At 38.7% G+C, this 144,179-nt stretch overlaps 8 protein-coding genes across 13 annotated transcripts; 5 read left to right on the top strand and 3 right to left on the bottom strand.

The window, feature by feature from the left end:
- Positions 1–4,353: 4,353 nt before the first annotated feature.
- Positions 4,354–12,717, bottom strand: LOC307128775 (inactive all-trans-retinol 13,14-reductase-like; the record flags this gene model as incomplete). Its single annotated transcript, XM_079820718.1, has 14 exons — positions 4,354–4,626; positions 5,374–5,530; positions 5,610–5,776; positions 5,863–5,972; positions 6,045–6,183; positions 6,289–6,408; positions 6,563–6,760; positions 6,841–7,036; positions 7,116–7,357; positions 7,447–7,629; positions 7,725–7,810; positions 11,269–11,364; positions 11,462–11,600; positions 12,453–12,717. 14 exons carry the CDS (start codon positions 12,715–12,717, stop codon positions 4,481–4,483), a joined length of 2,244 nt encoding a protein of 747 aa, XP_079676844.1. The 3' UTR covers positions 4,354–4,480.
- A 2,469-nt stretch (positions 12,718–15,186) lies between these two features.
- LOC307128774 (inactive all-trans-retinol 13,14-reductase-like) lies at positions 15,187–18,107 on the bottom strand (the record flags this gene model as incomplete). Its single annotated transcript, XM_079820717.1, has 11 exons — positions 15,187–15,332; positions 15,605–15,761; positions 15,845–16,011; positions 16,092–16,201; positions 16,283–16,421; positions 16,513–16,632; positions 16,788–16,985; positions 17,064–17,259; positions 17,339–17,580; positions 17,670–17,852; positions 17,948–18,107. The coding sequence occupies 11 exons, from the start codon at positions 18,105–18,107 to the stop codon at positions 15,187–15,189; spliced, it is 1,818 nt and encodes a 605-aa protein (XP_079676843.1).
- A 5,486-nt stretch (positions 18,108–23,593) lies between these two features.
- LOC307128812 (inactive all-trans-retinol 13,14-reductase-like) lies at positions 23,594–28,516 on the bottom strand. Its single transcript, XM_079820794.1, has 12 exons — positions 27,878–28,516; positions 27,457–27,757; positions 27,181–27,363; positions 26,841–27,082; positions 26,549–26,744; positions 26,261–26,458; positions 25,848–25,967; positions 25,142–25,280; positions 24,935–25,044; positions 24,663–24,829; positions 24,409–24,565; positions 23,594–24,166 (listed from the first exon to the last, which is right to left on the bottom strand). The coding sequence occupies exons 2-12, from the start codon at positions 27,614–27,616 to the stop codon at positions 24,021–24,023; spliced, it is 1,818 nt and encodes a 605-aa protein (XP_079676920.1). The 5' UTR covers positions 27,617–27,757; positions 27,878–28,516; the 3' UTR covers positions 23,594–24,020.
- A 14,916-nt stretch (positions 28,517–43,432) lies between these two features.
- Positions 43,433–61,712, top strand: itgb2 (integrin, beta 2). 5 transcript variants are annotated; one of them, XM_079821069.1, is made up of 17 exons: positions 43,433–43,554; positions 47,056–47,170; positions 48,340–48,397; positions 51,847–51,938; positions 52,388–52,580; positions 52,695–52,865; positions 52,950–53,191; positions 53,454–53,609; positions 54,828–54,923; positions 55,237–55,326; positions 55,453–55,587; positions 55,744–55,931; positions 58,680–58,912; positions 58,990–59,206; positions 59,473–59,678; positions 60,575–60,738; positions 60,864–61,712. In XM_079821069.1, exons 3-17 carry the CDS (start codon positions 48,343–48,345, stop codon positions 60,930–60,932), a joined length of 2,307 nt encoding a protein of 768 aa, XP_079677195.1. In that variant the 5' UTR covers positions 43,433–43,554; positions 47,056–47,170; positions 48,340–48,342; the 3' UTR covers positions 60,933–61,712. The 5 variants fall into 5 exon arrangements, with proteins under 5 accessions (XP_079677195.1, XP_079677199.1, XP_079677198.1 ...); XM_079821073.1 differs by having other exon boundaries at positions 43,460–43,554; positions 47,076–47,170; positions 48,282–48,397; XM_079821072.1 differs by having other exon boundaries at positions 43,460–43,554; positions 48,282–48,397.
- Positions 61,713–65,264: 3,552 nt separating this feature from the next.
- On the top strand, positions 65,265–98,432 carry vil1 (villin 1). Of its 2 annotated transcripts, none has more exons than XM_079821326.1 (20): positions 65,265–65,590; positions 74,020–74,130; positions 74,237–74,311; positions 74,457–74,653; positions 77,276–77,384; positions 79,261–79,371; positions 79,504–79,706; positions 79,800–79,878; positions 80,347–80,445; positions 81,664–81,817; positions 82,167–82,267; positions 82,347–82,484; positions 83,928–84,086; positions 84,651–84,830; positions 84,954–85,099; positions 94,710–94,854; positions 94,943–95,131; positions 95,227–95,295; positions 97,229–97,384; positions 97,701–98,432. In XM_079821326.1, the coding sequence occupies exons 2-20, from the start codon at positions 74,050–74,052 to the stop codon at positions 97,812–97,814; spliced, it is 2,505 nt and encodes an 834-aa protein (XP_079677452.1). In that variant the 5' UTR covers positions 65,265–65,590; positions 74,020–74,049; the 3' UTR covers positions 97,815–98,432. The 2 variants fall into 2 exon arrangements, with proteins under 2 accessions (XP_079677452.1, XP_079677453.1); XM_079821327.1 differs by lacking the exon at positions 65,265–65,590 and adding an exon at positions 68,962–69,141.
- Positions 98,433–103,525: 5,093 nt separating this feature from the next.
- LOC307128773 (spermine oxidase-like) lies at positions 103,526–105,624 on the top strand (the record flags this gene model as incomplete). Its single annotated transcript, XM_079820716.1, has 3 exons — positions 103,526–104,694; positions 104,798–104,981; positions 105,505–105,624. 3 exons carry the CDS (start codon positions 103,526–103,528, stop codon positions 105,622–105,624), a joined length of 1,473 nt encoding a protein of 490 aa, XP_079676842.1.
- Positions 105,625–112,294: 6,670 nt separating this feature from the next.
- LOC307128994 (spermine oxidase-like) lies at positions 112,295–119,800 on the top strand. Its single transcript, XM_079821102.1, has 4 exons — positions 112,295–112,378; positions 114,627–115,834; positions 115,938–116,121; positions 118,987–119,800. Exons 1-4 carry the CDS (start codon positions 112,373–112,375, stop codon positions 119,104–119,106), a joined length of 1,518 nt encoding a protein of 505 aa, XP_079677228.1. The 5' UTR covers positions 112,295–112,372; the 3' UTR covers positions 119,107–119,800.
- Positions 119,801–120,716: 916 nt separating this feature from the next.
- On the top strand, positions 120,717–143,465 carry dnajc10 (DnaJ (Hsp40) homolog, subfamily C, member 10). Its single transcript, XM_079822531.1, has 23 exons — positions 120,717–120,823; positions 121,462–121,753; positions 121,840–122,005; positions 122,145–122,195; positions 123,355–123,437; positions 123,548–123,679; positions 123,771–123,864; positions 128,780–128,857; positions 128,951–128,994; positions 129,113–129,244; positions 130,566–130,655; positions 130,888–130,998; positions 131,479–131,593; positions 136,017–136,144; positions 136,390–136,506; positions 137,123–137,224; positions 137,318–137,473; positions 138,122–138,255; positions 138,339–138,392; positions 138,749–138,896; positions 139,664–139,786; positions 139,887–139,994; positions 141,870–143,465. Exons 2-23 carry the CDS (start codon positions 121,556–121,558, stop codon positions 141,879–141,881), a joined length of 2,376 nt encoding a protein of 791 aa, XP_079678657.1. The 5' UTR covers positions 120,717–120,823; positions 121,462–121,555; the 3' UTR covers positions 141,882–143,465.
- Positions 143,466–144,179: the final 714 nt, after the last annotated feature.

The following is a 144,179-nucleotide window of genomic DNA, read 5'->3' as shown; positions in this document are numbered from 1 at the left end:
TCACTTTGAAATTACAAGCGCAAATTGTCCTATTTTACCGTTCTCTCTCACACACACACACACACACACACACACACACACACACATATATATATGTATATAAATCCTTGTATTATTTACCATGCTGTTAATTACCTATAAAGGTATTTGATTGGCTTAGAATTATAAACATTGTTCCACTCTTTCCAATTGCTGGCATGTCTATTTAATTGGTGGTTTGAAAGTTGGGTTTAATACAACAAACATGATCCCTGCACGATCTAATCTACAGCGTCTTAAGTCACTGTCATCCATTGTCTGCAACACATTTCTTCTCCCTCTTCGTCTTTCTGCCATTTTCTCCGCTGCTAAAGAAACTCTTAAGCCTCTTAAAAGTCCTCGTCCGTGCTCCTAACAGATTTGACCTTAAGACCTCTTTTAAGGGTTAAGATGCTTTCTGAATTACTTTTTTCTTTACTAGGATTTTTTTGTTAATTTTAAGAGTAAACGCCCACATTTCTAAGAATTTTCTTAGAATTTTGTCACTAGGAGCTACTCTTTGCATTAAGGGACCAGGATAACATTAATATAACTCTGATTGCGTTCATCAGAAAAAAGAAAGTCATTTACACCTTGACGGTGAGTAAATCATGGAGTATTTTCATTTAAAAGTGAACTAATCCTTTAAATGTCCGTGTTATAAAAGAGCACGTTCGGCCCTTTAGTGAAGCCGGATGCTGTATCTTAGCCTATAGGTGCGAGGTCTTCCTTCATTTTTAATTTGTAGCTGTTGTTCGAATGGTAGTTTGATGAAGTTGTTTGGGATAAAATATTCAATATCTCTACTCTCTATACGCAGTTACATCCGCGGTAGCAGTTCTAACTAATATCACGTCATTTACGTTGCTTCGATGATTGGTTGATATACCAAGAGAGGCTAGCCTCCTCTGCCATGTTACTTTTCTCAACAATCCTAATCGCTGAAAGTAAAATACTCAATTGTGATTAGCTTTCTTTTTTCTTTCTTTTACCAAGCGTTTGCCTTCCTTAACCCCATAGATTTTATTAACATTAAATCCTTCTCCAATTTTCACCTCAACATTTTGGATAGTCCCATTTAACATAAGGGAGTATTACTGATGTATCTTATGTAGAATAAAATAAATATCTTTACCACAGGTCTTATTTCAGGCATTTGACCAAAAAGCTCATTGACTTCGGGACAATGGAAACAGAAGTGCTAACTCGGTTCAGGGATTTTTTAATTACAAAAACACGTCACTCTTGCAGCACTCTACTGTATATTCAACAGTATTCAAATAGTAAGCTATGAAGTTTAATAGCGGAAAAATGTTGCAAGTGGCATTAAAGATTAAATTGGCTTTTGATTCAAGTAAAATTTCACCATGTTCTTTTAGATATGATCAAGGATGTTCCTTGAAATGCATTAACTGGATGAATTATAAACAAGGTTTGATACAACTAACTGGCAGCACATTTAAACTAACAAAAGGGATCAGAGACAGATTAAGTCTTGAAAACCTTGGACACTGCGTCAGAAACTCTACCAAGAATGTATTGTTTTATAAGTCATAACAGAAAAGGGAAAGGCCACACTACTCAAGCGCACTTACATCCATAAGCCCTTGAATATATCCCTTCTCTGTCTAGGCAGGTCAAAGAGGTGCAATTCCCTCTAGTTTGAGCAAGATGCTTAAGAAAAAAGGAACACTAGCAAACATCTGTGCAACACCGCAGTTCAGATCATATGGTTTAACAGCACATCTGAAACTAGCATCCAGCTCATCTTTTTAGGCAAACTATAAGGTCCACATAGAAGGCACTTTTCACAACACCTAATCAAAATGAAGGGATGCGCATCCCAAAACAGTGTAATCCATTTTCATTCAGCAGTGTAATAGGCTGCAGTCTATTTTGCATCTTGCTGATGTAATTAAGTACCCCTCCCATCCACAAATGAAATTCAGTAACAGTAGTGTCTGGTTGTTGGATAAATCACCTTACAATAAACTAAAGTTAAAAAAATGCTGCCATCTAGTGATAGACCATGAACAGTTACCAGCCAATAAATCAGTTAAGAACTTTAAGAGATCAGTATATAAGGCATAAAGTGACCAGCTATAAATTTTTCCAGGCTAGAACGAGCCTTACTAGCAAGTAAACAAGATCTCCACAGGCAAAACTAAAGCATACCGCCACAGAGTTATAAACTAAACCAGTATTGTGATGCAAATTCTACCATCAATACTGTATATTTCCAGGAACATATTGCGCAGTAGCCACAGCTTTATTCAGAGTTCCTGCAGAAAAGACAAATGCACATCAAGATACAGCAAGAGAACAGTATGAAAAGGATATTGCCATTAGACAACTTTTCCTGTATAGGTACAGGAAATACACCAATCAGGCCTAATATTGTGTTGGTCCCCCTTTTGCTGCCAAAACAGCCCTGACCCATCGTAGCATGAACTCCACTAGGTGGGGCCTCCATGGATCGGTCTTGTTTGTTCAGCACATCCCACAAATGCTCAATTGGATTGAGATCTGGGGAATTTGGAGGCCAAGTCAACACCAAGTAACATCCACATGGATGGCAGGAACCAAGGTTTCCCAGCAGAACATTGCCCAAGACTTGCCTTCTTCCATAGTGCATCCTGGTGCCATGTGTTCCCTAGGTAAGCGACGCACACACACCCAGCCAATTCACATGATGTAAAAGAAAACGTAGTTCAGACCAGGCCACCTTCTTCCATTGCTCTGTGGTCCAGTTCTGATGCTCACGTGCCCACTGTTGGTGCTCTTGGCGGTGGACAGGGGTCAGCATGGACACCCTGACTGGTCTGCAGCTATACAGCCCCATACACAACAAACTGCGATGCACTGTATTCTGACACCTTTCCATCAGAACCAGCATTAACTTGAGCAATGAGCTACAGAACCTCATCCATTTGATTGGACCACACGGGCCAGCCTACACTCCCCGTGCATCAAGGAGCCCAAAATGTTCACTTGCTGCCTAATACATCCCAGCCCCTAACAGGTGCTGTGATGAAGATAATGTTATTAACTTAACCTGTTATGTTAATGCCTGATCGGTGTATATACTGTAATTTGGTGGGTTAAAAAAAAAAAGAGCACTAGTTATCCAATCAGAGCTGGAGTTAAGTTTTATGGAGATGGTGAATCAACCCCATGAAAGAAAAAAAGAATAGAAAAGTGAATTTAAGGCCTCACCCAGAGCGATAGGATTGTTGACTTGATGTTTGAAATAAGGACTGAACTCGTTTCTCAACAAAATGGAAAGACTTTAACATCCCACACAACAGGACTGAAAAAAAAAAATGCATGTTGATTTTATCATTTTGGCAGTAAAGCTGGTTTAACCTCTTTAATCCCATTTTGGTGATTGACATGTAATTTCCTTAGCCGAAATGAACACTGGTCCAAATTTATATAGCAAGATACTTTAGTAACAATTGAAATGGGGGGGGGGGGGGGGATACATATGCATCAACAAATAGCAAACAAGTATTCAATCATGAACACAGCCACACTTGTGATGCAAGTCAAAGCACACTGTTCTCTTCGATATGGATCAAGGATGTGCCCTCAAATAAATAAGACTAGTTTTCACAATATGCCTAATCAAAATGAAGATCGAACATACCAAAATAGTATATCCATACTTATTCTGTAATATAATAGGCTGTAGTCCATTTTGTGTACACTATCTGTTGCTAATGCAAATACCCCTCCCAGCCACAAATGAAATTCACCACTGTTGCTAAAACTCCTCACAATAAACTAAAGTTAAATGCTGCCATCTAGTGACAAACCATGAACAGTTATCAACCATTTAGTCAGTAAATTAAAGGGTTAGGTCACCCCAAAATGAAAATTGTCATTACTCACCCTCATGTTGTTTGACACCTGTAAGACCTTGTGCACAAACTATTGTCACTTCGTAAAATTATTGTAGAGCCACTGTGGTGAGATGGACTTTGTAACGATGTTTTAAGTGCCTTTTATAGGTCTTGGGAGTGTCAATGTACTGAATGCCAATGGAGGCCTATCTGAAGCCTCTCAGCTTTCAACAAAAATATCTTCATTTGTGTTACGAAGATGAACGGAGGTCTTACGGGTGTCGAACAACATGAGGATGAGTAATTGACAGAATTTTCATTTTTGGGTGAACTAACCCTTTAAATGAACAAAGTAGCAGTATTTTGGGACAAATTGGTTCTGCGAAACCATTTGGGTTGTCAAGTCCATCTACACAAGACTCAGGATCTAGTTCTGGCAACATGTGCAATTAAACCATCAATACTGTATTCATTACCAGGAACACATTTGTACAGTAGTCAGCTTTATTCAGAGTCACAGCAGAAAATACATGCACAAGATACAGCAAGAGAACAAGTAGAGAATGAAGAGGATAGTCATTAGACTAATGTCCTGTATAGATACAGGAAATGTATTCTCACTCTAGCTTCTTGACCACCTTCCTCTTCTGTTTCTTTTGGAGGAGCAGAAGGTCAACATACAGACAGTGATCCACAACACTTGAAGCACAGAGAAGACCACCATGCAGAGCACCAGAATACCCAGCAGAGAATACATCTTGTCCTGAGAAAACATTGATACAGGACATTTTAAAAATCAAGACCAACACAAACTTCAAAAATGGTTCAGCAAACTTTTCACCACAGTTTATCTTAAATCCGACGACGCATATGGAGTGTGGGTTTGAAATAATGCAAAAGACAGGGGTTCAGCTAACATTTCTCAATGGATACGGTCTGGCTTCCCAACATGTCACTTTGTGAACGGTTCAATACGAAAGGCACACGCGCCAGAATGACCAGTCATTCAGTCATCAACGGGGTATTGATAGCGCATGCTCAGGTGAAACTTGAAAGGGACACCTTGTCATTTGTTTAAATTCAAGTCTTGCCAATTTAAACCGTCAAGCAAAAGACGAGGGAGCACTTGTGCTGTAAGAGGTGCACACATGGAAAGCAGAGTTTCAGACAGCGCACAGAGTTCCATTTCAAGTCTTGTGCTTGAACAGATAAATTAGGTAAATGTCCATCTTGGCGAGTATCCTAGCACTGGTTGTGTTCTTAAGTAAACAGAGTCAAGACAAAACACGTGCAGCTCTAACTTAGTTATATTAGATGCGATGACTTCCATTTGATTATTCAATTTATGTACCTGAAAGCTACTGTTAGATGCACAAACCTGAAAAGTTCCATTTAATTTATTTGCATCTTGGTTCTATTGTATTTGTGTTGTTGCTTGTGGTTTGATTATCACTTTCTTTATTTTATTTAACACTAGTCCCTACAACCTAAAAAAAAAAAAAAAAATTACCTGACAGGTAGAGGTTCTTGACGGGAGTGTTGCACCTGATCTTGGCAATGTTCAGAGGTTGGCATCTCTCCAGACTGTGTTCTGCAGACAGCATGGACCCATATGTGGCCCCCAGCCCATGCATGTTGATGGGACTGACTGCATGCAACATAACCAACTACGAAAGGCAGGAAACAAGATAAATCTGTCACCATTAGGTAAAATCAAGCAGCACTCATGATACAGGACATATTTACCTTCTCTTTCAGCTTGGGGAAGTGGACACAAGCCCAGTCAAAGAGATGATTTGCAAATCTCATCTTGTATCTTTCATATTCTTCACCTCGTTCAGTCTCATTGATGTTGTTCCACTGGCCAAACCACTTTGGAGTGACCATAGTATGGATCACCATACGGGACTGCCCTAAAAAACCCACAAAAATGACACTTTAGTTGGTCATTTACTAATTTGATGGTTCTGAGTGTACGAAATACAGAGAGGAAGTTAACCTGGGAAGCGAGTGCATGAGGTGGGATCCTTGGCAGAGGGGAAGGAAATGTACATCATGGGAATGCTGTCAGGAGCATCCTCTTTTTCTGAATTGAAGTACTCTTCCATGCTAAAGAGTCAATTGATGCTTTATGGACAGTATAAAAGATGTGCTTTTAACAGATTGAAATTGAACACCTACATATCATCCATATTGTTGCTCTTATAGAGTCGCATGTTGGTTGACGATATGCCCAGCTCTTCTTTAGTAGCATTGAAGCCTGCAAACACCTGGAAAAAGCCTTTGCCTGGCTTTAGAGTATGAATATAATCCTGGATCTCTGCGAGAACCAGAGAGCATTTTTTTTTTTAAATCTGGCTAGTAAAAAGAGAGCATTTCATGTGGGGAGTACATTAGACTGCTTGTATTGAAGACATTAAGTTACTTGGATTTGACTGGATCTCTGGAGTCAGAAGCTTCTTGAAGGTGGTGAACAGGCCAGCATTTGAAATGATCACAGGAGCCCGAATTTCAGCATCTGCACCTCCCGTTTTCACAGCCACTCCTAAGCAAAGAGATGGTTTCATTTGTTTCATGCACCTGAAAGTTACTGGAGCCAAATATGTAATGCCACCACATTTGTGAGGCCTGTTTCAGTATGAAACTTCATGCCAGAAGAGGAAGACAAGGCATTGTGACAGCCCTAGTTCAGAACTCACCATATGCATTTTGTTTTCCATCAACTAGAATGCTGGACACAGGAGCATTGACCAGGACTTTTCCTCCATGCTTCTCCAAAACCTGAATGATGTGGTATGGGATCTCACTAGCACCACCCTTAGGATAATACACACCACGCTTCGAGTGGTGCAGGAAAAGGGCATCAATCATACAGCTGGAGTTTTTGGGTGGGACACCTTAAAAAGGAATATATATACACATTTCAAACGCATTAAAAGGCTAAATAAGATGGAAACACTAGACACTTCTCCTTTACCATAAAATATTTGAGAAAACACAGTGAGGAGGTCACGGTTGCTGGTAAAAGACTTGACCATGTCTGTTGTACTGGTGCGTGAGTATCTGAAAACTGGGGAGATCAAGTCAGCGATTCCACTCCACAATATGAAGCGAGCAAACCAGAGTGGGACCATCTTCAGCATACAGAGCAGATGGATCTTCTTGGAACAGATCTAGAAGGCAATAACAATGCGTGACAAAACCATATTCTATAAGGCCTGAAAAATAAGTCCAGAGCCATCAACTAAATACCTTCATTATTTTGAAGAGCTCCTCTACAGCTTTAGTGTCATTGGGAAACTGCTTCTTAAGATGAGCTTCCATCTGCTTCTTGCCGCTGTAAATGGTGTATTCTTTGCATTCAGTTTCTTTACCAATAACAACTGTGTCCACATGCGAATCCTGCTCAGCAAAATGCACCTGGCCATCAGTGATCAGATCCAGTGCAATTTTCAGGAAGCCATTCTCATGAAGTTGTCCAACATAATGGAAACCTTTGACAAATGTACATTGTGTAAATGATAGAAGTCAAGATTCAACATTTGATCACTTGTAACTCCATGAACATCACGGAGGATCTTACCACAGTCAAACTCAAAGCCTTCCTCAGTGAAGGTCTTACACAGGCCTCCTGCCTGCTTGTCTTGCTCCAACACCAGGACTTTCTTTCCTAGTTTGGCTAAAGTTACTGCTGCAGTCAAACCACCAATACCGCTGCCAATAACAATGACATCCAAGTTTCTGGGCACTTCAAACTCATCAAATTCTGTAGGTCAAGCAATAACATTAGTTAAAAATGGACACGTGTCATTTGCAGTCAGCTTGTTTCATTAGCAATGAATAGCTCTCATGTTTATGTACCTTTGCGGAGCACTCTGTCCTTTTTCTTCTGATCTACAACTAGTGGACCAGGAGGACTGACAGTCCCCTTGCACAGTCCACTTCTCCTGCCAAACAGATACCAGTACGAGCCACGAGCCCAGTCCACAAGCCATTCCAAGAAAAGCAGAATCCACCACATCTTCAATTACTGGAAAAAGAGCAGCTGGTGTTTTCAGTTTCAGGAGAGCCTGCTGGAGAATTCACTATTGATAAGACGGTACACGCTCTCACAACAGCTCTTTCCAGAGACTGCAGACAGCAGCTTAGTACTGGTGATTGAGTTAAGGCCCTATTTATTAGTCTGAATTGTGGGTGGAGACACTTAATTCAGACTGATTGCTTTGCAATTGTTGCTTATAACGATTAACAGCTGTTTTGCATAAAGTGTGAACTGGTGTGGTAATACAAGTATTTGTTTTTTATAATCTGATTAAGGATATAAATCGGCTCTACTTTTTGTATTGATTTGGAGAAAGGTTTTCCTCCTTATCAGCTTACTCTAACGCAATCTCTTTATTACTTAATCTTTACTTGGATAATTTTTTGTAAATTGTATTAGTGATAATCAGATTATTCATTGATTTACTTTGAAAATATGCATGTGTAAGTACAGACATTAAAATTCACTGGTTGATCTCATGAACTGGACAACTACATACACTGGCATTTGAAAGCAATTTGTGTGTCCCTATTATGCTATTTTAAAGGCTCTTAATTTTGTTTTGGAGGTCTCCTACAACAGGTTTAAATGCATCAAAGGTCAAAAAAACATTTAATTTCCTCATAATCATCTGATCGTTTTTTGAAGGCAGCATCGATATATCCTTCGCTGCCTTTGATATCCCATAATGCTATGCATTCCATTCAAAAACAGTTGAGCTAGAAAAAAAAAGATGCCGTCTGAAATTTGCAGTTGCTGGTCAGTTTGTGTGTAAATGTGTGTTTTTGACCAACGTTTTCAATGTCATTTCTAGCAAGAAATGTCTACTGTAGTAATTAAATATTCGCTTAGTTCTCACCAAAGCTCTCTCTATTTTGCTGTAGATCATTAAACTGTTACACTTCCTCAGAAGTGTGTCCAAAATCAGTTTTGTGAGGTATCTTCATGTACAAATGCTGCCTTACAAGTCATTGCCTGATAAGGCAGCGAGGCAACAAGTCACTGCCTAGGTTTTCGGATGCAGTCACTGTACAGACAGTAACGATGACATCGATTTTACCATATCAATTCCGATGATGAAACATTGGTAGAACTAGTTATTCAACTCAAACCTCAATCACAAGGATGACATCAGCAGGACGTTTCTCAATGATAAGCTACTCAGTTTGAGGTACATTATAAGATGTTGCAACTGTAATTCCTGACCATAAGCATTAACGAGTGTACATCCATCTTCAAACCGATGTGTATGTTTCTTATTTATTGCGGTGGACATGTGGGAATTCTATCAATAATGGTGCATACATTGTATAAATGTTTGTAAAACAAATCTTGCTCCATCCTTCAGATTTGAGAAGCAGTCGTCAGTAAAAGGACATTTGAGGCCTGGTCAAGTTGTTTTGCGGCCGGACAATGTAGACGGGCATTATGCAAATGTTGTTTCTGTGACTTAGAACTGTCACTCAGTAAGATTCAAAACAAAAATGACTCGTAAAGGCGGTTCAGAGTCGATTCTTTCTTTTGGAAGACAACTTTATTTATTGTGCACTTTCAACTTTACAACTTTTCAGAAAGTTTACATTCACAAAAAACTATATTACACACTGTAATATTCGCCTTTTCACTGCACACGACAGACGACAGCCGTTGGACCAGAAGTCATTCATTTCCAATGGAGAGTAGTATTGGAGCTGCGTGGAGTTCCGATCACTTGCGTATGCGGAAATTTCGGATCCGATTTGAGCTTCGGATGCATGCGTTGAAATATTTTAACTTCTGTGGCAAGACCGTATGCAACCGGCCAACCGGATCCAATGTATTCTAATCAAAACTATGAGCGATATTTAAACACTTTAACGTTATTCTGTAAACACCATTTCTGTAAAATGTTGGTTAATAATAATTATGGCAGAAATCATTATTTTATAATTATTAAATCAATATTTATGTTGATTATCTCTATAACATCCACTATGTTTTTATTTTAGATGTATTGAGGGTCATTTGTTTTGTGTGGATGTGTTCATACATGCATTAAAATCATTAATTTTACTATGGTGAAAGCCGAGGGTAAAGGCTGCTTCACGACCAATTTCAAAGTTCTGTGCAAATGCCGCTACGAAGCGAAATGTGACAATCACATGCAAATGTTGTGTGCAGTGGAAAGGCGGCTTGAGGAGGAGGGGGCGGGGGGGAACACGATCTCCAATATTTTGAATTTGGACTGCAGTGCCTATTTCAACCACTAGCTTTAAATCCTACATACCACACCTTTAAGAGTAGTTCACAGAGTCAGTGATATCATAACACTTTATGATATTCTCAAAAATATCCTTCTCCCAACACAGAAGATTTTTACAGAATGCCTATGCATATAGACTAAAGACTGTGGAAATTGCTGTAATGAACAACGACAACTTCTCACGTTGAGCACACAAGTGTGTGTCGTTTATTTCCCCCCCAAAAAAAAAACTTTTAGGGGGTGTCAACCTACGTCAACCCGCATTAGAACATCTTAAAGGGACCGCGATCCCTGAACAGTTAAGCAGAATAAGGAGCTGCATTAATACTCAGCAGTGTACAGAACCATATTTAACAACAAAGGTGAATTATGTATGTCACAGTCACATTCACTACAAGACTTCCTTTTGTGTGCTGGGGTTATTGAATAGCAGGCAACTGAATATTATGTTTTCCTGGTAGGCTAAATAAATACATATCATTTAAATAAAATTGATGTATAATGTATTTGCAGCTGACAAAGTCAAATGTAGTAGTCTCAGTCTTAGATGGTAGGCCCAGAGTCCATTTATTTATTATATTGCACACAGAATGGCAAACACTGGCTGTCTGGTCTATTGTATATTTTTAAAAGGAGGAGGACCAAAATATTTAAATATTTCACAACACATTTTTAATGGCATCATTCACCGCTTTATTAAAATATTGCTATAGTAAAGATAACTGCAACAGAATGTGCAGCAAAACGGACAAATGTACATCAAAAGAAATGGTACTCATCTAGAACATTATGTGCATGGAGAACAGGTCAATACATTACAGCAAACATTCATTACATACAAATGTAAAACTGAGTTATTCAAAGTCAAGCTTTGTAGACTATTTAAGATTTACCTTGATATTATAGCATTTTGATCCTTAATTAGAGCAAGTATTTGGTGTCACTGAATATATGAGGTTTAGACAATGACACTGACCAAGTATCAGAGGGGAACCACTGTCACCATGTGCGACTGCCCTAAAAAGCAAATAGATATTGATTAAAAAAAAAATGTTTTTAATGGTTCTGATTGTAAAAAAATAAAATCTGAAGAGAGTATGTAGAAAAGACATATAGGAAACCTGGGAAACAGGTACGTGAGGTGGGATCCTTTGCAGAGGGGAAGGAGAGATACATCATGGGGATCCTCCTTGTCTGAATCAAAGTATTCTTCCATCCTAATCATGTACACATATTGTTATGGTTTATTCTCCTCACTGTAAACATAAGTACTTTAACAGCATTGAAGAGTGACAGATGGACTTATACACTTACATTTCATCCATGTTGTTGCACTTATAGAGTCGTATGTTGGTAGAGGAGATGCCCAGTTCTTCCTTAGGGGGATTAAAGCCTGCAAACACCTGGAAAAAGCCTTTGCCTGGTTTCAGTATATGAAGATAGTCCTGGATCCCTGAAAGGAGCAGGAGAGGCATGTGTTACCCAGACCATCGCATGACCATTTCATGTGCTGAATGGTTCATAACTCTATTCATAGTTGCAGATCTTTTACAGACAGGGCATATAAACATTTCTTCTGATTGTCTTGGGGGTGCCGGAACAAGCATGGCCTGCTTTCTCTGATGTCTTTTCAACAGGCAAAGTTCAGTTCTCCTGTCTTCATAGCTTTGTACTCCATTCTGACAGAGTTGCCACCAGAGTGTGCGGCTCATGGCACTACTTTCCAGGGATGTGGGGTTTATCCCACACTTCTTAAGAAGGGCTTTTAGTTGGTCTTTCAGTCTCTTTTTTTGACCTCCTGCAGAATGGCAGCCAAGATGTAATTGACAGTACAGTACCTTACGTGGAAAGCAACTTAATGGCATTCTCACAACATGACCAAGTAATCTAAATTGGTAGAGCATTAAGGTTGCTTCTATACTCCATGAACAAGAAGTTAAAAAGTTAGCTTTTTGCAGGATCTCAATATGTGGCACTCGATCTTGACATGTCACTTTGAGGCTGCGCTGCAGGCATCTAACATGGAAAGATTCCAACATTTTCAGGTGTCTATAGCATAGAGAGTCCATGTTTCAGAACCATACAGAAGGGTGGTGAGGCAGATTGCCCGATAAACAAAAAACTTAGTGTGTAGATTTAAATTGGTGTTGCTGGACAGTCTTCTCCTCAGCCTCCCAAATGAAGATGCAGCCTGCTTGATCCTGTATTGAATATCTTGATCCATGCTACAGTCACTAGATAAATAACTGCCAAGATATTTAAAGTGTGGCACTATGGTAAGTGGAGAATCATGAACAGTGAATACTGGTGGTTTTTGCGGAGGATCCGATGACCATTGACAAAGGACTTCTGGTTTCTTGATATTCACAGATCCTGCGGTATGCTCTAACAACAGCATTAAGAGTAGACTGCAAATCTTCTGGAGTATGTGATACTAGGGCACAATCATCCGCATACTGCAATTCCAGCACACGAGCAAACTGAAGCTTAGTGACTGCCTGAAACCTCCTGATGTTAAAGAGGTTACCATCCAGTCTATAAGCCACTGTAACCCCACTTTCTTCTTCCATTTCTTTATACAACAGCTTTGTTACACACAGTACCATGTTAAACAACACTGGTGCAGAACACATCCCTGCCTTACTCCGGTGCCTCCTACAAAGTGTGCAGATTCTAGTCCACCCAATGTCACTTTGGCAGGCATCCTATCATGGAACTGTCATAGCATTGTGATAAATTTTACAGAGCATCCAAAATGCAGAAGCACTTCCCATAAGAGGTCACGATGTACAGTATCGAAAGCCTTGGAAAGATCCACAAAAGCAATGAACAAGTTCTTATGTTGTTCGCAACATTTCTCCTGCAGCTGGCGTGAGGTAAATATCATGTCCACTGTACTTCGACCTGCTCTGAACCCACTTTGGGATTCTGGCAGGAGATTTTCAGAGATAGTATTGACAAGTCGATGGAGCATGACCTTTGCCAGAACTTTACCTGCAACTGAACGAAGAGAGATCCCCCTACTATTTTCACAGATGGACCTGTCACCCTTGTTTTTATATATTGTGAGAATATTTGCATCCTTCCATTGTTGGGGAATGTTTTCTTGCTGCCACACTAAGGTGATGAACTGATGGATTGCCCTTGTGCAGAGGTACTCTCCTTCCTTCAGGAGCTCAGCAGGCAAAGATCAGGCCCTGGGGACTTGCTGTTTTTCAATTTCTTGATTGCAGCATACACTTCAGAAAAAGAAGGTGGAACATCAAGACTCTGTATGCTTGGGAAAGTTGGTAGTTCCTCTAGCACTGTAAGATCAACTGATGCCTTTTGATTTAATAAGGCTTGAGAATGTTCCCCCCATCTTTGAACAATGCTTGTTTGGTCCTTAATGAGGGTCAGTTCATCAACTGATCTCAATGGGCAGAGAGAGTAAGATATTGGGCCGTAAATGGCCTTCACTGCATTGTAAAAATGATGCATATCATGCTTGTCTGCAAAAGATTGAATCTGCTGGGCCTAAGATATCCACCACTGATTCTGTAGTTGCTGCAAGGTGTTGCATTGCTTTTCTCTGTTTGTGCCAGACCTTCAAGAGATTCAGAAGATGGGTTAAGGTAGGCTTTATGGGCAGTATGAATTTTTTCAAGAAGGGAGGAAATAACCAGGGTACACGTTGCCTAAAACCACATTTGTGCAGCTATGAATATGTTAGATAAAAAAATTAAAATAGGTAGAGTTTTTTGCAGCCTAAAATACACATACAGAGATAACCGAAGTAGCCAGAGCGAGCTGAGTGACGCCAACGCTGCTGTTCCATTAGCAGAGTACCAGACTTGTCCTCCTGTCCTCAGGAGTTCATTCTCCTGAGTCGAACTTGGCAAGTCCAAACTACCAAGGACGCAAGTCAGAAGTTTGTGTACTTGGTATTGATAAATGGTCAATGACTTATGGTTTGGTCAGCCCAATTATTTTTAGGGGAGAATGCTGATCCTAGGAAAACTTAATTACATGTAGTACTCACATTTGTTTGGGTGCTCTCCCCTATTGTCTCAATCAATTGTCAAAATCAAGGGATTTTTTTTTGAAGATGGCGAATCAACCCCATGAAAGCATTTAAAGACAAGAATGGAAGTGTAATTCATTTTAGGCCTCAGCCAAAGCAGTAGCAGTATTGTTGACATAGGGACTGCTCTTTATTTCCTTAACAAAAGGGAAAAACAGAACTAAAAACGTGAGCATATAACCAACTTTAGTGGACATTTATTTTAAAGGAAGTGGTATACTCTTGACAATTGTATGTTGAGTGTATCATTTTGTCAGTAAAGCTGGCTTAACTGCTTTAATCTTCCCATTTCTGTGATTGACATACACTCCAGCTCCTTAGCCGAAACAAATACTGGTCCAAGTTTCTACATTGAGTCCCTTTAGTAACATTTGAAGTAGGTGTTACAGATGTTAATCACCAAATAGCAGCAAGTATTCCAATCATGAACAGCCATACATGTGATTCAAGTCAAACCTCACCGTTTCCTTTTAGATATGGATCAACCATATGCCATCAAATAAATACGACTAGTTTTCACAATATGCCAAATCAAAGGAAGATTAAACATACCAATAGTGTAATCCATAGTTTCTGCAGCGTAACAGGCTGCAGTCTATTTTGGTGTACACCATTTCTCTTGCTAATGCAAATACCCCTCCCAGCAACAAATTAAATTCAGCCAACAACCAGTTAGTCCGTCAATTAAGGACTTTGAGTGAACAAGGTAGCAGTATTTTGGGACACTAATTGGTTTTCTGCAAAACCATTTGGGTTGTCAACTCCAGCCACACAAGACTCAGGATCTAGTTCTGGCAGCATGTACAATTAAGCCATCAATACTGTATTCATTACCAGGAACACATTTGTACAGTAGTCAGCTTTATTCAGAGTCACAGCAGAAATGACAATGCACAAGATACAGCAAGAGAACAAGTAGAGAATGAAGAGGATAGTCATTAGACTAATGTCCTGTATGGATACAGGAAATATATTCTCACTCTAGCTTCTTCACCGCCTTCCTCTTCTGTTGCTTTTGTTGGAGTAGAAGGTCAACATACAGACAGTGATCCACAACACTTGAAGCACAGAGAAGACCACCATGCAGAGCACCAGAATAACCAGCAGAGAAGACATCTTGTCCTTAGAAAATATTGATACAGGACATTAAAATCTTTGCTCTTGGCTGAATAGCTTTTGTAATGTTAAAGTTATTAGTTATATGCAAATGTATTTCACATTTGATTATTCAATTTGAAAACTATTAGATGCCCACACCTGAACCTGTTTATTTATTTGCATCTTTGCTCCATTGCATTTGTGTTGCTGCTTGTGGTTTGATCATTTCTGATTTTATTTTTTATTTAACAGTAGCTGTTACACAAACCCCTAAAACAAGTTATATGGAATATTACCTGACAGGTAGAGGTTCTTGACGGGAGTGTTGCACCTGATCTTGGCAATGTTCAGAGGTTGGCATCTCTCCAGACTGTGTTCTGCAGACAGCATGGACCCATATATAGCCCCCAGCCCATGCATGTTGAGGGGACTGACTGCATGCAACATAATCAACTAGGCAGGAAACACAGGTTAAATATTTGTCACTTTAGTCAAATCATGAAGCACTCATGATACAGGACAAAAAAAACAATTACCTTCTCTTTCAGCTTAGGGAAGTGGACACAAGCCCAGTCAAAGAGATGATTTGCAAATCTCATCTTGTATCTTTCATATTCTTCACCTCTTTCAGTCTCATTGACATCAATCCACTGGCCAAACCACTTTGGATTGGCCATAGTATGGATCATCATACGGGACTGCCCTAAAACAAAGAAACAAATTTAGTTGGTCATTTACCAATTTGATGGTTCTGGGTGTACGAAATACAGAGAGGAAGTTAACCTGGGAAACGAGTGCATGAGGTGGGATCCTTAGCAGAGGGGAAGGAAATGTACATCATGGGAATGCTGTCAGGTGCGTCCTCTTTTTCTGAATTGAAGTAATCTTCCATGCTAAAGAGTCAATTGATTGGTTAAGGACAGTATAAAAGATGTGCTTTCAACAGATTGAAGTAAACGTAATTGAACACCTACACATCATCCATATTGTTGCTCTTATAGAGTCGCATGTTGGTTGAGGAGATGCCCAGCTCTTCTTTAGTAGCATTGAAGCCTGCAAACACCTGGAAAAAGCCTTTCCCTGGCTTTAGAGTATGAACATAATCCTGGATCCCTGCGAGAAGCACATACAATCTGGCTAGTAAAAATCAAGCATTTCATGTGGGGAGTACATTAGACTGCTTGTATTGAAGACATTCAGTTACTTGGATTTGCCTGGATCTCTGGAGTCAGAAGCTTCTTGAAGGTGGTGAACAGGCCAGCATTTGAAATGATCACAGGAGCCCGAATTTCAGCATCTGCACCTCCCGTTTTCACAGCCACTCCTAAGCAAAGAGATGGTTTCATTTGTTTCATGCACCTGAACATTACTGGAGCCAAATATGTAGATGCCCCCACATTTGTGAGGCCTTTTTCAGTATGAAACTTCATGCCGTAAGAGGAAGACAAGGCATTGTGACAGCCCTAGTTCAGAACTCACCATATGCTTTTTGTTTTCCATCAACTAGAATGCTGGACACAGGAGCATTGACCAGGACTTTTCCTCCATGCTTCTCCAAAACCTGAATGATGTGGTATGGGATCTCACTAGCACCACCCTTAGGATAATACACACCACGCTTGGAGTGGTGCAGGAAAAGGGCATCAATCATACAGCTGGAGTTTTTGGGTGGGACACCTTAAAAGGAAAAATATATATAAATTTCAAACGCATTAAAAAGGCCAAATAAGATGGAAACACTAGACACTTCTTTACCATAAAATATTTGAGAAAACACAGTGAGGAGGTCACGGTTGCTGGTAAAAGACTTGACCATGTCTGTTGTACTGGTGCGTGAGTATCTGAAAACTGGGGAGATCAAGTCAGCGATTCCACTCCACAATATGAAGCGAGCAAACCAGAGTGGGACCATCTTCAGCATACAGAGCAGATGGATCTTCTTGGAACAGATCTAGAAGGCAAAGACGATGCATGACAAAACCATATTCTATAAGGCCTGAAAAATAAGTCCAGAGCCATCAACTAAATACCTTCATTATTTTGAAGAGCTCCTCTACGGCTTTAGTGTCATTGGGAAACTGCTTCTTAAGATGAGCTTCCATCTGCTTCTTGCCGCTGTAAATGGTGTATTCTTTGCATTCAGTTCCTTTACCAATAACAACTGTGTCCACATGCGAATCCTGCTCAGCAAAATGCACCTGGCCATCAGTGATCAGATCCAGTGCAATTTTCAGGAAGCCATTCTCATGAAGTTGTCCAACATAATGGAAACCTTTGACAAATGTACATTGTGTAAATGATAGAAGTCAAGATTCAACATTTGATCACTTGTAACTCCATGAACGTCACGGAGGATCTTACCACAGTCAAACTCAAAGCCTTTCTCAGTGAAGGTCTTACACAGGCCTCCTGCCTGCTTGTCTTGCTCCAACACCAGGACTTTCTTTCCTAGTTTGGCTAAAGTTACTGCTGCAGTCAAACCACCAATACCGCTGCCAATCACGATGACGTCCAAGTTTCTGGGCACTTCAAACTCATCAAATTCTGTAGGTCAAGAAATAACATTAGTTAACAATGGACACGTGTCATTTGCAGTCAGCTTGTTTCATTAGCAAGCAATAGCTCTCATGTTTATGTACCTTTGCGGAGCACTCTGTCCTTTTTCTTCTGATCTACAACTAGTGGACCAGGAGGACTGACAGTCCCCTTGCACAGTCCACTTCTCCTGCCAAACAGATACCAGAACGAGCCACGAGCCCAGTCCACAAGCCATTCCAAGAAAAGCAGAATCCACCACATCTTCAATTACTGGAAAAAGAGCAGCTGGTGTTTTCAGTTTCAGGAGAGCCTGCTGGAGAATTCACTATTGATAAGACGGTAAACGCTCTCACAACAGCTCTTTCCAGAGACTGCAGACAGCAGCTTAGTACTGGTGATTGAGTTAAGGCCCTTTTTATTAGTCTGAATTGTGGGTGGAGACACTTAATTCAGACTGATTGCTTTGCAATAGTTGCTTATAACGATTAACAGCTGTTTTGCATTTGAGTGTGAACTAGCGTGGTAATACAAGTATTTGTTTTTTATTATCTGGTTAAGGATATAAATCGGCTCTACCTTTTGTATTGATTTGGAGAAATGTTTTCCTCCTTATCAGCTTACTCTAATGCAGTCTCTTTAATATTAGGCTACTTCATCTTTACTTGGATCATTTTATGTAAGTTGTATTAGTGATAATCAGATTATTCATTGATTTACTTTGAAAATATGCACGTGTAAATATAGACAATAGGTGTGTTCGACATCGGCTGCGGCTGGATGCAACTGATCAACGAGAGTAGCCGCGTGCAGGCGGGGAGGAGCTGCAAACGGAGACGTGAAGTCGGACACTTTCTGCTTCCCGCAGTGACGCTTGCACTGTGTTTGTATACTTTATCAGCTGAAGTGAAATAAATGCAATATTTGGCAATACACAGATGTTTCAGAGACATTATTGTCATGTAATACTTTATGTAGGCCTACTGCTTAATACAGCGTCTGTTTGTACAAGAATAAAGTTTCTACATATAAGCCTACACTATCAATGAAGTGGGGTCTACGTTTTTAATCAGTTTTATTTTGATAAACATAACAATATAACATCGCGACTACATGAAAGGAGGTTTTATTGTTATAAAAAACAGATTTGTGCGCATTAGTGGAGCTGAAGGTTTTAGAATAAACAAGAAACACACGTGATCGCTGTCGTGCGGTGAATCTGGCCAATTGTGAAACAGCTGTGTCGTCATCAGTCCGTTTAGCCTCGAGCAGCCGCTCTAGAGAAACTGCACCTCCTGGTCTTGGATCTGGGGCCTCATTTATAAAACTTTGCGTAGGATTTGCGTCAGAAGTGGCGTACGGATGAAACATAGGACGTGCGTACGCACAGAAATATTTGGATTTATAAAACCGTGCGCACGCACATCCTACGCAGTTTTCCCTTAATAAATCACAATCAATTCTAAATGTAGCGCAGCTTTTGCGGCTTCATGTCACGCCCATAGTTGCCCATAAATAGTCCGTGAAACGCCCACAAGTTAATATTCATCGATTGCGAAATCATGGCAAATACAGAGAGGAAATCAAAAAAACGTAACTTCACTCAATGTGAAGTAGAAATTATCGTTGGCGAGGTGGAAAAGAGGAGAAAAATATTTTTTGGAGGGCACAGTGTGGGCATTACTAATGCCAAAAAGGCACTTGAGTGGCAAAAGGTTGCAGACGCCGTAAATGCTGTAGCCTCACAACCTAGGACCGTGGCCGAAAAAAAAAAGAAATGGTCGGACATCAAAGTCGAGGCAAAAAAAGCGTCTAGCGCTCCATCGCCAGAGTGCCACGGGTGGGGGAGAGGGGACACCGGAGCTGACCCCTCTTGATGAGAGACTGGCGGCAATTATTGGGGAATCCCTATTAATCCCTATCCCTATTATCTACGTGGAAATGGGAAATAGTTCAGTGCAAATGTAATTTCTTGCAGCTTTCTGAATGGTTGAGACATACGTCATATGTTATTTTATCGAAAATAAAACAAACTAAAGGCATTTGCATGAATACCATGATTCCGTAGCTGATGAAGAAATTTTTACTATGAAAACAACTTTCCCCAGTGGACAATTAATGCATCTATTTATCTATAGGCCTATCTATTTATCTATATATCTCCCTAATTATCTATCTATCTGTCTATCTAATTGCATCTATATCTGCTCCGCCAGACGGACACATTGACGAGAATATCAGTTTTATACATTATTTCGTTCTGTTTACCATATTATTTATGAGGATGAATTGCATAACATGCCAATATTGTTGCAGAACATATTTCACTTTTTTTTTTTTTGCATTTCTGTAGTAATTTTCGTTTGATTTTGTTTGTTTTACACTGCAGATCGATCAAACGGGTGTTCGTGTAGGCTGTCAATTGTAAGACTTGCTTTGTGAAGTCTTCATGTTATTTATGAGAGGCATAGCCATTTCTTTTACACAACGGTCTACAGTTTCACACACTTTCACGCGTTTCTTCCATCTGCCGACGGTGTCGCCATTTCTCATTTCACCCGTTTTTGTGCGTACGCTTGGGTCAGAGCTTGCGTGAAGGACCGCACATTTTCCCGTCAAGTTTGCTTTTTATAAATACCAATTATTGCGTAGAGAGTGGCGTACGCCTTCTTTTGTGCGTACGCAACGTTTATAAATGAGGCCCCTGATCTTTGGTTCAATAAACCTTGTTGAAATGCATTGCATTATCTATTGCAATGAATTCAGAACCTTGATTTTCTCCAGTTGTATTGAGAAACTTAGAAAGAGGTTCTTCATGAAAAGCAGTCTCTCTCTGATGTCTGAACTAGGGCCGCCACATTAACTCATCAAACAGGCCAAGGAATAAACGTTGGCCTTTTGAATCAGATTGTCGATCGCAAGATGAGTCAATCCTGAGATGCACATCCTGAATGTGCAATGATCTGTGTTTAACGGTATATACGTTGGTGAATAGGTATGAGCAGTTTTTTCTTTATGGCATTAAAACTGCTGGTGTAGCACTGTCTGTCAAGACCATGCTAGAGAGAGGAAATGTATCATGACCTTTGGTTTTACAGTACAAAATCAATAGCGCAACTAGCAATATTGTGGAAGGACATGCAGAACCGTGGCCAGGAATACAAGATGGCAGGAAATGTAGCGATATTTGAAGTCAGTGGCATACTGACGAGGAGGGGGGGGGGGGGGGGTTAAAGAAGAGGGAAGCTGAAAGGATGTATACTTTGATAAAGCACTGATTCTCTTCTTAACCTTAAAGAAGACCTATTTTTTTCAGGGTAAATTGTCATTTAGTGAATAACTTTGGACTTTGGTTACACAGAAGAAAATGTTATTGCTCTGAGGAGCAAGTCATAGCCAGCAGCTATCACCTTGTAGCCCAAGACTGGTTGCCCACCAGCTCTCGAATTGCTCTCGCGGCACTTTGTTGACATACGTCACTGTCACGTGGCGTCGACGCTGCCTCAAGTCGGACAAAATTTCTAACCGGCATGCACTGCTTCAAGTCAGCCGCCGATCAGTCTGCGCATCGCTGGGTGAAGTCGAACAAGCCTATTAAAATTCACTGGTTGATCACATGACAGCTGGACAACTACATAGGCCTACACTGGCTACATCTGAAAGCATTTTAATTTGTATGTGTGTGTGTGTGTGTGTGTGTGTGTGTGTGTGTGTTTTATAGGCAATTCAGGCATCCAAAGCACCATAACATGGGCAATGATCTACAAATCAAGTGAGCTTTAGAGATCACAAAGCAATTTTTTAGTGATTACAGATGTCATACATTAAAGTGCCCCTAATGCTATTTTAAAGGCTCTTTTGTTTTGGAGGTCTCCTTCAACAGGTTTAAATGCATCAAAGGTCAAAAAACAGTTTCATTTTCTCCTAATATACATTTCACATCACAACAGTGGCTGTATCCGAAAACCTAGGCAGCTGACTTGTTGCCTCACTGCCTTATCAGGCAATGACTTATAAAGCAGTGTTTGTGCTTGAAGGCACCTCACGAAACTGATTTCGGACAAACTTCTAAGGCAGTAACAGTTTAATGCTCTACAGCAAAATAGACAGAGCTTTGGTGAGAACTAAACAAATATTGAATTACTATATTAGTAATTTCTCGGTATAAATTACATCAGAAGTGGAAAATGTTGGTAAAAAAAACATACATTTACAGACAAACTGACCAGCAAATGCAACTTTCGGACGCCATCTTTTTTCCAGCTCAACTGTCACAGAATGGAAGACAGGATTGTGGAATATCACAGGCAGCGAAGGATAAATGGTAAATGGACTGCATTTATATAGCGCTTTTAACAGACCTACGGCCATCCAAAGTGCTTTACATTTTTGCCTCACATTCACCCATTCACACACCGATGGTGGTGTCAGCCATGCAAGGCGCCATCCAGCTTGTCGGGACCAGCTGGGGTTTGGTGTCTTGCTCATGGACACCTCTGCACTTGGTCAGGTGGAACCGGGGATCGAACCACCAACCTTCCAGTTTGTAGACAACCTACATGAACCACTGAGCCACTGCCGCCCCATATGCCGGATACATATATGCTGCCTTCAAATATCGATCAGATGAAGGTATCTCAGCAGGAGACAAAAAGTGAAGCTGACATTAGATTCGGATGTGCCTTTGATGCCTTCCTACCTTGAAATGTGTCCTCCAAAGGCAGCATTTTCCAGGTTTCAGACGCAGCCATGGTTCAATAATTCATCCAAAGACTCAATGGATGAATCAGTCTCTCTAAATCCCTCCTTTCAGCGGGCCTACTCTGCTCTGATTGGCCAGATGGCTCAGTCTATTATGATTGGTCTACTGCGTACAGTGTGTGTTTTGGAAGCTAAGCTGAACTTCAGCTCCGGAAAGATTATACACACTGGCTGCGTACGAAAAACTGGAAAATGCTGCCTTCGGAGGACACATTTCAAGGTATAAGGCTTCACTTCCTGTCTCCTGAGAGACCTTCATCTGATCGATTTTTGAAGGCAGCATAGATGTATCCTTTGCTGCCTTTGATATCCCATAATCCTATGTGTTCCATTCGGTGACAGTTGAGTTAGAAAAAGAAAGATGGCGTCTGAAAGTTGCGGTTGTTGGTTAGTTTGTGTGTAAATGTGCTTTTTTGACCAACGTTTTCCACTTCTGGTGTCATTTCTAGCGAGAAATGTCTACTGTAGTAATTAAATTTTCGCTTAGTTCTCACCAAAGCTCTCTCTATTTTGCTGTAGATCATTAAACTGTTACACTGCCTCAGAAGTGTGTCCAAAATCAGTTTCGTGAGGTGCCTTCATGCACAAATGCTGCTCATTGCCTGATAAGGCAGCGAGGCAACAAGTCACTGCCTTGGTTTTCGGATGCAGTCACTGTACAGACAGTAACAATGACATTGATTTTACCATATCAATTTCGATGAAGAAACATTGGAAGAACTAGTTATTCAACCCAAACCTCAATCACAAGGACAACTTGAGCAGGACGTTTCTCAGTGATACGCTACTCAGTTTGAGGTACATTATAAGATGCAACTGTAATTCTTGACCATAAGCATTAACAAATGTACGTCCATCATCAAACCAATGTGTATGTTTCTAAATTCTGTGTATATTGCACACAGAATGGCAAACACTGGCTGTCTGGTCATTTGTTTATTTTTAAAAGGAGGAGGACCAAAATAGTAAATTATTTCACAACACATTTTAAATGGCATCATTATCAGGTTTATTACAATGTTGCTATAGTAAAGAAAACTACAACAGAATGTGCAGCACAATGGACAAATGTACATCAAAAGAAATGGTACTAATCTAGAACATTATATGCATGGAGAACAGGTCAATACATTACAGCAAACATTCATTACATACAAATGTAAAACTGAGTTATTCAAAGTCAAGCTTTGTAGACTATTTAAGATTTACCTTGATTTTATAGCATTTTGATCCCTAATTAGAGCAAGCATTTGGTGTCACTGAATATATGAGGTTTAGACAATGACACTGACAAGCCCTCAGTGTTTGATCTTCTGCTTTAACATATTAAAAACATACTAAAATGGGAATTAAATAGATTAACAATTGATACATTCATCTGAGTAGCTACTCACTGTCACTTATTCTACAGTTTTCTCACTCTAGTTTCTTGGCTGCCTTCCTCTTCAGTTTCTTTTGGAGGAGCAGAAGGTCAACATACAGACAGTGATCCACAACACTTGAAGCACAGAGAAGACCACCATGCAGAGCACCAGAATACCCAGCAGAGAAAACATCTTGCCCTGAGATGAAACACAAGAAAAGACATGTATAAGTACATTACACAAAATATGGCACTGTCTAAATCCTTTGATGCACAATTAAATATGCAATGTTATTGTAAGGCTCTCTGAATAATTCTGACTGCTCAATCATGGCATTAAGTAGTCCAATATTTTTGGAATAATGACAGCTGATCCAAGAAAACTGATTTCATAGCTGTGCTCATATTCTAATGCCTTAACACTCAAACTTGGAATATTACCTGACAGGTAGAGGTTCTTGACGGGAGTGTTGCACCTGATCTTGGCAATGTTCAGAGGTTGGCATCTCTCCAGACTGTGTTCTGCAGACAGCATGGACCCATATGTGGCCCCCAGCCCATGCATGTTGAGGGGACTGACTGCATGCAACATCGCCAACTACAAATGGAAAATAAACACAGATCACTTACAGTTTTCAGCTTTAGTACAGTTTGGTTATTAAGCAGCACTCAAATATGACACAAGACAAATTCACCTTCTCTTTCAGCTTGGGGAAGTGGACACAAGCCCAGTCAAAGAGATGATTAGCAAATCTCATCTTGTATTTTTCATATTCTTGTCCTCTTTCAGTCTCATTGATGTTGTTCCACTGGCCAAACCACTTTGGATTGACCATAGTATGGATCACCATGCGCGACTGCCCTAAAAAGCAAATATAGATATTGACAAAAAAACTTTTTTTAATGGTTCTGATTGTAAAAAAAAAAAAAAAAATCTTAAGAGATATAGAAAGGACATATGGGAAACCTGGGAAGCGGGTACGTGAGGTGGGATCCTTTGCAGAGGGGAAGGAGAGATACATCATGGGGATGTTATCAGGAGCATCCTCCTTGTCTGAATCAAAGTATTCTTCCATCCTAATCATGAACACATATTGTTATGGTTTATTCTCCTCACTGTAAACATAAGTACTTTGACAGCATTGAAGAGTGACAGATGGACTTATACACTTACATTTCATCCATGTTGTTGCACTTATAGAGTCGCATGTTGGTAGAGGAGATGCCCAGTTCTTCCTTAGTGGCATTAAAGCCTGCAAACACCTGGAAAAAGCCTTTGCCTGGTTTCATTATATGAAGATAGTCTTGGATCCCTGAAAGGAGCAGGAGATGCATGTGTTACGCAGACCATCGCATGACCATTTAATGTGCTGAATGGTTCATAACTCTATTTCTGTCAGGATCACTATCGTCAAAGTGATAGACAATTAGCATATAGTTTTGGCAGTATGGTTCTGTTCTGGGCAAGAACTCCCTGCCCATCCATGCAGCCTAGCATTGATAAAAGCAGGGAGAGCAGTGATAAACCCCCCTAGGGTAAACAGAACAGAAGCAACGATGTATTGCAGATAGCATTAATATCAATATTAAAATGTACAACCTAATTCGGGAATTTAGTCTGATTCAGGGGGAATCAGAATGGCAAATTCTGACTGACGAAAGGAGGAGCTGGGGACGGAGGCGGGTAATTAGCTCCAGAGAAACGCGATAGCAGCTGATAATACTGAAGGAGCTTATATATATGCATGCTGTGATCTGCATCGTATTCCTATAAGTAGACTTGATCAGCTGACATTCAGCTGATGCGAGCTTGACTAACGTGACCTGCCAGAACTAACGCTATACGCTGGATTTGAAGTTGCAGATGTTAACTCACTTACCTGGATTTGCCTGGATCTTTGGAGGCAGAAGCTTCTTGAAGGTGGTGAACATGCCAACATTTGAAATTATCACAGGAGCCCGAACTTCAACAGCTTCACCCGCTGTCTCCACAGCCACTCCTGGTCAGACAAAAAAAAGAAAAAAAAAGAAAGAAAAAAAGGAATTTTGAGAATGCAAAATAAGAAACAGAACTAGGTTTATTTAAAATGTACTGAAATGTTAATTCACACCCACAGGCCTCAAGCAGTAAAGTAATAAGTTAAATCCACTAGTACCAATCACCCAAACACATGGGTAATTGTTTCATCTATCTGCTATTACTGAAGCCAAATCTGTATTGGAGAACCCATATTGAATTCCAATGTGGCTTTTGAATGCCCATTGTTGTTTAACAATCAGACCACAAACTTACCATATGCATTTTGTTTTCCATCAACTAGAATGCTGGACACAGGAGCGTTGACCAGGACTTTTCCTCCATGCTTCTCCAAAACCTGGATGATGTGGTATGGGATCTCACTAGCACCACCCTTAGGATAATACACACCGCGCTTGGAGTGGTGCAGGACGAGGGCATCAATCATGCAACTGGCATTTTTTGGTGGGACACCTTCAGGAGAAAAACAGTGATTCTAGTTAAAACTTCTCAAAGAATGCAGGATAAGTTTAAAATAACAAAATGGACATTCTACTCGCTTACCATAAAATATTTGAGAAAACACAGTGAGGAGGTCGCGGTTGCTGGTAAAAGACTTGACCATGTCTGTTGTACTGGTACGCGAGTATCTGAAAATTGGGGAGATCAAGTCAGCGATTCCACTCCACAATATGAAGCGAGCAAACCAGAGTGGGACCATCTTCAGCATACAGAGCAGATGGATCTTCTTGGAACAGATCTATGGGGAGACATTCGTATTTAATTGTAGGGCATTGTAAGGCCATAATCTGTTAAGTTTGGTATTTGCAAAAACTTGAACAAAATGATCAAATACCTTCATTATTTTGAAGAGCTCCTCTACGGCTTTAGTGTCATTGGGAAACTGCTTCTTAAGATGAGCCTCCATCTGCTTCTTGCCGCTGTAAATGGTGTATTTTTTGCATTGAGTTCCTTTACCAATAACAACTGTGTCCACATGGGAATCCTGCTCAGCGAAATGCACCTGGCCATCAGTGATCAGATCCAGTGCAACTTTCAGGAAGCCGTTCTCATGAAGTTGTCCAACATAATGGAAGCCTTTATGACAACAGTACATCATGCAATTATTAAAATGCATTGAGCATTTCATCAAGCAATCATTTATACAGCTCCATGAACATCGTTGAGGCTCTTACCACAGTCAAACTCAAAGCCTTTCACATTGAAGCTCTTACACAGGCCTCCTGCCTGCTTGTCTTGCTCCAACACCAGGACTTTCTTTCCTAGTTTGGCTAAAGTTGCCGCTGCCGTCAAACCACCGACACCGCTGCCAATCACGATGACGTCCAAGTTTCTGGGCACTTCAAATTCATCAAATTCTGTAGGTTAAGAAATGAGAATTAGTTAGTAGCACACATAGTTGTGTTCAAGTTGTTTTACCATTCAATCCTACTGAACAAACGCTTACTTACCTTTTTGAAGCACTCTGTTCTTTTTCTTTTCATCTATAGCTAATGAGCTTTGAGGACTGATGGGCGTCTTGCACAGTCCACTTCTCTTGCCGAAAATGTACCAGTATGTGCCACGACCCCAGTCCATGAGCCATTCAGTGAAGAGCAGAAACCACCTCATTTTTAGTAGCTGGAAGAAGATGAGCAGTTGAAGAGTGTTCTGGAAGATTTGCCCTCTGTAAGGTGATAGAAGCTCAAGCAGTGTCTCTTTCAATCCCAGGAGTCTAGTGCTGATAGTTGAGTGCAGACCCTATTTATTCATCTAAATTGTGGGTGGAGAGAATAAACATGTTTGATCAACACTGGTGTACCTTGACTCAAGCAGATTCACAATGTCAATGAATGCAGATTTCTTTTGTTATCTTTTAGGTAAATACATCACCTTGACTGTTTGTGTTGATTTGAAGAAATGTTGAACTCATCAGCCCCCAGTACGCTGGAGACAGATCTCAAAACAACAAACATCAATCCATGAACTTTCTCAATATCACTTCATCTGTACTTTGTTCAATTATTGTGAATCAAGTGAGCTGTAAGTGACAGATAAGCAAAGACTGCATTCATGATACTAGTGTCCTGCAGAATCAGGCCTGTCTGGGAAATCAAATCAATGTTGCTGAGGACAATGGCCAAACTGTTCTTCCATATGCTGGAATTATACATGTAACCAAGTTTGCCATGTCAATCACTGGACTGGTTATCCAAGCTCTGGGTTCATCCAAAAATGAAAACTGCCCCATGATTTACTAACCCTCAAGTCATCCTAGGTATTTGACTTTCTTCTCTCAGACAAATGCAATCAGAGTTATATAAAAAAAATGGCCTGGCTCTTCCAAGCTCTATGATGGCAGTGAATGGCTGTTTCTGTTTTGATGTCAATAAAAGTGCATCTATCCATCATAAAAGTGCTCCACAAGGCTCCAAGAGTTAATAAAGGCCTTCTGGAGCGAAGCAATGCGTTTGTGTAAGAAAAATATCAATAGCTAAAACTTTACAAACTAATCTCGAACTTCCGCTAACTGTCGTACGCACGTTCATGAGACACTGGCATTCCAGCGTATGACGTAGGTGTCAGGACTTCTGAAACGGAGGACCCAGATGCAAAGTGAACAAAATTTATTGACAGGACAGTTCAACAAGGCACAAGAGGGTAGTGGAGGAGTGAGTCCAAACAGCAGGGCAAATGGGGAACAATGACAGGACAGATGAGGGTGACTGCTGGAACCAGCTCCAAGATACAGGAGTTCGAAGAACCTCCGAGGACTGACCAGGCCAGGTAGATGGTAGTGGTGAAGACAGGGCAGGACCAAGCAGCAACCTCCCGCAGTTTCTCTTGAAGCCAATACGGAAGTGACATATACTGCAATTCATCGACTGGCCACTAGGGATAGGCTCCAGAAGGGAGCAGAATATCATTGAGCCCCATGTTAAAATGCCCAAATTTACAGCAGATTAAAATGTGTTTACAGCCTGGTACAAATTGTGGTTTTGGTCTGTACGGCTAATTTTGCGGTTCATGACAACTGTGAGGGGGGGGGTGAATTTTCTATAACTCATTCGTTTACATTATATAAAGTATTAAAGTCCTGCATAATTAAGGGCGTGGCCACTTTGAGTGACAGGTGGATAGCCATTTATCTGCTGTCTGTTAGTCATCGCGTCACTTCAGCTCCGCCCACATCCCACCTTCTTGCCCCTTTTCTGTTTTCCGGGAGTGACGCGCTGCCAAGATGGCAACGGCCATCTCGTCCATACTTTGCGCTTCAAAACTCCTCATCAGAATCCTATGGGTGACGTCACGGACACTACGTCCATATTTTTTTACAGTCTATGGGCAGGACACAATGAAACAGAGATCCGTACTTGCTGCTCACTTTGCTTGTCAGACGCTTCAAACCCCCAGATCTTACTTAAAGGTCCTGTTCTTCGTGATCCCATTTTTCAAACTTTAGTTAGTGTGTAATGTTGCTGTTAGAGCATAAATAATACCTGTAAAATTATAAAGCTCAAAGTTCAATGCCAAGCGAGATATTTTATTTGACAGAAGTTCCCTTTCAAAGCCTACAGCGAACGGCCGGTTTGGACTACATCCATGTACATCCTGCTTTAATTACGTTAGTAGAGCAGTTTGTCGACTAACCTCCGCCCACAAGAATACGCGAAAAAGGGGGCGTGGTCTTGTTGCTCCCTCGTGGAGAAGAGGAAGCGCTGCGTTCGGTTCGGTTTGTTTCGGTTCGGTTCGGTTCGGTTGCGTTTGTCGCCATGTCGTTCAGACGCTGTTATTTTCATCTCGGAGTCAAATCATCTTTGTTTGGCCTTCAGGGGCTGTAGTTTGAGCGCGTTCATCTCCCCGTTATGGTAAGAGGCGTGACCTTTCCGGGCAACGTGAGCTAAGCTGCTGTCGAATCACAACACGGGAACCGCTGGCACAATCAGAACTCGTTACGTATTTCTGAAGGAGGGACTTCATAGAACGAGGAAATTCTCAGGCCGTTTAGAGGACAGTGAAAACAGCAGTATACAGATAAGTAAATTGTGTGAAAAATACTGTGTTTTTTTACACATGAAACATGAACACATGTTATATTGCACACTGTAAACACAATCAAAGCTTCAAAAAAACACGAAAAACGGGACCTTTAACAAGTCCTTGTTGCCTCAGTCTGGTTGATGGTTTTGTGAGGAGAGTGCTATACTTTGAAAGTTAAACAATATATTACATTTAGATAAAATTTATTCGTCACTATTTATTATATTTTGTTTGTTGGAGTTGTGTCTTTGTATTTTGGTAAAATATTTGCCTTACTGTCATTCCTACTGTTACACAAGCACTATCACTGCCAAGTGTCATAAGCACATTTAATTACAGATGATCCTATCACACAATGTCCTTATTTTGTGTGCGTGTGTGTGTGTGTGTGTGTGTGTGTGTGTGTGTGTGTGTGTGTGTGTGTGTGTGTGTGTGTGTGTGTGTGTGTGTGTGTGGAGAGAGAGAGAGTAGGCCTACATTACATCTTATTGAATCATATAAGCTCATATTATATTTAATTGACACACTTTAATGGGTAAATTAATTTATTTACTGGAAACATTAAACACAAACATATAAAGCTTTTATTTGTACACATAGCATTGAAGCAATGGAGTGTGTTGTGGTTGCTTCATCTGACAGAGCTTCTTCCACAGACTTCTGCCTGCTTTATTTTAAATAAGCACCAGATGGCGCTGTTCTTGACACTCTCGAAGCTTTGAATCTTTTCCCGAAACAGTCAGGGTAAAGCCTCACTGCTTCATGAGGCTTCATTTCCACATCCCTACTAAATCTAGAACTGACTTGGCAAGATGAGCGAGCAAACACTGAAAACGAACATAGGGCCTACAACAAACTAGCAAAGACAAGAGGGAAAGGAGCTCAATATAAAGGGAATAGCACATGAGGAACAGGTGAGCACAATTAGTGAAACGAGGACTAAACAAGGTGGCGTGGTAACAGGAAACAAGGAGGCGGGACAAGAGGAACACACGCCAGACACAAACAAAGACAGAGCCACGTGCTTAGACACAACACAAACATAGAAACATTAAACAAGGACAACACAGACAAGACTGTCTGGCCAGAACCATGACAGTAGGACACAGAAGTATCGCGAGAGTGAGCAGCGCAATTCATAACGCGGTCTGGATGGTCCTCATGCATTAAAATAGCGAAATATTGAGAAATATGCACTTTCAGTGAGTTAAAAATTGTTTCTATAGTGTTTTTGATGTGCGGATGGCTGTGTATTGTGTTGATTGACGGCGATTTCTGTCGAGACGCATGCAAATTGTATCAACGCAATTCTCTCCAGTCAATTCAATATCAGTGTAACATTAAGATTATTTTGTGTATAATTTGATGTGAACCAGTGTTATTGAGTTTTGTTCACTTTCATTGATTCCCAAAAAGTGTTTATTACTCATTTACATGTGTTTCATTGAAACGAGTACAATGATGAAGTGTTATTATATGTCGTATGTCACTTTAGTAAATCTCTATAATACTACTGGTATATTAAAATTAAACTTTGTATTTCACTGAGACCATGTCCTGATTGTCCTTGGCTTGTACTAACTACAAATTTTAAATCCCTAAGCTTAGAATGATGATCCTTCTATACTCTTTGGGTCATGTTGCACATGCTACCGTTGCTACCAGTGAATTTTTTTTTTCTTTTCTTCCCCAAACCAGTTAAACACAAATCCCACCCAGCAATGATTTTGTAGGTCAATTTAATCGCACCGTAATCTGTGCTTGCATAGTCTGATAGATAGCATTATTGGTTGTTTCAACAAACAAAAGAAAGCACTATATTTTCACTCATAATTGCACTTGCAGGTATATGTACGACTGCTTTTGTTACCAATACCAACATTACATAATGGGCCACAAGAACAAAATAAAGATACTAAGAGAAGCACTGGTTCAGATAATTGTGTGAGTGGGGGTTAACACTGACTCACTGGGACTTTTGAAGCGCAGTCTCGGTTCATTCTCCACTACAAGGCACACATGTTTTTAAACAGAATTTTGATTGATATATGACCCTATTCTCTGAATGCATGCCTAACCAGTCTGTCACTTCTTGCACTTGTCTTTGCAGTTTCAATTCTATGAAAGATTATGGTGATTGTACAGCATTTAAAGTATTTAATATACTTTTAGAGCTTATAAAGTGGACACTACTATGTTTTAGGAAACCTGTAAAGGAGACAATCAATGTTGACAAAAATTGAGCCCTTTCTTTTTAATATCCCTTCATCTGCACTTAGATCAATTACTTGTGATTAGTTGTTTCGTTTAAGTCTGACTGTTTGTACAGAGATAAACCGGCACCACTCATTGTTTGTGAAACGGGACAGAGCTGACTATGCAAGACACTATGGATAATGCAAGGACATTATCCAAACTATTATTTCAAGCACTTTCATTCAGTCATCGACACAAGTATGACGGGAATCATCTTCAAATTCTTAGAGTTAGCAGAAACATTATGACTGAAAGGAGTTTCAGAAGTAATGGCCATACTTCTCAATAGATGGTGCTATTTCCACAATTCAGAAACATGCAAAAAAAAAAAAAAAACTTGCAGAAAATTGCCAAGTTAATTCAAAAGTATTTATGCCCCATTCAAAATTTTCCAACATACAACATTTCAATACTGTAACTTTGGAAAGTGTTTAGGGGTGCACTAACTTTTTTACCACACAAGAAGATGTACAAATCAATTAAAAATCAATTACCTTTCATAGTGTGTCATTTCTGCAAAGCTCAACCTCACATATAAAGGTCATGAATAGTGCAAATCTCACTTATGACAAACTGATGTCTGTTGTTTGCTTATTAGTGCTTATTAATTCTGAAAAAAAAGTTCCCTGTTTTGAGCTTGACAGGCAGATTGTTAGTTGACAATGATCCACTACAAATAAAAGCTTTAAAGCAAGTAAAAGCTGTGAGGTATACAAAAAATAATGACTGTTGTCAACTAACCTTCAAACACTCTCCCATCTACTGTCAAGGAATATATATATTTTTTTTAGTAATTACCCTTGTATGGTTTAATCAAAAATATATGTATAAAAGTAATTTCTCAGAAAATGCTGCAATAGTAGACATGACTGGTGACTGTCAACAGCCCTCCACCCACTTTTTAAAATATATTTAGCATACAACACTAGCCACTTCCCTCTTTGTGGTTTAACTTCCTTGTTCAGAAACTGGTCATCGTCATTTTCTAACCACCACACAAGCCGGCAATAAGTGATCTAGTTTAGGATTATTTAAAGTTAAACAAACATGATCCTGTATCAGTATCACTTTCATCCATCGTTTTGCTCTGAGTGTTATCTTTATCTTGCATTGGCCTGCTGAGAATTTTGCCATTCAAAATTCCTAAAATGAATTTCAAATGTTCCTTTATTTTCAGAGAAAAAAGACTATGGGAAAAAATTTGTAAACCAAAAAGACCAAAAGGGCCATAAATAAAAACTAAGCTGCAAATATTGGCAAGTTAAGAGCCTCCACAACTTTCTAACAACAGACAAAAACAACAACACAGTGATTTTCAATCCCAAAACCACCAAGTGGGCATGACACAGAAGTTGTGAAAGTCTTTTTCTTAGTCTTATTGTGACATATCCGAGTGAAGCGGCTTCTGGAATGAGAAAGATGTAGGTATTAAATGAAGGTATGCCAGTTTGCAGTCAGTTGTGGAGGATTTATAGCCCCACCCTCCACCAAGACACGTCATAAAGAGAATAGACTTTGTTTCAAGGGGGAGGGGACGTTAACGTTTTTTATTAAATATTAATTGGGCATATGAATTATAAAAATTAAGTGCATGCATAAATCCTTTCTAATAAGCACTGCAACATTGAGCAAACGATGGATTTCATGGTGACTTTAATGACATTTTACAACATACACAATATTTTGATTACCATTGTTCTTCCAGTACTCATCTAGGAAGTATAAATCCTGATGCTAAAACTCACGAGTTCCTCATTGTTTTTTTTTTATGAAATACAATTTGGTGCAGTCTTTAAGACCATGTGGCTGCAACTTAAAGAGAGTATTACCTATTCAGATCCGGCACTGATCAGGTGGTCTTTGCAAGAGTCTAATTGGCACATCAAGTTGTATTATTATTAAAAAATTAAATCAGACATTAGTTATAAAAACATGCAAAATAACATTTTGAAATGTAGCTGTGAGCAGCAATTATCAAGGTTCAATTGGTTTAAGGCCTTTAAGGACATGTGTAAAAAGATATTATGCTTTATTTAGCAAACCTCTTACCGTCTCAATCATAGATGGAAATTACCATTTGCAGCCAATACAGGAAATTTACCATATGAAAAAGTTTCATATTAAAGTTTTTTATCAGTTAACTTATACCCTTATAGATCCTTCTTCCTGCAACCCTCTGTTCAGCAGGCAGCAGTCTCACTCACTCACTCTCTCTCACACACACACACACACTACAGCTCTGGGCTGGCTGACGTGCCCTGACGTAAACTCACAACAGACGAGCTCCCACTACCTTCAGCTCATATCGGTTTGTGGAATATAGGCTATAGCTTTATGATATTAGGCCTAATTGTTCAAAATCACAGGTGTTAAACTCAAGTTTGCTATTATATTTAGCGTATGAAAATATTTTTTTTGTGTAGAGATGGCCCGCCATGCGCCAAAGTTCTGCTTCTGCAAAGAGCGCACTGACACGTTCTATAAATAATATGTTCAACGCGATTTTCATGTAATGTTATTCATGAATATGCATGTTTCATGTGGCTATTTGAAATAGCCTAATTGAAATGTTAAAGTGGGTTATTTTGTATGTCCATATATCCACTCAATGTTTTCAGGCTGCTTTTGTTCCAAGCGACTTTTATTGGCAATAAACTGACTCATTGATCGCCTAAATTGATCGCATTATTTTCCGTAACATAAGCTTATAGTTTAATAGTATAATGGTCGACTGAGGGTCCGTGTAACGCTTCACAATTCAATTTTCAGACCATATAGTGCAAATGCAAAAATTAAAATATTGAAACAAACGTCCATTTTTTCCATTTTCTCGGTTACTTCATCAGTGGATTTTTGCCATTTTCTCTCCTTTTTTCAAATTTCCTTTTGCTAAATTATGACTTAAGAAATTAGCTTTTGAATAAATTGAAATCTAACCAATTTTATTTTCCTTCTATTTTTTCCCCCAATTTACGTGGACTGTGCCATATATAGCGGGGGGAGGTCGCGGACTGTTTTACATCGTTTATGTAGGCTATAGCCTGCGTGCACGTTGAGAAGGAACTTATAGTTTAAAAGGCTAACACAGAGGACGCCATAGTTTTTATTGTTAATAACTGTGCTAAATGTAGAATTCAGGTCTGGCCATCGGGAGCAGCGGGCAAACCGGTGGCCTGGCTACTTATTTCGCCCGCTGCTTTGTATTTATCTATACTTATTTGTTATTAGTGCACGCACACACACATACACACACACACACACACACACACACACACACACACACACACACACACACACACACACACACACACACACACACACACACACACACACGTGCACACACACACACACACACACACACACCTACTTTATTATAGGCCTATTGATGCATGCCTCAATGTACCCATATGATTTAAGGACTCGCCATTTGATAATTAACGGCTTGTAATGAACCGAGTTAATGACTGCTAAATTTAAGGGCACGAGAAGATGTGAGAAGCAGTATATTCAATGAAAAGTTCATGTTGCCGTGGAAACGAAGAATGATGATCACTCAGTGAAAACAATAACATCGGCAAAGGAGTTTATTTAGGCCCAAATATTTTGTATGTTTGCATGTAGGCTAGGCTAAGATGTGAATAAAAGCTAACAAAAATTTGCCGAACTTTATAACTTTAACAAAATTATAAAGAAAGAAGAAGTGAAAGACAGTCACAGACATAGGCTACCAATTCAGATAGATTTTAAACATTAATAATAACTTCTAATACAAGAAGAAAAAGTGAAAAAAAAGAGAGAGAGCATTTTCTTGTGGTGCCCCCCTGAGCACTTGGTGCCCTATGCGCAGCGCGTGATGCGCGTAATGGGAGCGGCGGCACTGTGCATTTGTCACACTTCCATGTCTGAAAAGCAGAAGCAAGCTCAGCGTAAAATAGACTCTTCCGCTGCCTGTATCAGTGGCAGTGCCCATAGCACGAAAGTATCGTAATTTATTGATGTAGCCTGCAGTTCATAACAGCCACGGGTAACAGGTGCCATGGACCGCTCATGTTCGCATCAGTGGTATAACTTTAACCTAGAAATCACGGACCCCGGTGCACAAATATCATAACTATCTAAAATAGGCCTACTGTAATATATTGTATGTTATACTGTAATACATACAGTGAGGAAAATAAGTATTTGAACACCCTGCTATTTTGCAAGTTCTCCCACTTAGAAATCATGGAGGGGTCTGAAATTGTCATCTTGGTGCATGTCCACTGTGAGAGACATAATCTAAAAAAAAAAAATCCAGAAATCACAATATATGATTTTTTCAACTATTTATTTGTATGATACAGCTGCAAATAAGTATTTGAACACCAGAGAAAATCAATGTTAATATTTGGTACAGTAGCCTTTGTTTGCAATTACAGAGGTCAAACGTTTCCTGTAGTTTTTCACCAGGTTTGCACTGCAGGAGGGTTTTTGGCCCACTCCTCCACACAGATCTTCTCTAGATCAGTCAGGTTTCTGGCCTGAGTTTGAGCTCCTCCAGAGATTGTCTATTGGGTTTAGGTCTGGAGACTGGCTAGGCCACGCCAGAACCTTGATATGCTTCTTACAGAGCCACTTTTTGGTTATCCTGGCTGTGTGCTTCGGGTCATTGTCATGTTGGAAGACCCAGCCTCGACCCATCTTCAATGCTCTAACTGAGGGAAGGAGGTTGTTCCCCAAAATCTCGCAATACATGGCTCCGGTCATCCTCTCCTCAATTCAGTGCAGTCGCCCTGTCCCATGTGCAGAAAAACACCCCCAAAGCATGATGCTACACCCCCCCCCCCCCCCCCCCCCATGCTTCACAGTAGGGATGGTGTTCTTGGGATGGTACTCATCATTCTTCTTCCTCCAAACACATTAAGTGGAATTATGACCAAAAAGTTCTATTTTGGTCTCATCTGACCACATGACTTTCTGCTATGACTGCTCTGGATCATCCAAATGGTCATTGACAAACTTAAGACGGGCCTGGACATGTGCTGGTTTAAGCAGGGGAACCTTCCGTGCCATGCATGATTTCAAACCATGACGTCTTAGTGTATTACCAACAGTAACCTTGGAAACGGTGGTCCCAGCTCTTTTCAGGTCATTGACCAGCTCCTCCCGTGTAGTACTGGGCTCATTTATCACCTTTCTTGGGATCATTGAGACCCCACGAGGTGAGATCTTGCATGGAGCCCCAGTCCGAGGGAGATTGACAGTCATGTTTAGCTTCTTCCATTTTCTAATGATTGCTCCAACAGTGGACCTTTTTTCACCAAGCTGCTTGGCAATTTCCACGTAGCCCTTTCCAGCCTTGTGGATGTGTACAATTTTGTCTCTAGCGTCTTTGGACAGCTCTTTGGTCTTGGCCATGTTAGTAGTTGGATTCTTACTGATTGTATGGGGTGGACAGGTGTCTTTATGCAGCTAACGACCTCAAACAGGTGCATCTAATTTAGGATAATAAATGGAGTGGAGGTGGACATTTTAAAGGCAGACTAACAGGTCTTTGAGGGTCAGAATTCTAGCTGATAGACAGGTGTTCAAATACTTATTTGCAGCTGTATCATACAAATAAATAGTTAAAAAATCATATATTGTGATTTCTGGATTTTTTTTTTTTAGATTATGTCTCACACAGTGGACATGCACCTACGATGACAATTTCAGACCCCTCCATGATTTCCAAGTGGGAGAACTTGCAAAATAGCAGGGTGTTCAAATACTTATTTTCCTCACTGTATATTCTAGAAAGAAAGACGCTTTCAGCCTTACTCAAAGGCCGCGGAAACATGGCAGTGGGTTCTTTACGCAATCCATTCCCCGCATTCTTATTTTGCTTCTTATGTATTAAATATACAGGCCATTAGTTTATGAAACCTTGATCAAAATTAAAATACAATTTATAGAAAAAGAAATTCACTTTAAAGAAATGATTTCTGCAAAACAACACTCAATAAAAATCATGTCTGACCCCACTCCTTGTCTCCAGACATATTGCACGTCTTATAGCCTATATCTTACTCATGCTGCTCACTTTTCATCATCAACATATGAAATTAAAACAATAATACAATAAGCTAATATTTAAACATATAGCCTAACTATGAATCTAAATAGGCTACGTTTGCATGTAGCCTACTCCACTCCAAACGCTTAAAAAATGTATTTTGTTTATTAACGCAAAGTTTTTAATTTCAAATTTAATTTCTAAATTCAGTTCATATTTCCAACAAACGAAATTCCGAGCCAAAATAACGAAGTGGTAAAAAAAACTGCAAAAATTAAAAATATTAAAGAATTTGCATGCGCTTTTGTCGGCATGAGTAAGATAGGCTATGAGACACGCAATATGTCTGGAAACATGGAGTGGAGTCAGACATGATTTTTGTTGAGTGTTGTTTTGCAGAAATAATTTCTTTGAAGTGAATTTCGTTTTCTATCAATTGTATTTTAATTTTGATCAAGGTTCATCTAATTGCCTGTATATTTAATACATAAGAAGCAAACCAAGAACGCCGGGAATGGATTGACATGTGTAACGAACCCACTGGCCATGTTTCCGCGGCCTTTGAGTAGCCTAAGGCTGAAATAGCGTCTTTCTGGGGTTTTTTTTTTTGTTACTTATTTTTTTATTTTGAATGTTCTTCAAATCTCCTTTTACATCAATTACTTGCACTCAGAAACAATATCCTTTACAGGGGATCATAACATTCACGCATCCTTACATGTATGATCAATTCCGCAGAAAAATATTTCCAAAAGTACAAGGAAAAGAAGAAATAAGAAATTATTAACAACATTTAAAATAAAAAATTTGAACAAACCAAACATCAACTTAAAACAAAACATGGGTTGTATTCAAGTTCCCCTGGCAAATATAACCAGTTAATTCTAATGGTCCTCCATCACCATCATTAATGGTGCCCATCTTTCAATAAAAAGTTCCCTCTGTAATCTCAATGAATATGTAATTTTTTCCATAGTGTAAATATTTCTCAAAATTGTTAGCCATTCAGCTTGGTTTGGTGGCTCACTCTTAAGCCAATTTATTGTAATTGCTTTCTTTGCTGCTATCAGTAATATCTGTAATAAATACATATTTTTCCCACTGTGTATCACAGCTGGTTTAATCCCTAGGATTGCTATCAGAGGGTCTCTTATCAGGTCAACATTCAGTACTTTATTAATATATGTAAAAATGGATTTCCAAAAGTTATCCAACAAAGGGCATTGCCAAAAAATATGTGAGTGAGTAGCCATTGTCTCTCCACACCCCCTCCAACACTGACTTGATTGATTCGGATTCATTTTAGCCACAACTTGTGGTGTTATGAAAAATCTGTTATTTATTTTCCATTGAAATTCCTTCCAAAAATTGACGTTTGTGACTTTATGAGCCTGAGTACATACCTCCAACCAAACTTCTTCACTTATTTCGAGCCGTAGCTCCCTAGTCCACTTGTCTTTCACATAGAATGAATTATCTCTTGTCATTGAAGCAATGATTTTATAAACATTGCTTATTGGTTTCCTCATATGTTCTCCACCCTGAATTTTTTATAAATACCGTTCTAAAAGGGAGGGCTCTATTAATCTGTTCCAGTTTGGGTGTTTCAGTATGAAACTCCTTAATTGTAGGTACCTGAAAAAGTCTGTTCTTGGTAGTTTAAACTCTATTCTCAGTTGTTCAAATGATTTGAAGTTGTTATTACTAAATAATTGGTGTACATAATGAAGGTTCAAAAGTTTCCAGTTTTTGAATCCTGCGTCTTTCTGTTTTTAATACATTTTTTGAATATATGTCTTAATTACAGTAGGCCCATTATAGACAGTTGTGATATTTGTGGCTGCACCGGGGTCCATCATTACTAGGTTAAAGTTACACGCTTATCATTAGTGATCCATGGCACCTGCTACCCATGGCTGTTATGAACTGCAGGCTTCAATCAATACATTGCAACAATTTCGTGCTATGGGCACTGCTACTGATACAGGGAGCGGATGAGATATTTTTCTGCTTTCAAACAAGTGTGACAAAGGCATGGGCTAAATACATTCTCTAATGTGGATACAGACATATATACACACATCACTATACAACACCTTATTAGGAGAAAATACGTCGTTTTAATGAGAAAAATGTTGTTTTAACGACAAAAGTTCTTGTTATTACGAGAAAATTGTTGTTTTTACGACATAAGATCTTGTTATTACGAGAAAAGATGTCGTTTTAACGACATAAGATTTTTTTTTTTATTTATACTTTGTTTTACCAGGGTAGTCACATTGAGACAGTAGTCTCTTTTTCATAAGATCTCGTTATCATGACATAATTGTGTGAAAAAAATAATATGTATGAGGCAGCAATGCGTCACCGTAATATTTACATAAGGCAAAAAGTTTAAAATCTATCTGAATTGGTAGCCTATGTCTGTGACTGTCTTTTCACTTTTTCTTTCTTTATAATTTTGTTAAAGTTATAAAGTTCAGCAAATTTTTGTTAGCTTTTATTCACATCTTAGCCTAGCCTACATGCATACATACAAAATATTTGGGCCTAAATAAACTCCTTTGCCGATGTTTTGACTTAGTGATCATCATCATTCTTCGTTTCCACGGCAACATTGAACTTTTCATTGAATATACTGCTTCTCACATCTTCTCTTGCCCTTAAATTTAGCAGTCATTAACTCGGTTCATTACAAGCCAGCCGAGAATGATAGGCTTTGATATGCCTATGTATATGTAGGCTATATAATGATATGCTGCAAGTCAAGAGTAGCGGATTCATAATTTGTATCGGTTAATTATCAAATGGCGAGTCCTTAAATCATTCGGGTACATCGAGGCATGCATCAATATAATAAAGTAGGTGTGTGTGTGTGTGTGTGTGTGTGTGTGTGTGTGTGTGTGTGTGTGTGTGTGTATGTGCATGCGTGCACGTGTGTGTGTGTGTATGTGTGTGTGCGTGCGTGCACTAATAACAAATAAGTATAGATAAATACAAAGCAGCGGGCGAAATAAGTAGCCAGGCCACCGGTTTGCCCGCTGCTCCCGATGGCCAGACCTGAATTCTACATTTAGCACAGTTATTAACAATAAAAACTATGGCGTCCTCTGTGTTAGCCTTTTAAACTATAAGTTACTTCTCAACGTGCACGCAGGCTAGCCTACATAAACGATGTAAAACAGTCCGCGACCTCCCCCCGCTATATATGGCACAGTCCACGTATATTGGGGGAAAAAATAGAAGGAAAATAAAATCGGTTAGATTTCAATTTATTCAAAAGATAATTTCTTAAGTCATAATTTAGCAAAAGGAAATTTGAAAAAAGGAGAGAAAATGGCAAAAATCCACTGATGAAGTAACCGAGAAAATGGAAAAAATTGACGTTTGTTTCAATATTTTAATTTTCGCATTTGCACTATATGGTCTGAAAATTGAATTGTGAAGCGTTACACGGACCGACTGAGGACGCTTTTGCGTTCATTCCATTATTCCTTTTTTAAACCAGAAATGAAATATGGAAACGCGGTTTCTTCTTTTTTATTTTAACACTGATTAAAAGAATTAGCAGATACAAGGTAATTTTCCTAATACCTTATTATTATTTTTATTAAAAATAATATAAATGATTTGTAACTTTTTTTATTTATTTTTTATGTGTAAATAAGCTTAATTTAATTTCTAGGGTTTATATAGGCTAGGCTAGTCGATAAATTGGTCATTTTAAAGCTTGTTAATGATTTGTATTTAAACGAGAAACAAGCCAAAAAACATTGGGCGGTTTTTGCCGAAGTTTTGGGCTGGAAAACCCTGCTGGCATCTGGCAACCCTGATTTTGACCTCACTCACAGGAAGTGATGGCAGTCTACAGAGCTGAAGCTTTCGTCTGATATGAGGTGATATATTTGCATAAATACCATTCGGTTTCTCTCAGAAACCGATCGTTTCTTGTCTTAAGACATCAATGTGTCGTCACGAGCCGCGGAGTTTAATTTGAAGTTGTCTGTCCATGTTTTTTTTTACTCTAATAGAATTAGACCCCATTGACAAGCATTATATGAGTGACACACAGCAACGGTTGGAGTTAAAAATCTTCATTTGTGTTCTACAGAAGAAATGAAGACACCTACATCTTGGATGCCTTAGGGGTAAGCAGAAAAACATAAAAGTTTCGTTTTTTGGGTGAACTATCCCTTTAATTTACCAGGAATGAGAATCCATATTGATTAAAACAAGTTTTATTTAGTCTTAAAACGCTGAATGAATTTTAGTGCAAGTTTATGTTTTACACAAATCTTCCCATTATCTACAAATCCTCTCATCATAACAAACAAAGCAAACAATTTAAAAAAAAATATTTATTGTGAAGTTTAGTCAGAAGTTTTTGTTTTTCATGAGACTTTGTGATTTTCCCTACAATTAGCCTATATATTTAACACTTCAGTAACAAAAATAGATATTTTAATGTTATAATGGTGATTTGATGATCTATAAAAATTCATTTAAAAAAAGAGAAAAAATGGCTAATGAGCCAATAAGTGTTCCTCTTCCGCCATCTACTGTTTAGTGGTAGATTTAAATGTTGTTAACGTCCGAATTTTATGTCTCACATACACAACAGGTGAATATAAATGAATGATTCTAGCATATACAGAATTTAACCCATGAAAGAAGTTTTAAATAGTGTAAAAATAAAATAAAAAAAAACCCCAGGGCAATCAATTTAATTCAACTCTTTTTATCCAGGCGGCGTCATACGTACGTAAGGAATAACGTTATTCCTTGAATGGGCTACTTCATAGAAACGCTTTCGACAGAAAGATCTCAGAGAGACTGAAAACTGTTGAAATATGACCGATAGCATCTGGATATAGTAGCTGTTGCAGTGCTGCTCACGTTATCAAACTGCAGTTAGAGTCTAACTATAACAATTAAACACTAATAACGCGCTTCATAAAATACTACTTCTATTCCTGAGAGGTCAACTAATGCCATAAAATCTCAAAATATGCAGTAATTTTCTCAATTTGCCAGCGAGTGTGCTTGAGATACACTGATAGACTGAGTTCAATGCTGGAACTATTGGTTGTTTGGAACTATTGGTCGCTCCATGACACGCTTTACTTCCGCATTCCTCAGTCCCTATGGAAGTCTATGGGAGTGTTGTAACTCTGTTTTTCAACGGCTCTGCACTAGTGAAGCACCAGGAGACAGGATCGAGAGACTCTTGGACATTGCAGTAAGATACTGAACAATGAACGGGCCATGTGGCCAAATTCATGTGGATTTTTGATAAAAACATGATGTCTTGTCTGTGGAAGCCGTTTAGCCCTTCACAGAGCGGAGCAGTGGACGCGGGCACGGAAGAATATTAAATTATTATTATGATTAGGCTACTTTTATTATTAGATTAATATTACAATATATGCCCCGCAATATTTCACAATGTATCAAGTTAGACTAGAGCGTAGGCTCCTCATTTCAAAAACAACTTTAACTCGAAATAGCACGATTATTTTTTTCCCCACAATGGGCCACGAGTGAAATATTAAGAAAATAAATTTGATTAATCTCTCATCGTCTCTAAAGAGAATAGGCCTATGCACCGTTATGCGTCAGATGCCATAAACTCGGTTAGTTTTTTACTTTCACTTTGTGTAGTGAATAATTGTCTGGCGTTTGAGACATCTTCACCGGCATAATAACTCTCGCGCAAAGTTTGCACATTGTGATATGATCCCGCCCTCATGGTTTAAGATATGCAAATATTTTCAATATTGACGTGGCATTTTTCTTTATGGTCGTGCAAAATGATGGACAATGACAATGATTTAGTCCAAAAATGATCAGTACTTTTTGCAGTTGGGTCTGTTCGAGTTCGCTAGGATCACGTTCTCACCACAAATAAACCGCTCCAGAGTTCGTTTGAAAGCGTACCGAGACCACCTCTTCAAGGAGGTCTCGGTACGCTTGTTTGGTCCTTTGGTGCGCACCCGAGTGCGATTTCACACCTGACTAGGGTGACCACCATCAAACAAACCAAATGTGGGACGATTACTAAGTTTGTGTGGGACAATGTGGGACATGTTACCAACACTAAAGCATAACCTGAAACTGTTGTATAATCTTAAATTCAACATCACTGAGCCCAAAGGCAGCAGGCATCATGCAGATAACTATTTTTGAAACAGTTCTGCCCAAGTGCAACTAAAATCCAACTAAATAAATAATGAAAAAATAAAACATAAAACAACATTAATTTAAAATGTATTAATTTATATAGCCTACAGAATTATCCATTCGTTTTCTGACAGGGAACACATGGAACGAATCACTGCTCCACATTTTGATTGACAGCCGTCACAACCTACTAGTGACCGTGTTTACTTCCTTTCAACCATTGGATAGGATTTAAAAAACGGCTGTTTTGTGTAAGGCGGGATGTTACTTCTGACGAAGCGCTGTTAAATATAGGTGAAAAACAATGAGGCAAAAATAATATATAAAATGCTTTCTTAAAAAGGCAAAAGAACGCATGCATGTTTTCTCAATATAATCATTAAAAACCAACAGACTGATGAAAATGCGGGACATTTTCTCAATATGCGACATGCGGGACAGGGGGTGAAAATGCTGTGCAGTACAACGCAAAGCGGGACGGGTGGTCACCCTACACCTGACCAAGCAAACCGCACCAAAGGGGAAAACAAACTCTAGTACGATTCAACCGAACTAAATGAGGCAGGTGTGAAAGCACCCTGAGACACTTGAGCCTACGCCTAACGGTTTAGGAGTTATGAGCAGTGTTAATTTCGTTGACAAATAATTTTCTAATAATTTTCGTCAACGACCTTTTTCACTGACGAAAACGAGACGATAACTAAATTAACACTAGTGATAGATGACAAAAACTATAACGAAAATCAACTGTCATTTTCGTCAACAAATAAAGACCAGATGAAATTGTTAGGGAGGGACGATTAAGGAAGAGATCGGGTCAGAACTGATGTCCTGTGTAACATGCGCACATTTGATTTGAACGTGCTGATCTAACCGCTGGAGAACACGGCGCTGTTGCGCACTCTACAGGCTCACGCGTCCCCAATACAACGCTCCAGAGCGGCTCACAATCAATGAATAGCGCACATTTATGCCAGGCAATTGTTTATGAACTGATGCTGATGAATAATGACAATGTTTACTTTACGATGCTTATATAGTAATGTGTTTTAGACGGTTGTAACAATGCATATTTTATCTCCTCATCTGAACTTGAATGAGCAGCTGCAGAGGCGCAGACATTTCAAAATAAGAGTCCCGGTGTATTTCGAGCTTGTTTATCATTAAAAGTCACGCATTATTTATTCGTTTTTGGTTACACAATAAACTGTATTTAATTTAATTCCCATTTAATTCATAGTCAGGAGGAAAGACCATTTTTGACACATATTAAATAAAGTATCAGGGTTATAATAGTTAACTAAAACCATAAAAAAACTTTGTTACTTGAAATTAAATAAATGTTAACTGAAATAAAAAAATAAATAAACAAACTTATTTTAAGATTTAGCTTAACATGATATACTAACTAAAACAGAAATACAAAGTTATACAAACTATATAGATGTTTTTAAAAACAAACAAAAAAGTGAATTGAGCTCTCTTTCGTGTATTTTTAATGTCAAAAACAAAATGATGTCAAAATGTCAGTTCAAGTGACAGTCGGTTATGTAATACTTAAATGCTTAATGTATTACAATTTAACTAAACTCATTAGATTTTAGGAGACTAAATCTACTGTAGATTTAGTCAACTAAAATCTTATGATATTTAGTCGACTAAAACTGGACTAAAACTAAAAACAATTCAGGTGACTAAAAAAGTTACAACAACTTCCTGTTTCATGGCAAAACATCAAACTTTGTCAGGCCGCCACGACACGCCCTTCAGGGAAAACTCAAGATATTCGCAATTCAACTTCACCAAGGCCTTTCGATTAGACTGTGTAAATGTGATGTTGATCTGATTAAATCTCTAAAAGGAGTTTGTTAAAGTACAACGCTTGGAAATGTTGCAGAGAAATTGCTAAATATCTCACTTCCTGTTGGGTTTTCAGATTTTGCACACAGTGACTTTTTTGTAGGTATTGAGCTGTTACATGTGTCTACCAAACTTTACACTTGTATGTGAAATGTATCGAGCCATTTTGCCATATCTAATTCTGAAACCTATATCAAATGTAAATGTTCACCACTTCTGACGCGTGTGCAAAGTTTTATGAGTTTTCGAGCATGTTCAGGCCCTCAAAAATGCGATTCAATTCAGAGAAGAAGAATAATAGACCGAGCAACTCCAATAGGCTCAACAATTTGTTACAAAGCAACTTACAAATGAGGAACATCACAAAAGCCAACAATACTCGCAGTGCCACAAAGTTTCCTAGTAAGCTAGAGCAGAAGTAGAAGTAGCAGAAGAGTTTTATTTTACTTTTTACTTTTTAAAGTAAGTCTAGGCACAACAGTAAGAAACTGTCTGAGTCAAAGAGAAGGTGAAAATGGATATTAAAAGTAAATGGCTCAGAAATATTTCCTGTTGTAAAACATTTATTGTGAACTGAGCTCTATTCAAAGTTCTGGTTATGATTTGCATCGTCTCAACTCCCCATTGCCCCAACGCCCATCATTTTTTCACAGGACTTACATCACTGTACTTCCTTTTTGCTTTCCTGTCATGTGTGCAGAAGTTTGCTAACTCTTTCAGTTCTGAGGCAACTGCATTCTGTTTGAGGAAACCAAAAACGTCTCATAGCCACTTATGACGGTTGTATCTCTCTAGGGCGTTGCATTTCAACAAAAGTAAGTAAGGCTTGTTAAATACTTCCTTTTGTTGTATCAAAGAATGTGCATGACTGTATAATATTATAATTCTTATCAGTTTTTTTTGTTGACAACTTTTACTGTAGCTTTAAGTTCCAGTTTCTGCATAACCGTTGAATGTTTTCACGATGATGATGATGATATACAACATTTAATTTAAAATAGTTACATTTGGGTTTATAGAGATCTCAGACATTTGCAGATTTAAAAGCATATTTGGAACCAGTAAACTCTGCAACTTTACTACATTTTATCACTTTGTATGGAGAATTTCCCTAAAGAACTGTATAATGGCGATATAAACTGCATTTGCTAAATTCGTGGAGGTAGACGTTGAAGACAGAAATAATTACATCATGACTTAAGACAATACATTAAAGGAATAGTTAACCAAAAAATTGAAAATTCTGTCATTGTCGTATCCACGGAGCATTATTTTCTTTCTTCTTAACACAAAATATAATGTTAGGCAAAATCACCGAGCTGCTTTTGACCATTAAACAAAATGGATGGTTATTTACACAGTCAAGCTCAAAAGAGTAGTCCAAAGTTGTACAGAATGCAAGATATGTTTTTGACCTTGACAGTATGCAATAAACATCCAAACTTCCATTGTATGGAAATCAGAAAGCCATTCTGCCTATAACACCTTCTCTTTTGTGTTACGGAAGAAACAAAGTCATGCAGGTTTGACGTAACATGAGGGTTGGAAAATAAGGACAAAATTAACTCTCCGTTTATTTCACAAGACTGGCGTATAACTCTTACATCTCACTTTAGAATCTTAATATAGCTCTCTGGGTGGGAACGTCATTTATGTTTCATTGGGCGTTGCGATAAAACCACGATGAACCAATAAATGGCACGCACACAGTTCATTTAACCGTCTATGGCATTCTATAGACGTCTATGTGACCTCCATCTGAGATGTGTCACCCACACATCATACCGACTGCTAAAAACATCACACCTTTTCTGTGCAGCACTTGCACAGCTGCTGCAAAACTGCACATGAATAGAAACGGTTTGTTTGCATTATTAAACAGATAGCAACTGCAATCTCATTTCTTGTCTCTGTCATTTTCAATAGTTGTTTGGGATGCTGAAAATAAGGAAGTATGATACTAAAGAATGCTGTTTTACAATAGGAAATGCTTCAGTCAGTGTGTCTGAGGGGACTTCTCCTGTTGTTGGTGGGAAGACAGGGTAGGTACAAATGTCCTTAAACTGGATTCACGGCTGTGTTTGAAACCTGAAAAATACTGCCTGTAGGCCAGTGGTAAGGCATTATGCCACTGTTTGCAAAGCCTCCTTTGCTGCCTATAATATCCCATAATCCTGTGCCTGCAGTTCATACAAAAACAAAAATGGTGTCTTTATGTTATGGTTTCAGGCGAGCACATGGGCAGCTACCTTCAGATTTGGACACAGCTGTCTATCTAGGCCTCTTTTAAAGAATTATTCCTCTGTTCCTAAACCTAGTGAGCTGCAGAGTACAAGACTCTCATCTGACAATTACAATTTTAAAATAAAAAACATTAAAAAAAAATATTTTTATTTAGCAAGGACACATTTAAGAAATTGTAAATGTTACAATAATGTTTTATTTCACATAAATGCTGTACTTTTGAACTTTCAATTCATCTAAGAATCCTGAAAAAATGGATCACGGTTTCCACAAAAATATTAAGCAGCACAACTGTTTTCAACATTGATAATAATGAGAAATGTTTATTGAGCAGCAAATCAGCATTAGATCTCTGTAGGATCATATGAGGCTGAAGACTGGAGTAATGGCTGCTTTGCCATCATAGGAATAAATTACATTTAATAACATATAAAAATCGAATACAGTTCAATTCAGGGATGTGAGTTTTTCAGGGGCAGGGGTAAAAAAGGGGCAATATGTAGGCTAAAAAAGTGTGTGTGTGTGTGTGTGTGTGTGTGTGTGTGTGTGTGTGTGTGTGTGTGTGTGTGTGTGTGTGTGTGTGTGTGTGTGTGTGTGTGTGTGTGTGTGTGTGTGTGTGTGTGTGTGTGTGTGTGTGTGTGTGTGTGTGTGTGTGTGTGTGTGTGTGTGTGTGTGGGGACTGGCAATCCCTATGTTATGGGGACAAAATGTCCCCACAAAGATGGCAATGTCCGAAATCCTCATCCTTGTGGGGACATTTTTTGGTCCCCTTGAGGAAAACATCTTATAAATCAGACTAAGTGATGTTTTTTGAAAATGTAAAAATGAAGAATGTCTCCTGTGATGGGTAGGTTTAGGGGCAGGGGCAGGGGCAGTGTAGGGGGATAGAAAATACAGTTTATACAGTATAAAAACCATTACGCCTATGGAAAGTCCCCATAAAACATGAAAACCCAACGTGTGTGTGTGTGTGTGTGTGTGTGTGTGTGTGTGTGTGTGTGTGTGTGTGTGTGTGTGTGTGTGTGTGTGTGTGTGTGTGTGTGTGTGTGTGTGTGTGTGTGTGTGTGTGCGTGTGTGTGAACATTTTGGATACTATTTTATGTTTTTGCAAGAAGTCTCTTATGCTCATCAAGCCTGCATTTATAAAGAATATTTAAAAGAGTATCCCAGCAGGTTATAAAAAATATTAAGGAGCACAATTGTTTCCAACATTGACATTAAATCATCACATTAGAATGATTTCTGAAGGATCATGTGACACTGAAGACTGGAGTAATGATGCTGAAAATTCAGCTTTGATCACAGGAATAAATTATATTTTAAAGTATCTTGAAATAGAAAACCATTATTTTAATAATATTTCACAAAATGTGATCAAATAAATGCAGGCTTGATGAGCATAAGAGACTTCTTTCATATCAAAAATGGTAATATAATAAAGTGCTTTCACTTAACCATTTCGCCAGCCTAAAAAAAACCCTGTGAAAGTCAAAAAGTGTTAGGTTGTGCCCCGCCCTCCCCTACATCTTCATGTCTGTGACCAGTGTAGCTTGATGACTGCTGAAAATAAGTTGACCATTAAAAAGAAAAGCTGAACATTAGCTCACAAATAAAAAGTATTGTTTAAATTGTTACTGCCTTTAGTTATTATTGTGGAATAAATGTAAAAAATGCATAAAACTAACTTGATTAAATTTATACTTGGTTTTATTTAAGTTACATAGTGCAAAAGTACAAAATAGAATTGTATTTGGTCTCTATTTTTTATGTAATGTTTATTTAAAGTGTAACAGGGACACAAATTTACATTTTTATATATATATATATATATATATATATATATATATATATATATATATATATATATATATATATATATATATATATATATATATATATATAAATAAATGTGAGGACTTTGCCTCTTCATTTTTAAACACCACTGCATAGACGGTATAATAATACTGCATCATTTTTGGAAAAGTCTTCAGTCAAATGTTAAAAAATGCTGCCTACACTAGGTTTTGGAACAAAGCCTGTGTCTCACAAATAAATTGATTTTGTATGCATGTCTGTTAAAGGGATAGTTCACCCAAAAAAATGCTAATTCTATCATTAACCCTCATGTCGTTCCAAACCCATCTTCAGAACACAAATGAAGATCTTTTTGATGAAATCTGAGAGCTTTCTGTCCGTTCATAGACAGCTATGCAACTGACACTTTGACGCCTAAAAGTTCATAAAGAGATCGTAAAACTAATCCATATGATTTGAGCGATTTAGTCCACATTTTTTGAAGAGGCTTTATATGATGAACAGATTGAATTTAGGCTTTTATTCACATATAAGCATTTATCAAGGCACACACCAGTTGTGGTAAACGGAAGCTCAAGCATGTTCGCTTGACGTGTGAGAACCAATGAGGTTCATTCTCGTGTTATGCCACACATTTGAGCTTCAGCAAAAACCAATGAGGTTCATTCTCGTGTTACGGAGCACGTTTGAGCTTCCATAAGAACCAATGAGGTTCATTCTTGTGTTACGCCGCGCATTTGAGCTTCCATAAGAACCAATGAGGTTCATTCTCGTGTTACGCCACACGTTTGAGCTTCCATAAGAACCAATGAGGTTCATCCTCGTGTTACGCCGCACGTTTGAGCTTCCTCAAGAACCAATGAGGTTCATTCTTGTGTTACGCCGCACGTTTGAGCTTCCATAAGAACCAATGAGGTTAATTTTTGTGTTATGCAGCACATTTGAGCTTCCTCAAGAACCAATGAGGTTTGTTCTTGCATGTCAAAAGGTTCGATTGAGCTTCTGTTTTTGTCCGCTGAGCAATGTCTATATGTGAATAAAGGCCTAAATTAAATGTTCATCATATAAAGCGATCGTGTCTCTTCAGAAAATTGGGACTAAACCACTCAATTCATATGGATTATTTTTACGATCTCTTTACAAACTTTTTAATGTGTCAAAGTGGTAGTTGCGTAGTTGTCAACAGAAGGACAGGAATCTCTCAGATTTCATTAAAAAGATCTTTATTTGTGTTCCGAAGATGAACAAAAGTCTTACAGGTTTGGAACAACATGCGGGTGAGTAATTAATGGCAGAGTTCGCATTTTTGGGTGAACTAACCCTTTAACTACATCAATCATAACTGATTAAATATTTCCAGGTTTCTGAATCATGCAAACAAAATAGACTAAATAGACTAAAGACATACTAAAGTTCAAACTGTTTGTTGCAGTGTACACACAGGAGCAATGCTTAAAAGCTTCAGTAAACTCATGTGGAGACTGTATCAAGGCCGGGCCCGGCTGTGCCTGGTGTAGTGCCTTGGTAAGCCCTGCTTTGTGATTCAATTGAATTAGCCTTCAGAAATAACTGACTGTCTGAACTCAAACCAAATGTATTAACACAACATGCTAATATAACATAATTTAAAGTAGTTTCAACAATTTCAATCTCTCACATAGCCATAATTTGACTTGCTGTATAAAGTTTTATCCAGTTTGCAGCATATTCTGACTAAGAATCATGCATTTAAATTATATGTAAAGTGGCCAGTTTTTACATCCTGTTTAGGTGCATGTTTATCAGAAAATCCCACACTAATTGTGCCTTCAACTTTTGTGTGCAATATGTCTCAGATGGGTAACTATTTGATCTCTAACATTAGTTATCCAATGTTGGTCTGTCTAATTCTCAACAGATTTTTTAATTAAAAGCATACTGAATTCCACTTTGCATTGCCTTCAAAACCTGCTATATGTCTTATTAAACCACAGAATTTCACCAAGACAGGGGAGCAGGAAGCAGCGCGTTGTGACACCGTTGTCTTGCTTACAGAAAGAGGATGTCCCTCCGATAGCATAATAAATCCTGAAAACAGATTTTGGCCTATGGTAGACAACCCCCTGACTCCTGGATCAAATCCAGTGCAAATCCGACCACAAGAAGTAAATCTAGAACTTAGACCAGGTATGTTATACCCATACAAACTACTGTATTGACCAAAACAATGACTATATTTTAAATGTAAGTGTGATCTTGACTTTCAAAGAATAGAGATGACTAATCGTGTTGTTTTCTTAGGGATGCCCCAGAGTTTTAAACTAACTTTCAAAAGGGCAAAAGGCTATCCCATAGATCTTTACTACCTAATGGATCTCTCCTACTCTATGAAAGATGATTTGAAGAATGTGAAAAACCTGGGAAATAGTTTATTCAATGCGCTCAATAAAATTACAGACACTGCCAAAATAGGTAAGCATATATACATATATTAACATATCAATCAGAGTTAAAATGTTATGGCATTGTCTTCATTAAACAAATTTCCTGATGCAGGATTCGGTTCATTTGTCGACAAAACTCGTCTTCCGTACACCGACACCAATGAAGAGAAGCTCAAACAGCCATGTACGGATAAAAATGAACCATGCCAGCCAGCATTTGGCTTTCAGCATGTGCTTTCACTGACAACAGATGAGAGTAGATTTAAAAACATGGTAGCTAGTCAGCATATATCTGGAAACCTGGACCCTCCAGAAGGAAGCCTGGATGCCATCATGCAAGTTGCGGTCTGCGTGGTGAGTTTTTTTTTTACACCACATGCATAAGTGGCAGAAATGTATTTTGGAAGCCATATTAACAGATTGCATCATCCAAAATAATGGGAATTATATGTCATGCTATGTGAAACAGGCTTGAATACTTGCATAAAACCTGTAGAGAATTTATTTGTGCTTCATTATAATGCAAAGGAGCATGAGGTTATATGAAGCCTGATTCATGCATGACGTTCTATATCATGTAAGTAAATTCAAAGCAAAATGTGTTACCTGTGCACAGGATAAGATTGGTTGGGGAAACAGCACTCGGCTGCTGGTCCTGGCCACTGATGACGGCTTCCACATGGCAGGGGATGGAAAACTCGCTGCTATTCTGGAACCAAACAAAGAAACCTGTCAGCTGGTCAACGACAAGTACAGCATGAGCAACATCTGGGTATGATTTAATACTTCTGAATATTAATGTTAGAATCATTTGAACTATGCCAGAAAGTTCCAAAGCAGGGTTATAATCATTAACTAAAGCTAAAACATAAAAAATAAAAAATAATGTCATTAATTGAAATAAAATAAACAGTAACTGAAATGATATATATATATTATATATACATACATACAGACATAAAAAAAACCAAAAAAAAAACACAAAATACAAAATACTGCACTATATTGCCAAAGTATTGGGACACCCCTCCAATTCATTGAATTCAGGTGTTCCAATCACTTCCATGGCCACAGGTGTATAAAATCAAGCACCTAGGCATGCAGACGCTTCTACAAACATTCGTGGAAAAAATGGGTCGCTCTCAGGAGCTCAGTGAATTCAAGCGTGGTACTGTGATAGGTTGCCACCACAAGTCCATTCGTGAAATTTCCTCACTACTAAATATACTACGGTCAACTGTTAGTGGTATTATAACAAATTGGAAGCAATTTGGAACAACAGCCACGAAGTGGTAGGCCACGTAAAATCAAAGAGCGGGGTCAGCGCATGCTGCTTTCTGCAGTCAATATGTACAGAACTCCAAACTTTGTGCCTTCAGATTAGCTCAAGCTTCATGGAATGGGTTTATAAGCCTTATAAGACCTCACAAATGCTTCCGCTTCTAGAAGAATGGTCAAAAAGTCCCACAAACACACTCCTAAACCTTGTGGAAAGCCTTCCCAGAAGAGCTGTTATCGCTGCAAAGGGTGGGTCAACTCCATATTAAACCCTAGGGATTAAGAATGGGATGTCATTAAAGTTCACGTGCATGTAAAGGCATGAGTCCCAAAACTTTTGGCAATATTTACATTTACATTTACATTTATGCATTTGGCAGACGCTTTTATCCAAAGCGACTTACATTGCATTCAAGGTACACATTTTACATTTTGTCAATTCTTGCTATCCCTGGGAATCGAACCCATGACCTTGGCGTTGCTAGCGCCATGCTCTACTGTTTGAGCTACACAATATAGTGCATAAATAATACTAAAATAACACTGGTCCAATGTGATTCAAATTTCATGTTTTTGTAAGTTTGGAAAGACACAGATAAATTACATACTAATTAGACAATCAATTTTAGGTTTTATGTTCTAGATGTTAAAGTATCAATGTACACTGATATGTGTGAAAATATCACAACTATGATATGATCTATGTTTTCAGGACTACCCATCTGTAGGACAGATTGCTCGCAAGCTGGAAGAGCAAAACATACAACCAATTTTTGCCGTCACTAAAAAAATGGAAACTGTGTACAAAGTAAGTAAAACATGCTAATATCTAAAATAAGCAAAGATATTGTCTGTGGGGAAAAAAAGCTATAAGTTAAAAAAATGGAAACTGTGTACAAATTAAGTAAAACATGCTAATATCTAAAATAAGCAAAAATATTGTCTGTGGGGAAAAAAGCTATAAGTTAGCAAAAGTGACTCTGTGGCACTTTAAAAACATTGCCCAGCCATTATCGGCAGATTCACCTTTAACTTTGTGTCATTTACACAAAATCCACATTAATATTCCTAATAGAAGTTCAGTGGTGTACCTGTCTGACCACAGTTGTGTTCTTTCATAGGAGCTGAGCAAACTGATCCCTAAATCTGCAGTAGGAGTGCTTTCTGAAGACTCAAGCAACGTTGTCAATCTAATTTTGGATGCATACAACGTGAGTGTATACGATTTCCACTTTGCACAATCCTTGTCTTTTAAAAGGCTAAATAAATAAAAGATTACGACATGAGAGCTTTTCTGTGTTTAACGGCCTTACTAATGTCCTATGGGGTTCGAACAGAACTTATCCTCTGAAGTGATCATGGCTCATGATGCCCTCCCAAAATCCGTATCTGTGAAATACACATCAAGCTGTCCGGGTGGAGAAAAGCCCAGTGATAGGGGGAAGTGTGATAATGTGAACATTGGACAGGAAGTAAGTAATATTACACACCAGCATACACAACCTAAAGATAGACAGATCATTAACTCAAGTACAGTTGCAAATCTTGATTTGTCCTTTTAGCAGATTTAGCAAATACAATAATACACAACTGTGTAAATAACCTTACTCTTCCCTTAATCCTTTCAGGTGTCTTTTAATGTGATAGTAACAGCAGAAAGCTGCATTCAAAGTCAGAGCTTCTTTCTTGGGCCATTAGGCTTTAATGAAAAACTGAAAGTGAACGTTCGGACTCGATGCGAATGTGAATGCGATGATTTAAACCAACCTAGTCCTCACTGTGGGAATCATGGTAAAGTCGTCTGTGGCAGCTGCAGGTAACAGACAGTTAACATTTACTCTGTTTTCTTTTTCATCACTTTTTACTGATATTAAACTCCAAAGCCCCTGGGTGAATCTTACAGCAACATGTCTGGGTCATATATCTATAAAAATAAATAAGAAATGATATTTTGCATACAAAAACATTTTTGATAATTTTCATGACAAATAATAAGATTTTCTCCCAAGAATTCTTAAATCCAATTAGTCTTAATGGTGAATCACATCAGATTCTCATTACAAAGTACTGTAGTAATATTAATACAGCATACATAAAAAAAAATTCTAGTGTGTGTGTGTACAGTATGCATGTATGTGTATAGGATATGTGTGTACCTGGTATTCCCTGCATTATGGGGAGCAAATGTGGGGACACCTTATGGGGACATTTTTTGGTCCCCATTCCCCATGAGGAAAACGGCTTATAAATCAAACGAAATGTCAAATGTAAAAATGCATGGGGTACCCACTGTGATGGGTAGGTTTAGGGGGGTAAGTGATAAAACATTTTCTCTGTACATTTCATTCGTACAGAGAGTCTGGCCACCCTCCATTGACAAGCCTTAAATTTCTTGAAGGCGGGTTCTCTGTTGAAGTTTAAAACTATTGGATCTGCCCAGAGCCACTCTGGATCTGCCATAGACAATCGCTAACGTTTGATCGTGACGTACGTCATCTCAAACTAGAGCACGACATCAACGTCATCGTTCTCAGCCACTCCCTCTGTTCGTTGATTGGACCGGTTAAAATTTGATCGGAGAAAACCAGAGAATATACCGCAATCCCAGACAGAGTACTGAAAGAAAATTTTACGGAAGTACATAGGAGGGCGGAGCCAGGCTTGATAAAACATACAGTTTGTACAGTATAAAATACTGTCTATGGAAAGTCCCCATAAAACATGGAAACCTAACACGTGACGTGTGTGTGTGTGTGTGTGTGTGTGTCCTGGTAAACCCTACATTATGCGTACAAAATGTCCCCACTAAGATAACAATTTCCAAAATCCTTATCCTTTTGGGGACATTTTTGGTCTCCATGAGGAAAACCGTTTATAAATCATACTAAGAGAGGAATAGTTTGTTTTTTTTAACGCAGAAAGTTTCAAAAGCATACTATTGTACTTTTTACTGCACTACGTTTCATATTGAATATCATTTAATACTTAATTACATAAAAAATGTAGTACTTTCTTACTTTTACTCAAGTAAAAGTAATTCAAAGTTTCACTTGAGTACAAGTAAGAAAGTACTACATTTTTTATGTAATTAAGTATTAAAGGTACAAAATAAATGTTTATTTTCTAAACGTTTGCAGTAAAAAGTACGACATTGTGCTTTGGAATGTAGTGAAGTAAAAGTTTTCCAAAGAAAAACAGTGATAAAGTACATATACTTGAAAAAATGTACTTGATTAGAAAGTAAAAATACTTCACTACTGTCCACCTCTGGTGATGGGTAGGTTTAGGGGTAGGGTTAGGGTAGGTGGATGTACCGTTTAAAAATCATTATGTCTAAGGAAAGTCCCCATAAGACATGGAAACCTTTTGTGTGTGTGTTTTTGTGGTAAAGATGCAGATGCATACATTTTTCATAGAACCTTTTCGTAGTTCCTAGAATTAATGGGTGTGTTCGCTTTTTGGTGTGTTCGCACCGCAGGAACTGAGAACGATTTTAGTTCTAGGAATGCCTTTTGGGGAAGTAAATTAGCTCCACCTTCAGAGAAAAAGAAACTACTAGTGAAGAAAGTGTATGCTGATTGGCCGAACCAGGCAGAATGCACGCAAAACTCCATCACCCGCCATTTATAAAAAAGCCATGTACACACACAGTTTATAGCCTATATATTTACTCCACAAACTAACTCTATGAACATGGAAAACAGTGAAAGATGGGGCGACTTTGAGCGGACCATGTATTTCTGCCCAGCTAGCGACATTGGGCATCAACCACACACAGTATACTTTCCTATGCTGTTTACTTTCTTTGAGTAACAGTCTAATAACATATAAGACAGGACTGTTAAACAGACTGTGAGAATGGGAGTGCTATGTGCTCAGGCTCTGGCATTCTCAGCGTCGTCAAAATGGCGGTGCAAATGCAATCAGGAAATTGGCCCTAGGGAACCAGTTGTCGGGGAACCACCCTGGTTGCTAGTTCCTATAACTACCAGTTGTGAAAGCCCCTATTAACATCCAAAAAACCATTAAAGTACACAAATACTGACTGTAGTGACAGACGGTCCATCACATATAACTTGTTGGGGAAAGTTACTTTTAAAAGTAATGGATAACCCATATTGCACTACTCCCTATAAAAAGCAACTTACTGTTAATGTTACGTTACGTTTGCGTTACTTTTTTTTTATCTGGGCAGGGCTAGCTTGTTTTGTTTTTTTAATAACAAAAAATGAAATAAAGTGAGATTAAATACATAAAGTATATTTGTGTTATTTAGCAATTTATTTAATTATTGCGGGTTTGCGTAATATTAGTCTAGAACTACAATAACCATCATGTTTATTTTTCAACATGGGAATAGGAAAGGTGTCAGTCAAGAATTGGGAAAACAAAGTAACTTGCGTTACTTATTTGAAAAAGCAAATATTGTCTTTTAAATTTAAAAGGAATGAGTTACTCAAAAAAATCGGATAAAAAAATGTATCTGATTATGTAACTCACGTTACTTGTAATGCGTTACCCCCAACACTGCATATGACTAATATAAGCCTCCCCATGTCCACAGGTGTGATACTGGTTTCTTAGGACAGCGCTGTGAGTGCCAGTTAGGCCAAAAGGATGAGGCCGCACTGAAAGCACAGTGCCGGAAGGAAAACGGGACCGAATGCGAAGGCAAAGGAGATTGTGTTTGTGGACGGTGCCAGTGCCATATCACAGAGGGCGGTGGCAATTTCTATGGCGAACACTGTCAATGTGACGATGAGCACTGTGAAAAATTTGACAATAAACAGTGTGCAGGTGATTTGTGTGGAAAGGCTCATATTTAATTGCTTTACAGTTCTTACGCGTAATGTTTTTACTTTTTTTTTTTTAAGGTCATGGCAAGTGCAAATGTGGTAAATGTGCGTGTGATCCAGGCTACGAGGGCACAGCGTGTCACTGTGAAGAATCCGATGATGATTGCAAGATAGATGGGAGTGTTTGTTATAACCGTGGCAAATGTGTATGTAACCAGTGCATTTGTGAGAGAGAATACAAAGGGCCCTACTGCCAATCGTGTCCTACTTGTCAACGTCCATGTCAACAGTCAGGGTAAGAAAACTTTGACCTTGACCTTTACAAAGCCACCCTATAAATACAAATGATTAAACAAAATACATGTTCGTTACTAAAACTATTAACTTAGCTACAGAAATCGGATTCATTTAGTAAATCAGTTCATATGGACGATTTATTTCAATGAACCATTTAAATTATGGTATTTTCTAGTTTTATTAGATGTATTCAATTCAAATGTATTTGTTATGTATTGCAATCCATATATCAAAATATTGTTAAGTATTCCTGACCTATTGCAGGAGTTGTGTTGAATGTTTGGCCTTTGGGACCGGTCCGTTTGAAAAGAACTGCTCTTCATCCTGTGGCCATCTGAAACATGCGATTGTTGAGAAATTAGTCAAGAGCGACTGTCGAGTCAAAGATAAAGAGGGCTGCTGGATGACATTCACAATGACAGAACAGCTTGGATTTGACAAGTACTTAATCAATGTCCTCAAAGACAGAGGTATGAACTCAGACACCATAACTGAAATATTGAAACATGTACTTGTTAATTGGTTTCGTTCCTAATTGACCCTCATGTCATTCCAAACCCTGTAGATCTGTGTGTGGCCTGGTAAAACACTACATTATGGGGACAAAATTTCCCCACAAAGATGGCAATATCCAAAATTCTTGTCCTTGTGGGGACATTCTTGGTCCCCATGAGGAAAACAGCTTATAAATCGTACTAAGTGATGTTTTTTGAAAATGTAAAAATGCTGAAAGTTTTGTGTGATGGGTAGGTTTAGTGTAAGGGATAAAACATACAGTTTATACAGTATAAAAACCATTACATCAATGGAGACTCCCCATAAAACATAAAAACACAACGTGTGTACTATATGTCAGATATACCCTACGTTATGGGTACAAAATGTCCCCACAAATATGGCAAGATCCAAAATCCTTGTCCTTGTGGGGACATTTTTTGGTCCATTTGAGGAAAACAGTGTATGAATCATACTAAGTGATGTTTTATGTGAAAATGAAAAATGCTGAAAGTTTTCTGTAATTTAGAGTAAGGGGTAGAATATACAGTTTATACAGTATAAAAATCATTAGGTATATGAAAGTCCCCATAAAACATGAAAACTTAACGTGTGTGTGTGTGAAGAATTTCTGAAGAATCTTTATTCTGTTAATATTTCTTTTCTATACAACATTAGTTTATAAAAGCTGTAAAAAAAAGGACATTTTATTATACTTTTCGTCCTTTTTGGAGCTCGACAGCATAAGTAACAGTAGGTTTGCAACAAAATTAGGGTTTAATTTTTAGACAAATATTCCCTTTTAAACAAGCATGACGTTTGAATTGAAACTGCCAAAAGAAAAGCATTCTACCTTTATGTCTTGTGTTAGAATGTCCTCAGGGGCCGAACATAGCAGCCATCGTAGGAGGATCTCTGGCAGCTGTGGCATTGATTGGTCTCCTAATCCTCCTCATCGTCAAGGGAGTTCTGTATGCAAGTGACCTTAGAGAATGGAGGAGGTTTGAAAAAGACAGAAAACATGAAAAAACATCTGTAAGTTCTGTTTTCTTCATACACAAACCCCTACGCTTCATATTCAGTCAAACTGCCAAAAGCTGTTCATTATTCACACTTGACTTTTTTAAAATTAAGCAGATTGTTTTCCTCTCCTCCCACAGGGTACCAACCCATTGTTCCAGAATGCTACAACCACAGTTCAAAACCCAACATTTTCTGGAGATTCTTAGGTCTGATATACGATCGTGCATTAAAATAAAATAGCTTAAAATGTCCATTGCGATCTTTATGTGAACTCATACTGTTTGTACAATGAATTTAATGTATTCGGATTAGTTTAACTGCATAAAATATATAACAGTTTATATTTAACAGACTGATTTATTTTCTGTTTTGTGTCATTTATAAAGAATTTATACAGCAAAATCGAATTTTATACTTGTTGAGCTTTAATTAATTCAGTCATTTAAAGAGTGAAAACACTTTTACTACAAGTCCCATCTGGAATTCATTTATAAATAACTGTCGTTATGTATCGCTTAATGATAAACAAGAACCTTCAATGGCGTTTTCTGAGTCACCTGTGCGGGACAATTCACAAAGACATCGTAAACATTTCTGTCTCTAAAGTTGTGCATTTGTAAAAGTGTTTACATTTTAGAAGCTCTCAGTGCCTTAATATTGTGTGTTTCAATGCCTGTCCAGATGCAAATCCCAATGAAAACTATTGAGATCACTATGCAATACTGCATTTCAGTATTTCATTCTCCTTTATGAAACATGAGCACTGAACAAACACTGGCTATCCACATTATTAAGATAATACATTTGTGAGCTGAACATTTGCTTAGCTTTGCATTGCAACATGCCTAATGTCCTTCAATGTTCATAACAATTAATGTAGGTTATAGAATATGTGTGTGTGTGTGTGTGTGTGTGTGTGTGTGTGTATATATAAGAGCTCTGTAAATGTCTTAAATATGAATAAATTCCATGTGTACTTAGCAGGAATTGCCTTCTTCTTTTATGAATTTGGGCTATGCATTTGGATCTCTGATGGCACAATGCAATTTTAACATTGGAAGTTCTATCATTTAGAAAGTTGAAATAAAAGCTAGGAAAATTAATGTAAATTCCTAAATAAATCAATACATTTTTGATTGTAAAATTCTAAACCAAGTCAATTTGAGTACCATCTGGTCCATAACAGACCAGTAGTAGTTGTGATGTGGCCTTCATGACCTTAATTAGATCTTTGCCTATTTAGGAAGCACTGACAGTCAACACTCATGTGACTGTGTCCAAACCTAAAGGCAGCTGCATTTAGTCAGTCAACAGGCAGTGTTTTTCTTTAAAAGTTACATCTTATGACTTGAGGCTGGCTTCCATAGTCCCATAATGTCATGTTTCATGATCTAAAAGAAGAAATCAAAAAGGTTTAGACACAAACAACTAAATAATGAATGACTACAATGCATAATTCCCAGTAGAAATGAAATCATAAGTGGAAAACATTGGCACACAGTCCCTCATATGCCATTTTTGTTTCTTGCACAGAATAGTTGGATATTATGCAGTTCTGATCATCTAAGAAGAATTGCTGCAGTCAATAAATAATAATATTACAAATGATTTCTATTTCAAATAAATGCTGTTCTTTTGAACTTTCTATTCATCAAAGAATCCTGAAAAAACGTAGTATTCAACGTAGTACAAAATCACAGTATCCACCACACAAAATACACAGATCCCCTGTTGATCCACGTTTTGCTGCCAGAACAGCCCTGATCCGTCGAGGCATGGACTCCACTAGACCCCTAAAGGCGTGCTGTGGTATCTGGCACCAAGATGTTAGCAGCAGATCCTTTAAGTCCTGTAAGTTGCCAGGTGGGGCCTCCATGGATCTTTTTGGGATGAGCATTTACAGCTCATCCCACAGATGCTTGATTGGATTGAGATTTGGGGAATTTAGAGGCCAAGTCAACACCTCAAACTCATTGATGTGCTCCTCAAACCATTCCTGAACCATTTTTGCTTTGTGGCAGGGCACATTATCTGCTGAAATAGGCCACAGCCACCAGGGAATACCGTTTCCATGAAAGGGTGTACATGGTCTGCAACAATGCTTAGGTAGGTGGTACGTGTCAAAGTAACATCCACATGGATGTCAAGACCCAAGGTTTCCCACCAAAACATTGCCCAAAGCATCACACTGCCTCCGCCAGCTTGCCTTCTTCCCATAGTGCATCCTGGTGCTATGTGTTCCCCAGGTAAGCGACGCACATGGCCACCCACGTGATGTAAAAGAAAACGTGATTCATCAGACCAGGCTACCTTCCATTGCTCCGTGGTCCAGGTCTGATGCTCACGTGCCCACTGTTGGCACTTTCAGTGGTGGACAGGGGTCAGCATGAGCACCCTTTCTGGTCTGCAGCTCTTCAGCCCCATTCACAACAAACTGTGATGCCCTGTGTATTCTGGCACCTTTCTATCAGAACCAGCATTAACTTCTTGAGTAATTTGAGCTACAGTAGCTCGTCTGTTTGATCGGAACACACGGGCCAGCCTTCGCTCCCACGTGCATCAATGAGCCGTGGCCGCCCATGACATGAGCCTGTTCCTTCCTTGGACCACTTTTGATAGATACTGACCACTGCAGACCAGGAACATCCCACAAGAGCTGCAGTTTTGGAGAAACTCTGCATCACAATTTGGCCCTTGTCAAACTCGCTCAAATCCTTACGCTTGCCCATTTTTCCTGCTTCTAACACATCAGCTTTGAGGACAAAATGTTCATATTCTGCCTAATATATCCCACCCACTAACAGGTGCTGTGATGAAGAGATAATCAGGGTTATTCATTTCACCTGTCATAATGTTATGCCTGATCGATGTATTAAAGGGTTAGTTCACCCAAAAATGAAAATTATGTCATTAATTACTTACCCTCATGTCGTTCGACACCCGTAAGACCTCCGTTCATCTTCGGAACACAAATGAAGATATTTTAGTTGAAATCCGATCGCTCAGAAAGGCCTCCATTTGCACAATGCACGGTTCACTCTCAAGACCCATAAAAGGTACTAAAGACGTCGTTACAAAGTCCATCTCACTACAGTGGTTCTACAATAACTTTATAAAGTGACGAGAATAGTTTTTGTGCGCAAAAAAACCCTAAATAACGACTTATATCATGATGACGATTTCAAAACAAGGCATCATGAAGCTTCGAAGTGTTATGAATCAGTGAGTCGATTCAGCGGTTTGAATCGCCAAAGTCACGTGATTTCAGCAGTTTGGCGGTTTGACACGCGATCCGAATCATGATTCGACTCGCTGATTCATAACGCTTCGAAGCTTCATGATGCATTATTTTGAAATCGGTCATCACTATACAAGTCGTTATTTAGGTTTTTTTTGCGCACAAAAACTATTCTCGTCGCTTTATAAAGTTATTGTAGAACCACTGTAATGAGATGGACTTTGTAACAACGTCTTTAGTACCTTTTATGGGTCTTGAGAGTGTAAAGTGCCATTGTGCCAATGGAGGCCTTTCAGAGCCATCAGATTTCAACTAAAATATCTTCATTTGTGTTCTGAAGATGAACGGAGGTCTTACGGGTGTCGAACGACGTGAGGGTAAGTAATTAATGACAGAATTTTCATTTTTGGGTGAACTAACCCTTTAAGAGTCACAGCATTGATAATAATAAGAAATGGTTCTCAAATCAGAATATTAGAATGATTTCTGAAGGATAATGTGACACTGAAGACTGTAATAAAAGAAGTAATGGCGGTTGAAAATTCAGCATTGCAACACGGGAAAAGATAATATATTGAAGTAGAAAAGTTAATTTATATTGTAATAATATTTCACAATATTTAATATTATTTTTACTGCATTTTTGATCGATTGTCACACGTTTGGTTGCAAAGAAGGAGGAATGCAGGACCTGAATGCAGCAGTTTAAACGTTTTTATCAACACAGAACTCAGAAAACAAGAAACACTGACCGAACAACCACACCTAACGCAACATAGAACTGACAATGAACAGAAAGAAACACTGACAATGAAGCTGACGAGATAATTAGCAAGACACACCTGGATGGAATGCTCAAATCAATATGTAACCAACAAACAGGAAGGAGACTAAGATGACAAAACTAAATAGCAAACTGTAACAGAACATACACGTCTTTGAGCATAAGAATCTTCCTTCAAAAATATTACCCACCCCAAATTTTTTAATGGTAGTGTATAAAAAATATGAAATACATCAGTTTAATACTTTTAATACAAATTATTAATATTCAAAATTAAAAAATGCATAATTATTTTTCTTTAATTATAAACCTGAATCTGAAAAAAAAAGAACTAATCCTGACCAGAAACCCTACAGTTTTCTGAGTCCAGTGGGGCTCAGGTTGGGTAGCAGACCTCTACATCTCTGCTGCCCTCAAGAACAAACTAGATGGAGGCATCTTTGTAGACATGTTGTTATGCAAACATTTGGACCTGCCTTGATGCCGTCCTGCCTACAATTTTTTTTGGGGGGATTTAAGCGCGCATGGTTGAAGCCCAACCTCCAGTGAGGCCTAACACACTCTGCAGCACAATCACAAAAGCAGGTTCATGGAGCTGAACTAACGCCATGTTAACGTGTGTCCTGGATTATGTAAGAGAACAGGGTGAGTTAGAACTGAAGCACTGGTGGCTGGCTGCTCTCTCCCCGGGCAGCAGCGGCTGGTTAATGAGTTTGAGGAAGGAGAGGGGAGCGGCCGCATTCTGGAGGCTGAAGTTCACCTAGAGACAATCTGGAGGTGAAAAGATAGGAGCGGAGCCCAACTCTTCGCTATCAAGGACAGAAATACACTGCCCAAAGAAGGTAGGCAACATTCTCTGGCAATCACTTTGAACTATAAAAACTGACTTTTGATGGAGTTTAGTTGAATTATAATGTAAACTTCATTGCTTGTGCAACTCCTTTGTGGTGCCATTTTATGGTGGAATGTGTGTTTCGGGTTAAGGGAAGTCATAAAGGAGTAAATCCACAGCAATTTTGTTCTCAATTCGCCCTGTTTCCGATGCATCCTTCATAATGTCATTCACAAAGGCTCTACTGTTGGCTGCAAGGGCTCGAGCAGAGCACAACCAACAGTGGTGACTGTAGAGCCACTGTACATCTCACTAATAATCACCAACCCACTTTTGATGGTCTGTTTAAGTCTCGAAAAGATCCGGTCAGTTCATTACCCGGGCATTTTGTTAGTAACCTACTTCACTTGCCAAATAAAGACAGAAAAGACATTAATGCTATAGACAACATCGATGTACTGAAGGAACTGGCTGAGATTCACCATTACCAAAGAAACTTTAACTATATCATATAGCACATTCAACATAATTACTGCACATTTATTTTTGAAACCTTTTATCCAATTGTCATGGCATACTTGATTGATTCTGTAATTATGCATGGACTTTGGAGTTGGTAGTATTAAGATAAACTACCAGTCAAAGGTTTGGACACACCTACTCATTATGTATTATTACTATTTTCCACATTTTATTATTGTAGTAAGAATATCAAAATGATAAAATAACAGAAATGGAAATATGGAATTATGAGGCCCAAAAAATTACATTTTAGCATTGTATCTTCTTTTAAACCATAATGGGATGCTTTTTAAACAGTAATGTTGACAGGCTTTTTGTTCTCCATTTAAAATTAAAATGAACTATTACTTTTCTATTTCAGCATTAGATTTGGTCAAAGGGGTTGTAACATCATGAGAAATATTAATTCAGTCAGTTGTTCCCAGACTTTGACTGGTTATGAGTTGCATGTAATACCACAAAAGCGAAAGAGTTAACCAGTAATACATTCCAGTCCGGATTAGAGCAGGTTTTCTCACTCTTTGAATTTAAGCTTCAAATCAGGGTTATTTTGGTTTGTCTGGAATTCCTGTTAGAAGAGGACTTGTAGCATTGGCATAAAAACTAGTTAAAAAACTAGTTAAAAAAATAAATAAATCCTGCCATCATTTACTCACCCTCATGTCATTACAGACCTGAACAAAAAAAAATTATCAAAATATCTTATTTTGTGTTAGGCAGACGTCATAAAAGTTTGGAATTATATGAATTATGACAGGGTTTTCATTTTTGATTGAAAAATCCTTTAAAGTTTCACAATCATATAAGCTGAATCATCTCACTAACTGCCAGTATCTCATAGGTAGATATGACCTCAGGTTTTGGAGCCTCTCCTTCTATGTAAATGCATTTGTTTTTTTCTGAGCAGATTAGTAGTATGCAGAACTAATGGGAATGTGTAACTTATGAATTTCTTGAATAAAAGTCTTGTTCTTCCAGGAATACAATTCTACCAGCTCAAGCATACAAGAATACAGACTGCACTTGGTAAACTTAGGAAATGTCTTCAGGTGTAAGCAGGGTCTCCAGGGGGAAAATCAAGCAAAATACATGGAATTCCCAGGAATATATAGAAATCAAAATGATGAAATTAGATTTAAAGACAGTAAAAAAACATACAGTTTCTCAGTGTTTATATATATATATATATATATATATATATATATATATATATATATATATATATATATATATATATATATATATATATATATATATATATATATATATATATATATATATATATATATATATATATATATATTATATTATTATATATATACACACACCTCTGGAAAAATTTGTAAAAGAACTCCCTGGAATATCAGAGAATTGTGTAAAAAATAAAAAATAAATATATTTTTTAATTTTTATATAAACAAAGCTATTAAACTTAATGCTGTAAAACAATATAAAAACATGTATATTTATATAGTGCATATCCTTTTTCGGTAACACTTTATAATAACCACACGCTATTTAGCATTAGTAGCAAATAGTTAATTCATCATTTATAAAGCATTAATAGACATTACTAAGCAGTTTATAAATACAGCTACAAATGTTTTGTTCTTGATTTATAAGCATATCTATAATGTCTTCTCTAAAGTGAGGACTATTTATGCCTCGTAACGCTTTAACAAAGGAGATATAAAGGCTCAGTTCTCTTCTGAACAGAAAAAATGAAACACACAACACAGAGGAATATAGCACATAGAAATATTTATGCAAAAATGCAAAAATGGAGACTGTACAACTAGTAACAATATAAAATTAAAATTAAACCTCTTCAATGTCATAGAAAATAATATTCCTGTAGACCGCCAGAAACCAGAACTGCAGTCAAATGAAACTAAGCCTCTGCAATCTGATATAAAAATACACTTATGTAAAGTGTAAACATTGTTGAATAAAAATGTACCAGTGGATTACAGGAGTGCCAAAATACAACAAATCCAATTTAGATAAAACAATAATAATATAATAAAATATTTTGCAGTGTTAAAACAGTACTAACTTTAAAACATTAGAGAACAGTAGAAGAGAATTGAGCCTTTATAAGGCAAAAATAGTCCTCACTTTAGATGAGCTCACAGAAATAGTTAACTGACAACTACTAAATGTTTTATAACTACCTGAATTAATCATGCATTATGTTATAAAGCATGAAATACATGTTAATAAAGCATTTATTAACACACTGAGTAACTATTACTATACGTCTAAATAATATGTATAAAAATACATTTAAATAGTTGATTAATCCTTTACTTACCCTTTCTAAATGATCTGATGAACCACTGACAACTCCTAAATAACTGGTTTGTAAATAATGTAATTCTTAATTTAGAAATGATAAATTGATCATTTATAAAGTAAGAAAAGACAGTTTTTAAAGACATTACAGATATGCTTATAAATCAAGAACAAAACGCTTATAGCTGTATTTTTAAATTGCTATTAATGCTTTATAAAGGATGAATTAACTATTTACTAATGCTTCATAGCGTGTAGTTACTATAAAGTATTACCCATTTTTCTTGTTATGCTCAATCAATATTTTTTTATTGAGAGTGAAAAATTATTGGGAAAAGAAATTCATTGGTCAGAAGGAAGAATTGGTCTGTATACAGTAGTACACAGTCATTTTAACACATCGAAGGACAAGTAAATAAAATAAAATGCAAAGGATAAGTATGTGCAGCAGCAGATGGGCTGGGGGTGGAGAGGTAAACAATACATTTGTTTCGCTTTATTGCTCAGAGACATCTACTGGGGAGGGGGTTGAGATAAACACCTCATGCATGTAACTACAGATATGACACACCTGTATGCATATCACCTGCTCTTGCCATATATGGCCCTGAATGAATGAACATAGAGAGAGATAAAAGTGCAAGGGTTGTAAAGTAGAGAGAGAAAGAGAGAGAGAGAGGGAGTTGTACAGTCTCCACAACTGTCTTTACCTGGTTGCGTCCTTCTCGATTGCTCCGGTGGCAGGTGAGTTCCTCTTACTCTCACTCTTTCCATTGCAGAAAAGACCTTTAGCTTTGAAGATGCTCATTAAAGTGATTCATTAGCCAAGTTGACAGTAAAAGTTGACCCTGTAAAAGAAGAAAAAAGGAAAACCAGTCGTAAATTTGGTGAATAATACAACAGTTCTTCTTATTTTTTTGTACCTAAATATTCATCATGATTCACTTCTAACATTGGTGGCAACAAAATATTCCTGTCTTCTAATATTAAATATATTTCATAATATCTATTGGGTTACACTTTGCATTACAGTACATGTACTTGCAGTGTACTTACCCAAGAAAGTGCTGGTAATATAAGGTAACTACATAAGGTAACAGGACTGTAAAATAAAGTGCTATCATCTATTGAATCAATTTAGTGATTCATTTGTAGCATTTGACATAAAGTATCAGCACATTTATGTGTCAAATTCCCCAAAAAGTTCCACCGAATCAATTCCTAAAGCGAGAAAAGTTTATTTCTGAGCGTCCCTTCTTTGAAAAAAATGCCCTCATGAAATGTCCTTCTCTTAATATTGTTAGTAGTGGCAATAGAAATGTCTGTTTGGTGTTTAAGCTTGTTTGCTGTTATTCATAGTGAAAGTTCATAGCAAATGAAGTCAATGTTTTGGCAAATTACCAGAAGCGTCCATTGTAAATCCTGGCTTTATGCTTGAATAACTTGACAATGTGCACATTAATACATTATACATTTGTATTGCTTAATCTGATGTGCTTTGGACTGAAACAGAAGGTTGGATTGGCCGTGATGGGCAGTTTAGAGGAAGAATATTAATCAAGGTTACAGGGAAGGAGGTGGAGATGAGACATGCACACACAGCACTGTCAGGCCTGATCAAACACCGGGCGGTTACATAAAAACTCTGCACACTTTCCTGTTTGTTCTGACACGGCGCATCTAGTAATATTGGAGGGCAGATAATTCATGATGCGCTGTCGTAATTGTAACAGCAGAGAGGAGTCATTATTGCACTAACAACTTAACTTTAAGGAATTAGTTAGGAAATATGAACCTTTGCACTGGGCAGAAGGTTTGTGATCAGTGACTTAAGGGTCAGTGCAATCTGCTCACATGGGAGACAGCGATACAACCCCCTAATAAAACCCAACCATCCAATCAAACAAGAGAGATTGAGTCATCTGTATTATCACACCATATCAACATCTATGCTGTAAGGTACCAGGCAAACATAAAAATATGTTGATAAGGAAGCTCATAAATTTAGGATATGCAAACAGAAAATGATCTAGGGTGTGTGTGTGTAGATACATAAAGGGTGTGTATACTGTATGCATGTCATCAAAATATGAAACTTAGGATATGTTCTGTGAAACTATGAAACTATGAAAATATGAAACTGATATTTGTCGATAATGACTGGCTCGCTGTACATGATCTGACTTTTGGTCTTGGCGGACTAAGGGCCCTATTATAACGATCTGAGTGCATGGTCACAAGTGCACTTAGGGCGTGTCCGAATCCATTTTTGCCATTTTAACGATGGGAAAAATGGTCGGCATGGTCTAAAAGGGTTATCCCTATTCCACGTAACGTGCAATAAACCAATCAGCCTCATCTCCCATTCCCTTTAAAAGCCAGTTGCGCTTGCACCATTGCGGATTCGCTATTTACATGGCGGAATTTGTGAGCGGAAAGACTGAACATTATTTAATGCTACAATGTGCCTGAACACCTCGTTTTCAGACCAGCACGCCCATGGGCGAACAAATGGGCGCACAAATGCATTTGCTATTTAAACAACGTGGTGCTGGACATGAAAATGATAACTGCGTCAGGCTGAAACTAGCAAAAAACACTTGTGCCAAGTATATGTTTACGCCCTATTTCTGCTACGCTGCTGATGCTGATAATTGTTGCTGTTGCAGAGCAAGCATGGACTTGCTAGTGCTAAAAGCTATGTAAGATATGCTGCTGCAGCATAAATAGACATACATATATCCTGTAGCAGATTTAGGCAGGTGGAGCTGGGGAGGTGGATAACCCCGCTGCGGGATTAGCCTTGCAAAAACGAAACCAGATTTAAATGTTGAGCAAGCAATCTTATTGGCTGCAGGATCAGCGGAGGCCAATCAGCTTGTGCCATGCGGTGATGATGTGATTGCTTGCAGATATTGTGATGATTAATAAACATCACATTACAATAGCGTTTGGGTTCAGGTGCGATGACCCCACATGATCTGATAGTAGCTTTCTGCCTCATTTGTTAAACACAACACCACAGAAATGCAGTTGTCCGGAAACAGATGATAGCAATCAAGCAATGGCAGGTTTTTTAAATCAGTGGAACCAGGATGTGTAAATGAGGATAGAGATAGTGGAAGGATAGAGAGGATTTGGTTGATAATTTAACATGAGAAGCTATGGCTTTGAAACAGAGACTATACCTTGCTAGCCACATAGTTTGCAGTATATTAAACAGAGGGGTAGTATGCACAAAACAAAAGACAAAGCAAACGCAATATAATCAAATTTTTACAGTCCCCTGACTATCATAAACCATGTACAACTTCCTTTAGAACATAATAATCGTGTGTTACCTGGGCCAATGTAAAAAAATATTCATATAATAAATAAAAGTAGATTAGATAACGTTACAAAAATGATTGGAATCTTTATCGTTAAATTATAAAATTAAATCTGTCCTGATTAAATCAATAGCCAGTTCTGTTCTAATCAGTATTTTGTATGTTTTTCAGTAAAATATTTAAATATCCATTAAAAAAAGATACTAAAAATATTTAGCATTTAGATTTGTTTTCAGATAATATATCTTTAAAGTAAAAAAAAAACATTATTTAATACATTAAAATTAAAGAAATATTTTGCATAAAAATGAAGCCTGTTTTTATTTCATTTTATACGCCAATAATATATTGTGAATACTCTAAATACTCTTGAATACTCTTTTTTTTAATTCCACATTTAATGAATAAAACTCACAAAACAAACCTAAATATTTTTAGTGAGGTTTATACTTTGAAAAAAAAGGGAAAAATAATAGCCAAAACAGCTAAAAAGACTAAAAGAAACTAAAGAGTACTTAAATTAAACTTTAAAGTGGGGCCGGAAAGGATGAAACAGTAAATACACTGGTAAAATTTATGTGTTGGATTTACTTAAAATATATATGCACCATTTTTGCATCACACTTTTTAAGTAAACCCAACTTGGAATAATTTTACTTAAAATTAGCAAGAAAACCTTTGTTATATGTACTTAAATATTTGAGTTCACTCAACATTCTTTACTTAAAAATATATGTAACATGCAAATATGTGCAAGTTGTGTTAACTTAACATTACTTAGTAGATTATATCGTGTTACATATATTTAAGTAAATTAAGTTTTTTTATTTCAATGAACTCAAAATTTGAAGGCAACCAGGTAACTTGCTTTTAAATATTTTTTACAGTGTAACATTAAAAAGTCGTCAAACTGCCCAACTGAAGAAAACACTGATCACCATGATGGTGACATAAAAAAAATATATAAAAGCTCAATCAGCTGAACAAAAGATCTTACATTTGGAGACATGTGACCTTACTCTGTGAACTACTTTGTTTAAAAGTTGAGTAAACTCAAAAAAGCTGTGCAGCAATTTGCCTTACAATTTTAAGTTGGATTTTTTTTAAGTTTGGAATTTTAAGTTATGTTAACTTTCTTTTTTTACGGTGTACAATTTACTTATTGTGCTCATATTGTATTGCACAACATTTTTGCTGATATTGAGGTGGGATACGGGTAAAGTTAAGGGCAGGTGTGGTGGTATGGGTCAGTTTAAGGGTTAGGTGTAAGGGAAGTGTCAAAAGTATAATTACAAATGTAACAACAGAAATTAATTACAGATGGATGTAATTACATGCAGGTAATTTTTAAAATGTAAGTACAATGTAAAAAAATGCATGTTCACAATAAGTGTATTGTATCAAGTTATTAATTTAAATGTAAGTACATAGTAGTTAAGGCCACCTAATATAAAGTGGGTCCGGATGTCCTCTTAAACCGTTTTCCTTTTCCAGTAAATGTATCTTATTATACGGATATTTATATGGAAAACAAGACCGACACACTGGTTAAGAAAGTTTTGTTGTTGCAGTTAACAGGTTTGGAACTATGTGCTCACTTCAGCAGATAAACTCGGGCTTGATCACACCCTGACATCTCAGCCACACTTAATGATAACTGCCCTATGAGGAGGCGTAGTGTTTTTACTACAGATTTGCATGATATATGACATGAGGCTTTCATTTCCTTTCCGAGGGGCGTCTGATATCATTCTTCCGCCAGAAGGTTTAAACTGTAGCTTGGTTTACTAATGCATGATAAACTAAAGTGCATTGACTCTTGTTTAGGACACACCCTCCTTTGCCTTTGAATGACACTGAAGAAACCTAACAGGAAATAAATCATTAAACAAGCATTTATAGAGACCATGGCCATAAAAAAAACAAAAGCACAAGCTTTGTGGGATAAACATATTTCATTATTAGTAAAATAAAATAAAAAGTAATTCATTGGAAATCTTTCCTTCCTGCAAGACAATGTACTATAATATCAAATACAGCATGTTTTTTAACAACAAAAAAAATAGTGACAATTTTCTTTTCATTGGGAACTGTAATTTTTACTATACTTTGCTATATGGTGGGGTTAGATCAAGGACAAAGGGTATACAAGAAAATGTATATGTAAACAGCTTGTTGCTGTTTACATGCATACACACATTTATGAGGAAATCATACACAGTATGCTAGGAAACATTTAGTCTCACTGAATTCAAGTAATTCCAATCCAACCCTCCCTTTTTCTCTCTTCCAGGTATTTTTCGCTGAGACTTAAGCTGGCACCATGCCACAGGACGAAGTCAAGACCGATGTTCCCAAAGTCCTCAATAAAACTACACCAGGACTTCAGATATGGAGAGTGGAGGTAAGAAGAAATGATAGACAGCACTGCTACTTTGTCAAATCAGTGGATTCAATATCTGACATCTTTAGCAAATCACTAATCAGACTTTTGTTTAATCAATGGTCAGAACATGCAGCTCGTGCCCTGTCCATCTAAAACACACGGACAGTTTTTTGAGGGAGACAGCTATGTAATACTCTACGTAAGTATCAGCACTAAGTGCCCTATAATTAATTTAAGTGTGTTTGAGCTGATAACCATATTAATGAACGAATGATTGCACACACACACACACACACACACACACACACACACACACACACACACACAAAAATAATAATTTTCAGACTCACAAGACGAGCAACAACTACTCCTATGATATTCATTATTGGATGGGCAAGTCCACCTCCCAGGATGAGCAGGGAGCAGCAGCGATATACACCACACAGATGGATGACCACCTAGGGGGCGTTGCCGTGCAGCATCGTGAGGCCCAGGGACACGAGAGCGCCACCTTCCAAGGATACTTCAAACAGGGCATTGTGTAAGCCATCTTGGATAAATCTAATCAAAACATGATTAACTTGGAAGAATCTAATCAAAATAATAGGGATTGTAATAATAATAAGATTTTATTTTGATCAAATTATTTTACATTTAGGACCATTAGGATTTGTGACTAATAAATAATATAAATAACCTGCATTTTGACCTTTGAAGGTTAGTTCTGTCATTGATTATTCACCATTCATGTTCATCTTTGGAACACAAGTGAAGATTTTTAATATAATGAAATCTGAGAGCTTTCTGTCCCTCCTGTCACACTTAAGTTCAGTTTAGTTCATTTTCTGTCTCTATATAAGTTCTCGTTTGTTTCTATGGTTTCTGATTAGTTCATCTCCATTCAGCGGTTTCTGTGTAGTTCCCTCATTTACTATTTGTATATACATCGATCAGGCATAACATTATGCGGTGAAGTGAATAACGATGATTATCTCTTCATCACTGCACCTGTTAGTGGGTGGGATATATTAGGCAGTAAGGGGACATTTTGCCCTCAAAGTTGATGTGTTAATCAGGAAAAACGGCCAAGCATAAGGATTTGAGCGAGTTTGATGGCTAGACGACTGGTTTGGAGTATCTCCAAAACTGCAGCTCTTGTGGGGTGTTCCCAGTCTGCAGTGGTCAGAATATCTATCAAAAGTGGTCCAAGGAAGAAACAGTGGTGAACCGGCGTCATGGGCGTCCAAGGCTCATTGACGCAGTGGGGAGTGAAGGCTGGCGCGTGTGGTCCGATCAAACGAGCTACTGTAACTCAAATTGCTCAAGAGGTTAATGCTGGTTCTTATAGAAAGGTGTCAGAATCCACAGTGCATCACCGTATGTGGCTGCATACCACAGAGCAATGGAAGAAGGTAGCCTGGTCTGATGAATCATGTTTTCTTTCACATCACATGGATGGCCGGGAGCGTGTGCACCGCTTACCTGGGGAACACATGGCACCAGGATGCACTATGGGAAGAAGAAAAGCCGGCGGAGGCAGTGTGATGCTTTGGGCAATGTTCTGCTTGGAAACATTGGATCCTGCCAACCATGTGGATGTTACTTTGACACGTACCACCTACCTAAGCATTGTTGCAGACCATGTACACCCTTTCATGGAAACAGTATTCCCTGGTGACTGTGGCCTATTTCAGCAGGATAATGTGCCCTGCCACAAAGCAAAAATGGTTCAGGAATGGTTTGAGGGGCACAACAACGAGTTTGAGGTGTTGACTTGGCCTCCAAACTCCCCAGATCTCAATCCAGTCGAGCATCTGTGGGATGTGCAGAACAAACAAGGCTTCTCCATGGAGGCCCCACCTCGCATCTTACAGGATTTAAAGGGTCTGTCCATGTGACTCCAGTAGTTTAACCTCAATTTTATGAAGTGATGCGAGTACTTTGTTTGCACAAAAAAACATAATTTGCCACTTTCTTTACAAAATTTTTATCTCCAAACAAACAAAGCACTCGTGTCGCTTCATAAAATTGAGGTTAAACCACTGGAGTCACATGGATTACTTAGTGATGGGAGAAACTAAGCTTTTCAAAGCTATGAATCAACTGAACCAATTGCTTTGCAAAATGATTCACTGTTTAATTATACTAATGTCTCATTAAAACATCTACAAATGTTTAAAACTGATCAGAGATCAGGTAAAAACCAAAGACACTTCAAAAATTTCAATGGTTCGCCGCTTGGGGTGATCTGTGAATCTGAATGATTCATGGGTTCATAGAGATCGCACGACAGAGGTGAACCATTGAAATTTCGAAACTTTTCAAACAGTTATGATGTAACGAAGCCTCATTTACTGAAATTATGTGACTTTGGCAGTTTGATATGTGCTCCGAACCACTGATTCGAATCAAAAGATTCGTAAAGGTTTTGAAGCTTCATGAAGCAGTGTTTTTAAAAAGCGCCCATCACTACGATTACTTTTATGATGTCTTTACTACCTTTCTGGAGCTTGAAAGTGGTCGTTGCGTAGACTGGAAATGGAGGGACAGAAAGCTCCCAGATTTCATCAAAAAGATCCATTTGTGTTCCGAAGATAAATTAATGTCTTACGGGTTTGAAATGACATGAGGGTGAGTAATTAATGACAGAATTGTCATTATTGGGTGTCATGTTTCCAGATTTTTCATGCTTCACCATTTAAATAGTAGCCTGTGTATGTTATATTAGAGTCATTGTCCTGAAAACAATGTCAAAATGCAAAAAAACTTCTAGTTCCTAAAACTACCCTTCATTTTATTTATGCAAACTTTATTTTTTTATATATTTCATACTTTGTTTTTGTGGTGAAATTCGTCATCCCTTACTGTAGTTTATTGTGTCTAGATGACATTTTCAAGGGGAGTTTGACATGAATTCATCATGTGATTTCATACACTTTGCATATATTTTCCTTCAATAGTAAGTTCTGCAAATGAGCCACTTTATTTTAAGAGGCTGTGAGAAACTTCTCGTATTATAATGCTTCTCGTCTCTTAGTCACAAAGAGTAAAAAATGTGGAAGATTACAAAAATAGACTTCTTCCATTCAGTCTGCAAGGAGTCATAAACTTTGAGCGAGTGAAAATGAATTACAATTGATCACGCTGTTAATTATTATTCTAGATACAAAAAAGGAGGAGTCGCATCTGGAATGAAACAAGTGGAGACGAACACGTACAACATTCGCAGACTGCTGCATGTGAAGGGGAATAAGCATGTAGTTGCCGGAGAGGTAAGAATAGCCCCGGTCAGATTACAATAGAGGAACTCAGACCCACTTCAACAATATAAGCCGACCAGTGGTCTAAAAAGCCTCCTAGATTGTGTGACATTTAACTACTTCTTTTTTACATTTAACTACTTCTTTTTTGTTAGCCACACAAAAAATACCCACCAACATCATGCCTGAAATATGAACATATTTATGACGCTGAGTTTATTTCATATTGATTTGTAGTTTCCCTTTCAGACGCTAAATGTATGGGAGGAGATGAATAAATGAATCATGTAAGGTGATTTACTCAAATTTGCGCTCTACAATTTGCACCACTATTTACCGACCAAGAAAGCATGTCTTAAACAAGACACTAAACATTGTTGGTCATTATGGAAATAGTCCGGCTGCGTCTGTGTTCTTTAATTTGTGTATCGTCAGTAGATCACATGCAGCACTTTCCACTCCCATCTGCGCTTTTCTGGAATTGCGCTCACGTTAATTTGCCCTGTTTAGTAAATCTGGCCCTATGTCTTCTCCCAGCTTGAGAGGCAGTTATAAGCAGTGTTGACAAAAGTTACTTTTAAAAGTAATGCATTACATTGTTGCGTTACTCCCAAAAAACTAATTGCGTTACTTTTTATGAAAAGTAATGCGTTACGTTACTTTTTCTCTCCTGAGCAGTGCTTGCTTGTTTTTTTAATTACTTCTGGATTGAAGAGGAATAGGATGCATGCAGAAAGTTCAGCTCTCTTACTTCAGCAATAAAAAACTAAAAAAGTAACACAAATTTTTATGTTTAACTAAAGTCATTTTGCTTATTAGTATGGTTACATTGGATCATCGAAGGTCAGCAGCAAAGATATTGATTAATAAAGTGATATTAAATACATCAAAGTATATTTTTGCAGATGGAGCAGCATATATGACAGCAGTGCTTCACTGAGAAGCTGAGCATTAAATAATCACAGCCTTCGCCAAATTGTGTGCAGTTTAATTGCGAATTATTGTCCAGCCCTAATTATAACATATTTAATTATTGCATGTTTGCATTTGTTACGTACTGCTCGGAGACTTAAAAGGTTGAGGATCCAAATGCAGCTTTCTTAGAGGGACAATCCAGATACGTAATTCAAGGTAAAGGCAACAGGTCCAAACACAGGCAGGCAGTACAAACAAACACACAAGGCTGGGAACAAAGGCAAACGGGTAATCCAAAAACAGGCAATAAATCCCAAAAACCAAGAGACATGAACCAGGAACCAGGAACCCGCTCAGCGATGCAGTGTAGCAACATACAAGACTTCGCAGTGAATGACAGGGAGAACAGGCTAGACATAGGCAGAGGTAATGTGGTAAATGAGACACAGGTGTAAACAATGAGTGCTGATGAGTCCGGGCAAAGGATAATGGGTAATATAGTCTTTGATGGAATGACAGTCCAGGGTGGAGTGCCTTCTGGTGGTAATCACGGGGCACTCTCACTGGTGATCGTGCCAGCATTTAACTGTTTTTATTCATTTTAAGGAATACTGAATCTATTTTAGTGCAAGTGAGATGAGTAAATGCATGCTCACATTTAGTCTAGAACTACAATAACCATCATGTTCACACAGCGCACAAAGCTTCTTCACCTTACTCCTGATGTATCTTAAGATGGGGACAGGAAAAGTGTCAGTCAATAAATTGGAAAACAAAGTAACGTTGAAAAAATAACTCATATATTTTGTTGTACATTTAAAAGTAGTGTCACTTTACTAGTTACTTGGAAAAAGTAATCTGATTACATAACTCGCGTTACTTGTAATGCGTTATCCCCATGCAACACTGGTTAAAAGTAAGCTGATTTACCCAAAATAGTGTAAATAATCAGGCTCAATCTCTCTGTGTTCAGGTGGATATGAGCTGGAACAGCTTTAATAAAGGTGATGTGTTCCTGCTGGACCTGGGGAGCCTGATTATTCAGTGGAATGGACCCAAGAGTAACCGAATGGAGAGGTTAAGGGTAAACCATTAGAATTGATTTGCCATGCAAAAAAGCCCAATTTAGCAAAGTAAAGAATCACACTCTTGATGCTGAAGGTTTATATGACCATATATGCAGAGCAAGTTTACTGAAGGTTTTTTTTTTTTATAGGGAATGAACCTGGCAAAAGACATTCGTGACCGAGAGAGAGGTGGCCGAGCACAAGTGACTGTAGTGGAAGGAGATGATGAGAAATCTTCTGAAGAAGCCATGAAAATGATGAAGCAGGCATTGGGGGAGAGAAAAGAGATCAAAGATGCCATCCCAGATAAGGTTGTTGATGAGAAACTGAAGACTGCCATTAAACTCTTTCAGTGAGTTAAATTTGAAACTATTCTAAGTAAAGTCTTGCTGCATTATTGTGTTGAAAAAGATGCGCTGCAACTAAAACAATCTTGTGTGAAAAGTATTTCAGATGCTGAGGGAAACCTTGTAGTGCAGGAGGTGGCAGTGAAACCACTCACACAAGACCTACTGAAAACTGAGGTGTGACTAACCCTGGCCTCTCGGCCAACCTAAATACACCACAGCATAACGCAATTCTGTATAAAGGCCAAGTTGATAGCATATAAGATCCAGTGATGTGTGAATATATAGTCAAATATCACCCTTACACCTATGTCAAAGTGCACACGTGCATTTTATTGATCACAGCTGGGAGGGACATGTGTCTTGAAATAGTTAGGATCATAAAAGAGTGAGCCCATGATAAGGGGTGGTCCGCATCAGCATAACATATAAGCCTACAGTAATGGATGCGTATTAAGATAAGACAAAACACAGTCATGCTCACTACACAGTTTGATCTGGTCAAACTGATCAAATCTGATTTGATGTTGACTTGAAATGGAGAAGTAGGACACACACAAACACCCAGAAGAAACGAGCAAGTTTTATGCATGATGCAAAGCAAATTGAGTAGAAATTAAATCTCAAATCTGATTCCTGTGGCAGGACTGCTATCTGCTGGATCAAGGCGGAATAAAGATCTTTATCTGGAAGGGCAAAAAGGCATCAAAAACTGAAAGGGCAGAGTCTCTGAAGAAAGCAGAGGTGAGTCCAAACCACGTGAATACACCAATGAAGCAGTAATCAAATATAATTTTTTTTACCAACTGTGTATACCCACGTATTTGTGCAACCTGTGGGCGAATGCTGTCATGCAGAAATCATTGATTCTACAAGTCCTTAAAAGGCAAGTCGTTGGGCCTGTCCAAATACCCACACTTGCAGTCTTTGCTCTTGTCAACTTGCATGACGTATTTCCTCTATTTGGCTCATGTGTCCAAGTAGGCGTGAAGACAGCAAGTGTGTTAAGAACGTTTGATCACCCGATGGGACACTGCAAAAGTCAAGCCTTTACAGAGCTTTATTTTGATTTTCATTACTTTGCATTTTAAAATAAACTTCTAAATGTCTGTTCAGTAGTCAAACAGAACAAAAATATAAAAAAATTGTTAAGTTATAAAAAGCAGTTGCAAATGTTGTACAACATACACATAGCCTGCTCATTTTGCACCAATAAAATGTGTAACACTTGTACTTGCAATGTTTTACCACCAAATTATATGTAATATCTAATTAATTTAACTTGCAGTGGAATGTTTTCCTCGACTTCTCGCGATTTCGGGGCACATGAGTTTACGAACATGATGCATAATGGGTTACGCTTCGCCTCAAATACCGCTCCGAAGGGGTTGTGAAGGGGAAGTGTGGGTTTAGTGCGCGTTCAGGGCACTGCGCTTTGGCGTTTTTTAGACATGGGACAGTCTTGCGCACTTACTTCCTTTTGCGTGGATGCGCTCTGAAGTGGCCAAGACCGCAAGTGTGGGTATTTGGACAGGTATACATTAAAAATAGGTATACTCTGCCATGTTCTTGTTCTTATGTGTGCAGAATTTTTTTTAAAATCCAGAATCTGTGGTCATCATTTTTTATTTTGAATTTACATTCAAAAACGATTTACACAATTGAATTGACAGCAAAATTCCATCAAATCGAATTGAATAATCCTTAAATAATCCTTTGATTAAGGATTTTTTAATTATTCAATTAAATTAAGTAATGATTACTCCCTTCAATTTGATGGAATTATGCAATTAATTAAATTGCGAAAATCTTTTTTGAATATAAGTTCAAAATAAAAAACGATGACGACAGGTTCTGGAACAAGGGAACAAGGCCCAATATTTCTAATCTTAGCCTAGTATATTGCACCAAAGATTTTTGTTAAAGAAACACTTCATCTTACTTAATGTTCTACTGTTATAGGCCTACATAAAGGCAAAAGCATATCCTGCATCCACCAATGTAGAGACCGTGAGCGAAGGAGCAGAATCATCAGTGTTCAAGCAACTCTTCCAGAAGTGGACAGAAAAGGGACAGACAGTTGGAATGGGCACCTCACACAGTGCAGGGAAAATAGGTGAGCATGGTGTACTAGTGTAAAGACCGACACTAAAGAACACTACAAAAGAAGCTGAAGCACTGGTAAAAACAGAAGTCACTACTTTTAGTTGTCGCACTGCCGAAATGCAGAAGGACATCTATTTAAGAATAAGGCAGCATTTATACAGGATGTGTTCTCAGGTCTGTTGAAAGCGTTATATAAAGCGCAGTCCATTTACCATGTTTAAAATGCCTGTGTACATAGGCCAACCCTAAAAGAATAGCAGACAAAGCACAAGAATGCATCCTGTATAAACACCCACTTAGAGATCTTATCTTATTCTACATGACTCTGACTTTATTAATTTTATGATTGCTTTCTGTAGCCAAGGTTGAGCAAGTCAAGTTTGACGCCACCTCTATGCATGCCAGACCGGACTTGGCTGCACAGCAGAAAATGCCGGATGATGGGACAGGCGAAGCCGAGGTCAGTGAAATGACCTTTCATTGCCTTTCATGCATCTTAGTGAAACATAACTGATTACATGAGTATGTTCATCCCTCAGGTATGGAGGATTGAGGACAATGAGCCTGTCCCTGTGGAAAGGAAGTGGCTCGGCCACTTCTACGGTGGGGACTGTTACCTTATTCTCTACAAATATGAAGTCAGCAGTAAACTATACTACATTCTGTACATGTGGCAAGTAGGTGTATCTTCCTCCCTCATTTACTCACTCCCTGTACACTACCTTTCAAAAGTTTGGGGTTGGTAATATTTTTTTAATGTTAACCAATTAAGGCTTTAATAAAAAAAACAACAACAGTAATTCCCTTTCAGTCGGTCATGTTCGACGTAAGTCGAAGTCACCAATGTATTGGAATCCCAATACGTTGTGACGTCGACCTAATGTCTTCCTTCTCTCCTTCAGGGAATGACTGTTACATACGTACACTGTAAAAAACAATCAGGTCTCCAATTGAAAATTTTCTAGTGACCGATCACATCTAAATTTTTCAGTTGGCCAAATTGAATTTCTGTGAATTGATGCAATTTAATTCACTGAAATTCAATTTGGCCAACTAAAAAATGTAGATGTGATCAGTCACTAGAACATTTTCAGTTGGAGACCTGATTTTTTTTTTTACAGTGTAACCGAGACATATTGTGAAATATTATTAGAACAATTTAAAATAACTATTTTCTCTTTGAATGTTTTAAAATTTAATAAAAAAAATAGCAGCCATTACTCCAGTCAGTGTCACATGATCCTTCAGAAATCATTCCAATAAACATTTCTTATTATTATAAATGCTGAAAACATTTGTGCTGCTTAATACGTTTGTGGAAGCCTTAAATACTTTTTAATTAATAGAAAGTTCAAAAGAATAGCATTTATTTAAAGTTTAAATATTTAGCAACATTATAAATTTCTTCACTGTCACTTTTGATCAACTCAGTTCATCCTTGCTGAATACAAGCATTCATTTATTGACTGATAAAACTTTTAATGGTAGTGTACACTGTAAAAAAAAATCAGGTCTCCAATTGAACATTTTCAAGTGACCGATCACATCAAAATTTTTTAGTTTGCCAAATTGAATTTCTGTGAATTAAATTGCATCAATTCACAGAAATTCAATTTGGCCAACTGAAAAATTTTGATGTGATCGGTCACTTGAAAATGTTCAATTGGAGACCTGATTTTTTTTACAGTGTACCTCTCTTAATAACTGCAGGGGTTCTGCAAAATTTAGAACTAAAGATTTTATTCCCTTTTAATCTATATATGGCTTTTTAAACTTTTTCCAAACTTTGTTCAGCCGACATTCAAAGTTTGCCTCTACAAATAACTTTTTTTATTCTTTAGATATAAATTACAGTTATTAAATTACAAATTTCTTTGAATTTCAATTACATTTTAATTCCACTTTCTTACATTCACATTTGAATTATAGTATTATAGTAATTATATATAGTCACATTATAAATTCATTTAAAATTCAGGAATTTAAAAGGTATTGTCAATTCAGTTTTCAATGCTGCACAAACCTCGACCCATAGTAACCAGCATTTAATGACAACACAACCAATGCTATTTTCCCGAAATACTGTGCAAATAGAAACATTTCTGTTGATAACATTTTAGGGCCGCCATGCAAGCACAGCAGAGCTGACAGCCTCTGCATATCAGGCTGTGATTCTGGACCAGAAGTACAATGGAGAACCGGTGCAGGTCCGCGTTCCCATGGGAAAGGAACCCATGCACCTAATGGCCATTTTTAAGGGCAAAATGGTTGTTTACGAGGTAGGTCTGTCAAACTGTTCTTCTCTATAAGGAGCACTTGGGCATGTTTTCCGTTCTCACAACGGAAACCCAAAAAACCAAAAACACTTCCTGTTTTACGAATGATTCTGTTTCTGTTCTTAAAAACACTATCAGAGAAAAAAATATATAGTAAAAAGTACGAAGTGCAACAGCTTGCCATTGGGGCAGTACCCTAAAGGTACAACGTTGTCCCATATCAAATCAGAGTGCATATTAGGACCTAAGGGGGTCATATTATTGCCTTAAGATACTAATATGCACCCAAGGGTAGATATGATGCAAAGGTGTGAGGGTACTGCTCCAATGACAAGCTAAAAGTAAATTTTTATGAGAGTGTAATATTGTGTGGGAGTAGTTAAAGGTGACGTGTAACTTTTGCTGTACAAATACCTTCATCTATCCAAGTGTAATTTGCAAAGAAAATGAAAAATCATGAAAAGTGTCAAATGCCTTCAAACAATTGAGGTGGATCTGTTAAAGGTGACACACAAATTAATTCTCACAGTGCATGCCAACTAATTTGTTGTTGTGATTGAATACCAGGAAGGAAGTTCCAGAGAAGGCTCCTCCCATTCACAGCCTTCAGTAAAATTGTTTCATATCCATGGAACGAATGAGTACAACACACGTGCCATTGAGGTCCCTCCACGCTCATCTTCTCTGAACTCCAATGATGTGTTTGTGCTCAGCACAGATAAGTGCTGCTACCTGTGGTATGGCAAGGTTGGTAGAGTTTCATGCTGAAAACATCTGACATATTTCAAAAGATGTTTCTGAAAAGAGTATGGGGATCTCCAGTATGTCTTACCTGTCTGTCCTAAATACTTGACTTTTTTTCCCATGCAGGGCTGCAGTGGAGATGAGAGAGAGATGTCCAAAACGCTGGCTGACATCATCTCTAAAAGGGAGAAACATGTTCTTGCAGAGGGTCAGGAACCAGCTGACTTCTGGGTAAACCTTGGTGGAAAGTCCCAGTATGCCAGTAGCAAAAGGTACAGTAACATTTGCACATTGTACACTGTAAATGCATTGTTATGGCTCTGTTCCAAAGCCTACTACATTCTAAAGCTGGAACCTCATGAACGGCCAATCTGAAAATTCTGTATATAATGTAGAGAATGCATCAAACAAATAGAGTACAACAGTCGGGTTTTGAAAGTAAAAATGTTTTTTCTTCATAGGGAAATAAATGCTTAATGACAACTTAGAGACAGATCTGTTGTGAGCTCCAAGATTGTTAATCGATGGTTGTGCCATCCTTGATATGTCTACTTAATATCTTGACGGCCAGCTAAACTTTTTCCCCACACCAAGACTCTGAAGATTAATTCTTAGTTCCACAGGTTTATTGGCGTTACAGAGAAAAGGTGAAACTGCAACATACAAAAGAGCAAGGACAAATTAGCGACATGCCAATTTAATCCAACCTCAACTCCACATGAATAAATGCTGATATACACTATTACAGTTGCATTTTGATAGTACTCACTTTAGCACTATTATATGAGAAGAAATAAATGAAAACAACGATCTGGTCATTAACAAACGACACACGTGAGCTAACATACGCGTAGCCGAAGTATATACAAACATCCTCAAATTATACTTTATAAATTTAAAAGTATTATAAACATAATGAATACTTCTAGACACTCACAAAAACAAGTTATACATACCGAAGATGCTAAGCCAGACACAAGGAGTCGACAGATACGATGAAATGCATGGATTAACAGCCTTGAACAAACCGCTGAAAACGCGCATGAAGTGCGTGAGTGTTTACTTCCCCAAACTACGGGTCGCGTAATAGGACATTTAGAACCATGCGCTCTTAAAGTGAACATGACCTAAATAGACACACATAGGAATGCATACTACAGGAACACATACCACAATGCTGACTAAATGTAAATCATGTTTATCTTCTCCAACTTTAAACTTAATGCTCATTTACATTTTCTTACTCATAACAAAACACTCCCCGCCTGACGTGGACACACGTCACCCCACAGTCCATGCACAGTCCATTTGCTAAACAGTCCATTACTGTGCCTCTGGAGGTAGAAGGAGAACTATTTCATTGACTGGCCTGAGAAAGAGGCTAGTCCCGCCTGGTTTAATGATCTTTACCTCAACCTGGCGCACTTTCCCATCTTTACTAGGGAAGGCCTGTGTAATCCGTCCAAGAGGCCATTCATTCCTAGGTGCTTGGCTGTCCTTAAGGAGAACAACGCTTCCAGACTGAATGTTTGGCTGAGTGGACTGCCATTTCTTGCGGACCTGAAGTGTTGGGAGGAATTGTTTCCTCCAGCGGTCCCAGAAGGTGTTGGACAGGTGCTGAACCTGTCGCCACTGGGACTTGTAGAGGTCTGCAACTCCAAACTCACCAGCAGGAGCAGGCAAAATGTTCGTCTTCTGTGTGAGAAGAGCAGCTGGCGTGAGTATGAACGAGTCATCAGGGTCCATAGTCACGGGAACAAGTGGCCTGGCGTTGATAATCGCTGCGACTTCTGCCATGAAAGTCACCAGCACTTCGTGGGTGAGCTTGTCTTTCAGCTGAAGGAACATTGCGTCCAGAATCCTCCTCGCCAGCCCTATCATTCTCTCCCATGAACCACCCCAATGAGATGCATGTGGGGGATTGAAGGACCAGGTGCAGCCCTTGTCTGAGAGGTAAGTCTTTACAGCAGTGTTGTCAATGTTTGAGGCTATCTTCAGTTCCTTACAGGCGCCAATGAAGTTTGTGCCGCGGTCGGAACGAATGTATTTGACCGGCCCACGCACTGAAAGGAAGCGCCGTAGCGCATTGATGAAGCTAGAGGTGTCGAGGGATTCTATGACTTCAATGTGCACAGCTCTTATGCTCATGCACGTAAAGATCACTGCCCACCTTTTACTTTGAGCGAAGCCACCTCTTGTCTTGCGTGAGGAGACATTCCACGGGCCGAACACATCAAGACCCACGCTGGAGAACGGAGGATCTGTTGAAAGACGATCGGCTGGCAGGTTAGCCATCTTCTGGAGGCTGAGTGGAGCTCTGAGCCTTCTGCATGTTATGCATTGGTGGATGATGCTGCTTACTCTTTTCTTCCCTCCAACTATCCAAAGGCCAGCTGAACGGACCGCCCCCTCTGTAAAGTGACGGCCTTGATGATGGATCTGCTCGTGGTGGTGTCTGATGAGCAAAGTGGCGATGTGATGTTGGCCAGGAATAACCAGGGGAGTCTTTTCACTCTGATCGAGACTTGAATGATGAAGACGGCCTCCAACTCTGAGAAGGCCGTGTGTGTCAATGAACGGGTCCAAATTTCTGAGAGGGCTTGTTTTTGGCATCCTTTCCTGTTTTTGAATGCACTTTATTTCTTGGCTGTAGACTTCCTGTTGAACTGCTTGGATGATTACAGCTGACGCTTTCGCCGATTCCTCAACTGTGATTACAGCTTTGCAGTAATGCCAGCCCTTGCACGCTCGGTTCTCTCTGTGAGCTGTCTTGAAATGACAGGCTATGTGAACGAGGCGAGTGACTGCACGGGTTAACGACTTCCAGGTAGAGAACTTAGCAAAGCGTTGTGAATCCAGTTGCTTGTTTGAGGCTGAAGTGCTCAAGGCAGCCACCAGAGGGCGGATGTCTGCATCTGTACTCGGGTCAACAAGGTCATAGGTGCTCTCAGAAATGGTGGGCTCCGGCTTTGAGAGAAATTCGGGCCCCCTCAGCCAGTTGGTGTGTTTCAGTTGGCCAGCAGGAACAGAACGTGTTGCGTGATCTGCAGGGTTCAGGTCTGTTGGCACATAGCGCCACTGGTCTGGTCGGCAGGATCTACGGATGCGTAACACCCGGTTGCTGACATAGACATAAAAGCGCCTGGTCTCATTGCAAATATAGCCCAGGACTACTTTACTGTCTGAGTAGTAGGTTACGGCATCGAGCTGTAGATCTAGTTCTGCTGAGACCAGGTCTGCCAACTCAACAGCAAGGACTGCTGCACAGAGTTCAAGTCTTGGCACTGTGTGTTCAGGGCGGGGGGCCAGCTTGGCTTTGCCCATTACAAATCCAATTTGGTTGTTGCCATTACTGTCTGTTACTTTCAGGTAGCACACAGCACCGATAGCTTTGACTGAGGCATCACAGAACACACACAGTTCTCTTCTTACCGCTGCTGACGGTGAGGCTTCTGTGTAGCGCCTTGGGATGGAAAGCTCAGCGAGCTCGGACAGAGAGGCTCTCCATGACGTCCAGGCATCTTCCATGGCTGGAGGTAAGGGCGCGTCCCAGTCACCGTTCTCCGCCGTCAGCTCTCGCAGGATAGCCTTGCCTTGGACTGTGACGGGCGCAACGAATCCAAGTGGGTCGTAGATGCTATTGATTGTAGACAAGACACCCCGTCGGGTGTATGGCTTGGTCTCACTGGAGACATTAAAAAGGAAACAGTCTGTCTTGAGATTCCAGTCAAGCCCGAGGCTGCGCTGCAACGGCAGCGTGTCCGCGTCGAGGTCAAGGTCTTTGAGGTCACTCGCGTGATCACTAGATGGAAAGGCATCCATGACGTCTTTGTTGTTCGCTGCAATCTTGTGAAGTCTCAGATTCGACTTGGAGAGCACATCCTGTGTCCTTTTTAACAAGCTGATAGCAGCTTGAACTGTGGGCAGGGACTTCAGCCCATCATCGACATAGAAGTCATGCAACACGAAGTGCTGCACATCTGGGTCGACGTGGAACTCATTGCCTTGAACAGACTTGTGTAGCCCGTGAATAGCCACTGCAGGTGAAGGGCTGTTGCCGAAGACGTGGACGTTCATGCGGTAATCCACGATGGCTTTGGAGAGGTCATTGTCCTGGAACCAGAGAAAACGTAAGAAGTTACGGTCTTTTTCTCTTACCAGGAAGCAATAGAACATCTGTTCTATGTCGGCTGTGACGGCGATTGCCTCTCTTCTGAACCGAATCAGCACTCCCAGCAGTGTGTTATTCAGGTCAGGTCCCGTTAACAGCACGTTGTTGAGTGATACACCATCATATTGGGCACTGGAATCGAATACAACACGGATTTTCTTTGGTTTCTTCGGATGATACACACCAAACGTTGGTAAGTACCACCTTTCTTCATCCAGACTGAGAGGGGGGGCTAACTCTGCATGACCATTCTGAAACATGTTGCCCATGAAGGCGAGAAAGTGGTCTCTCATCTCAGGCTTTTTCTCAAAGTTACGCTTGAGAGACAGGAGACGCCTCAGTGCCTGTGGCCTGTTGTCTGGGAGCCGTGGCCGTGGGCTCTTGAAGGGTAATGGCGCCACCCAACTGTTGTTTGAGTCCTTTTGTAGTCCTTCATCCATTATCTCCATGAACGTTGTATCTTGAATGGAGGGAGCCACCTGGTTGTCATCCCTGGTCCGCCTGAACACTGTGCAGCCAAGGTGGTCGGCTTCACAGATAGTTTGTTCCTCAGGATACGCTGGAGGCTCACTGGTGGCCTGAGTGTCACTGAACCTCTCCTTCACATGGAACACGTTGGGGCATGCGTCAAAGAGAGTGGGCCGTTGCAGCTCTGTGGTATTTGTGTGGAACGTGCTTATTGTCGGTGGCCTGTGAACATTACCTAGGCACACATTTCCAACAATGACCCAGCCCAGGTCTAACTTCTGAGCATAAGGCAGGTTGTGAGGGCCATTCACCTGTTTGCGGACTTTATGCATCCTGATAATGTCCCGTCCTAAGAGAAGCATAATTGGCGCTTGCGGGTCCATGTCTGGGATGAGGTGTGCCACTGACCTTAGATGAGCATGATGAAGAGCTACTTCGGGGGTTGGAATCTCCTCTCTGTTATTCGGTATGTCGTTACATTCTATGAGGCTTGGCAACGAGACACGAACAGTTCCATCCAGAGACTCCACTTCATAGCCACTGGCCCTTCTGCCTGCTGATTGCTTCACTCCAGCACATGTTCTCAGTGTGTAAGGAGCGCTTGGACTTTGGTCGTTGAACATATCAAAGAACTGCGAGCGAACCAGTGACCTGTTGCTCTGCTCGTCCATGATTGCATATAGTTTCACGGCTTTTCCTCTGTGGCCAGCAGGGAACACTTTGACGAGGCATATTTTCGAGCAGGAGCGGTCTGTGAGTTCCCCTCCGCAGATTTTTGTGCATTTGTTGTTGATCTGAGACTGCGGTGAAGCTTCATCCTCCTCCCCGCCGTGCTCAGAAGCAGGGGCAGCCTCCTGCAGCCAGGGCGCGGGTCCAGGGTGAAGTGCTGTGTTATGCCTGTCGCTCTTACATTCAAAACACTTGACATTGAGCTTGCAATTCTTTGCTATGTGAGATGAGGAAGACAGACATTTAAAGCACACATTGTTTTCTTTGAGGAGTGTTTTACGCTCATCAATGGGCTTCTCTCTGAAAGCCCGGCACTTACGGAGAGGGTGTGGCTTTTTATGTAACAGACACAGTTTGTCGCCGTCGTCAGATTTTGTTGGAGGCTCGCCCGTGTCAGATGTGGCTCTGGGTGACACCTCTGTCTTGTGGACAAAGACTTCCCGCTGTCTGCTCGGCTTCCACACGGTCTTCTCTGTTCTGGGGGACATGTCTGTATTACCGATGAGGCTGAAGCTTGGGTCATTTGCAATGCATGCCTGCTGGCTGACAAAATTGGCAAAGAAGCCAAAGGGAGGATAGTTCACCTGGTTTTCACGTTTGTAGGCTGCACCAGCTATCACCCACTTGTCCTGGAGACGAGACGGGAGTTTCTGTACGATAGGGTTGACGCCTCTCGCCGTGTCAAGAAAAGCCAGGCCTGGTAAGTCTCCTTCAGCCTTAGCGGCCTGCAGTTCCATTAGAAGATCACCCAGCTTTGTCAGCTTAGGTCCATCTCGGTTTATTATTTTTGGAAAGCTGTCAATGCGTTTGAACAGAGCATTCTCTATTGCTTCAGCTGAGCCATATGTTAGCTCGAGCCTTTCCCATGCCATGGCCAGTCCTGCTTCTGGCCGATTGATGTGTATTGCTCTTATCTGCTCAATATGCTCTGCTGACTCCTTCCCGAGCCACTTTAGCAGAAGATCCATCTCCTCACTCGGTTCCAGGTTTAAGCCTCTGATGGCAGTCAAAAAGGAACGCTTCCATGCTCTGTAGTTTTGGGGTTTGTCATTGAATTGAAGCAAGCCTGTTGCCACAAGCTCACGGCGGGCTAGATATCTGACAAAGTCATTTATGTATGAGCTGCCATCATTGGAGTATGGCGGTATGACATGGTGTGCGGGAGGAGGCTGGGTGTTGTGATTTTGTGTTCTGAAGTGGTGTGTAGGAGAAGCATGCTCACCGCTGGACTTGATGTGAGGCAGACGAACGTCTCCAGGCGTCATGTTGACTGGCTCGTGGCTGTCCTCAAATGTGCTGATGTAAGGCTGCTGTGGGATGAGACGATGTGGAGCAGTATTGTTGTTTCGCGGATAGAAGGGACTGGCTTCAGGTTTTAGTGGTGGAGGAGACACGTTGTGATTAGGGAGCGGCGCTGTCTTTGCTTGTGTGTCCCGGTTTCCACATGACTTAAATTCTGAATCCCTTTCTTTTAGTTGATCAAGCACATACTGCTTTGTGCGTTGTGAGGCTTCTAAAGGAACAGAGTCTATGTTAAGGTCACAACTATGTTTCTCACTCTTTACATCAGCAGCAGCTTCAAAAGCCTCTGCTTCAGCAATGGCTGCTGCAGCCTCTTTTTTATGTTTTAGCATTTCTATAGACACCTCCAACTTAGCTTGTTGTAGCCTCAGATTAGCTTCCTCTTCAGCATAGCATAGGCGTGCCTTTGCTGCTTCGGCTCTTGCTCTTGCTCTGACTGCTGCAGACCCGGCTGACGATGAAATGGATCTCACTGAACACCATGCTTGCGAGCGTGTCCTTAACGATGCACGCTGTGGGTTCTCCTGTGCTGCTGTACTTCCATGTGAACTCTCCTCTGTAGCTTGTAGCTCTGTGGCGCACGCTGCTCCAGTGGCATTTGGCTGTAGAAAATGGTCCGTTGGTCGTCCACTGGATGCGTGTGACGACATGTCGGCTAGCTTCCAACTCGATCTGTGTTACCTCGTTAGCTTGCTTGATAGCCTTCGTTTCACTGTGCCATCCTTGATATGTCTACTTAATATCTTGACGGCCAGCTAAACTTTTTCCCCACACCAAGACTCTGAAGATTAATTCTTAGTTCCACAGGTTTATTGGCGTTACAGAGAAAAGGTGAAACTGCAACATACAAAAGAGCAAGGACAAATTAGCGACATGCCAATTTAATCCAACCTCAACTCCACATGAATAAATGCTGATATACACTATTACAGTTGCATTTTGATAGTACTCACTTTAGCACTATTATATGAGAAGAAATAAATGAAAACAACGATCTGGTCATTAACAAACGACACACGTGAGCTAACATACGCGTAGCCGAAGTATATACAAACATCCTCAAATTATACTTTATAAATTTAAAAGTATTATAAACATAATGAATACTTCTAGACACTCACAAAAACAAGTTATACATACCGAAGATGCTAAGCCAGACACAAGGAGTCGACAGATACGATGAAATGCATGGATTAACAGCCTTGAACAAACCGCTGAAAACGCGCATGAAGTGCGTGAGTGTTTACTTCCCCAAACTACGGGTCGCGTAATAGGACATTTAGAACCATGCGCTCTTAAAGTGAACATGACCTAAATAGACACACATAGGAATGCATACTACAGGAACACATACCACAATGCTGACTAAATGTAAATCATGTTTATCTTCTCCAACTTTAAACTTAATGCTCATTTACATTTTCTTACTCATAACAAAACAATGGTATACACTCACCTAAAGGATTATTAGGAACACCTGTTCAATTTCTCATTAATGCAATTATCTAATCAACCAATCACATGGCAGTTGCTTCACTGCATTTAGGGGTGTGGTCCTGGTCAAGACAATCTCCTGAACTCCAAACTGAATGTCAGAATGGGAAAGAAAGGTGATTTAAGCAATTTTGAGCGTGGCATGGTTGTTGGTGCCAGACGGGCCGGTCTGAGTATTTCACAATCTGCTCAGTTACTGGGATTTTCACACACAACCATTTCTAGGGTTTACAAAGAATGGTGTGAAAAGGGAAAAACATCCAGTATGCGGCAGTCCTGTGGGCGAAAATGCCTTGTTGATGCTAGAGGTCAGAGGAGAATGGGCCGACTGATTCAAGCTGATAGAAGAGCAGCTTTGACTGAAATAACCACTTGTTACAACCGAGGTATGAAGCAAAGCATTTGTGAAGCCACAACACGCACAACCTTGAGGCGGATGGGCTACAACAGCAGAAAACCCCACCGGGTGCCACTCATCTCCAATACAAATAGGAAAAAGAGGCTACAATTTGCACAAGCTCGCCAAAATTGGACAGTTGAAGACTGGAAAAATGTTGCCTGGTCTGATGAGTCTCAATTTCTGTTGAGACATTCAGATGGTAGAGTCAGAATTTGGCGTAAACAGAATGAGAACATGGATCCATCATGCCTTGTTACCACTGTGCAGGCTGGTGGTGGTGGTGTAATGTTGTGGAGGATGTTTTCTTGGCACACTTTAGGCCCCTTAGTGCCAATTGGGCATCATTTAAATGCCACGGCCAACCTGAGCATTGTTTCTGACCATGTCCACCCCTTTATGACCACCATGTACCCATCCTCTGATGGCTACTTCCAGCAGGATAATGCACCATGTCACAAAGCTCGAATCATTTCAAATTGGTTTCTTGAACATGACAATGAGTTCACTGTACTAAAATGGCCCCCACAGTCACCAGATCTCAACCCAATAGAGCATCTTTGGGATGTGGTGGAACGGGAGCTTCGTGCCCTGGATGTGCATCCCACAAATCTCCATCAACTGCAAGATGCTATCCAATCAATATGGGCCAACATTTCTAAAGAATGCTTTCAGCACCTTGTCGAATCAATGCCACGTAGAATTAAGGCAGTTCTGAAGGCGAAAGGGGGTCAAACATAGTATTAGTATGGTGTTCCTAATAATCCTTTAGGTGAGTGTATGCTTTTGTTGAAGCCAACAGTTAGCAGCATTTTAACTTATTTTTTTAAAGAATCATGTTTAACAGTGAAATTCCTGGCGGAAAAAACTACATTACCCATGATGCTGTAAAGAAAATTACACTAAAAGGAATGCCCAGTCCAATGAAGCACTGCAAATGATTTAATTGGTCGGAAATTATACACTTAAAATACTTTTTAAAAATGAAAAGTGAAATACTTCCAAACCAATGCCACAGAAAAGTTAGTGGGTACACTCTATAGCGCTCCTCACACGAAGAACAAAAGACAGTGGACAATTGATTTCAATAGGGTTTAGCATTATGAAATGCATTTTGGCGTTGCTTTCTTTGCAAAGACATAATGCTGACAGGGTGCAATGAGTGGACGAACATTTTATGGTCCTATGCCATCCACAGATGAGATATTTTAGCATTATGGCATGCATTGTGGCATTGCTTTCTTTGCAAAGGATATATGCGATTCTATGTAGACAGTTTGCACATTTTGGGCCACAGCCTATAAGTTTCTTCTTTTCTCAGACTTCAGGAGGAGAGCAGCAGTGTTACGCCCCGGCTGTTTGAGTGCTCCAACCAGACGGGTCGCTTTATAGCAACAGAGATTACAAACTTTAACCAAGATGACCTGGATGAAGATGACGTGATGTTGTTGGACATCTGGGATCAGGTGAATGTCAGGGTGGTTGTCTCTCTTAGCAATTGTCCATATCTATTTCCAGACCACTAGAAATCACAGCACAATTATGCTCTTTTAGGTGTACCTGTGGATCGGCAAAGGTGCCAATGACAAGGAGAAGCAGGAAGCAGTGGTTACAGCACAGGAATATCTGAAGTCCCATCCTGCAGGGCGTGACCTGGATACACCTATCCTAGTAGTGAAGCAAGGGTTTGAGCCGCCCACCTTTACAGGCTGGTTCCATGCCTGGGACCCACAAAAGTGGAGTGTAAGTAGCTGACATGAGTTTACTTTCTTTCGGCATGACAACTTGTTTCACAAGTGTATGGTACAGGTGATGAATGTTTTTTTATTCTATTTTAGGGTGGGAAATCCTACGACCAGCTTAAAGCAGAGCTTGGAGATGCAACTGATCTTATCAAAATTACTGTGGTAGGTTCTTAATTTTTTTTATTGGGCCGGGCTTAAAGGTAGGGTAGGTAATTTTTGGAGAGGCTAGCAATAGTAAGCAAGATCCCACCCTCCCTTCAGAGCATCTCCAATGCCACGCCTCCTCTAAAACACATGAACGCAAGGAGCAAACAACGACGTCACGAGAGACGGCATTAAACTCTCATATCTCATAGCACACAACATTACAATAATAATGAACATAAACAACTTTAAGAGCACTGACCTGTACCACCTGACTGCTGCAGAATAATTTCGGCGTTGATAGTGTTGCCTTTGAACAGCAAAAATTCAAGTCATGAACCGCTCAGAGTATAACGTCATGGGAACTCTTCCAAATTATAGTAGTTATGGCATGAACGCAGAATAAGCTCGTTGTTTTGGTTCAAGAGGAACTATGGCTGCTGAATCGGTTTGCCGTGCTCTGTGACTGACGTCTGTCTAATTCGTAGCACGAAACACGCTGATGGCGTGTGATGTCTGCGCAAGCAGGTGCGTGGAGGTATGGACATACATACGTTGACAGTAGTGTTGCTTCCGTCTATGAAAATTATGACTAAATACCATCGTCAACGAACCTTTATCACGTGACGAAAACGAGACGAGACGTAACATAAATGCTGGTCATGTGACGATGACTAGAATTATATGTAGAATGCAATATTGTTGACTAATAAAAAAGAGACTAAATGTGGTTTACAATATAAAAACTACACTAAAATGTATCTTCATTTTTGTTGACCAAAATGAGACGAGACAAAATGTTATAATGTTATTTCGTCGCGTTATTGTTATTATTTTGCAGTATTTCTGTGTGTCTCACTTCAGGGGCTGCATCAGGTCTTACTGCGCAGACGCAGGCGGCGTCACTTCACTTCCTCAAGCCCTAACGTTACTCACGTTGCGGCATTATTTAGATAATGCAGTGAATTAACGTAAACGACAACAAAGTTGAGTCTAACAGAGAGAAAGGGACCGATGGCCGGCCAGCCGGGGTTCGTAAGGCCACAAAATCACAGGAAAAAAACACCACGAACCTTAAGAGACATCTCAATGTTTTTATTTACTTTATTTAAATGTATGTGTGCGTAAGCCTACTTCTAACATGTTTGGTTAGTAAAATAAATATGTTGTAAATTCAAATGAGAGCGTCTTCCGTGTCTGGAATTGATATATTCTTGAGTCTATAAGGTAACAATATAATAAAATAACCTTGTTTGAAATGGGTTTGGCTAAAAGAAAATTTTGGTTTTGTCTATTATACTATATTGACTGGGTTAAATAGAATTGCATTACTAAAAAGAGACTAAAATACAATTTTCACTGACTAAAACTAGACTTAAATGTCATCAGTTTTCGTCGACTAAAACTAGATGAAAATAGTCATGGATAATTCTGACTAAAATAAGACTAAAATGCTCAGACTTTTAGCCGACTGAAACTTGACTAGACTAAATGAACGTGACTAAAACTTATAAAAACTAAAATGGCAGCTTGACACAAAGACTAGACTAAAACTAAAATTAAAACAGGCCGCCAAAAACAACACTAGTTGACAGACAGGTAGCACATTGTATCATTGCATTCGGACTGAATGCAATGATTGGACACACGCCTATTATGGTCCTCTCCTTCCACCGATATACATATAATACATTTAGACCACTAAACTTAGTGATTGCTATCAGGATGTGAAGAGACTTTCAACCAGTGTAACAAAGAATGTTTCTAGAACAACCCTGCCTTTGAGTGGTAAAGCGTGTCGCTAGCAACATCAAGGTCATGGGCTCAATTACCCGGGAAATGCTTGAGCTCAAAAAAAGTACAGCCTAACTGGAATGCTCTTTAAGTTGCTTAGGGCAAAAAGCACCTGCCAAATGGATAAAGGTGACATGTCTTGATATCTTGTGCACAGGATCTGACCAAACCAACCTCAAACCAAACCAATTCAAGTAACTCAACTCAAGGGAATGTGATATCCCGTCCTGTCACGCAAACCTTCCCTCCAGAGAAGCTGGTGAACATTCAGAAAGAAGACCTGCCTGATGGAATCGACCCCACAAGAAAAGAGGTAAATTCGTTATCTACAGATGTCCTTTTTATACACCATAGCAAATGTAAAATACACACTGCCAAAACGCAATAAATTGTCCCCAAAACAATAAAATGTTACTATTATCAAGTACAGTATATGAGGGTGTGAGAACATGTTATTCCAAACTAAATTAGTAAATAAACACTATGCAAATACTATCTTTTTAGAGAATGAAAAAACCTGTCAAGGTTAAAAATATATATATATACTTTTTAAAGAAAATAAAGCTGGACCTGTCTTGATGAGAATCATCTATTGATAAAACTAACACACACCTCTATCATGTATGCAGGACTATCTCTCAAACGAAGACTTCGCCCTGGTCATGGGGATTTCTCGGATGGATTTCTATGCTATGCCGTCCTGGAAGCAGCTGAACATAAAGAAAGCAAAGGGCATGTTTTAGGATGGGCACAAATACAATCCTGTGCAACAAAACTTCCTCTTATGCTAAACTGTATGAATGCTAGTATTAGTGCCATGCAAAAACACTACAGTCGGGATCATTTCTTTTTAGAGTTTTTAGATTTACATGTTTACATAATTACTTTATTTAAAAAATATTTTTGCACATGCAAATTGATTTATTTCAAATCGCTGTATTTGAAGTTAATGTTATAATGCAGAATTAATGACCTTAGAGTGTAATTTTACAACAGAAAATAAGAGCGATATGGGAAAATGAAGTTTGCAGGTCTTTTTTACACAGCGATTATTGAAGCTTCTTTTTGAACATAAATTTTAATCTTTCCTTATTGCATCTCAATGGGATACCTTCAAGCACTGACTAAAAGCTGCTTTTTACTTAAGTGGCTTAAGCACTACAATAAAATGTAATATATTTGACCTAAGATAAAGGTTTTTGTGTTATTAATCGTATAGTGAGTGTTAATTATTGGAGGAGACTGTATATTGTATACTGACTAATGTGTAATTTCCATTGGTAATCATTTACTGTATACAAGAGGCAAACCACCTGTCTAATGGAAAAGTCAATAAACAGAAAAAGACCTCATTGTAATGGAAAATCTTTTGTTGCCTCTTTGCTAATGCAAATATTGCTACACTAACTCATGCACAAAATCAATAAGGTATTGTAAAACCCTTTTTGTGGCCCTGAGCAAAGCATTTGCATCTTATCAAATTTGTAACAAGTACAGTTCTCATTTAAATAGCTCAGAGATCAAAGCTTGAGAATGGCAGTCAAATTATGACAGCCTACTAGTTACTTGGGAAAGCTATCAGACGTTCAAGTCATCCTAGCTGGTAGGCTATAGGAGAAATAAACCTAGGCTAGGCTAGTTTGCTGGTCTCCAAAATCTCTAAGACCAGCAAACGATTTTAGGCTGGTTTAAGTTGTTCTGGGAATGTAGTTAACGCAACGAGTTTAATCAGGGACGTAACTTGAAAAGCCTTTGAAAAACATAGGTAGAATTAATCGATGGAAAAATGACCCCAGGCCTTGTAGTACAGCAGAACCATGATTGAATACAAAATAAATATTTCTAAAATATGATTGTGTCACCTGAATGTATTTTAATTATCTTATGTCAAGTTGAAATGTTTTATATAATTATTTTATGGATTGTGATATTGACCTTGTGTTTGTAAATAGCCTCAATGCTAACAGTGTAAAACATTTAAAAAACAAACAAACAAACTAATATATGATTCATAAATAAGTATATTAGCGAGTGCAAACAAAGACACAAATACCAACCTTGAGATGGTTGAAATAGCTGCAGTAAACTGTAGATGGCGTTTGTTAGGCTGGAACAGGCGATATGTATTTTCCCTGTCATGTGAATCACAGATTCACGAGTTACAAATAAGTCAGATAGAATAAATTGTATGCTTATTTGGTGTGCTGTCTGAGGAGAGGGCTCCAAGCTCAGTATTTGGCCTGAACCCAGAGTACTCCCCCGTATCTCTGGTTAGGAAAGTAACCAGGTGAGTGTGAGGAAGACGGTGGAGGCATGCTGAAAACTTGTCAAGGAACATTGGTGAGTTGACTGGGTATTTATATAGTCCTCCACTTGTGCTGATTGGGTAGATATAATTAATAATAATAATTTTTTATATTTATATAGCGCTTTTCTAGACACTCAAAGCGCTTTACATAGAAGGGAATCTCCTCAACCACCACCAATGTGCAGAATCCACCTGGATGATGTGACGGCAGCCATATTGCGCCAGAACGCCCACCACACACCAACTTATGGTGGAGAAGAGACAGAGTGATGATACCCATCGTGTATATATATGGGGATGATTAGGAGGCCATGATGGACAGGGGCCAATGGGCAAATTTGGCCAGGATGCCGGGGTTACACCCCTACACTTTATCGAAGCACATCCTTTTAATGACCACAAAGAGTCGGGACCTCGGTTTAACGTCTCATCCAAAGGATGGTGCTTGTTACAGTATAGTGTCCCCATCACTATACTGGGGTGTTAGGACCCACACAGACAACAGGGTGAGCACCCCCTGCTGGCCTCACGAACACCTCTACCAGCAGCAACCTAGTTTTCCCAGTTGGTCTCCCATCCAGGTACTGACCAGGCTCAGCCCTGCTTAGCTTCAGTGGGAAACCAGTCTTGGGCTACAGGGTGATATGGCTGCTGGTTGTAATAATGTTGAATAATAAATATGCCTGCTGGTTTTAGACATGTTGATTACTGATTGCTGACAGCTAGTTGGAATGACATAATGATTGGATAGATCATTTTTCTCACTCCCAACTTGGTCAGGACCCGTCGGCGTCACTTTTTAACGCACAGGGTACCCCTTTAGCATCATTGCTTTCAATGAGACATCTTTGGAGTCATACTCCAAAGAACTTGTAGACTTCCATGTATATGTAAATATATGTAATGTATATGTAAATAGCTTAAATGGGAACCTAAAATTTAGTCTGGACTATGATTTACAAGCTATTAACTTTCTGGATCTACGGATCTCAAAAGATAATGAGGGATTCTAACATACATCTATCTTTAGAAAGGCAACAGATCGTAATACCTTATTGCATGCTAATAGTTTTCATCCCTCATGGCTTATTGATAACATACCCTTTGGACAGATCCAGAGACTTTAAGGCGTATATGTGATTCAGATCAGGATTTCCAGTATCAATCTATGGATATGCAGCAGCGTTTTCGACAAAGAGGTTATCAAACACAAACTCTCGTTCAAGCTCATAATCGAGCCCAATCACTTGAAAGGAAGAGCCTGCTTCAGTCTAGACCCAAAAGAGCATCAACACAGAAACCCTATTTTGTCACTCATTACAGCAAGGAGATTAAACACATTATAAAGAAAAACAGGAACATTATTGAATGTGACCCGACTTTACGGGAAATATTCACGGAACCCCCTGGGATCAGCTTTAGGAGGGCCCCCACACTTAAAGACAAGTTAGTAAGAAGTTACCTCCCTGCTCCTAAACGTGAAACTTGGCTTCGTCAACCCAAGGGAAACTTTCCTTGTGGTAATTGTAATTATTGTGAGAATATTGCTAAAACTGACAAATTTATGGATGTTTTTAGCAATAAGACTTATACTATTAATAGTTTTATAAATTGCAATACTACCCATGTTGTTTATCGTTTAGAGTGTACTTGTGGCTGTTTTTACATAGGCCTAACTAAAAGGAGACTAAGAGACAGGGTAGCTGAACATAGATATGCCATTCGGACTGGAAATATGAACTATCCAATGGCCAAACATTATATAGACGCAAAACATGGGAGTGATTCGACCCTAAGAGTAGTGGACTGGGCATTGAGGCTATTCGCCTTGATGCCAGGGGTGGGGATATCATCAAACGCCTTAAACAAAGGGAGACATATTGGATCTATTCCTTGTGGGCCACCAGTCATCCAGGTCTCAATGAAGATTTTGACCTCTCACCTTTTTTGTAATGGCTGTGTCTCATTAGGGACAGTGTATTGTTGTCCGTGAATGTTGACTATTCTTTGAATGTACTGTAATGCCCATAACATTTTTTCTTCTTTTGTTTTAGAACTATCTTGACAATGAATTCAGAAGTAAGATGGGTAACTAGCCAATTCACATTTATTGACTTCAGGGACATAACTGTGTGGAGTACACAAGATGTTTGTATTGGTGTCACTCCTATTTGTTTTTTTGTTTTTTTTCCACTTGGAGATCTCTTATTTTACCTTGTATTTGTATAGTCTAACCTTTGGCAATAGCCATTATCTGAATTATTGCCTCTAGTGGCCAAAAATTGTGTTGCAAGTGCCAGAGTGGCACACCTGAAACCAATGCAACTATAAGTATTGCTTGATCCTGTCTGTTTGTTACCAACACCCTGATGAAGGCCAATGGGCCGATATGCGTTGATGTTTTAATGTTTTAGCCCAACTAATAAAGGCTTTTTACTTTTGCATCCTATTGAGTGCCTTGAATTGGATTTTTTTCCAAATTCTTTTTCAACATTTAACCCTTCCAAGAGCACCAGAGGATACAAGGGATTCCAGCAGCACTCCAGTTCTCTTTTGTCTAGTCATACACAGATACATTGGGCATGGGAATGTTATCACCATGAAATTATTTATTGGGTTATGATTTTGCCATTATGACATGTTAAAGTGGGATTCTCAATTTAATCAGCCAGCATACTTTTATTTACAGCGCAATGTGATTTTTCACGTTTTTATTTTTAATAAATTTGCAAAGATTTCAAACAAACTTCTTTCACGTTGTCATTATGGGGTAATTGTTTGTAGAATTGAGGAAAAAAATAATGAATTTAATCCATTTTGGAATAAGGCTGTAACATAACAATGTGGAAAAACTGAAGCGCTGTGAATACTTTCTGGATGCACTGTACCAATATTATATTTATATAAAGAGTTCACAGGCAAATTTACTTTATGCATTTCCCTGGCGTCGAAAATCAGGCACATATAAATGTCATGAGACACGATTCCTGGCTGCATGTTAATATCCATGGATCACTGGATCTTTGGTAAGTTGTAAGGAACACTTATATCGAGTCCAACTTTTAATTTAAACTGAAAATCGTTTGTTTTACTCACATTTTCACAGTTTCCCCTATTAAATCCAGTCATGCAGCAGCTCTTTTGCCACTCAGTCCGGATGAGGGGCTGTGTTCTGGTGGGAAAGTGACATCAATGAATACCCTCTATACAGATGTGATGTAATGAACGGCGACAAGCTCGGATTTCCCGCGGAAACCTACCAGTACCACTCAAATAAGAACACATTATTACAAGCTTACCAAGCTTAGGGAGAGATCGTTTTGAACGCTGGCTGGTTATGTACTGGATCAAAAATTGATTTCGGATCATTTTTAACCAAAAAAAGTTACGGACTGTAGAATGAGATATTTCATACCTGTTAAAAAGTCTAGCATAATGTAAATATCTTAAAGGGCTTACGTTTGGAGTTTTCCATTAAAAAACAATACCATTTATGGCAGGTTTACATATGTGGCAAGTCACAAACATATATTTAAAGGTGTACTCATTAATTGTTCCCTCATTCACTTTATTTATAAGTATTATTTAATATGAACATCTATTTTATTAAATTACTTTGTTTGATTGGGGGTTGGACCAAATATCCTTTTTAAATTTGATTTAGTTTTAACTTTTTTATGATTAACATTTATTTTTAATCTTTTCTTTGAAAAATATTGTAAATGTCGCTGTCTTCGCACTTGCAGTCATTGCCATCAAGGTCATTACCATCAAGATCATGTATAGTTTAATGTAGTTTTACTGGGCAGCAAATCAATTTTGTAAGTATCATACAGCCTCTAAAGTGCAAACAAGATTAGGTCATGCTATAGTATTTGAATCTTTATCTGCCATTGGATGTCCCATGAACACCTGATCTCTCTGTAATGACACTATGTTTTGTATGTATTACAAAGGTCAGGTTTTACAGGTGTTTAAACAATGGTATATAAAGGAAACTCCTTTAGAGCATCGTGTACTACACCTGTATCTGCACCGTCTGTTAATTGCTATTATTGCTGAGCAAGAGTTGCTTTTTGTTCTTACGACTACATTTATAAATTTTTTGGCTTTTCTCTCTCTTAACAGCTCAACAAAGCAGTAAGAATGAGTTCTTGTTCGGGACCAGAACATGCCAAAGTTGTAGTGGTAGGTTCAGGTTTTGCAGGTTTGGCTGCTGCAGCCAGGTTAGTGGAGGCAGGATTTGAAAATGTTCTGGTTCTTGAGGCAAAGGAAAGAGTTGGAGGTCGAATGCACACCATTAAACCGTTCAGCGAGAATGTCATTGAAGTTGGAGCCAACTGGATCCACGGACAGAAAGGAAACCCCCTGTTCAAGATTGCGAAAGAGGAGAACCTGCTATCCAAGGGAACTTCTGCGTGTTCTGAAACCGCTGAAGACTACTTTTTCAAAGAAAATGGGAAGCAGGTCTCCACAAAAGTTGTAGATAAGGTGAGTTCGTACTTCAGCAAGCTCACCGACAAAGCTTCTGATGATGAACTCAAGCGCAAGCACAGGAAACTAACTCTAGGTGCTTATCTGGATGTCGTCTTTGGTGAATGTTCTTTAGCTGCAACAGAAGACGGTCAGCAAGTTTTTGAATGGTGCAAGAGGAACGAATGCACAGACGAGGCTTGCTCTAGCCTCTATGAGGTTTCTGCATCTCAGAATAGCAATTACACTGCTCTAAAGGGAGAGTTTTTTAATACTTTGGGACCTGGAGGCTATCGAGCAGTTTTAGATGTGCTCCTCAAAGATCTGCCTTCAGGAACTGTCAAGTGCAATGCTCCGGTCAAGAGCATCCAATGGGACTTGGACAAAAAAGGCAGTTGTGAAGATGAAATGTATCCTGTTAAGGTCGTCTGTGAAAATGGACAGAGCTTTGATGCAGACCATGTGATTGTCACCGTATCTCTGGGGGTTCTCAAAGGCAAAGCGACAACCATGTTCGAACCGTCATTACCGGAAGAAAAGCTGTCTGCAATTGAGAATCTTGGCTTTGGGATCGTGGACAAAATTTTCCTGTTTTTCGAGAAGCGTTTCTGGCCAGACGACTGTGCCGGGGTTCAGCTGGTGTGGAAAGAAGGGCCTGAAAATAAAGATGTTTACGAGTCTCTGTCCGAAGGAGAAACCTGGAAAAAGACGTGGTTCAAGAAGATCACCGGTTTTGATGCAGTGGCTCGTCATCCCACGGCTCTGTGTGGCTGGATCACAGGTAGAGAAGCTCTGTATATGGAGAATCTTCAGGACAGTGAAATCAGAGATATCTGTGTGAGGTATGGTAAAATAAATGATAAAATATATGATGTATAATTATTTAACATGGTCAAATATCATGTCTCTCTCCATATATAACAAACTCTGTTTATGTCTTTAAAGGTTGCTCAGGTCTTTCACAGGCTGGTCAGTGCCAGAAGTCTCAAAGACACTGATCACCAGATGGGGTTCTGATTCCCACGTCCGTGGCTCCTATACATTTATTCCTGAAGGTGTCGATGGAGTGAAAGCACACAAGGCATTAGCGTCACCTCTTCCCCCTGAAGATAAATGCAGAGGCAGAAAGGTAAGCCTTAATATATTGTAAAAGTGCTCGGTTATTTAGGTTATATATACGTTTGTATAATCTTTAGTAGAGTTTGATATCTCTTTAGTTTTACACAACTGATGATTATTATTTAAAAAAATGGTTATGTGTACCAGTGTTATTTTAGTATTATTTACGTATATACTATTATTGTATTTGTTAAAATTCGGAATGAACTTTTATATTAATATTTTCAAGGTTTTTGTTGAAGTTTTAGTAAATTTGTTGTTTTTATCATTTTTATTTTTGTCATATTACGTTACTTCCATTTTATTTTACTACAATTAGTTGCCAAGGCAACATTTCCAATTATTTTATTTAAACTTTATTTCAATGAACAAAAATATTTTTAATAGCTTTTGTTAAAAATAACAATACTCATACCCACATATTCTGCTGTCAACTGTAAGAGTGTAAAAGATAAGTAGCAGATTGAATGTTACAAAATCAAGCAGTGATGAAGTTATTAACAAAATGATTTTATTTCTCTCTGTTTTTGAAGCACCTTCAGGTGTTGTTTGCTGGTGAAGCTACACATGACAAATTCTACACCACGACCCATGGAGCGTACCTCACAGGCGTCAGAGAAGCAGAAAGACTCATAAGCTATTACGCCGACTGAACATACAGCCCCAAAAAGAAAAGAACATACACTTTGGTTTCATAAAGATAACATTTTACGATCATATAACATTTTATAGATTTGCTCTCACACCCTATATAGCCTCACACAAGTTTTGTGTTTAAATGACCCATGGGTAGTTTATAACTGCCTGACAAACAGTATAACTGCCATCCAACTGATCACTGAACCATGCATATCTCTATCTGGTTATAACTGCAACATTTGTTAATTCTGGTCATTTGTTAAACAGTGTAGTACCGGTAGTACTAATGGAGAAATATCCTTTCCCACCAAACAGTGTTAAATAATGTTTTCTAAAAAATGTATTGAAGTATATTAATTAAATGAAGTATATTTGTGGTTCTCAAACTGTGGTACATATACAGTACCCTTGGGTGGTATGCAGCATGATCCTGAAAAAATCGTTCTAAAATTGCCTTGAATATATATTTGCTCAATATAAAATATGGAGGACTTTTGCAATGATATACAGTGCCTTGATTAAAATAAATTGTTACACTGGGAATATCTATGGTGAGCACCACTTGATTCAAAGGGGCTATATGTAGAATTGAGGAACCCTTGTTATTAGAACTGGTGGCCGTTAAGTTAACTGCAGTCAGCAACTTAAGACCAAAGAGCTGACGCCATGCCGTGTTGAGTTCTGGGTAATGGTCTTGTTTAGACGCCATATTAGAAGGATTGCGGTGCCTTTCTGCTTGAGGGTGTGGCCTACTTTCAGCCTACATAAATAAACCCTGCCCTCAAGCCTGATTGACAGTTGACTGTGTTAGACATCGGAAATGCAAGTGCAAAGGGGATTGCAATTCCATTTAAATTTTGTGCAGGTTGTGGCAGGACACGGAGGAAATTAATTAGCAAATAGATGATTTTCTTTTGCTATTCCAAAATGGCAGGGTCATAACTTGTAAGACATTGGAAGTGCAATTGCAAACAGACTTTGCTTTTCCATTTGAAATTTCTTTGTCGTTGTGCGTTTGCGTAAACGAAAATGCAAATGGCAATGTGTCAAAATTGAAAACGCAATTGCAAATACAATTTGCAATTCCTTTTGAAAATTCTCTGCGATATCCTTCCATAATGAAAGCTGAAGCATAGCCTTTATTTAAAAAGATTATGGAAAAATGTGCTTCATAAAAGGTAAAAATATCATAAATATGCAGATTTAAATGTCAAAGTTGATTGAACACTGGTGAGAATATTTAGACTGGCTAAACCCAGCCTGATCTGCTTGGCGATTTGATTTTGAGTAAACTCAAAATGTTCAAGCGTCCAAATTCGCGAGAATTATTCACGTCATTCGAGTCCGGTGTGAACGCCACATTACAATGACAGCTGTCAGTGTGAAAACCTTATCCCAAGATGTTTTTGGACACAGAATGTAGCGTATATCCCGTCCGAATGATGGCCAAACTTTACTGATGGTTTATCAAGTTTATTATGTCCTTTTTCACTCCAAAAAATCATCGTAAGAGCTGAACAAACAAAGCATAAGAAGTGCGCATTAACGTCTCATTCACAAACTATCTCTCTCCGTTGCATTACCATTAACTTACACAGCAAATTACACAAAAACACTCACACAACTAACAGTAAACAAACATACACAGAGCGTATGACTTTCGGGGGTGCAGTTAATAACTGGTAAAGTGATCTGCAAAACAACTCCGATAAACTGCGTGCGAGTTTCACTACCCGTAGACTATAATACCCATCAAAATAGGAGTCCTCCTTAGTAGGACAGATAATGTAGACCTTAAACATATCTAAAATTAAATTAATTTACATATAACCAGTTTAATATGGAGATGCACTGAAATGTAGACCTTCGTGTTTTTGACCTACAGTGTTACATGATGTGAGAACAGTTAGTTAATTATTTCGGTTTGTATGTTAGCGGGGACTTTAATCGTAACTTAACGAGAGTATGACAAACAGAAAATCCTCTCAGGATCCCTGGAATCAGTGTTACAGTACCTCAGGCACAACATTTTATTATTTTTGTAGCATAAACACCATCAAACCGATGAGATCTTCGGATTTTACAATGTTTCTCTATGGGCTGACACCTAAAGATGTCCGAGTTCCCAGCTCAACTGATACTCAACTATGGCTCATCTGCGTTCGTCGGGAGGGGCTTACCGATAGTTTATGCTACAAAAATGGTAAACCTCGTCTGAGGTACTGCAACACTGACTCCAGGGATCCTGAGAGGATTTTCTGGTTGTCATACTCTCATTAAGTTACTATTAAAGTTAGTAATTCCCTGCTAACGTACAAACGTACGTGAGTTTAGATATGTTTTTAAAGGTCTGCATTATCTGTCTTATAAGGAGGACTCCTATTTTGATGGGTATTATAGTCTACGGGTAGTGAAAGGGAGAGCTTGCATGCAGTTTATCGGAGTTGTTCTGCAGATACAAAGTTCACCAGTTATTAACTGCACCCCCGAAAAGGCATAAGGTCTGTGTATATGTTTGTTTACTGTGAGTGTTTTTGTGTAATTTTCTGTGTATGCTAATGGAAATGCCACAGAGAGAGGGCTAGAGAGAGAGAGAGTTTGTGAATGAGACGTTAAAGGGATAGTTCACCCAAAAATGAAAATTTGACATTTATCTGCTTACCCCCAGGCCATCCAAGGTGTAGGTGTCTTTGTTTCTTCAGTAGAACACAAATGGAGATTTTTTAACTTCAACCGTTGCTGTGTGTCACTCATAGAATGCTTGTCAATGGGGTCTAATTCTATTAGGGTAAAGAAACATGCACACACAACTTCAAATTAATCCATGCGGCTCATGACGACACATTAATGTCTTAAGACACGAAACGATCGGTTTGTGCGATAAACCGAACAGTATTTATATAATTTTTTACCTCAAATACAACACCATGTCCAACAGCCCCGAAAGCGCAGCACTTCCGGGAAAGAAGGTCAATGTACACGATCTAGGGTGCATTCCATTCGACAGGGTCCCTACGCACTGTTCACTGCTCCCTATTCCCAGAGCACGGTATATCAGTTGAAGTGGACTTCGCTGACAATAATCGCTCATTTGGAACGCCCTGCAACGTCATCAAAGAAACGCCACGACGGGTGCAGATGATATAGCCTAACATAAACTAATATTGTAATTTACTTGTATACTTTCAAATTGAAAACCATAAGCATATACATTTACAAAGCACACAGTACAGGCTATCTAAACATATAATCAAAACATTGTCCATTAGTTTTATTAGTTTACTTATAACCTGTATTGACTATGAACAGATTTGAAGCTGTACCTGTCATTCAATATGAAAATACTTTGATTTGGTTAACTATGTATGTAGGCTATTCTTAATGGTCTTTGTAGCGGTCTCATCTCGTGCGCTTTCTTTCCCAAGTGCAGCTGCACAGTAAACATTCCTGAGGTAAATAAAGTAAAATATAAAACATGACAGCCCTCAGGTGCTTCTCAACACTTTTAATTTGTTTACATATTCATAAAATATAATATACAAATGTAACAGTTATTGCCATAACCATTCATACTCTAGTTTGTATAATAACTATGAATATTCAAATGCATATGTAAACTCCTTAATCGCAGAGCTGTTTAAAAACTCTTCCAACCAACGGCTCTGCACCATCATTAGTTCAGACAGGTGATGCATGCGACGCGCAAAGACATTTGGGTGATTTTCACTCTCTACTTCTTGTGAAGTGATGTATCGATGTTCCCTTCTTCCCTGCGCCGTTCGCAGTGCCCTTCGGACTGAACATGTTCGCTCCCTTTGGATTGGAATCTCACTTAAGATGGCGGAATACCCTCTGAAGTCCACTTCGCAGTCCACTTACGGTCGAATGGAACGCACCCCTAGTGTAGAGACCTCACACACAGGAAGTGATATAAATAACAGGACTGAGTAAAAGTAACAGGAGTGAGTAGAGTCCTCTGTTTTGTTGATTTAAAATTGTGAATATTAGTTGATATAATATTCACCTGATTTATGTGTTTTACAGTTGAAATTACGGAAAAAAAATTGACGGCTATGTACACTCTCTCTCACACACGTATGGACACTCATTCCTGTTACACAGTATTCCACCGAATGGGTAACATTTCAGTCCCCAGGACATTTTTTTGTATAAATTTGCATGGAAAATAACTCTAAAATACATTTTATAATTAAGCAAAGTGTCCTGAACACTGTCTTTGGACGTGGTAAGCAGAGATGTATAAAGTACTAGATACACATACTTGGGTAAAAGTACAAGTTCCTTATCAAAAAAGTGACTTGAGTAGAAGTGCTCTTTAAGCACCACACTTAAGTAAAAGTAGCTACTAAAGTATTCAACATTTTTTGTACTTAAGTATTGCAAGTAGTTTATTTTAAAGTGTACTACTCAAGTACTGAAAGTAAAAGTACAAGTATTGTGTTATGTAGTTATTAAAGAAAGTAGTCAAAAGTTTGAACATCATATTGTTTTTATTATTTCAAATGATTAAGCTGTTCTGAGTAAATTATTTGTTTGTAACACTTTACAATATGGTTTGATTTGTTAACATTACATTAGTTAATGTATTAGACTAATAACTAACATGAACTAACCATGATCAATACATTTGTTACTGTATTTATTCATCTTTGTTAATCATAGTTAATAAAAATACAGCTGTTCATTGTTTGTATATGTTACTTCACAGTGCACATTAACTATGTAAACAAATAGAGAGCAATTTGAGCGCAAGACCCTCGTGTTGTTTTAAAGACAGTGAATGCGCGCTCGCGGGGCTCTCTCGCGCGCTCTCGCTTTCTCTCTCTCGCGCTCTGTCTCTCTCTCGCACTCTCGCGCGCGCTCTCTCTCTCATGCGCGGTAATGTGGGTTTGGAATGGAATGATTCATAACATTTTTATAATTGTAACGAGTAACGATGCAGCACATAAAAAAAATATCGGAGTAAAAGTATTAAACTCATCGAAAATATGTACTGAAGTAAAAGTGGAAGTAGGAGAAAAAAATAATACTCTAGTAAAGTACAGATAGGCTACTGCCTTTTAGTACTTAAGTACAGTTGTGAAGTAGTTCTACTTCGTTATACATCTCTGGTGGTAAGTACGTTTCTGCAACGTTGCAATGAGACGTGGTAACATGATAAAAACGTTATTAATACGTTTCTGCAACGTTGTGAAAAAAACGTATTTAAAACGTGAAAAAAACCCGACATCTGTCGTATTACAGTTTTACTACATTTCTCGAATCATCCTCGACATTTGCAAAACAGCAAGTGCATTTCTCAAAACAATTCGTACAAATAGCAAAACACCATGGATTACCTGCAAAAGCCAGTCTCTTGCTCAAAATCCTTAGTTCATCTCTCAAAAGTAAATATCTGTGTCAATGAACATGTCAGTGCCATCAGAATGACAAGTCCTTGTGTCATTGTGTATGAATAAGACAGTCAAATTGCTTAGTCATATTGTCAATATAACTGTAGGCTACTCTGGAGGGATGTTCTGATGTAAATATTGCTAAAACTTTGATGACAATTATTGTAAATTGTAGGTTACACCTTAGTGTATGTGGGAGTTTGAATGCAAGAGACTGGACAAGATTCACATTTTTGCTTTTACTGTTTGTACTGTAATTTGTTGACAGACCATGTCATTGCAATACAGAATAGAAAAGACAGCACTGCATAGCACAAAGAAAAAAACCCCCAGAAAAACAAAAGTAGAAATGTGAACGTCTAATGGAAATGTATAGAAATATGCTTGACATTTTATGACAACTTGTTCAACCATTTTGCATGTAAAGACTTATGCTATGAACTAATGCCTAAATGTTGTGGGGGGTGAGACTATTCAACAGAGACCCATTATAATACATTTTGATCAACATGACATAAGCAACTGATAATGTAGGAAACAGCAGAGAATTGTACATAATCATTTGCATGGATGTAGGCAACACACGCATTTGCAACTTGTTCAAAGAAATGAAAAACTGCTTTTTTGATGTGCACAAGTGACACAATGATGTGAAGATTGAACAGGTAGCTTTGAGAATTTCAATTCTGATCTGAGAAATGTACCAAAGCGACTGAGAAAAACTGTAAATACGTAGGATAAAAACGTTACACGACCTTTTTACAACGTGAAAAAAAAAATTTTTTTTACAACGTTGCTGTGTTTGCTGGGTCCACCCTCGCCACGCCCCCAACTATGACTAGCCGACTGTATACAGGTTACCTTGGTGAAGGCTTTTTTCTTCGATTATTTCTCATTTTCGTTGGTTTATCTGCTTGTACATGGATTCGTTGTTTGGAGGTTTTCAAAGTATTATCTCACTTCAAAAACAGTTGATCGTTTGGGCGAAGCCACTTTTACCTCAGAACGCACAAGCGACCAAAGAAAAGAAATAGTTTACTAGCGCCATATCTTCTGCATGAGCAGAATTGTTATGTATTTCATTCATTCAGGGAAAACAAATCTTGTAAAGAATATTATATTAATTTATTTTTGTTTGTTTGGGGGTTGGACCGTGACATTTTTTTTTAAAGATTTGGTTTTATTGTTTTTTCAACGATTTAGATTTTTTTTCCCCTAGACATTTAATGTGAAATTAGCTTATATAGAACATTATCGTTAATGTCGCCGCCTTCATACTGGTACTGTCATCAAGGTAGCAGTATGAAAACGAAAGTGTGTTTCATGTAGTTTCACTTGAAAGCAAAACATGTCTGTAAGTATCAAATCCGCAGTACAAACGAGAGAGTCGTTGCATATTAAAGTAACTTATTTTAATATTTTATCTGATTGGATGTCCCATAACGCCTGATCTCCATGTAAGCAATGATATGTGTTACCCGGCAGCAAGAAATAGCCGTCATTTCACCGTCTCGGTTAATAGACTCGATAGGCTGGCTATAGCCGGTATACCCACTTCTAGCCAAAATAACCTTGAATTTGGTTATGCTGTTTTTGCCTAAATAACTTTCGAGCTATCATGTAAGTAAAGCCAACAGTGATTACAAGGTGTTTGGTTTAATTTCTTTGCTTTATCTTCGGGTATGGACTCACTGATTCTTGAGACAACGGACATTTTAATTTTTTTTTAAATACTACATTATTAGAAATTGATATTTTTTTTAGACAAAGGTCTCAGATAATGAACCATGTAAGGGAACAGGTTTTTATGAAAGTATTTATTTCTAAAAATTAACATTTATTCACTTCATAACTTAATTTGTGGCCGTCAGATGCACCAAAAAGCATTTTTATTTGATCCACCCAGCAACAGTAGGCTGTAAAGTCTTCAATTATGTAATAATGCTGTTCAGTAAAGGAGCTAAGTGATCTAATACTCATTGTTTTAACGTTATTATGAACAATACAGTTCTTTAATTCTCTACTCCTTTTTAATATTACGCTTATAACCAATGTTCTTAGGTAAATAGGACATTATTCCATTTCAGGTTCAGGTGATGTTTTAGTATAATTAGGCTACACAATAAATTGGCGAAAAATAACAAAATCTTTCTTTCAAAATTAACCAAAAAAAAAAAAAAGTAAATACTTACAGATGACAAATACTGAAGGTGTTGACAAAGATCCAACTGAGGTTACATCATATTTTCTTTAATAATAACAAGTGACAAGACAAGTAATTTTGAGTGACCTGTATCTCACAATACAAGAAGCTTATGCTAGGCTCAGTGTAATGTTAAACATTATCATATGATTGATAATCAATTTAGATTTCATTGACATTTCTTTTAGGTTAGGGTTAGGGTTAGGCAATTAGTTGTGATAGTTAAGGTTGTGGTAAAGGGCTAGGGATCAATATACTGAAGATAGCCATACTAACAGGTGTGTGTTCATGTTTTTCTATCCCGGTGGGAACTTGCGTCACCGTGGGAACCTAAATTGAGGTCCCAATGAGGAAACAAGCTTATAAATCATACAGAATGTTTTTTTGAAAATGTAAAAATGCATAAAGGTTTGTGTGATGGGTAGGTTTAGGGGTAGAGTTAGTGTAAGGGGATATAATATACAGTTTGTACAGAAAACCATTAAAACCATTGTGTCTGTGGAGAGTCCCTCGGTTGTAGCTGCCTTATAAACATAACAGAAAATGCCAAGATTTATCCCACACCTATTTACAGAAACTTTTAGACTGGGGGGATGGAGTTGACATGTTAAAGATGTGACTGCAGAGACTTCAACACTTTTTGTTTAAAATATTAAAAGAATTACAAAAAAAAGCGTTAGAGGGTTGTGTGTCCTACTGTGGCATCCACAATGAGCCGGAAATAAGAAAGGGTTCTTTGCAGTTAAAGTTGACCATGGCATATTGCCTGATTTATTCAGAATTATTTAAAAAAAAATTGGACTGAGTTGATGTAAAGTGAGGACACCTTTCATATGCATTTTTTTATAGATAATATCCTTACAAATTTACCATTTACCACAAAAAGTTTTAGGCCTATTTATTTTTGTATTGCTTGATATCTTAAAGGTATCTGTCTTTCAATTTAACTGTATAGTTTTGAATTTGTTGCATTTTTAACCACATTGTTATGCGGTTTTACATTGTGACCTCCTGCTGAGGACATGGTTACATTACATGTGTTTTCCAAGTATAGAGCTGTGTTCAAAATAATACGAAATAATTTATTTTTAAAATATAAGCAATGGGTATAAAGATTTCCTTTTTAGATGTAACTTTTTAAGTATTTTTCTTTTTATGAATTTCTTCATTTTTAATATAAAGAGGGCTTTTGTGTGCAGGACACGTTTTGTCCCTTATCTCAAGAATAAATGGACTACAAAGGTCAGGTGTAACAGGCACAAGCACTGGCGCATAAAGGAAACTGCTTTAGAGCATAGTGCACTACATCTGTATCACCTGTGTTCTCTGTTATTTGCTACTTATTGCTGAGCAAGAGTTACTACATTTATACATTTTCTGCTTTTCTCTCTCTAAACAGCTCAACAAAGCAGTAAGAATGAGTTCTTGTTCGGGACCAGAACATGCCAAAGTTGTAGTGGTAGGTTCAGGTTTTGCAGGTTTGGCTGCTGCAGCCAGGTTAGTGGAGGCAGGATTTAAAAATGTTCTGATTCTTGAGGCAAAGGAAAGAGTTGGAGGTCGAGTGCACACCACTAAACCATTCAGCGAGAATATCATTGAAGTTGGAGCCAACTGGATCCATGGACAGAAAGGAAATCCCCTGTTCAAGATTGCGAAAGAGAAGAATCTGCTTTCCGAGGGACCTTCTGCACGCAAAAACATGTGCCAGCCTCGTTCTGTAACTCATCAAGATTACTTTTTCAAAGAAGATGGGAAGCAGGTCTCCACAAAAGTTGTAGATCAGGTGAGTTTGTGCTTCAACAAGCTCACCGACAAAGCTTTTGATGATGAACTTGAGTGCAAGCACAGGAAACTAACTCTAGGTGCTTATCTGGATGATGCCTTTGGTGAATGTCCTTTAGCTGCAACAGAAGACGGCCAGCAAGTTTATGAATGGTGCAAGAGGATCGAATGCACAGACGAGGCTTGCTCAAGCCTCTATGAGGTTTCTGCATCTCAGATTAGCTATTACACTGCTCTAGAGGGAGGATTTTTTAATACTTTGGGACCTGGTGGCTATCAAGCAATCTTGGATGTTCTCCTGAAAGATCTGCCTTCAGGAACTATCCAGTGCAATGCACCGGTCAAGAGCATCCAATGGGACTTGGTCAAAAAAGGCAGTTGTGAAGATGAAATGTATCCTGTTAAGGTCGTCTGTGAAAATGGACAGAGCTTTGATGCAGACCATGTGATTGTCACCGTATCTCTGGGGGTTCTCAAAGACAAAGCGACAACCATGTTCGTACCATCCTTACCTAAAAAAAAGCTGTCTGCAATTGAGAATCTTAGCTTTGGGATCGTGGACAAAATTTTCCTGTTTTTCGAGAAGCGTTTCTGGCCAGATGACTGTGCCGGGGTTCAGCTGGTGTGGAAAGAAGGGCCTGAAGATAAAGATGTTTATGAGTCTCTGTCCGAAGGAGAAACCTGGAAAAAGACGTGGTTCAAGAAGGTTACTGGTTTTGATACAGTGGCTCGTCATCCCACGGCTCTGTGTGGCTGGATCACAGGTAGAGAAGCTCTGTATATGGAGAATCTTCAGGACAGTGAAATCGGAGCTATCTGTGTGAGGTATGGTAACATAAATGGTGAAATATATGATGTATAATTATTTACCATGGTCAAATATCATGTCTCTCTCCATATATAACAAACTCTGTTTATGTCTTTAAAGGTTGCTCAGGTCTTTCACAGGCTGGTCAGTGCCAGATGTCTCAAAGACACTGATCACCAGATGGGGTTCTGATTCCCACGTCCGTGGCTCCTATACATTTATTCCTGAAGGTGTCGATGGAGTGAAAGCACACAAGGCATTAGCGTCACCTCTTCCCCCTAAGGATAAATGCAGAGGCAGAAAGGTAAGCCTTAAAGGGTTAGTTCACCCAAAAATGAAAATTCTGTCATTAATTACTCACCCTCATGTAGTTACAAACCCGTAAGACTTTCGTTCATCTTCGGAAAACAAATGAAGATCTTTTTGATGAAATCTGACAGCTTTCTGTCCCCCCGTTAACAGCCTACGCAACTACCACTTTGATGCTTGAAAAAGTTAATAAAGAGATCGTAAAACTAATCCATATGAATGGAGCGGTTTAGTCAAAATTTTCCAAAGAGACACAATCACTTTATATGATGAACAGATTGAATTTATGCTTTTATTCACATATAAACATTCATCAACTCACACATCAGTTGTGGAAAATGTAAGCTCAAGCATGTTCACTTGACGTGCACGGACCAATAATGTTCCTTCTCATGTTACGCAGTACGTTTGAGCTTTCTCAAGAACCAATGAGGTTCATTCTCATGTTACGCAGTACGTTTGAGCTTTCTCAAGAACCAATGAGGTTCATTCTCGTGTTACGCAGCACGTTTGAGCTTCCTCAAGAACCAATGAGGTTCATCCTCGTGTTACGCAGCACGTTTGAGCCTCTGCGAGAACCAATGAGGTTCATTCTCATGTTACGCAGTACGTTTGAGCTTTCTCAAGAACCAATGAGGTTCATTCTCGTGTTACGCAGCACGTTTGAGCTTCCTCAAGAACCAATGAGGTTCATTCTCGTGTTACACAGTACGTTTGAGGTTCTGCAAGAACCAATGAGGTTCATTCTTGTGTTATGCAGCACGTTTGAGCCTCTGTAAGAACCAATGAGGTTCCTTCTCGTGTTACGCAGCACGTTTCAGCTTCTGCAAGAACCAGTGAGGTTCATTCTCGTGTTACGCAGCACATTTGAGCTTCCTCAAGAACCAGTGAGGTTCATTCTCGTGTTACGCAGCACATTTGAGCTTCCTCAAGAACCAATGAGGTTCATTCTTGTGTTACGCAGCACGTTTGAGCTTCCTCAAGCACCAGTGAGGTTCATTCTCGTGTTACACAGTACGTTTGAGGTTCTGCAAGAACCAATGAGGTTTGTTTTCACTGATCAATGTTTAAATGTGAATAAAAGCCTAAATTAAATCTGTTCATCATATAAAGCGATCAAGTCTCTTCAGAAAATTTGGACAAAACCAAATTTTGGAACAACATGAGGGTGGGTAATTAAGAAAAAAATTTACTATGGGTGAACTATCATTTTAATATCTTGTATAAGGCCTAGTCCACACGTACACGGGTATTTTTATAACCAGAGTTTTTCCTCCTCCGTTTTAAAAAACAATCGCGTCCACACAAGCACAGTTTTAAAAAAATCTCCGTCCACATGAAAATGCAAAACCGCGCTATGATTGGCTGCTTGATTTCCACATGGGTCCCATCCACGGCACCGATGCACTGAGGGATGCCATGGGCTTAGTGAAACCCTTCTACAAGTTTACTTTGGAATCAGTGACACTGACAGGTAACTGTAGGGGCAGGGCTCAAGTGGACTGAAGCTTCACACACTTGCCTTACTATGTTGTATTTTTGTATTCTGGCGCCTCTGTTCTGCAATACAATGAGATAACTGCGCATGTATCTGTATGTAATAAGCGCTGTTAGCAGAGTTATTAAAAGTTACGTCCGCCATTGCATAGACTTCACTCATGTATAAACAAAAGCGATAACGGCGCACAATCTGATGTCAAACAAAGGAGAGAACGGCGCACATTTCGACTTAACAAGCCGAAATCTCCGGTTTCACCGTCTACACGACAACGCTGTAACCGGAGTTTCTAAAAAAACTTCACGCTGGCCGGAGTTTTCAAAAAAGTCCGGTTTCAGTAACCGGATACTGCGTTTGCGTGTGGACGAACAGCCAAACCGCGTAGAAAAAGCTGCGGTTTTGAAAATACCCGTGTTCGTGTGGACAGGGCCTTAGTGTTTGATTATAAAAACACATTCATTAAATTTTGATCTATATAGAAAAAAACCTTTAGTAGAGTTTGCTTTCTCATAAGCTTTTCATTGTAGGCTATTACAAACAAACAGTAATGTACAGTGTCTGCCAATGTTATTTTACATATTGTTTAAATACTACTATTTTATTTATTAATATTTTGAATCAGCTTTTGTATTTATATGTTCAGTTTTCATTTTAATAGTAGTTTAAATTTCAGTAATTTTGTTGTTTTTATCAATTATATTAGTTTTTGTAAAAAAAATGTTTTTACTTATTTTACATCAGTTAGTTGCCAAGGCTAAGTTTTTCATCTAACATACAGCGGTGGCCAAAATTATCAGAACACCTGACAGATCTGAAAATATTGAATTTTTTTTATTCACATCTCTCTGGCATAGTGTCAATATATTTTTCCTCTGAGAACTTCAACACTAATGTTACCCCACTGCAACTGAAGCAAAAGGCTTTCCTTTGAATGTACAATAGAACTGTCCAGTTTATTTTCCAACTCGCCCCAAATGTGCTCGATGGGGTTGAGGTCCATCATTTTCAATGTTCCAGCAGATTCCTTCCATCGCAGGTAGTTTCGGCAGTAGTTAGAAGAATGTTTCGGGTCATTGTCCTCTTGGAAAATAAATCCAGGCCCAATAGGACGATAATAATTTTGGCCACCGCTGTATATAGTTTATTTTATTTAAACTTTATTTAAGTTAATAAAATATTTAAGTAAATAAATACAATTATTTTTAACAGCTTTAGTTTTAGTCAACATTAACAATACTCATACCCACCTATTCTGCTGTCAACTGTAATAGTGTAAAAGATAAGTAGCAGATTGTATTTTACAAAATCAAGCAGTGATGAAGTTATTAACAAAATTATTTTTATTTCTCTCTGTTTTTGAAGCACCTTCAGGTGTTGTTTGCTGGTGAAGCTACACATGTGAACTTCTACACCACGACCCATGGAGCGTACCTCACAGGCGTCAGAGAAGCAGAAAGACTCATAAGCTATTACGCCGACTGAACATACAGCCCCAAAGAGAGGCCAACATACACTTTGGTTTCATGAAGATAACATTTTATGAGTGCATAACATTTTATAGACCTGCTCTCACGCCCTATAGACTTGCACAAGTTTTGTGTTTAAATGACCCAAAGGCTGCCTGATAAACAGCGAAAGCTACATCCAACTGATCACTGTACTATGCATATCTCTGTCTGGTTAATTGTTAAACTCTGACGTGTTGTACGTGTAGTACTGATGGAGAAATATTCTTTCCCACACGCCAAACAATGTTAAATAATATTTTCTAAAATGTAATGAATTAAGCAAATTAGTGATTCGCCAACCGTAGTACACATACAGTGCACTCGATTGGTATAATCCTGGAATTTACACTAGAATCGTTTTAAAATTGCTTCAAAAACTCTAGAAAATAATTTGATCAATATAACACATGGGGACTTTTGCAATGATACAATGCCTTGATTAAAATGAATTGTTATCTAATAATATCTATGTTTAGTCATTTAAAATAATAAACTAGTAAAAAGTTTGGACATTCCTACTTATTCCTTATCATTACGATCAACGCCTTTTATTTATTATTGTTTAGAATAATAGTAAAGTCCTCAAAACTATGAAATACCACATATGATGATCAGGGAATATGCAGTTCTCAATAAAACTTATTACAATAAAAGTCCCCTTACATTTGAGCTCTGTCTCTCTCTCTCTCTAATAATAATAATTCATCATTTGTTACATGTTATATAGTGCTTTTCTGGGTACTCAAAGTGCTTTACATATGGAAGGGGGAATCTCCTCGACCACCACCAATGTGCAGCATCCACCTGGATGATGCGACGGCAGCCATATTACGCCAGAACCTCCACCACACACCAGCTTATGGTGGAGAGGAGACAGAGTGATGAAGCCAATCGGTATATGGGGATGATTGGGAGGCCATGATGGACAGAGGCCACTGGGATGCCGGGGTTACACCCCTACTCTTTTTCCGAAGGACATCCTGGGATTTTGAATGACTGTTGAATGACTGTATAGTGTTCCCATCACTAATACTAGGGCGTGAGGACCTACACAGACCACAGGGTGAGCACCCCCTGCTGGCCTCACTAGTAACACCTCTACCAGCAGCAACCTAGTTTTCCCCAGAAGTTCTCCCATCCAGGTACTGACCTGGCTCAACCCTGCTTGGGTTGCAGGGTGATATGGCACCACCTAACTAACTAACTCTCTCTCTCTCTCTCTCTCTCTCTCTCTCTCTCTCTCTCTCTCTCTCTCTCTCTCTCTCTCTCTCTCTCTCTCTCTCTCTCTCTCTCTCTCTCTCTCTCTCTCTCTCTCCCTCTCCCTCTCTCTCTCTCCCAATTTCATGAGGTACATCCTGGAATATTTTAAATTTTTCTGTAACTATCAACTCCAAATCACACGTTCTGATTTAAATTTTAGTTGTTTTAGATAAATGTACACGTAATCACTGCTTATATCTGTCTACAAAAGTATTTAAGCATAAAAGCTTTGGATCACAACGTTAATATCTTGAGAAACAAAATCAGGTATATTGAGCAGATCTTTTATTTTGAAAAATTACGTACTTCCTGCGGTTTTTGTTCTCTTTCGACCGCTTGCTTCACACTTCTGCAGGCACACCGGTGATTCGGCGAACAAAATCATGAATTAGGGTAGAACCTGTGGAGTAATAATGAACATTTAAGAACAGGTGAGACAATATACATATTGTATCGTAATACGGGTGTTAATGTTACTTACATTTATCTCGAGGAATCACTTGTGGCTTATTTTGATTAAAAGTTTAGGACTGGAATGCAGCAACTGCTGATGATCCAACAGTGTCTGTACTCTCACATGACATCAACATTCACTAACACACAAAAATGAATTAATATAATTTAAGTATGGATATAAATGTAAACTGTTATACTAAACCGACTAGTCTCGTACTAGTTTGCAGCTTTAGCTTCGCACACCAAACCAGAGCTGATCACTAGACACACTAAAGCTTTCATTTACTGTTTATAAATTAGTTTCAGGCAACGACGGATAAAATATTACTTTTGCATTGTATGTTTTATATATTATTACGTATATGTATGTATTAAGTTGGACACAAACAAAGTATGCATCATTGTAGTATTTGCTAAACTGCCTTTAATTATTATGTATACTGTATTGTGTTATTGTTACAGTAATGTGATAGTTATTTTATTTAATAATGTAGTAATGGTAATTTTGTATTAATGTGATGTGAATTGTTTCAGATAGCATGAGAAAGTTGCTCCGCCCTCTGTAAACACCTACGTGTTCATTTGAGATCTCTTTCTTCTTCACTCTCACTAGCAAGCTGTATTAATTCAGGATGATCATCACACTCCTGTAAGCTGTTCTCCAACATTGAAACACTGAAGATCTGCTTAAACGACAACTTTCAACAATGGAGTCATTCCAGAATCATTTGAGACCTTTGAGAAAGTCATTGCTGTTTGCCTTCATCGCAGTATGGCTTTTCGTTTACATTTCCTCTGATGAAGATTACTACAAGTTGTTGGGTATCTCAAGAGAGGCCAGTACACGTGAGATCCGGCAGGCTTTCAAAAAGCTCGCTCTCACAATGCATCCGGATAAAAACCCTGTGAGTAGCTTTATTGTGCCATGCCAACCAGACTGTGTGTCCTGCTTTCTTGTGACACTCTGAGAAAGCTGCTATTGTCTTTTTAGAATGATGAAACGGCCCACGACAAGTTCTTGAAGATCAATCGTGCCTATGAGGTGTTGAAGGACGTGGACTTGAGGAAGAAATACGACAAGTATGGAGAGAAGGGCCTCCAAGATGAACAGCAGGGAGGAAGATATGAAAGCTGGAATTATTACAGATATGATTTTGGTAATTCAATCCGTTATGTTATGTTCTGTGTGGCTGTTATTTCGTAGTGTTACAAATACAATACAAAAAGCGAGTTTGTTGGAAGATATGCCGTACTTGTCTCTATGTTGGAGAAAAACCCCAAAGTTGTGTTTTTCAGGAATTTATGACGATGATCCAGAAATTACAACACTAGACAGAGGAGACTTTGGTAAGTGAGGATCTTAAATCACGCAGATTATGTGATTATATTTCTAGGCAAATGGAAAAAGCGTTTGTGTGCTGGACTGAATCTCACAAAAAAATGGCCAGGTCATATTTCACCCCAAAATCAAAAGATATTTTTCATCAAGTAATAATTCCAAATTTTCCTCTAGTTTTTCAAATAATGCATCCAAACGTTTACATTATAATTTAATTTGTGCAATTTTCATTATTGTCAATGGGGATTATCATTAACAATCTCATCACTAATAATAATCTAATTATATAATCTAATAATCTTTTACTGTATTACAGAATTATTTTTAAAATATTAAATGCAGTATAATTAATATGAATACATAAACTTAATACTATATAAATACATTTTTGTTAATACGTAAATGTATACACTGTGTTCCAAATTATTATGCAAGTGACATATCAAATTCAGATGTTAGTTTTTCAAAGAAAGTGTTTTTGTTTTATTTGTCCATATAACTGGTATGAATCTCAGACAGGTTTGTTAAATAGTTTGCCTGGTCTACTTAAAGAGGTTGTTCCACATTATTAAATCACAGTTCTCATGCAATATGGGGAGGAAGAAGGATCTTTCTGAAGATGAAAAGCATGAAATGGTGCAACGTTATGCAAAAGGCATGAAAACAACTAATATTGTATGCAAACTGAATGGAGATTGTCAAACTATCATAAGATTTGTGGGTAATTTACAGCACAGGAGAACTCGGTCAGATAAAGGCCTATTAAGGAACGTTTGTGTCAAAAAATAATAATTGTATTAAAAGGACGGCTTTAAAAAACAGGTATTTTTGACTCTCTGGAGTCTGAAGAACCTCTCCATGCAGGCTGGCAGCTGTGCATAAATTTGCATTTCAGCCACCACTAACCAAATCTCGCAAAGAGAAAAGTTTACAGTGGGTGTAGAAACACATGAAGACTCATTTTTAAAAAGACTATATTTTCTTTATACAAAATGTACGTTTTTTATCTTGAATTTGGGGAGAGATATGACCTGTGAATGTCTCGTTGGAGTTTTTTAAACCCTCCCTTCGCCTCTTTTCAGCTGATTTTGTAGTATTCAAATAGAGGCCTAACCTGTTTTTGCAAATGGTGGAGTGTTGTGACACCGGTTTTGTCTTTTTCCACAGATGCAGCTGTAAATTCTGGAGAGGTCTGGTTTGTGAATTTCTATTTCCCGCGCTGCTCGCACTGTCACGACCTTGCCCCCACGGTGCGTAACTCAATTTTCTCCTCTTTAGTCACTTCCTCCTCACAGCACACATTTCAGAATTGTCATAGATACTGTAGTTTATTTGACTGACTAGTGGACGCACCCCACAGTGGCGGGAGTTTGCTAAGGAAATGGACGGTGCGATTCGGATCGGTGCCGTGAACTGTGGCGACAATGGCATGTTGTGCCGTAGCAAAGGCATCAGCAGCTACCCCAGCCTCTATGTGTTCAGAACGGGAATGGTGAGAACATTTTATCAGTATGATATACATAAGATATTGTACGTTTAATGTCTATATTCATCCTAAAATATGAATGAAATCACGCCAACAGAATCCAGAGAAATACTATGGCGATAGAACAGAATCAAGCCTCACCAAATTTGCAATGCAGTTTGTGAGGAGCAAAGTGACGGAACTATGGCAAGGTATTCGATTTCATTTGTTTATTTATTCTCCTATTTAAATCTGGAATTAGCTAAATAAATATTCAAAACTTGTCAAGCTCATGCAGCTCAACTGCTGCTGTCAATAATCAAAAGGTGAAAGTACTGAATAATTCAATTAAGTTTAAACAAAAAAATAGAAGCATTTTCACTTGTGGCCTGTGCCCAGCTGTATTTTTTTATTATTATTTTTTTTATGTGTATATGCATGTTAAAGGGGTCATGACCTGAGAAATCAAATTTGTCTTGATCTTTTGACATATACCTTTGACATTCGTCTTCTTCATAGTTTACTCACCCTCAAGCCATCCTAGGTGTATATGGCATATTAAATAATATCCTGGCTCTTTCCAGCTTTGCAATGGCATTGAATAGTTTTTTTGGGGTTAATAAATGCCTTTTGAAGTGAAGCGTTTCAAACTATAATCACTGGCTTACGGCAACAGCCGGATGCGAGTCTAGTTCCAGCGGAAGAATGATCTCTGAGGTTAGATTAGACATCTCGTGAAAACCAAGTAGGGATGTCACAAGTACCGGTACTTTGTTACAAAGTCTGTACTGAAATGATAAAAATGTGACAATACCAGCATTTCTGTAGTTACCGGAAGTACCGACTCCTGAGTATATTCGGTACCCGCAGCTGCGTTCAGTGGCTTCCGTGTTTATCTAAGCATAGGGCTCCAGACTGTAGCCGAATATATACTAGTGTCTGTGGATATTAAACTGCAAAATACTATTTAAAGGTCCCGTTTTTCCTGTGTTTTTGAAGCTTTGATTGTGTTTACAGTGTGCAATATAACGTGTTCATGTTTCGCGTGTAAAAAAAACTGTATTTTTTCACACAATTTACTTATCTGTATCCTGCTGTTTTCACTGTACTAAAAACGGCTTGATGATTTCCTTGTTCTATGAAGTCCCTCCTTCAGAAATACGTGACGAGTTCTGATTGTGCCAGCAGTTCCCGTGTTGTGATTCGACAGCAGCTTAGCGCACGTTGCCCGGAGTCTTTAAATAAATAAAAAAAACATTTAGCTGTGGTACCGAAATTGGTACCGAGTACTGTACAATTTTTATGGTATTGGTACCGACTACTGGAATTTTGGTACAGCGACATCCCTAAAACCAAGTTTTAAAGTGGACTTATGGCATTTGGGAGGTTCCTATCCGCAAAAACAACAGTTTACATGCATGGTCTAAATTTGCAAGGCATTTATTTTTACCTTACTTGCTCAACGACTCCCAAAGGATTCGCTCAACGATTAATTTTTTTCAAACCCCTTACGTGACGCTACTCTGCGGTGATTGGTCAGATGACCCAGTCAGTTGTGATTGGTATAAAGCATGCAGCTCATGTCGGAAACGGAACGACTATCACCATAACTAGATTACAGCTTGTCACGTGTTTATACAGCGTATGAATGGCATAAGTCTTACCAATTCGAGCCAAAATCCGACGAGGAAACATCCAGAGTTGCTGATGAACCAGAAAGTCAAACCGCAAACACGACTGGCGCAGGACCTTTCTCAATGGCAAGTGCCAATATAGTTTATGGTACTTCAGGCCAATTGAACATGCAGGATCGGAATAACAATATTTGAGATGTGTCGTGCTGTAATCTGATTAACCTTGCTGTATTGCCCTTTGTTAGTTCAGTGTAACGTGTCACAGACGAATGAATTGCCGAATTGATTCAGTTGCACGTGTGGGAGCTGTATCAAAATGCCAAGTGAGGCTGAAAATGCGGGCAATGTGCTAATGTTTCTTCTGGACGTCACAATGAAACGGCTTGGGAATCGTTTAACTGACTCTGAGTCGACTTACTTTTGATAGACAATACCTTTATATACGGTGCTCTTTCAGGTTTAAAAGTTAATTCACTTAGAGCTATGTTACACACTACATGAAAGGTAATTTTCAAAAATCCATAATAGGGGCACTTTAAATATGGATATTTTTTCTTACAAAACCTTCAGAAGGCCTTTATTAACCCACTGGAGCCGTATGGATTACTGATGATGGATGGGTGTGCTTTTTGGAGCTTTAAAAACGCTATTAAATGCCATTACAAAGCTGGGAAAGAGGCCAGGATATAATTTAATATAACTCAGATTGTGTTTGACTGAAGAAAGTCATACAGTGAGGAAGATAAGCATTTGAACACCCTGCTATTTTGCAAGTTCTCCCACTTAGAAATCATGGAGGGGTCTGAAATTGTCAACGTAGGTGCATGTCCACTGTGAGAGACATAATCTAAAAAAAAAAAATCCAGAAATCACAATGTATGATTTTTTAACTATTTATTTGAATGATACAGCTGCAAATAAGTATTTGAACACCTGTCTATCAGCTAGAATTCTGACCCTCAAAGACCTATTAGTCTGCCTTTAAAATGTCCATCTCCACTCCATTTATTATCCTAAATTAGATGCACCTGTTTGAGGTCGTTAGCTGCATAAAGACACCTGTCCACCCCATACAATCAGTAAGAATCCAACTACTAACATGGCCAAGACCAAAGAGCTGTCCAAAGACACTAGAAACAAAATTGTACACCTCCACAAGGCTGGAAAGGGCTACGGGGAAATTGCCAAGCAGCTTGGTGAAAAAAGGTCCACTGTTGGAGCAATCATTAGAAAATGGAAGAAGCTAAACATGACTGTCAATCTCAACTCGGACTGGGGCTCCATGCAAGATCTCACCTTGTGGGGTCTCAATGATCCTAAGAAAGGTGAGAAATCAGCCCAGAACTACACGGGAGGAGCTGGTCAATGACCTGAAAAGAGCTGGGGCCACCGTTTCCAAGGTTACTGTTGGTAATACACTAAGACGTCATGGTTTGAAATCATGCATGGCACGGAAGGTTCCCCTGCTTAAAGGGTTAGTTCACCCAAAAATGAAAATTCTGTCATTAATTACTCACCCTCATGTCGTTCGACACCCGTAAGACCTCCGTTCATCTTCGGAACACAAATGAAGATATTTTTGTTGAAAGCTGATGGCTGAGAAAGGCTTCAGATAGGCCTCCATTGGCATTCAGTACATTTACACTCCCAAGACCCATAAAAGGCACTTAAAACGTTGTTACAAAGTCCATCTCACCACAGTGGCTCTACAATAATTTTACGATGCGACGACAATAGTTTTTGTGCGCAAAAAAAAAAATCAAAATAACACCTTTATCCAACTTGTTCTTGTCTTCCGTGTGTGCCTCCACGACGCATGCGCGAGAATATGACGTAGCGCCGGAATCCATGAAATGCACACTTAAGCCCCATTTTGAGAACTACGCCGAGACCTAAAGCACGATCAATGTAGAATCCAACAGCTTAGACACGCGCGTCTTCCTCTGCTTGTAAACAAATCGCTTCTGGGTCATGTGTCCGAACGCCGGATCTGCGTCATATTCTCGCGCATGCGTCGTGGAGGCACACACGGAAGACAAGAACAAGTCTTACGGGTGTCGAACGACATGAGGGTGAGTAATTAATGACAGAATTTTCATTTTTGGGTGAACTAACCCTTTAAACTAGCACATGTCCAGGGCCGCCTTAAGTTTGCCAATGACCATTTGGATGATCCAGAGGAGTCATGGGAGAAAGTCATGTGGTCAGATGAGACCAAAATATAACGTTTTGTTCATAATTCCACTAAACATGTTTGGAGGAAGAAGAATGATGAGTACCATCCCAAGAACACCATCCCTACTGTGAAGCATGGGGGTGGTAGCATCATGCTTTGGGGTTGTTTTTCTGCACATGGGACAGGGCGACTGCACTGTATTAAGGAGAGGATGACCGGGGCTATGTATTGCGAGATTTTGGGGAACAACCTCCTTCCCTCAGTTAGAGCATTGAAAATGGGTCGAGGCTGGGTCTTCCAACATGACAATGACCTGAAGCACACAGCCAGGATAACCAAGGAGTGGCTCTGTAAGAAGCATATCAAGGTTCTGGCGTGGCCTAGCCAGTCTCCAGACCAAAACCCAATAGAGAATCTTTTGAGGGAGCTCAAACTTCGTGTTTCTCAGCGACAGGCCAGAAACCTGACTGATCTAGAGAAGATCTGTGTGGAGGAGTGGGCCAAAATCCCTCCTGCAATGTGTGCAAACCTGGTGAAAAACTACAGGAAACGTTTGACCTCTTTAATTGCAAACAAAGGCTACTGTACCAAATATTGAATACATTGATTTTCTCAGGTGTTCAAATACTTATTTGCAGCTGTATCATACAAATAAATAGTTAAAAAATCATACATTGTGATTTTCTGGATTTTTTTTATAGATTATGTCTCTCACAGTGGACATGCACCTACGATGACAATTTCAGACCCCTCCATGATTTCTAAGTGGGAGAACTTGGAAAATAGCAGGGTGTTCAAATATTTATTTTCCTCACTGTATATACCTAGGATGATTATGAAATTATTTGGGTGAACTTTTCCTTTAGAAACGGATAATTTCTAAATAATATTTTTCCCACATATATATTTTGTGCAAAACACTTAACTATCATTATAAGTGAACCTCCAGGAACGATTAAAATAATTTCCCCGTTATTACTTTTTTAATTTGTGCAATTAGGTGTGACAACACCTTTTGAGAGACCTTTTCATTAGGCATTCACTACAGTTCATCCCTAAATTCAAATGAAAAAATAAGAAATGATATTCTGTATAAAGAGTATTGTTCCTACTTTTGCATTTTTTGCATTTTCATGAAAATGTAAGCATGTTTCCTCCCAAGTAATGCAAAAAACTTTTAGATTCATTAAAGTAATGTGAAATACATTGTTGTAAAGTATTTATACAAAGTATTAATATAATACGTTTTTAGTCTTTTATGCTGTACTGCCTTGATTTATGCTAAAAAAAAATTATGTAAAATTACTTCATTTACAGGGAACGTTTTCAGTGAGATTGAACAGGCGTTTGCTGAAAGAATCGGCTGGTTGATAACTTTCTGTGCAGACACTGGAGGTGAGACAGCTACTAAAGCATAAGGTTAGAAATGCAAATCCAAAACCTTGTTTTCTTAAAATATCACTAAAATTACCTTCTTTTTTTTCATAGATTGTCTGGAACCTCAGACAAGACGGAAGCTAGCTGGAATGTTGGTAAGCGCTGAGCTGATCATGTTTAACCAAATTCAATTTGAGTGTCACATATCATAGCATTTAATAAAGTAAGTTATTGTCTTGTGACTCATGAATGAACATGTGTTTCTCTCTACAGGACGGTCTGGTCAAAGTAGGATGGATGGATTGCTCCAAACAGGCAGATTTGTGTGGGAGCTTTGAGGTCACCACTAGCACAACGGCCCTCTTTCCCCCTGGCAGTTCCCTTGCTCAGAAAGGCAGCGTATTGGTAGGGAACTTCTTTCTTAGGGGGTGTTTACAACTAGAACAGAAAAGTTTTTATGCGTTTTGATCATTCATTCACACGACAACAGCATTTTGGAGGTCTGAAAATGCAAACATTTTTGCAAGCTTTTGAAAATGATACCGTTATTGTCTGTTTAAACTACTAAAACGCGAATTTGTGAAAACTGTGATGTCATGCGCGCATGTGTATTACATGATCAGTATAGCGTCTACAGTCTATCACGTAAACAATGGCTACAGGACTGTGTTTGTGCTGCTCAAGACACTGAGCTTCTCCTGCAAAGTGTAGATTTAGGGTGCGTCTCAATCAGCTCCCTAGTTCAGTAGTCAGGACACTGATCAGGACATAAGTCAATGGGCTGACTCCCTGATCAGTGCCCCGACTACTGAACTAGGGAGCTGATTACTGTTGGTATTCACAATGCTGTAGAAGAATGCGCGTCCTTAGATGCGTAGTTTCTTTACAAAGTGACATCACCAACTACTGGTCTGGCATGCATAATATAGCATTTTTAATCATTTTCGTGGATCCGTGTGAACGGGGATAATTTTGGCCCTGCTTACACCTTGTATTAAGATGCGTTTTGGTCGATTGGATCACAAGTGAACGACACTAAATACAGGTGTAAACGGGGTCTAAAATGTTTTGAGCTTGTCCACTTTTGACCACTTCCAGAGGTAGTCGAAAACGCATTCGACCAGATTGCTTTCATAGTGTAGACACTTGCGTTCGAATGCATTCGAACCGGACAAAAGACCGCCTACTCTCCACCTACTGACCTAATGCATCAACATTGTGGAAAGTGTGCTATCCAGACAGGATTCATACTTTGACGGTTGAAGATTCAGGTTTGGTTTGAAGATGAAAAACGTACAAATGTTCTCTCACCATTCCTGATATCTATCACACACTGATCGCGTTCAGCGTGGTCAAAGCAGAAACGAAAGCTCATGCTCTCCATGTTTTTCCGTCGTCTTTGGGGCGCGTTCATATGTAAACAACTTATTTTGGCCATTAGATGAAAAGATTTGGAAAAACCCATACATTTGCATTAACATAGACCCTCCCCTCGAAGAAATCAGGACAGAAGTGGTTGAAATTGGACAAAAGAAACAGGGGCCAAAACAGGGCCCTTGACAATGTTGTCGCATGTACGCTAAACTTTTCAAAAACTCTTCTGATTTTGGTACATCGTTGCAATATAAACGTACCCTAAATATTGTGCATCCTGTCCAGTTGTAGTACCTCTTAATTGAGCCACTCTGATGGGCTGGTTTTCATTTTGATCTTATTTACCTTGCAGTTCATCCAAAGTTTGGATACTAGAGAGGTATATGCACAAGTGTTGCAGCATCTCCCTGACCTGGAGATTCTTACAAAGAGCAGCTTTGAGGTAAGAGTGCAAGTGACTTTTAATGAAGATCATAAGGACAAGGAAAAGTGTTTGCACTGAACTGAACGTAGTCCTGTACCACACCCTGAACTACCTGCAGTATCACTGTTTACACAGTAACTGACGCGCTGGATGAAATAAGATTGCGTGGCATAATTATGTGCACCTGTTTGGAAGTGTCATAAAAGATACCCTACTAATGATCTTTTTTTTCCTGATTTTGTCATTTCAGCATAAATTGGCTCATCACCGATGGCTTGTCAGTTTCTCTTTTGGACACAATGATTTGGCAACACATGAGTTTAAAAAACTCAATGCTCTTCTAAAGGATTCTAACATACAGGTTCTTGATTTTATTTATTTTTATCTCGACTTTCCAAAATGTATTTAGTAAACTTAAAAAATAGAATTACTTCATTTACTCACCCTCATGTTGTGTCAAACACGTATGACTGATTTTTCGTCCATGAAAAACTATAGTAATTTTGAAGCTGCAAAATATCCATATCAAGCTGCAAAAGGACCAAAAAGCACCATAAAAGTAGTTCGTATGACTTGTGCGCGTTTTGAAGCTATAAGATTCAGTCTTTTTCTCACATTCAGATAACTTTAGGCAGGTTGCATGGACTACTTTTTATAGTACTTTCATGGTGCTTTCACCAATTTTTTTTGAAGCTGAAAATCATACAGGTTTAGAACAACATGAGAGTAAATGGTGCCAGAACATTTGCTGTTTTTACTGTTCTATGCAGTACATGGGTCATACGAGTTCTGGTATATGGTGCTGTTGTGTTGAATTCATTGCATTCATCTGTTTGCACAGGTGGGGAAGGTGGACTGCATCTCAGATTCAGAGCTGTGTGCTTCTCTGTATATACAGAAGCCTTGTGTGGCTGTTTTTAAAGGGGTTGGAATTCATGATTTTGAGATTTACCATGGTGAGTTTTAGTAAGACTTAATATTCTGCATCTAAATAGAATTTTTTAGCCCTCTGATACATTAATTATTAAAGTAAATACTGGGTTACACTTTATTTTAAAGTGTCACTGTTACATGTAGTTGCTATAACTATAAATTAGCATGCAGTTTACCCTAATCCTAACCCTATAGTAAGTACATGTAGTTACTTAATAGTACTTAAATGTATAATTACAGTGTAACAAAGACAGCTTAAAATAAAGTGTAACCCTTTATTTTAAGGTGACGTAGTTATATTGTTCTTACTCAAATAAGTACTGAGTAATATTGGTTTATGGTTAGTTACTTGTAATTATGAATCATTTGCTGTTATTAGAATAAAGTAATTCAATTAAAATAAAGTGTTACCAAATATTTCAATGGTTGCTTATACTTTAAAAAGAAAATAATTATTACAAATTATTATTTGTATTTTGAGAGAGTTTCATTCATTGATTTTTCTGGCTCATTCACACTGCCAGAGATTTTCAGGAATCTGCGCTTGAAGATCCCTTTAAGACATGTGACGTGTAATGTCTCTGCAGTGTCTTAAGTTTGCTTATGATCTGCTAGTTCTCTCTCGAGAAACCATGCATGTGCATTTTTTTTCTGATTCAATCATAAACTAGCGCATCGTGTACTAGGGATGCACCGAATATTCGGCCACCAAAATTTTTTGTGCCATTTTCGGTTTTCAGCCGAAAGACTTTTATCACTGAAACAATACGGCCGAAATGTTGTGATGACGCAAACAGAAACTGCGACCTGAACGTGCTTGTCTGAAGCAACATGTCTGCGGTGTGTACGTATTTCAGTATATCTGAGAAACACCCATCTCAAGCACTGACAGCGAGAGCTGTTCAGTGCAGCAGCTCATGTTCTCGATGAGAAGAGGACCAGACTTCACTGTGAAACCGAACGGTTTCCGAATGCAATCTTTTAACAGTGGGCATGTTTTAAGCGTGGAACACAATCCGAGTTCCCACACCAACATCGATCAACATGTATCACGAAATTCAAACGATAAATGCCATTTTGACGCTCTTTAATGTGGCATCACAGTTCAAGCGGCGGCGCGCGCGTGAACGCGATCATCTGTGAGCGCGATCGATCATCTCTTCCTAAAGAATAAACATGAATAAACATCTAAGGTGTGTTGAGGATACAACTTACTTTCATGTATATATATATGGTGTAATCGCTAAATCAGTGTTTCAACGGCAAAACGACGTCAATATAACCGCTCAGGCACGTGCACAGGTAGGGCTCAACCTGTGCAGTGCACATGCCCTTTTTTGTGCCCACGCCGAAGTGCCCTTTTTTTTTTTTTTTTTTTTTTTAAATCAATGCTATTGGTCGCCCTTCACGTCTGTCTGTTTTACAAATATTTAGCCAATGAAAGTTCTTAAAAAGAGCTTGAGTAAATATTATTCGACGATCCTCAAACTGTCAGTTAACCATAACTCCGCCCCCTCTATCATTCTCGACTGAACGAACAAACTAACGTTCCGCAGCAGCCGCACGGCAGACCGCAGCTGGACGAAGTTTTGCAAGGGTAAATAAAGATATTGTTGTTTGAATAAGTATTAAACAAACACTATGTCTATAGGCTCATATTTTATTTATTTGAATTTGAGTCTGACTAAGACGTGGTGGGACCACCACTAAGTTACCGCCTACCACCTGAGACTGAAAAGTAGAGACTAGCTAAGTTAGTCAATACATATGTAGACTTGCCTACACTTAAATAGCCTGTGCATACATAGTAGCATTTCATCTTTTATAAAATTAGATTTTGGCCAAATGTATTTTATTTTACAACCGGAAAGACAGAGTGCCCAACTGCCCATTATAGCTACAACAAACTAGTTTGAAACCTGCTGATAAAAATGTATCGTTACGCCGTTTTAATGACGGACAAATTGCACATTTGCACACATTCGCTGGTCAAAACCCCCTTAACTGCATAGCATTTGAGTTTGACTTTTGTAAAATGTTAACAATATATTGATAAGTATACAACATCTGAACAACATATAATTTGTTTTTTGTTCGCCCCGCGCTGTTTCATACTGGAACTTACAGAAAGCGACTAGTGTGATCCTCGTCGTCACCTAGGTAACATATCTTTGATTCATGATTGCTGATGATACACTTGATTTATTAACATTTAATCGTGTTAAGGTAATAATATAAAATGATGGTTATTATTCAAGGCTGTTAATATGCACACATTATTCGTTATCTAGCTATTTTTTTATCTACAGTGTTCTATACTCTCTCTGCTTGTCTTGTATAAATGTAGTAAAACATGGTTTGTTGTAGTAGTAACAACAAAAAAAAACTACAGAATCAGATCAATGTGAAATATTTATATTTTATCATGTAGAATGCAATATATATATTTGGACGGTAAGATTTTTAAATGTTTTTAAAAGAGTCTCTTCTGCTCTCCAAAGGCTTCATTTATTTGATCCAAAATACAGCAAAAACAGTAATATTTTGAAATATTTTTACAATTTAAAATAACTGTTTTCTATTTGAGTATATTTTAAAATGTCTTTTTTTCTGTGACCAAAGCTACTCTTCAGTGTCACGTGGTCCTTCAGAAATCTTTTTTAATTTGCTTTTCACGGCAACTGTAGTTTTCACTCTATTTTTTTTTTCAGTGCTGGGTTATTTTAGGGAAAGTGTAGTGAATAAGAGACATAATATTTATGTTATTATGGTTGTTATTAATAGTGAATAAATCTAAAGCTTTTGAGACTATTATTTTGCATTATTGATTTTGTCATGAAGCTATGACCATTTCTTCCATTTATGTAGGCTTAATATATATATATATATATATATATATATATATATATATATAATAAAAAAAGGGGTGCCCTTTTTCAGTTTCAACACATGCCCCTCAAAAGGTCTGTGCACGGCCCTGTAACCGCTTGTAAACTAAACAATGTCAACTAACTTTAGCATCACATTTACCTCAGGCAAGTCGTTCAGTGTCCACAGAATTTTGTTCACTAGAGAAATCAACTCTCACTAATTATATGACCATTAGCCGTTATATTCATTATATTCTACTTAACCTGTTAGTGATGTCTTGATTATTTCATGTATGTTTAAACAAACCTGTCATGAAAATGACAGACACTGTGTATAAATGATTATATTTCAACAACGAATTGGATAAAAAACTATTTTATAATTAGATTTAGAAGTTATTGCAAAAACTGCCTTATGTGAAGTTTACATGTTTGCATACGGTGTTATTTGAGTGTTGATTATTAGACCTAAAAATAAATAGCAACTGAATTTAGGCTAATAGTTTGGGCTCTGTTGTTAATCTTTAATATTAATGTGCAAGTAAGGGCTCCCTATATAGTTTACAGCAATATCTTCAATAAACTTTTAGTTATAATTTAATTCATTTAAGGACAGATACTTTTTTTTTTTAGTAAACCAATAAAAATAAATAAAAAGCCATTTTGTAAAACTGCTGTACCGAACCCGTACCGAACCGTCAGTTTTGTGTACCATTACGCCCCTATTCTACAGTTGGCATATGGGCTATGGCAGTCTTTGTTTTGATACACTATTATGTTGAAGGCCTACAGGGAAAATAGTTGTATCTTTAAGCAGTTGCACTTGTTCTGAACGAACTTTCTTGTAGTAGTCCTACAGAGAAAAATTTTAAATGCACTAGACCTAAATGCACTTTGTTTTTATGAGAGAATATTTAATTTTAAACCCTTTCTGTAGGCCTGTACATTATTATTTAATGTACACATGAGTGGGGCCAAGTTAAACATTTTAGTTTGAATTTAATTTTATACTGTGCATTGTTGCAATGTGCTAAATAAATATTGGCATAATTTGTAATTGATTAATTCTTTGAAACTTTAATATTAATTTATGCAATTGCAATGCCTTGATTTTAGGAAAGTTAGTACACAGTCATAGCCATAAATGCAATGGTACTAATAATTGGCATAATTTCTTTCAGTGTTTCGGTTTTCGGTCTTGGTTTCCTCTTTTTCGGTTTTGGCCAAGAATTTTCATTTCGGTGCATCTCTATCGCGTACCATTCCACTTAGCTGGTGAACGAGCCCAGCTTCACCGTCATCCCTACAACACACCCCTTACGGCATTGGTCCTGCCTTCTGTGTTCACACATGGCGCATTCCGGGACTGATCCCGGCAATGTTACTAGGTCTCGATCCCGAGATCAGTCCCGGGACGTGTTTGCGTTCACACAGAAAGTGCAGAAAGTAAAGGTCAACTGTGGTTTGGATGTAACTACACACCCTGAATAGCTAAAAACGGCATTAAAACCTGTAAAATTTTGTTTGGTATTGGTCTAAAATGTTTGTGATTGTACTTGTTGTGTTAAATCTCCAGGTAAGGATGCACTTTACAACGTTGTGGCCTTTGCAAAAGAGAGTGTGAATGCCCACGTCACCACCCTCAGGCCTGAGAACTTCCCCAGCCATGAGAAGGAGCCCTGGCTGGTTGATTTCTTCGCTCCTGTGAGTTATTACACCTAAACCTCTGCTGAAGCCTTCATTTGAACGCTAATGATTATCTGCTAAGCACATACTTACATTACCATGGTAACTTCCTTGATGCATCAAGATCAGTAGGGTGAGAAAGGATCTGCGGAGGCAAGCGGTGAACATTACTGACACAGTGTGAAATTCATACATTAAAAGCGTCATTTGAATGTCTGTTTGTAATTTTTTTGCTTCTTTATTATTCATAATCTGTCCTACAGTGGTGTCCGCCGTGTCGAGCTCTTCTCCCCGAGTTGAGAAAAGCCTCCATCCAGCTCTTTGGACAGATGAAGTTTGGGACTCTGGACTGTACAGTGCACGAGGGGCTCTGCAACATGGTACTGAGATACTCCCTTCGCTCTAAGATTCTACGACTTAGATTTGAAGCTGGTGGCACAATGTGCTCAGTTTCTCTAGCATAATAATGTGGTTTCCTGCAGAGTGTGTACTTAATAAGAATTGAGATCCTCATTAGCTTCCTGGCTTAGTTAAAAGATCTATTTATAGAATCATCAGAAAACCCTCTGCATCTTTGCCACAGGAAACCACAGCATTTGACTGTTACGTTCTCTTCATAGTGCTTAAAGGTGAAGGGTGTCGTTTTTGTACCACTAGCAGCAAAATCGCAAAACATTTTATATTTTTTTTTTATAAAAATTATAATAACTTTATTATAGTAATTATAATAAATAATAATGAGTAACAATATTTGTTTTATATAATATCATTAAAATAATGTATATTTATATTAGAATTATAATAATATTATTATAAAATGAATAATATAAATAATAAATTGAACCAGTTTCAAACACTGCCTATATTCCATAGTCCTGCCTCTGACATTTCGGATTATTTTAGACCGTTTCTTTGCATTTAAATAAGCTTATTTTAGCAGAGTATGAACGTTCAGGGGACCGCCGTGCTCATCTCTTGCATCTTTCCCTTCTTCAGTACAACATTCATGCATATCCAACAACTGTTATCTTCAACAAGTCCAGCATTCATGAGTATGAGGGCCATCACTCTGCAGACGGCATCCTGGAGTTCATAGAGGTGAGACACACTCAGAGCTACATTTCTTCATTCCTTCATTCATAATTCATACACCATACACGCATCTGAAATAGATTATTGTGTCTATTGCAGGACCTGGTGAACCCTGTGGTGGTGACTTTGACACAAGAATCATTCCAAGAATTGGTGAAGAGACGCAAGTCCTCAGAGACATGGATGGTGGATTTCTACGCGCCGTGGTGTGGCCCCTGTCAGGCCCTGCTGCCAGAGTGGAGGAGAATGGCGCGGGTATCTGCCCTCACATATTACACTGATAGACCATCTGAGTGCTAAAGCATTACCAGTTTTTTTCCTTTTTATTACTGTTTTTATTTATGTTCTCGGTGTGAAAGCCTGTATTACAAAAGTGCATGTCCATAAATGTTTGATTCAATAATGATTTGTGATCACCACAATCATTGTGCACTTGACATTTAAATGCATGAGTATGCACAATGCACATCCCTGAACTAATACATTATTAGTTATAATAGCTGAAGCAGCCTTTGATTTTATTACAGTCTATCAGCTTGGCACAATAATATGCTCACTGCTTACGTTAAATATAACTAATAATAATTATACAGGATTTAAAAATATGAGAAGCAAAATTGACCTAAAAGATTTTTTTTTCTTTATTATTTGATGTTAAGATATTTTATATTAATATTTAGATTTAAGTGTATATAATATTTAGTGCTTAAAATATTACTCGTATCATTTTAACCTGGGCAATATTTGTTTTGCAAAGCCATGAAGGAATATTTCCAAGTTCCGTGTAAATAAGTGGCTTTTTCTTTTTTAAGCTTAGTTTAAATGAACAAAAAATGCAGTCATTTGACAATTGCTTGCAAAATTGTCATGATCATAACTACCCTATCGCTTTGTCCGTTCTAGATGCTGAGTGGGATTGTAAACGTGGGAACAGTCGACTGCCAGAAACACCACTCGTTCTGCCAGAGCGAGAGTGTCCGAGCTTACCCAGAGATCCGCCTGTTCCCTCAGAACAGCAACCGCAGAGACCAGCACCAGTGCGTGTGCTTTACATTCTCTACCTCATATACAATTACACCTCAGTTCAACAAGTTGTGTGTTTCTCTCCCATTGTTAACAGGAGCTACAATGGATGGCACCGGGATGCCTTTTCACTCAAGTCTTGGGCCTTGAGGTGAGTCGGAATAATTCTCACAAATTGGCCAGCGTTTAATCAGCTTGAACTATTTTATTGATTGTTTTCGGTATGTATGCAAAAGACTTGATTCAATTGATTTCAGTAGAGTTTTAGCATGTGGCTTTTATAACAACATGATATAATAAGCCATTTTCTAAAATTAGCATAGCTATTTTTATACACAGTGCATTGTCATTACCTTAGCAACATGCTAACTTAAAAAATCTATTGAATTAAAGTTGCTGCCTAACTACAGAGTTACAAACCAGTCACTTTTGGTTCCATTTCTGTTCGGATGCTGTAGGCAGAGCTATATTGCATAACACCGAACCTATGTTCTCTTCTGTCCGTAGCTCGCTGCCTCGTGCCTCAGTGGATCTATCACCTGAGGACTTTAAGAGAAAGGTTTTGGGAGGGAAGGATCACTGGGTGTTGGATTTCTATGCCCCATGGTGCGGCCCATGCCAGCAATTTGCCCCCGAGTTTGAAGTTCTTGCCAGGGTAAGACTTTTCATCAAGACAAATTTGTCTCAAACATTTACCCTCATTGCAAAGTGAGAACCATATTTAAATTTCTCATATTTCTTTAAATGAATATTGTGCTTTTCTTCTGATAATTAAACTCTAAACTCTAAACACTTAACATACAAACTGTAACTTCATGTTTGTGTTTTAAAAAAAAGGTTTCGATTTGACAGTGTTCCAGTATTTAAATTGTTCAACATTGTAAACTGTCATGAATGATGATAAAGATGTTGCTTACATTTATAGAAACACTAACTACTATCATTACTTTAATATTTCTCATTTTTTTATTCAAAACTGTCATTTGTAGTGCTTCGTGTGATTGAAGTGCACAAGCCTTTGTCTTTTTGTCCATTTTTCAAATACTTTTTTGCTTCAAATCAAAATTTGTAATATTGTAATTCATCACATAGCTGGTTGGTTTGGTTTATGGCTTTTTTTGTAGTCTTGTGTATCTGTGTAATCAAGATTCTCTTTGGATCGTTGTCAAATAATGCCGGAGAACGTGATCATCAGGTTTTGGTCATGTCAGCTCCAGTGCTAGTCATTAAAGCAAAAGGGCGATTCAGTTAAGACTTCTCACTCATTGAAAAAAAAAAAAAAAATGCGGTAAAAAGTGCAATTGTAATTAAAAAATGCAACACAGGATCATTTTCACAGGCTCTTGACTAGCTTCAATCAGTGCAGGTGCTCTGCTCATGAATAATTCAGCAGCATCAGTCATCTATTCCTCCCTTCTGCAGATGATGAAGGGAACTGTGCGAGCTGGCAAAGTGGACTGCCAGGCACACTACCAGACCTGCCAGAGTGCTGGGATCAAGGCTTACCCCACTGTCCGATTCTACCCCCACCTAGGCACCACACGGGTACGGCACAAGCGCTGGCCATCATATTGCTCCAGATGCTCTCTGGGTTATTTCTGCACCTACTCAAACCTCTCTATCTTTGTGTCCCAAACTCCTTTAGCGAGATCATGGAGGAGAGCATATTAACAGCAGAGATGCCACAGTCATCGCAGACGTTCTCCGACAGAGACTTCAGCAGCTAGCGTTACAGGGAAATTCCAAACTTAAAGTAAGATACTCGCTGCCTATTGTAGATCCCTACTTTTGGTTTTAGGAATAATTTTGCTATGATCCAAACTGATTGTCTGGCTATCACCAGACCAAGCTCAATTTAAGATTGAAGATTGGTCTAGGGAGTCTGCTATGTATTTTCTACTGCACAAGAGGCGTGATAAAGGAGCATAATTCAAATGATTCTGTATGCAATTGGATAGTCTTTCAACCAATCAGACCACAAGAGGCGTGATCAAAGGGCATAATTCAAATGACTCTGTACGCAATTGGATAGTCCTTCAACCAATCAGAGCACAAGAGGCGTGATCAACAGGCAACGACCCATTGCTTCTCTATCCGTCATTGTGTTAAACCTGCCAATAGCGCGCCAGGTGGATAAGCCAGTCTGTGATTGGTTCCCGCAAAAGTGTAACAGAAGCAGTAGAAATGAATGAATCTGAAAAAATGTGCTGTGACAATTATTATTATTATCATTATTTATTTATTTTAATATGGCTGCTCAATTATGGGAAAAAAATCATGATTATTTTGGTCAGTATTAAGATCACAATTAACACGATTGCTCATTGACTGAAAAAAGATTTTTAAAGAAACTTTAACAGTGGAACTTTAAATATGATCATACTTAAAAACTTATTAAAGTGCCCCTATTATGATATTTTAAAGGTTCCTACTTTAGTTTTGGAGGTCTCCTACAATAGGTTTAAATGCATCAAAGGTCAAAAAACGGTTTAATTTTCTCATAATATACATTGCACATCACCACATTGTTCAATGATTATCAAACAACTTGTCGGATAAATCAGTCTCTATAAATCCCTCCTTTCCGCAAGCTTACTCTGCTCTGATTGGCCAGACGGCCCAGTCTCTTATGATTTGTCTACCGCATACAGCGCATGTCGAAAGCTAAACGGCCATCACCATAACTGAACTTCAGCTCCGGAGGCTTCCTAAAGCTCAGCGCTTGCACACACTGTAGAGACCGTAACGATGGCGTCGATTTTGCTATATCAGTCCGAGCACGAGTCAGATGATGAAATATTGGAAGAACTAGTAATTCAACCCGAACCTCCATCACATGGACGTTCCTCAGTGATGCGCTACTCAGTTTGAGGTACATTATGAGAGGTTGCAACTGTAATTCCTCACCATCAGAATAAACAAGAATTTATTGCGGTGCACTTGTGGGAACTCTATCAATAATGGTGCATACTGTTAGGGGTATAACAACAGTTTAGGACCCAAGACCAGTTGTGAAGAATGAAGACCAAGAGTCAGGAATGCAATTAATAAAACCGACATTTACTGAAAAATAGTTTGCAGTTTCATCAGCAGAAGCCAGCTTCAAGTCTCACAAGGAGTTCGTAGGCCGCGCTCCCTCTCTACCAGATTTTCTACCACCTCTATTTCTCAACAGTTATACTCTTTTCAAGGTCTAGCCACGTCGGTACTGCAGGTTGACTGATTCTGAGATAGTACATTTCCACACATTGTCAGTTAAACAGATGCACGTCTCCATAGATCACTTGTTGACGTTTTCACCCCGGAATTAGGCACGTAGTGACCTTCCAAGTCTGGAGCAGGCGCCAGCTTGTCCAGAACAACATCCTCTCCCTAGGATGCCTGTTGTACACCTTCAATACTGATCTATAACACAGAATACTACGCACATACACAGATACACAGTCTCGCCAAGGTTGGAGTTGATTGAGCTCCAGTTCTGACCAGAAAGTTTCCCAAAACATACTGATAACATGTGCTTTTTTCTCGGTAAGAGGTACAGACAGTATTCACCATAATTCTTTAGTGTTTAAGTAAAATGATAGAAACATTTTTGTTAATAGCACCTTTTTCATTTACTTCCCTACAGGATGAACTATAGGACGCATCTCGCAATCCACAGAAGCTGTTGTATGTGGCGTGGTGAGAGTGATGGGAGAGAACGCACACTCATGAACTCACTTTGATGAGCACGAGAGATTTGAGTTTTTTTTACCGCCAAATGGACTGTAGAAAGGAGCGGCCTCACCTCAACTGCTTCACAGAGGGTTTGAGGAGGGAATCAGGATTCAACATGCACCTTTAAATGTGTTACTGATTCAACAAGAGGTCACCACAGTGCAATTATTATTTATGATCTTCTGCAATCTATGAATGTACGGTCAAAACGTGTCTTCATTTGCTCACAGAGACCGCATTTATGACTGTAACAGTAGATGTATTTTCTCACAGCTGCTCCGTTTTCAATTGGATTTCTGTGATTAAACGGTCTAGTACAATTTAAAGAGATTTAAGAGCGTTGTATTTTACTTGGTAAATGTAACTTGGAGTTGCATTTCTGAAGAATTTTAGAAGACTTATTTTAATGTGCTTATAGAACTATCATGGAGTTTGTTGTTAAACAAATTATTGTAGGAATCATAAAACTACACTGCTATAGATGAAATCTGTAGTTGAATTTGTTTTTCTGTTGTTTTATTTGTTCCCTTTTAACCATTTTAGTTTCCAGCAGCTATATTTGTTTGCAGAGATTCGTTGTAGAATACACTTTTATTTCCTTTTTCCCTTTGTTTACTGATATTTCTGCTCTCCAGGTGGCCACTAGGAGGCGTGATTTAACATCAAGTTTTCATAGGCCTGTTAAATTGAATGTTTGCATTTATTCTGAGGGATATTCACTATTGTTTTGTAGAAATAACAGCTTATTAAACATGACACAATGCCCTGTTTATGTTAAAAGGTTCTCTCTGATATTTTGTAACTGGCTGTTTTGACAATACGAGTTACAATATGTTGTTTTTCAATATGGGGGTTTAATTAAACAAGTTCTATATAGCACACATTAACTATGGGTGCGTCTCAATCAGCTCCCTAGTTCAGTAGTCAGGGCACTGATCAGAGAGTCGGCCATTTCATTTTCTGGAATCCTTTTAGTGCACTGAAATGTTCGCTCCCTAAAAACTCCCACAATGCACCGCAAAAACCAGGGTGCATCGATTCTCTTAACGGAAGTTCTGAAGGGTGAAACTCACTACACATATTGACGGATAACGACAAGCAATATGTGTGACGAGCACAGTAGCCTATTTATCATAATGTACTTTAAATAACATGACACAATGTCAGAATGTTCATAAATACCAGCAATGATGTACAATGAGGACGTTGTCACGTTGCCAGAAAAAGAGTCAGTGTCCCAATGTGTAGTAAGCCAGCGTCCTTTACTGTCCTTACCAGTGCCCGAACTCGTGTACACTGACTCACAAGGGAACTGAATGAGACACACTCAATCTTTCTAATATTTGCTGAGAAAATGGGTTAAATATTGTCCCAAATTTCTAATGTTGCAATGTACAAATTTAAGTTGTATGTGAAGTGGGTGAGTTTATAATGTTACAGTAACTATGTAATGTTTTTATGACAATTTTTTTCATTCTTAACTCTGAATTATACAGGCTTTATCCCCATTCTTTTTGCACATTTTCCTTTTAGATTTATGCAAATGGTTTATTAAGAAATGAAATGAGCAACAGGTTCAAGGTCTCTGCAAGACAGTAGGAGTTACCAGATTAGTGGTCGAGGCCATAAACAGAGGGGCACTTCTGACCATGTTACCTGATTCGCCCACATCACTGTGAGGGTAGGGTTTTAGGGGGTGGGGTCGGGTGAAGGGCATCATTTCCACTGCGTGATTCATAAACACCCACCAGTTTGAAAACACCCACATATTTAGAAATGCCCATTTTTGTTCTGCAGAGACCCCATACTCCAAAAATTGGGCTGCAGACCCTCCTGATGACGAAAAGTATGTGTGCTGGAACACGGACAGACAAAATATACTTTGGGCTTTAGCCTCTACATGTCGCAAATACAGCATAATGGGGCCAAAAATCATGTTTCTCCATGGTTACACTTCTTCATTTTGGTAGTCCACTTTAGACATTTTACTAACTATACGTAACTGCAACTACATGTCAGCTAACTCTCATTAGAGTATTAGTACAGGTTAGGGTTAGAATAAGTTGACATGTTTCAAAGTTACTTTTAGTCGTTAGAATATCTGTTGGCGAAGCTTCACAATAGAGTGTTAGCAGACATTAAAGTGTCATGAAACCCCCGTTTTAGCTAGGTCGTTCACACATCAGAGTTGGAAAAAGTCTCTAGAAATGGGTGTGTAAAG

This window comes from Gobio gobio (genome assembly GCF_949357685.1).
Source record: "Gobio gobio genome assembly, chromosome: 7".
Taxonomy (NCBI): domain Eukaryota; kingdom Metazoa; phylum Chordata; class Actinopteri; order Cypriniformes; family Gobionidae; genus Gobio; species Gobio gobio.
Note: the sequence above shows the minus strand (reverse complement) of the source record. Positions and strands in the feature narration are given on the sequence as shown.

Bases quoted from the DNA above. Each gene is read 5' to 3' on its own strand.
- LOC307128994 (XM_079821102.1), top strand. The intron at 115,835-115,937 runs GTATGGTAACAT...ATGTCTTTAAAG, and splicing joins ATCGGAGCTATCTGTGTGAG to GTTGCTCAGGTCTTTCACAG. The intron at 116,122-118,986 runs GTAAGCCTTAAA...CTGTTTTTGAAG, and splicing joins ATAAATGCAGAGGCAGAAAG to CACCTTCAGGTGTTGTTTGC.
- LOC307128812 (XM_079820794.1), bottom strand. From the start codon at position 27,616: ATGAGGTGGTTTCTGCTCTTCACTGAATGGCTCATGGACTGGGGTCGT. The intron at 27,083-27,180 runs GTAAGAGCCTCA...GTTGTCATAAAG, and splicing joins AGGCTTTGAGTTTGACTGTG to GCTTCCATTATGTTGGACAA. The intron at 24,566-24,662 runs GTGAATTTGTCT...TTCCATTTGTAG, and splicing joins TCCCCAAGCTGAAAGAGAAG to TTGGCGATGTTGCATGCAGT.
- itgb2 (XM_079821069.1), top strand. From the start codon at position 48,343: ATGCTTCAGTCAGTGTGTCTGAGGGGACTTCTCCTGTTGTTGGTGGGA. The intron at 53,610-54,827 runs GTATGATTTAAT...CTATGTTTTCAG, and splicing joins ACAGCATGAGCAACATCTGG to GACTACCCATCTGTAGGACA. The intron at 55,327-55,452 runs GTGAGTGTATAC...GGGTTCGAACAG, and splicing joins TAATTTTGGATGCATACAAC to AACTTATCCTCTGAAGTGAT.
- vil1 (XM_079821326.1), top strand. From the start codon at position 74,050: ATGCCACAGGACGAAGTCAAGACCGATGTTCCCAAAGTCCTCAATAAA. The intron at 77,385-79,260 runs GTAAGAATAGCC...CTCTGTGTTCAG, and splicing joins AGCATGTAGTTGCCGGAGAG to GTGGATATGAGCTGGAACAG. The intron at 81,818-82,166 runs GTGAGCATGGTG...TGCTTTCTGTAG, and splicing joins ACACAGTGCAGGGAAAATAG to CCAAGGTTGAGCAAGTCAAG.
- dnajc10 (XM_079822531.1), top strand. From the start codon at position 121,556: ATGGAGTCATTCCAGAATCATTTGAGACCTTTGAGAAAGTCATTGCTG. The intron at 123,438-123,547 runs GTGCGTAACTCA...CGCACCCCACAG, and splicing joins GTCACGACCTTGCCCCCACG to TGGCGGGAGTTTGCTAAGGA. The intron at 129,245-130,565 runs GTAGGGAACTTC...TTTACCTTGCAG, and splicing joins CTCAGAAAGGCAGCGTATTG to TTCATCCAAAGTTTGGATAC.